The 144179-nt window shown below is 34.2% G+C and overlaps 7 protein-coding genes, 1 long non-coding RNA gene and 2 pseudogenes across 11 annotated transcripts; 5 read left to right on the top strand and 5 right to left on the bottom strand.

The window, feature by feature from the left end:
* Nucleotides 1-5358: 5358 nt before the first annotated feature.
* On the bottom strand, nt 5359-6191 carry LOC146723573 (uncharacterized). The gene is made up of 2 exons (XM_085481620.1): nt 6053-6191; nt 5359-5929 (listed from the first exon to the last, which is right to left on the bottom strand). Exons 1-2 carry the CDS (start codon nt 6103-6105, stop codon nt 5359-5361), a joined length of 624 nt encoding a protein of 207 aa, XP_085337746.1. The 5' UTR covers nt 6106-6191.
* Nucleotides 6192-11067: 4876 nt separating this feature from the next.
* LOC146723572 (uncharacterized) lies at nt 11068-12568 on the top strand. The gene is given in 2 exon segments (XM_085481619.1): nt 11068-11730; nt 11732-12568. Coding segments are annotated over 2 exon segments (1077 nt in total). The 5' UTR covers nt 11068-11131; the 3' UTR covers nt 12210-12568.
* Nucleotides 12569-39496: 26928 nt separating this feature from the next.
* Nucleotides 39497-40519, top strand: LOC146723571 (uncharacterized). The gene is made up of 3 exons (XR_014924499.1): nt 39497-39676; nt 39827-40059; nt 40166-40519. It is a non-coding gene; the product is annotated as an uncharacterized LOC146723571 (long non-coding RNA).
* Nucleotides 40520-42599: 2080 nt separating this feature from the next.
* On the top strand, nt 42600-45617 carry LOC114937233 (uncharacterized). The gene is made up of 5 exons (XM_029310653.2): nt 42600-43187; nt 43309-43417; nt 43643-43779; nt 43872-44369; nt 44471-45617. The coding sequence occupies exons 1-5, from the start codon at nt 43085-43087 to the stop codon at nt 44536-44538; spliced, it is 915 nt and encodes a 304-aa protein (XP_029166486.1). The 5' UTR covers nt 42600-43084; the 3' UTR covers nt 44539-45617.
* An 8457-nt stretch (nt 45618-54074) lies between these two features.
* On the top strand, nt 54075-68288 carry LOC114941339 (uncharacterized). 3 transcript variants are annotated; one of them, XM_085481623.1, is made up of 3 exons: nt 54084-54427; nt 63927-64268; nt 64585-64866. In XM_085481623.1, coding segments are annotated over exons 1-3 (486 nt in total). In that variant the 5' UTR covers nt 54084-54285; the 3' UTR covers nt 64587-64866. The 3 variants fall into 3 exon arrangements, with proteins under 3 accessions (XP_085337748.1, XP_085337749.1, XP_029172134.2); XM_029316301.2 differs by lacking the exon at nt 54084-54427 and adding an exon at nt 62710-63313; XM_085481622.1 differs by lacking the exons at nt 63927-64268; nt 64585-64866 and adding an exon at nt 66670-68288 and having other exon boundaries at nt 54075-54427.
* An 18097-nt stretch (nt 68289-86385) lies between these two features.
* On the bottom strand, nt 86386-89866 carry LOC114946582 (uncharacterized; annotated as a pseudogene). The gene is made up of 7 exons (XR_014924500.1): nt 89832-89866; nt 88289-88316; nt 87893-88028; nt 87587-87811; nt 87306-87466; nt 87097-87227; nt 86386-86715 (listed from the first exon to the last, which is right to left on the bottom strand). The product of XR_014924500.1 is annotated as an uncharacterized LOC114946582 (transcript).
* Nucleotides 89867-91314: 1448 nt separating this feature from the next.
* Nucleotides 91315-96964, top strand: LOC114946577 (1-acyl-sn-glycerol-3-phosphate acyltransferase gamma). Its single transcript, XM_029323134.2, has 7 exons — nt 91315-91714; nt 93385-93632; nt 93711-93883; nt 93967-94128; nt 94262-94600; nt 94913-95132; nt 95458-96964. The coding sequence occupies exons 2-7, from the start codon at nt 93452-93454 to the stop codon at nt 95544-95546; spliced, it is 1164 nt and encodes a 387-aa protein (XP_029178967.1). The 5' UTR covers nt 91315-91714; nt 93385-93451; the 3' UTR covers nt 95547-96964.
* Nucleotides 96965-107753: 10789 nt separating this feature from the next.
* LOC114946430 (glucose dehydrogenase [FAD, quinone]-like) lies at nt 107754-108474 on the bottom strand. The gene is made up of 2 exons (XM_085481621.1): nt 108021-108474; nt 107754-107906 (listed from the first exon to the last, which is right to left on the bottom strand). Exons 1-2 carry the CDS (start codon nt 108252-108254, stop codon nt 107754-107756), a joined length of 387 nt encoding a protein of 128 aa, XP_085337747.1. The 5' UTR covers nt 108255-108474.
* A 1182-nt stretch (nt 108475-109656) lies between these two features.
* Nucleotides 109657-124721, bottom strand: LOC146723570 (uncharacterized; annotated as a pseudogene).
* A 1176-nt stretch (nt 124722-125897) lies between these two features.
* Nucleotides 125898-133340, bottom strand: LOC114943490 (cytochrome P450 4V2-like). Its single transcript, XM_085481618.1, has 3 exons — nt 133191-133340; nt 127701-127938; nt 125898-126238 (listed from the first exon to the last, which is right to left on the bottom strand). Exons 1-3 carry the CDS (start codon nt 133338-133340, stop codon nt 125898-125900), a joined length of 729 nt encoding a protein of 242 aa, XP_085337744.1.
* Nucleotides 133341-144179: the final 10839 nt, after the last annotated feature.

The following is a 144179-nucleotide window of genomic DNA, read 5'->3' as shown; positions in this document are numbered from 1 at the left end:
ATGTACAATTTGTTCGAAATAAAGTGAAATTATTTCTAAAAATATTATCTCAAAATATACATCGAGAAATGTTAAATCTTTCAGCTGGGTGCGTACATTACGTTCTATTTCCTTACTGTTACCTCTGATCGTGAGTTTCACGATACTGTTATTGATGCTACCGTTGACAGGGAAGATTTAACTGTATTTTAAATAAAAATTGTATGGTAGGGTATAGATGTCTCAACAAACTGGATAATATTATTAAAGCACAGAAAGATAAAACTAAACATCCATGCAATTCGAATGTGGTTTATAAGATCAGTTGCAATAATTGTAATGCATCTTATGTAGGCCAAACAAAGAGGCAATTGCAGACGCGAATAAAAGAACATAAAAATAATATTAGGTTGGACTCAACGAAACATTCAGTAATTTCTGAACACATAATAAATGAACATCATACTTTTAATTGGGACAATGTTAAGATTATGGACAACGAAAATAATTATTATAAAAGACTCATTTCTGAGATGCTACATATCAAGGAACAAAAAAATGGACTAAATTTAAACAAAGATACTGAGTTACTTAGCGAGTCGTATTTTGATATTTTGGATATATTGGCGAACAATAAATAATAATAGGACAAATAGGACATTAACGAGTAAAACATAGATATTAGATCATATATAAACACGCACGCTCTCCGATCAAGTAGAGTTTAAAATGAGCTGTCTTTCTGTATTGTTGTTTGTTAAGTGTCATCCTTAATAACTGTTAATAAGTAGCAAAATTGTCAAGAAGAACGATGATAGGTAAGCATACTACCAATTGTAGGGGATATATATTATAATTTGGACATACGTTGATCGGTAATTTTTTATTAATCGCAGCGCCTACGGTACGGGTTAATTTCTCGCATATTAACGATGAAATCATCCAAGATCTGAACAAAATCAGAGATCATATCGAGGCGAACATTGTTGGACAGGACGGATTGAAACACGCGTTAATTGCTCAAAAACTCTCGATTCTGAATAACCATAATTAAATTTCGATATCATATGAATTGTAAGAATTTATTTTTCAATAATTATACTGAAGAAGACCGCGTGCGGTCGAAACGTTTATAGAATGATTGTAATTTGCGTTAGTTTTAATATAATATAATGACTGTAGTTTATAATTTATACATGTAATAAATGGTAGTTGACTGAACATCTCGAATATTCAGCTCGATAAGTTGGCCTTATATTTATCACTTTGTTAACTGTATTTTGTTAATTAAATATCGAGCACATTTGTTGACATTAATTAAAATAAAATTTAGGCGATTTAAATTAGCGTTCACACAATCAACTATATTTTCTACACCTTGAAAAATCGTTCTCTGCATGACTATCGCAATGTTGTAAGTTTTACGTCTTTTCGCCTTCGGTCCGTTTGCGTTCGCATCCTCCGCAGTTTCGGAAGAAAGATCTTCTTGCTCGTTTTCACGATATGTTATTAGTATGGCTCTAGCACCATATGCGGTAGTGAAATTTATAATTATCTTGTTAAAGATGATCGAGCTCAAATTAATTTTATCACCGTTTAAGTAGTTCGACATTGTTTCCATCTTATTTTAATATACAGAAACGTTCAAATAGACGACTAAGAAAAATCAAATTTGCGGTTGGAATGAAGTAGAGATACTATGAGAGTTCTAACTCAGGGGCAATGAGGGGGGTGCGGGGCGGGGGGGGGGAATCGGTGGCGAGGGGGGTGACGTCACGCGGGGGAGGGGGTCTTATCAGTAGATAAGCTTATCTTTTGTTTATAAACATATCAGATAACCTGATAAGGGGATCATGTTACCTGATATATTTATAAACAAGATAAGATATGGGGATCATGTTACTTGATATGTTCATAAACAAGATAAGATAAGGGGATCATGTTACTTGATATGTTCATAAACAAAGATAAGATAAGATAAGCGGCGTCTTTGAGCGGTATCAAAGTTTTCATAAATTTTCTCCGAAGATAAGATAAAAATTCTGCGAATGGCTGCCGCATTTCGAGCGCCGACAATCAGGGGGAAGGGGGGGGGGGTTGCGTTTCTTCTCCTTATACGTTATCTGTATATTTCTAAGAAATATAATCAAATTCTAAGAAGGGCCACCGCTTGGCATACGCCGACAATCAAGGGGGTTGCGTTTCTTCCCCCATACGTTATCTGTATATTTCTAAGAAATATAATCAAATTTTAAGAAGGGCCACCGCTTGGCATGCGCCGACAATCAGTTCTCTGAAAATCTAAGATAATCAAATTTTAAGAAGGCCCACCGCTTGGCATACGCCGACAATCAAGGGGGTTGATACATGATCTATACGTATATTTCTAAGAAATATCAGCGGGTAAAGTTTCAGGGCGAACAAGTTGCTGCCTGCAACCTCGCCGCTTGCGACCTCGCTGCCTGCAATCTCACCGCTTGCGACATGTTTTTGCATGGGATTGTATATCACCCTCGCGGTACCTCCCCAATAAGCGGCGGTTCTTTATTGTTTATCTTAGGAAGAAATACCAGCGCCGATAACCAGCGGCTGCAGGAATTTATAAACAAAACAAGCGCCGAAAATTTACGTCATCTAAATTTTTCTCGTTCGTACGTTGACGAACAAAGGGATGATCGGGATATATAATGAGGACCGATGCCGCTGCCGGACCATAGTACCACTGGCGAGCGCATGCTTTCCTCAAGGAAAAAAATAGCTGTGAGAAAAAAGTTTAGTGTGCAAAGAAGTTTTTTTTGTAATAAGTGTGAAAAAGTGATAGACATTGAAAAAATGGAGAGCGCACCGCAAAATCATGCAGAGTGTCATGAGAAGGGGTGTTATAAGACTGCCGAGAGATGGTATAGACATCTCGAGGTATGCTGTCACAATGAAAAAAAAGATAACCCGTTTTGTAATAAACATGAAGCGGTGACTTCAATTGTACAATATGTACGAAATCGCGAACTTGGTGTGCGAAAACCGCATACAAGACGTGTAGCACAGTTCCTGGAAACGCATGAAGACATTGTAAGAGTGGCTGGTGATTTATCTAAATGCACCAGAACGTCTAAGCGACACAAGCGAGTCGCATGTTATCAACGTCGATACAAAAATTGTGTCGATTATTTCACTGTGGACAACTATGAATTTGGCTACATGGACATGCCTTCACCATCGGTGTCATGCAAAACACAATCATCCGAAAATGATTCTGACCAAGAAATGGAGGAGTCAGATAGGAGAGAACCGTCATCATCATCATCATCATCATCGCCAGATTTTTTGTCGGCAGCCTATTTATCTTTTCTGTGATAAAATAGGTGTACAATATATGCGAAGAGTATAGCAGTGTTTATGAGATAAGTTTTATCACGCGTGAAAGAGAGGATTGTAGTAAATGTGTCAAGACATATTTTCACGAGGTGTAAACAAAACAATAATCAACTGCTGCAGCGGCTGCTCTTTTACGACCGATCATCTTTCTTTCTGAGATAAGTTCGATCGCATGTGAAGCACAAAGGGCTGAACGAGATATATATTGAGGACCGATGCCACTGCCGGGTCATAGTACGGTGACATTCGCGAGCATAGTAGTGAGCGAGTAAATAGTTTTTTTTGTGATAAAAAAAATGGAGAACGCAGCGCGTAAGAGCGACAATGAGATGAAGGCGGTGGTCATCCCTGATGACGAGATGGAGGTGGTCGTCGTCCCGGATGACGAGATGGAGATCATAACCATCTCCGACGACGACGACAGTGACAGTGATGGTGCGGTGTACGACCCTGTGTACGACAGGGAGGTGAACAACGTCCTGGACGACATTGAGGAGATGGACATTGATATCGCACCCATTGAAGAAGAAGACGGCGATGACGATGACGATGACGATGACGATGACGATGACGATGACGATGACGATGAAGATGAAGATGACAATGACGACGGGTACGATAGTGACAACGCTGTCCAGGAGTCGGTGAGGTCCCGGATGTATGGCATACGCGCCACTGCATCCCTCGACGAGACAGCGAGGGTATGCACTGTGGCGTCGTATGTCATGGCGTTCGCCCTACCATGGGGGTCGATTAGGATCTGTATGCCCTGTTTCATGAGAAACAGGGGCAGATTCCTAAGCATCACAACCGTCGAGGGACACACAACATCGCGGTACATAAATGTACCCGAACTGCGTTGCGAGGATTGCCGGGAAAGACTATACGTGTTCTACCTGGCCAACGCTTGTCCCACATGTCAAGGACGTGAGTATATATAATATGTCAAAAATATATATATAATATGTCAAAAAAAATATATAAAATATTAAATTATTATATTTCTATGCACAGATGTCGAGTCCGATGACAGCGATGGGTGATGCGACCCCCCCTCTCTCTCACTGTCCCGTCAGGGCTGTAAGTATATTAAAATACCAAAAAAAAATCTATAAAATATTAAATTATTGTTATTATATTTCTATGTGTAGATGCCACTACCTCGAGCCGCCACATCTCTCTCTCTCTCGCTGCTCACTCGCCGTCACCGTATATTTTTTATATTTTTATATTTTTATATTTTTATATTTTTTATTTTACATATATTATTTTTTATTTTTTATTTACACGCACAGTAGAGAGGGTTTGGAGTCAATAAATACCGCGGAAGTGACGAACCGTGGGGTCCTTATCTCTTCTGTAACACATGCACAAGTACACGCACGCACACACACGTACATACACATACACATGAGGTGTAAATCCGACCGGCAACCTCCACGTGGTACACCTTGGGTAACGCCAATGCCGGCGGTAATGTAAAAATTATGAATAAAATATATTTATTATACAAAAATATTTATTATTTAAAAAAAAATGTTTCCCTTCTTCTTTCCTTATAGAAAAAAATATGTAAAAAACTAATGTAAAAACTAATGTAAAAAAAATATGAATAAAAAAGTAATGAATAAAAAAAATGTTTTTCCTCCTCTCCTTCACATCCCTCGCCGCAACATCTCTCTCTCTCGCAAAATCCAGGCTTGGATCTCTCTCGTTCACCGTCGCATCTCTCGCCGCCGCATCTCTCGCCGCAGGCCCGAGCCGCCGACTCTCTCGCCGCCGCATCTCTCGCGTCTTAATTCGCCGTCTCTCTCTCGCCGCGAGCTGCCGAATCTCTCTCTCTCGCCGCCACATCCGATCTCTCTCTTGCGCGCTGTCTCTTTCTTTTCTAGTGGTTGCTCTCTCGCAAAGTATGTAACGGGTGGCGCGCAAATAAAGTACACCATGATATATACATATAAGTATTTATTCATCTTATATTTAATACATAATTATATAGTTTTATTACATATTAAAAACTAAAGCCACCAGCTCGCAATCGACAAGTTGGTGCATGTTGAAGGCATTGCTAGCGCGTATCGCATTCGGCAATTCTCTCGCATTCGTTACAGTGGATGCAATATTGGAGAATTGAGTATGTTTGATATCAACCGTTGCGACGAGCCTCGTCAATCGATCGAACATTATTTCGATACATGAATCGAGCTCGAACATACGACGTAACGTCGATTCGACCATCATCATGCGCACGTCCGCCGATTCGAGACTTATGAGCTTGGTGTCGTTTATCTTGTGAAAACGTACTGTTAGCGGCCCGACACTTATGAAGTTATACACATCGTTGTTGGAGGAGGAGTCATTGTTCAGGTAATTGTGAATAGCGTGGCGTTGCTCGTAGAGTCCTTTCCACGTTTCGAGAGATAGTATTAGCTGTTTTCCCCGATGATCTCCTATGGCGATCTCCACGTAACTCGGCGGATCCACTCTGATGCCGATTTCGAGGAATTTGAATTCCGTGGTCGTCAATGCGTATCGTCTTCCAAGTATACGAACCGCACGAGGCTCCAGCGAAACGCTGTAAAAAATTAGGAAAAAGAAATTAAAACTAAAGTAGGAAAAAAGAAATTATAACTCATAAAAAAAAATATAGAATATAGAAAAAATATAAAATATATAAAATAGAAAAAGTTATACTTACTCGTCACATTTCTTCTCGCACGTTTCATCATGTCTCGGCATGTAGTAATTCATGCTGCTGCTTTTTTGGTGCAGAATATTTTTCTCGAGGGTATTAAAAAGTGAACCGTCAGTTAGAACGGTCAACGAAAGACTGATTGTATAATAAGGTACTAATAATCGAGTAACGGTCATTTTTAAAATATTAGGAGAAGGGGATTCTTAGAAATATATCTGGAGGGAAAGAACAAAGAGAAATATTTAAAATATTAGGAGAAGGGGATTCTTAGAAATATATCTGGAGGGAAAGACAAATTATTAAAAGTAGTGGGGGTAAAAGAAATTCTTAGAAAAACGATTGCGTGAGAAATATTTAAAATATTAGGAGAAGGGGATTCTTAGAAATATATATATCTGGTGAGGGAGAGAAATAACAAAGAAAATAGTATGTAAATAATATGTTTATTCAAAAAACGGATGATCGTCGGATCCAAGCCTGGATTTTGCGGCCGACCACCAATTAAATAATTTAAATACATTTTGTAACGCGCAATTTTTTACATGTTTATTACACCGTAGAGTATATGTGGGATCTAATTTATTTAATGCAGGCACATCTTCATATATGGCATCCAAGGTCTCAATCATGAAACCGCTGCACACATCGTCCACTATTTCGGCAAGCCACTCTCGCTTTTCGAGTCCTTTTACATACACGAGAGAGGACTCTTCCTCCTCGTCTTGTTCATTTATGCCATTGATAGCTGCCGTAATCAAGCGCTGAGCCATGCCGTATGGAACATTTCCATCCTCCCATTGCAAGCTGTGATGATGTTGAGTTAGCCACGAGGCCTGACGCCTTTCCGACTTTATAAGCACGCTCCATGGCACAGGGCATGCGAAGAAATAGTGTGACAGGATATATCCTCTTCTCAGGATTGCCGCTTCCTTTACGATAAATCGTTTGTTTAGTATAAATCCTTGCAGATCGACAAACGTTGGTGCGGACATGATCTCTTCGATGCGAGTCAGTCGAGAGGTATTACTTCACTAACATCAGACATCTCACATCATCTTGATTATGTATCCTCCTCCCCCTCTTTCACACGCGTATTTGTGTAAACATTTTTTAGGTGATTTTGCGCACAACGTTGGTCAACGGGTTGTACTGGATCACGCGATCATGCATGATGAGGCAGTACGCAGTGGTATTATTAGGTATATTCTCCTTACACTCAAATTCCAATCTCACATCCACCGTTGCGCTCTTGACCGATTCGTTTTGTCGAGAACAATCGATAATCACAAACGGACCGTTTTGTAAAAACCGCGTGATGGTGAGGCTCGGCTCGAGATACTCGTATCCGTAATAATTTTTGCAGAAACGCGCATACGTGTCATACAGAATCGACCATCTGTTTCTATCGAAATCCAGATTCATATCGTCGTACGGATAACATTCCGAGTTCAGATAGAGTTTCACGTTGGTTAATTTACAGTCGTCGAATCGACTCGTATCCTCGGACATGACATTTTTACGCCCTGTCTGCAGAGCAAAAATTACATATCGCGGCTTCTCCAGTTGAGTCGCGGTCTTAATGGCCCACGAATGCTTGGTCGTACGCTGCAATAGCGGAAATTCGTATAGATCCCACGAGCGGAAACCCATGCTGAGGTAACGTCCGCTTTCCAGAGCGCGCAGCATCGACAGCTTCTTAATCTCGCTCAACAACACGTGTGGCATTCGCCATTGTATCTTGAATATGTTGATCGCAGGCTCCAGTGCAGAATTTCCATACAGACAATTATTGTCGTTGCGCGATCGTATTAGGATCAACTCATGACGCGCATTAATAACAACGCGTTTGTAATCCTCGCAAAATCCCAGCAACATGTGCAGCGGCACACAAAAATTAAAGTATCCATTCACAGTAGTCGGGCTATCCCAGCCTGCATTTCGCATAATCACGCTTCTATCGGATGACATTGTTACATAGTTTTTCAGCAGACTTGTTATTCCCACATTCCTGTTGCGATCAATCTCCACACCATCGAGCTCATAGCGAATTTCGTCAAACATGAATGCGACGCAATTATTTCCCAGCATCACATTGGATCCCTCAATTGGATGGTTTATCTTTAGTTCTCCCTCGATATATAAGAAACTCTCATACGGCAATGTATATAAATCCTGTTGTTGTATGGGTATTCTTATCTCGTCGCTGTATCCAAATGTTGTGTTGGCAAACGGGTTGTATGTGTGAGTCTCAATCTTGACGATGCGATCGTCAAAGACTGGCTCTTCCTCGATGTTAAGAATCTCAGTCATTGTTCAGATGGCGCGCACCGCAAATCCCAAAGATTGTAAAAACGCAACGTTTGACGAGGTGAGTCTCTTCTTCGTAGTTGATTTGATATTAGCGAATGATGTTGCTGCTGGTCTGATTGTGTTCTTCGTGTCTTTATTCAACACGAGCATCCCGTCGCACGAGGGTAGCCCGCCGTCGTACGTGCAATCTAATTGTTATCTCTTCACCTCGAAAATCGAGCAATCGTCCCTCCTGATCAGTAACGCGTAACACTAAATCAGTAATGCTCCGTACGAAGACCGGCAGGTAAATGATCTGCGCCGGCGTTTCCGATATCTTATATCCTGGTGGTACCCTCGGTGAAAATTCATGTATCGTGTGAACGAGTTTATCGTTGCAGTATGCACCCGCGGTCACGTTACACTCTATGCGGATAATGTTCACGTTGATAATATTAATCGCCATGTTCGATTTGTGCCATTTTCGCGGTTGCAGTATACGATTCGAGAATCCCAGCAGCGATCCAATGTTGTTGGGCATGCTAAAGTTTACTCTGTAGGCACACTTGATCTCGCTTCTCATCGTATTGTAATTAGCGCGGAGCACGATTGGGTAATCTTCATCGTCGACACCTTTATCGCTAACAGCATTATGTTTTCGGGAAAGTGCGCGTTTCAAAAATTCATGTATCGCTTGCAGCTCGTACGATCCCTCGGGAATCGTAATTTCCGCATCGTCTTTGCCGTAGTAAAATTTATTATTCGAGGAATTCACATTCGATATAGTGTGATAAGTTTCAAAATCCGTCAGACCGAGCTCGTAGTCCGCGTCGCTCAAATCTATGGGCGGAAAGTAGGTCGCCGCGAGAACGCTACTCTTCCCAGTCAATGTTAGTGTTAGCGACATGTTGACAAAACTGAGTTAAATAACGCAATGTCAGTCTTTAAATTCGCTGCAAGTTGAACTAAAATTCAATCTCTCGGAGAAACTGCAAGCACAACTGTCCGCAGATACTCTGATCATACGTTTGATAAGAGGTGTAATTGTATTCCAATTTCGGCACATTTAAATATCGCACCAATTCCTCGGGTGGTCGAAGATTGCCAAAACTGTCGAAATAGATTGCGCGATTTCCTCTTTTAGCATACGCCACCCAATGAGTGCCAGGACCGTCTGTACTGTCTAGATTAACGATACCACTCTCATTTTCTCGCGCGCCATTTATCGGTAAATTATTGCGCATAAATACACCTCTAAAGTATGGAATGTGCATACGTTTTGCAAGTTGTAGCAATTGCACATTTGTAGTTACACCTTTCGGCATTTTTAACGTTTTTTTGACGTTTTTTTTTTTTCTTCGCTCCTCGTCCATATTTGTAAGGGGCGAGATACAGTCCGCGGCCTTCCATGGCGCGATTGTGGCGTAGTATCTCTTGCAACTGACGTTGCGCGGCTTTTCTGTCATTTACCGCTTTTGCTACGCCAGCCGCTCCGCCAACCAGGGATCCGAGCGCGCCCAGCATTGGTAAAATCGGCAAAAATCCGCCTCGTTTCGCTGCCGAAAGTACCCTCTTCTTCGTCTTCCTCTTTTTCGTTTTCAAGCCCATGCCGAGCTTCGTCTTGGCCTTCATCGCTGTCCAGACAACTGCGGCCGCGGCTCTCTCACCGAGACTCGAGTCTTTCGCGACGATACGAGTTTTTGCTTTCTCGGCGAGTACCTTATCCGCCGCGTGTCTCTCGGCGAGTTCGCTGCTCCGAGAGTACGCTATATCGTGTTCACGGCACGCCGCGTCCAATGGGTTGACACCTTGATCACCTCTAGCCAATCGCTTTTCCAAACGAGTTCCCGGGCCGCAAAATTGATAGCCGGGAATATGAAGCTCGACCGGAAGTGCGTTTATCGCACGATTTAATACACCTGTGCCTATTTTCGTTGACATCCGTTGCAATCTCTAGACGATTACTGAGCAAAGCGCGAGTCCGCACAGCTATAAATAGGCGGACGTTGGAGGTCAAATCGGGAGTGAGAAAATGAAATTCGTGCGACAACCTCTGACGATACGAGTGATGAATTACGACGACAGAGTACGCTGCAGCGTGAACGAAGGTGTGCGCAAACACGGTACGATGCTACCGACAACTATACGCGCGATCGTTTGCGGCCCCTCAAACTGCGGTAAAACCAACGTGTTGATAAGCCTGCTGGAAAGTCCGCACGGTGTGCGTTTCGAGAACGTGTACGTGTACTCTAAATCGCTGCAACAGCCGAAATATCGCTATTTGGAAGATTTATTGACGCCGATTGACGAAATCGGCTACTTTACATTCTCCAATAACAGTGACGTCATTCCACCGAGCGAGGCTTATCCAAATTCAATTTTTGTCTTTGATGACGTGGCATGCGACAAGCAAGATACGATAAGAGAGTACTTCTCAATGGGGCGCCACTCGAACATCGACTGCTTCTATCTCTGTCAGACATACGCGAGAATACCGAAACATCTTATACGCGACAACGCGAACCTGCTAATCCTGTTTAAACAGGACGCCTACCAATTTGAAGCACGTGTACAACGATCACGTGAATACCGACATGTCAGTATGAGGATTTCAGTAATTTATGTCGTACATGTTGGCAACAAAAGTATGGATTTCTAGTGATAGACAAAGACAGCTCGCTTTCGAACGGGCGATACAGAAAAGGATTTAACGAGTTCGCGATACCGCAGAGCCATTAGTCGTCGCCAACAATCCTCCCAGTCGAGAGAAACTCTAGAGAGAGTGCTGCCGACATGGCTGATAATATTCGCGAGCGTGAAAAGGTTGCCAAGGAGATTGCGAAGACGGCCGAATCGATCCGCAAGAAACACCGCGCTCTGAAGACCGGAAAGATCGATGATGATATCGCCGTCAAGACTCACTTTAAACCTATTATCGAGCCGCTACAAAAGATTGTCGACAACGCGACGATTTCGGTGAAAAACGAGCCTAACACCGACGACGATGACAATGTGAAGATCGAGACACGGTATGAGGGGGAAACACCGAAAAAGAGTAAACATAAAACCATCAAGCGATATAAAGAGGAGGAGGAGGAGACATTGAAAAAAAGAAAATATGATATTTTGAAGCCATTGGACGCTTCATTGCCGACAACATCTACACCGAAAAACGCACAACCTGTGATACCCAAAACACTCGTAGACGAAAATGTTTTCGAAACCACGCGTAACCCGCCCGAAATATCCTTTCGACACTGGTTAAGATCGTTGGAAGGTCGACAAATGATGCGAAAGGATTGGGGGCCATTAGGACAAAAGTATATGGACGCTCTCCTCGGTGCTGATGAGAAGAAAGAAATTGATAATGTATACGGAGTCTACTTCGGCGAGAAATGAAATGCGGCTCGGCAGCAAGCGATTCGCGATTGACAAAGATGACAATATAATCATAGGCGACACGCGGTATATTGGAACGCCCGGATTGTACGAGTTGATCTTCAAGAAAAGACCTGATTACCAGGAGGATGATTTGCAAAAATACAAGCGCATATTATTGGCGACAAATGCGCATAAACGCAATTTTGATGTGCAAGGCCGTGTGAAGAGTAGCAAGGGGGACAAGTACAAATATATAATCGCACCGTTGACGCGGGTGGAATCGGACGACCCAAAATCTGGCATGGGAATGCCTCGCGCTATGACGCTAACCAACAATAAGATTGATTACGTGCACTGGGACGACCCCAACGAGCTAGTGGATCGCCTACGATTGCTCGATGCTTCGCACCAAGCTGGCAACAACGCGCATGACAACGAGATCTTGTCGATTATCGAGGAACTGCGGGAAGCGGGCATTATTATAAATTAAACAAGGTTCCCGACAATCTATTCAGTTCATCGTGTGACACTTTACAAAGCATTGAAAAAATGTCTATCAATAAATTTGGATTATTCGAGAGGAGAAATGATGCAACCCCTGGCACAAACGATCAATGGTATAGATTGATTAGAAAATGCGTGCGCAAAAACGCTCTGCATCGCGTCGCTGCAGATTATGACGCGAGATCGCGCAAGATTCGCCGTGTAGCGCAACCTGAGGCGGATACCGATGTCGTCAACAAATTGTACCTGGAAGAGTGCTTTAAAACATTGATGATCCAACAGAAAGAGTCAGATGAGAAGCTGGCTGCGTTAGAGAAGGATGTACGAGCGTTGGAAACTGCGATAAAAGAGCTTCTGCAGTGCGCCAAACACTACCTCAGACATCTAATGAGCGGTTGGCTCAGAAACGTCTATCAAACAGTTGTGAAACGTCTAGAAAGGATTCTCGAGTGGTTGCAAACAATTGTTGAACAGCTACGAAGGATTATTAGCGTGCTACCAAACAACAATGAGTGGCATCAGTGACCGACCTGGAAGCAGCAGTGAACGACCCGGAAGCAGCAGTGAACGACCTGGAAACGGTGGTGAACGCGACCGCTACGATCGAGGTTACGATCATGTCAAACAGGGTTGCGAACGAGGCTACGAACAAGTCCTTAAAGGTTACATAAAAGGCTATCAACAACTCAGTAAGGGTTGCGAACAGGTCAGGGACGGCTGCGAACGGGCCAAGGCGGGCTACGAACGTATCAGAAACGACTTGGGACGAGGCTGTGATCGAGTCAGGAACGATTTTCGAATGGGCCAAGGACGTGAGTAAACGAACGTGAAAGAACCCGAAACAACGTGATACGAACGTGAAAAAACACCGAAACAACGAGGCACGAAACCGAAACAACGAGGCACGAACCCGAAACAACGAGAATCTAACCCAAAAAAAACCCGAAAGAACGCAAAAGAACGAGGCGCGAACCCGAAAGAACGAGAATCTAACCCAAAAAAAACCCGAAAGAACGCAAAAGAACGAGGCGCGAACCCGAAACAACGAGAATTTAACCCGAAACAACGAGGCACGAACCCGAAAGAACGAGGCACGAACCCGAAAGAACCCGAAAGAACCCGAAAGAACGAGAATTAACCCGAAACAACGAGAATTTAACCCAAAAGAACGCAAAAGAACGAGGCGCGAACCCGAAAGAACGCAAAAGAACGAGAATGAATAGTGAAAATAACAACGAGCAACATAGTTTGGAGAGACGGCAGTTGGTAAACGAGTTGCACGCGTCAGCGAGAAAAAATTTCCCTCGAAGACATGTCATAGTGCGAGGATACGATGATTTGTGGCAAGCCGACATTGTCGAGATGCGTCCATACTCCCGTTTTCAACAGAGGTTACCACTACATACTCACCAGTCATCGATGTGTTGAGCAAGTATGCGTGGGCTGTACCACTCAAGAGTAAAGGAGGAAGCGAGACAGCTGACGCAATCGCCAAGATAATTCGGGATAGCAAGAGATGCCCGAAAAACATGCAAACCGATAACGGAAAGGAATTTTACAACGCCGATGTGCAACGACTTATGCGAAGACATGACATTAATCACTATTCTACATATTCGATATTGAAGGCGTCGGTCGTCGAACGATTCAATCGCACGCTAAAGAACGACATGTGGAAGATGTTTACGCTGAATGGTACTTACAAGTGGTTCGACATGCTGCCACGTCTCGTATCAGATTACAACGGACGCAAGCATCGAACGATTGGTATGCGACCCGCCGACGTTACCCCCCGCGATCGCCGAAAGACTCTTGGCTACCGTGTACAATCGTGTAAAAATCGCGGGCCCGGCAAAGTTCAAAGTAGGTGATCAGGTACGCGTCAGCAAGTACAAACAACTTTTCGAGAAGGGATACACGCCAAATTGGACAACCGAGGTGTTTAAGATTGTTAAAGTGCAGCATACTAATCCCGTAACATATCTACTCGAGGATTATCGCAAGACATCTATCGCTGGAGCGTTTTACGAGCATGAGCTGCATCGTGCAAATTATCCGGATGTGTACCTCGTGGAGAAAATATTGCGCAGGAGGGGTGACGAGGTTTATGTGAAATGGCTGGGATTCGACAGTTCGCACAACTCTTGGATACATAAAAACAATGTTATTTAATGCGCATCATATTTTATTCAACAATTTATAAAATACATATATAGTGTACAACATATATGAAAATATATGCATAACAAAAAAAATATATAATCCCTTATTAATACATCCTTACAATATATAAATATTATATATATGAAATACACATATAATAAATATAAAAAATATAATAATATAATATAAAAATAATAAATATAAAAATATAATAATAAATATAATAAATATATACAATTAAAAGTATCAACGGCTAATAAGAGCCAAATTATAATTAACAAACTAAACAAATATCTTAATATTTAAACTCAAAGAGGGGAATAAAGATGTAGTTATTCTTGATAATTATTTGTTTATTTAAATCTACGTTTCGGCTCCACACTTTGGGCCATCTTCAGGACTAAAAAACAAAATATATATATAATAAAACAAAAAGCATAAAAAAGTACTACGCACCGACAAGAAAAAGACCGTACATACAATTAATAAAATTTTAAAGAAAGCCTCTCCACTCGTGTACCAGTCATCCTCGCAAGCTATTCTCAGACCTCATGTTTGGCAGTTAAGACAGCTATCGATTCCTGTCGAGTGAGTTTTTTTACTGGATGGGGTGGTTATTCTCCATCACTATTTAATCAACAAGAATTCACTGTCACTGATGTTGTAAAGTGATTGGAAACCAAGTAAAATTTCTTTGGTTTTAACTCACCAGACAACGAAAGACTCTAAAAGACGTTCGGGAACACGCAATGGATACATTAGACTGTACAAAGAACTGAGAACTCGGTCACAATATTTCAAACATACAAAAGAACACCGAGGCAAGCACCTTGAAACAATCATATGTAGAAGTAAATAGAAAGAACATAACTATATATAGGCATGAATTATCAAAATAACAACAATAAAATGATCAAGATATAAAAATTAAAATGTCCATATATAATGTGATGTAACAATGTCCAAAAATAAAATTTTAAATAGACAACCATAAATAATGTAAAAGTCAACCAAATAAAACCAACCCAAATGTCAATAATATAGATTATGTGTAATGTAACTAAATTAATAATTTAAAAAACTAAATTAGCATTGCTGTAATTAGAAATTAAATTACTTACACTACAAATTAGAGATTAAAGATTAATAAATGATCAAAAATACTAAAAGAATTAAGAAAATTCAATTAACATTGGTAAGATTAAAGTTCAAATTAATTAAAAACGCAAGTTAGAAATTAAAAATTAATAAGTGATCAAATTGCTAAAATATCAAATGAAAATTAGACATTACATTTAAAAAATAAAAATAAATTAAGTTATATTCAGTGAAAAAATATTTTGTATGAAAATAAGAAAAAATAGTTTATTTTATATATAAATAGGAAATCTCAGTCCAATTAAGAAAGCTCTTTACTATTTAAAAAAACGGTGTGTAAGCTTCGCTTAGGCGCTCAGTGTCCTCCTGCAGGTTCAAACCATTTGCCTGTCTTTTTATACAATCATCTCCGACACCAGTCTCTTCCCCAGATAACGCTCCTTATCCAAAACCTCAACATTTTCCCAATCGAATTCGTGGTTTAGCAATCTATGATCTGTGATCACTGACTTTTGGGAAGTATTTCTGGTAATGTGTTTTTTTATGTTCACCAACACGCGTTTTCAAAAGTCTCCCCGTCTGACCCACGTAAGATGCATCGCAAATCGTTACATTTAATCTTATATACAACATTCTTACGCAAATCACTAGAAACTTTGTCTTTTGTACCTTAATGTAACGACTGAGCTTATTGATCCCTGTATAAGACATTTTTGTATTTAGATCCTGGGTTGCTTGTTTGAAATGAGATGAAATGTTCGATATATAAGGTATGTTAAAAAATGAGCTCGTTTCATTGTCCATTGTATTATTTTTGTCAACCGCAAATATTGTGTTGTTTTTATTTTTATTTTTATTTAGTCTAGTCTGAAACAATAAAGCCAGTCGCTCTCTAACTATGCGAAAAATGATTTCTAGCGGATAACCGTTGTTCAATAAGATGTTGGTGACTAATTCAAAATTTTTCTGTTGAAATCTTGGATGAGAAAGCATGCATACTCTGTCAACTAATCCTATTACGGTGCCTCTTTTTTGGCAAAAGGGATGCTGCGACTCAAAATTAAGATATCTCTCCCTGAAAAGGTATCTTTATGAAACCAATCAATTCTAAGGTTCCATTGTTATTTCCAGATCTTGTAAGGTGATATCGGCCAAGACAGGTGACAGAGGGGAGCCATGGGTGTGCCAAAAGTTTGCTGGTAGCAAACATTATCAAATGTAAAAAAACGTAGAATTAAGAATAAAACGGACTGCCAATAAAAATTCATCTTTAGGGATTGCACAATTTAATTTTATAAAATCCCACCTTTTCTCAATCCCAGCTAATGCCAATTCTGATGGAACATTAGTAAAAAGAGATATTACATCCAAGGAAATTAATTTATAATTCTCCTCAACACATAATCCATTCAATCTATCTACTAAATGAAAACTGTTGTCAACATAACTACGAGTATTAGTTTTGGGGAGTGACTTATAGATTATATCGTGTAAAAATCTTGCTAAATCATGAAGAGGAGTATCCACCAAGAGACGATAATACGGAAAGGGCAGTCCGGTTTATGTATTTTTGGCAACCCATAAGCTCTCGGTAGTATGCCGTCTGCAATTAAGAGATTTATACTGGGTCTCGGAGATGTACTTCTTGTTCTTCCACCTGACGAGAAGAGAATGCAGATCATGAATTACCTTTTGGTTGGATCTTTATTAACTTTTAAGTAGGTATTGGTATTGTTTAATATACTGTTCATTTTTGATAAATAAACTTCTTTATCAATTGCCATTGTAACATTTGCCTTTATCAGCCTTTGTGAAAATGATATAGGATTGTCTTTAATAAACTTATTAGTTATAAGAGCAGATCGAATCAAAAATTTTTCATTTTCTGTCAAATGAATAGTATTATTAGAAAACTTATTTATAATTGTAATGGATCTATTTCTCACTGCGGATCGAATATTAAGAGGTAGTTTGAAGATGTTATTTTTCGACATTTTTTATTAGATCTATAATCGCGTTATTTTTATTAATAATGGGTAGACTAAAATTCTCTCCCAGTTATAAAAGACATTGTACATCAAGTGGAATGTCAAAAGACGAGATGTTAACAAATTTTTTATTTCTTTAAGCGGATTTGTTGGAACATTAAATTTTGAAGGATCTAACTCGATTTCATATAACGAAGAAAGAGAGGAAGACTCAAAAGAAGTATGTGAATAATGGGTTCTTGTTATTACTTTGTTCAATTTATCTACATTCAACCCAAGACTTATCGATGGTTTAGGTTTATATTAATAAATGTAATAAATATAATAAATATAAATTTAACGTATAAGACGGGCAACAAGAGCCAAATCGCGGATGACAATGCGTTATCCTAACGAAACTAAATCATTTTTCGTTAGAATTAAATACCGGTGCACAAGGCACCAAATTTTTACTTGGACACGGCCAAGATTTTAAATATGAAATAATTTATTTTCCGTAGGGGGGTTAAAGGGGTATTGAAATTAAATCTCAAAATATGAGTTATTTCATATTTAAAATCTTGGCCGTGTCCAAGTAAAAATTTGGTGCCTTGTGCACCGGTATTTAATTCTAACGAAAAATTATTTAGTTTCGTTAGGATAACGCATTGTCATCCGCGATTTGGCTCTTGTTGCCCGTCTTATACGTTAAATTTATATTTATATTACAGAGCCTTGTTAAAACTCTTATATTTGATACACGCTGGCTTAAAAAATGCGTTTGTTTACCAACATTAATATATATAACAGAGAAAAGTATAGAATCGAAAGGATCTGAATAGCTCAGCTGGAAGAGCAGTCGCCCGGCAAGCGAAAGGTCTCGGGTTCGATTCCCGATTCAGCGATTTTCGGATCTATATTTTTCTCTTGCATTCATTTATTTATTTTCCGTAGGGGGGTTAAAGGGGTATTGAAATTAAATCTCAAAATATGAGATTATTTCATATTTAAAATCTTGTCCGTGTCCAAGTTAAAATTTGGTTCCTTGTGCACCGGTATTTAATTCTAACGAAAAAATGATTTAGTTTCATTAGGATAACGCATTGTCATCCGCGATTTGGCTCTTGTTGCCCGTCTTATACGTTAAATTTATATTTATATTACAGAGCCTTGTTAAAACTCTTAAATATAATAAATATAATAAATATAATAAATATAATTTACAGCGGTATATTCGGTAATGTCCCCACGGTAAGGTGTCGGTCGAATCAGGTACGACATACCGCTTGTCATCGTAGGGACTTCGAGCAATTTTCGTCTCGCTGATGGTATACACTTTATGCAATTTCGATCTTATACACGACTGCTGTCGCGTCATTTTAATCTCGTCATTAAGGCAAGCGCGTACAATCGTCGAATGTTATCATTCTCGCGACGACATTACTTTTCACACCTTTTGCCTTCTTCGTGTCCTTTTTACTACCCACCCTCACCGCGTACATTTTTGCTCTAAGCCCGACGAATTCGGTCATTATCGCGCTGTATTCTCGTCCTTCATCAGACCCGGCACCTTTTTATTCGCGAGCGGTATACCGTACGCATTATTTGTAGCGTAATCGCTTGTATCAATCTGGCGATATCGCGTTTCAAATTTTCATAGATGTTTTCGCATTTAATTTGATAAATTAGACTGTCTGTGTCAGTGTACATTACCCAGCATTTGTCACGATAAAGCAGTAACATCCCAGCAAACACCGATATATAATTGTTACATTGCTATAATAAAACGGAATATAACAGGTAATATAACGTGTACGTTACATGTAACATCCATGTTAGTTGTAATTTCCCACTCATAGATGTAACATTTTAATATAACATATTACATTGTAGTTATATTGTAATTATATACCAAATAGCACATTGATGTATTGATAAGTCAGTGCTATCTTGAGATATAATGACAATATAACTACAATGTAATATATGTAATATTAAAAATGTTACATCTATGAGTGGGAAATTACAACTAACATACGTTACATGTACATGCTTAAGTATATAACATTTATATACTGTGTTTGCTGGGATGTATTCATGGTGAAATTCATAAAGACATATTTTCGATATGTCGAGTATGCACATGCCGACATAGATTGATTTATAGATTTTAACTTCGAGGTTGCGTAATTCTACGGCAACCAATTTTTCCAAAAATATGCTTCTACTATGAAAATTTGGCTTCGCGATCATTGCCTCCGCGCCGGATTGTCCGTCCCACTTTGTTATTAGTTTTACGTCCACATGATTGCGCACATTTTCCATCATCTTGCCAAATACCGCATTATTCATTAATTTATATAAATTTTTTTCAAAATCGTTTTTCGTTCTAAACTATGTGTTGAGTTCGATGTATTTTCGAAGCCACGCTGACTGTGTGAATTGTAGTATGCGGTATATTTTTGTTATATGTAGCCCGTGGCGCGTGCACTGCTGCAGATTACGATAGTGTATGACGTAGCGCTTCTTATCGTAAAGCGTTGCGAGGAGTTTATACTCCCGGGCGGCTTATCGCGCGTCGGGTAAAACGGTAGGTCAATGTGCGCATCATGAAGATGCTGCGGATACTCTAAATCTACTTCGAGAATATAACCTGTAGGCGAATCTTGCGCGATAGATGTTACGTCGAAATTCGACACATCGTCGTCGACCTATTGAAAATCAGCATACGGCAATTGCTGTCACATTGCCCATCCGTACAAATTATTCACATCAAAATTCATGAGGTAGGATGAAGGTTTCGATGGGTCGTACGATTGCATGTACTTGTTATTAGCATGCGCGTATCTATTGGAACATTGACTAAGACCGCCGCATATACCCCGTTCGATAAACATTACTATGTCAATGTCGGTTAATAATTCGAATGTAATGTTACGTTCAGACTCAAGAAAGGAAGAATCAGAGGAAGGACGTAACTACTTTTTTTTGTCGAACGACGCCGAACGGTGCATCTGTCCGACCCGAACAAACGTGCGAAGGCCCAAATAGGTCAACAACCGAGCAGGTCATTATTACTCTATTTTAAAAAGTCGTCGGAGATCTTTTTTCAGCAAGAGAATTTAATCTCTTTTGCTCGGGATGGGACCTTGTGCGACTTCTGGTTTGGGAAGGAACGAGAGTGGGATTTTTTATTCAATTAATTATATAGAGCTAAATTCATAATTAGAGATTAGAAATAAATTGATACAAAGTTTCGCTCGTATATTGAAAAACAAAAAGTGATAAATGCAAGGCCAACTTATCGAGCTGAATATTCGAGTTGTTCAATCAAATAATATTTATTTCATGTATAAATTATTAGGTTACAATCATTGAATATTAAAACTAACGCAAAAATACAGTCATTCTAAAATAAATGTTTCAATCGCACGCGGTCTTCTTCAATATATTATTAAAATATAAAATTATAAAAAAATTTATATAATGTCGAAAATTAATTTTAGTTCTTCAGAGTCGAAAGTTTATAAGCAGTTAACGCGTGTTTTAATCCATCATGTGTAGGAAAAATGTCGAACCAATGTTCGCCTCGATATGATCTTTGATTTTGATTCAGATCTCGAAAAGTTTCGTCGTTAATAAGCGAGAAATTAAAACGTTCCGTAGGCGCTGCGATTAATAAAAAATTAACGATTAACGTATATCGAAATTACAATATATATCCCCAACAATTAGCAATATGCTTACCTAACATCGTCCTTCTTGACAATTTTAAACCACGTTTTAAAAAAGTTATTGAAGATGACACACGATAAACCAACAATATAAAAAGACAGCTTATTTTAAACTCTACTTGATCGGAGAGTGTGAGTGTTTATATATGATCTAATACCTATGTTTAAACCGTTAATGTCCCATTTGTCTTGTTATTATTTATTGTTCGCTAATTTATTCAAAATATCAAAATACGACTTGCTAAGTAACTCAGTATCTTTGTTTAAATTTAGCCCATTTTTTTGTTCTTTAATATGTAGCATCTCAGAAATGAGTCTTTTATAGTAATTATTTTCGTTGTCCAGAATCTTTACATTATCCCAATTAAATGTATGGTGTTCATTTCTTATGTGTTCCGAAATTACTGAATATTTTGTTGAGTCCAACCTGATATTATTTTTATGTTCTTTTAGTCTCGTCTGTAATTGCCTCTTCGTTTGGCCTACATAAGATGCATTACAATTATTGCAACTGATCTTATAAACCACATTCGAATTGCATGGATGTTTAGTTTTATCTTTCTGTGCTTTAATAATATTATCAAGTTTGTTGAGACATCTATATCCTACAATACACTCTGTATTTTTTACCGAGAAAACAATCATTTCTGAGATCCTATTTATATACGGAATGACAAAGAATTTTTTATTAACTGAATCCTTTTCTATAATTTCTGTTCTTTCTATGTTAGCTTGTCTCTCTATAATGCTTTTTTTAGATATGATGTGTTCTATCCGACGATTAATTTTGTTAAAGATCAGATCAAGAGGGTAACCATTGCTTATGAGTATATTAATGATTAACTCCAAATTTTTATTGAAAAATTGTGGGTGTGATAACAACAGACATCTGTCTACAAGGTTATATATTATTCTAATTTTGTGGCATAATGGGTGGTTTGAATAAAATGATAAAGTCCTTCCTGAGAAGGTTTCTTTTGATACCAGTCTATGTATATTGTGTTATTAATAATTTTAAGTAATAAATCTAAAAAATTCAAGGTACAATTAACCTCTTGTTCCACCGTGAATTTAAGTCTATCATGATAGTTATTAAAATTTAAAAAAAGGTAAATATTGTAGGCCAACTAAACGAGCAATTAAATAAGATCTAAAAATTTATTAATAATTAAATAATTAAATTCTCATTCCGTTAGAGAAACAATATACAGCGTAAACGTTTCGACTGCACTACAGTCTTTTTCAATACGTAAAAATCAAATATTAAAATACAAACAATAATAAGAATACTTTTAAGTCAGCTCTTTAATTTTTAAAACTACAATCTGCACTTCATTCCTCTCGACCAATAGAGCCAAACGCGATGTTATTGCGACAATTAAAAAAGATAGAAAATTTGGAAACTAAGGAATTTGAATCCTATGGTTGGGATCTCAAAAATTCCCCTTGTTCCTTCTCTTAACATCCCCTGTAAAAAAATAGCCAAAAAAAATATTGGTCCGAAAGTCGGCTGAAAAATTGTCGGCTTCCCGATTCAGCCGACTTTCGGACCAATATTTTTCTCGCCTATTTCTTTACAGGGGATGTTAAGAGAAGGAACAAGGGGAATTTTTGAGATCCCAACCATAGGATTCAAATTCCTTAGTTTGCAAATTTTCTATCTTTCTTAATTGTCGCAATAACATCGCGTTTGGCTCTATTGGTCGAGAGGAATGAAGTGCAGATTGTGGTATTAAAATACAAAGTTAAATATTAAAATACAAAGTTGGTTAAACATTAAAATACAAAGTTAAACGATTCTTCGCTGATGACCAATAGATGAGTAAGCCGATTGGTCTGAGATTCCAAGTTTTGCGATATTTAATCATGCTGTGAATATTTTACGCGAATTAAATTAATATCAGATAAAATTAAAAAATCTTTCAACTTACATTATTGTTTTAACAAGTTCTTCTTCTCGACATTTCAAGTGTGTTACGAAGTTTAAATAACAAATGTCGAGGTAGAGAGTGTGATGTATTTATTTATTACCAATGTTTTTTCTAAACTATGATTCAGCTAATTTTTTAAGTATGTCAAAATAGCTACTGTCTAGCAATTCGGTGTCTCTGTTTAAATTAATTCCATTTTTCTGTTCTTTAATGTAGATTATTTCAGATATTTATTAAAATTCAGAAAAATCAGATAGTTATTAAAATTATTAACTATCTGAGTCATATTAGTCATAGAAGTGGCCAGTATTATGTCATCTACATAACGGAAATAGAACAAACATTTTAAATTTAACGCTTTAAGAACTGTATCCTCAAGATCTTGCATAACCAGGTCAGCTATAATTGGTGATAACGGAGACCCCATAGGGGTCCCAATAATAGTTTTGAGTTGTACAGCATGTTGTCTGGTAAAAAGATTGATGAGAACGATAAGATGTTTTCTTTAGATGTGGTTTCTTTATTTACGAACGTATCTCTAGATCTTGCGATTAACGGTATTAATGGTAGATGAGATCACATTGAAATAAATACTAGAATACCGAAAAGCAAATTTTTATGTGGTATAAAATTCATATTGACTTCTACATATTTTACATTTAATGACATAATTTATAAACAGACTTTTGGGACCCGTTATCACCAATAAAATTTTTAAATAAAAATTTTATACATAAGAAATATTAAATTTACAGACATTAATCCTACGCAAAACGTACATGAAGGTGCGTGTGAGTGTGCGTGCGTGCGTGCATGTGATTCGCGGGTGATACATGAGTACGGAGGTCTTCAATCGGGATAACGAAGGAGAGAGTAAATGTAAAAAGGTATTAATATCCCGATTGAGTATTACAATAAGAGCTTAATAATAATAATAATAATTAATACTACACATGTAAGTAGGTGTGTGGTAGAGGTCATGGGAAATCGGAAGTTTCGGAAAAGAGAAGAGGGAGGAAATATTTAAGAAACTCTACGGGACATCCCAGAGGGGCTGAGAAATTCGGGATAACAAAAGGAATGAGGGTGCCAGGAGGACACAGTTCCGCTAGGCGTCTGAGGTATTCCTCATCGTAAAAACCGTCAGCGCCAAAACAGATTTGTCTTCGGGGAGGGGGAAATCGGGAGCGGGGAAGCTATTTACAATCCATTCGACAAGATCATTCTCAACGGAAAATGGTCTTGTTCCTTGGTTGTCTTTTTAGAAAGGAGAAGGTGCCGTGGAAACAAAGGGGAATCTCTGGGGGGATACTATGGTTCTCACATTCGCATGGTTGCGTGTAAGGGAATAGTGGTGAGGAAGGAGCTGGTAAGGATTCTACGGGATGGGTTGCTTCCTCTTCTGTATCATCTACGAGGTCGATTGTTTCGATCTCGAAAGATGCGGGGAAGCTTGGAAGAGAATCATGAAAGTTTATGAGGAGGGGAGACGGGGACCTGGGAGAGTCAAGGAGTTCGGAGAGGGGAGAAAGGATTCGCCGGGTATCGTCCCCAAGAGACCCTACGAACTCGGGTGAGATCAGCTGTGAGAGCCCCTGGCGCGACCCGTACCACTTCTCGCCTCAACCGGCGATTCCGTCAGTTCTGGACGTGCTTTACGGCAGCTCGCGACTTTCGGTTCTTAGGAATGTCTACTACGGATGTGAACAATTTAAAAATAACCGAATTTGGACTATCCGAGTATCCAAATAATTCTTAGGTTCCCGAGAGAAGAGAAAAGGAGAGGCAAAATAAAATAAAATAAAATAATAACAAATAAAAAAAAGGGAAAAGGAAGCTTGAGAGAGAAAGAAAACCATAGATCTCTCCGCTAGTGCGGGAAATCCACTATGATTCTCGAAGGAGGTGAGGAAAACCACGGATCTTTTCAGTAATTCAGGAAATCCACTGTGCTTTTCAAATGAGAGAAAGAAAACCACGGATCTCTCTGCTAGTGCAGGAAATCCACTATGATTTTCAAGGAAGCGGAGGAAAATCACGGATCTCTCTGCTGGTGCAGGAAATCCACTGTGCTTTTCAAATGAGAGGAAGAAAACCACGGATCTCTCTGCTAGTGCAGGAAATCCACTATGATTTTGGAGGAAGTAAGAGGGATAGAGGGAGATGCTGATTAAAATCAGAAAAGAAAAGGAAACACATTTATAAGTATCTCAATTTGAGGTCTAAGAATTATTTGGAAAGTAACGAGTAATTATTGAGAGGACTTACTATTTATTGAGAGCGATGTTGACTCGACTCGAACCCAAGCTCTGGAATCTCGGCTGGTGTTCTTCGCTAGTGTTGGCGATCAGGTGGCGAATTGCACTCACAAGTTCAAGTTAAGGTGCGCGTTTAGCGAGAACTCTAAGTACGAACTTCGCGTGGGACTCAAAGAAAAAGGTTCTCTGCACTTAAACTATCTGCCCTGCTCGAGCGGTGTCACTTGTATATAAAGCTCCTTGCTCCTTCTTCTCCATTGGTTTGTTAATATTTCCCAACAAATAGGAAAATTTTCGACGACGCCCTTTAGGTCTGGAGGCGTCTCATTGACTTTGAAAATTAATACAATTGGTTAAGGCTTTTATTTAGAGCCTTAGGTTTCGACCAATGGAGAATTTGTTCTTATCAAGGGAGGTTGATATGTTTGTTGCTTGTGACTTAAACAGATATCGCTGATCTGTCAGGCGAGGATTGTTTAGAGTTACCCTTTGAAAAACTTATTGGTTCTCAAGTGGTTCGTTGAAAAGAACAGTGGGTTATAGTTTTATATTTTCTTAGGCACAAAGATTGTTTTGCCTCGCCTATCACATCGTGGCTTATCTGCGGGTCTGCGATATCTTGAATATCGTCTTACATTCTCCGAAAGAATCGTGGAGCCGTAGGACGTAACAGTAATATTTGTGTGTTTTAATATGGCGTCCCATGTATATTCTGGGAGAGTATAGTAATACGCGGGGTCGAGTCCGTAACTTTTTATACAACTGTCGCGAAAATTTTCAAATATGTCTGCCAATAACAAAATATCAATTTTTAAATATAAATCGCTATATTCGCCTAGCGTTCAAAGGGAGAATCAGTTCCATACGTTCTCGACGTGTGCGTAATCACTTTTGGATACTGTGTCATCGGTCAGGAAGCTGTAAAATTATTCGCGCGGCGGTAAACACGTATCTTGCAATCTATCCACGCAGTCTATATATTCATACGGAAAAACGCCCTTCCATGTCAATAAATTGAACGTATCTACAGATTTTACCATGGGGACATTGGTTGTTAAAATATTTTTTACGCGGATTGCTAAAGTTTTTAGTTCTTCGGCGAACCACGCGACGCAATCGACACTACGGCAGGAATTATACGCGGATAACGAACACTGTACGTAGTATGCGATGCTGAATACTTGGTAATGTTGATAATTTTTGGCATCTTCAGTCTTTGCCAAAACACACTCCAGATCGGCGTACATGACGAACGGAAGCCGCTCCTTCCTCGTGTAGCTGTCGAAACTGAGCCACTTGTCCTTGTTGCTCAGTAGTCTGATAGCGCAGTTGTTTATTTTTCCGCAGTCTACCGTATGCGCCGCCAATTTATCCGCCGCTCCAAAATAGTGTAAACATCTGAAAATATTAAAAATTTTAATTAAAATTATTTTTTTATATAATTTACGTGTAATAAATATAAATATATAAAATTAAACAATCATATATAGTAGGCCAACTAAACGAGCAAATAAATAAGATGTAAAAATTTTTTTATTAATAGTTAAATCATTAAATTAACATTCCGTTACAGAATCGATATAAATTGTAAACGTTTTGACTGCACTACAGTCTTTATCAATACATAAAAATTAAATATTAAAATATAAAGTTAGATGTTAAAAATACAAAGTTAGTTAAATATTAAAATATAAAATTGAAACGATTCTTCGCTGTTGACCAATAGATATGCAAGGCGATTGGTCTGAGATGCCAAGTTATGCGACATTTGAGCATGCTACGGATATAATACGCGAATTAAATCAATGTCAGAAAATATTAAAAAATCTTTCAACTTACATTATCGTTTTAACAAGTCCTTTTCCCCGATATTTCAAGTGTGTGTTACGAAGTCTGAATACCAAATGTCAAAATAGAGAGCGTGATGTATTTATTTATTACCAATGTTTTTTCTAAATTATGATTCAGCAAATTTTTTAAGTATGTCAAAATAACTACTGTCTAACAATTCGGTGTCTGTATTTAAATTAATTCCATTTTTCTGTTCTTTAATGTGGATCATTTCAGATATTAGTCTTTTTTGGTAATTCTTTTCATGATCCATAATTTTAATATTGTCCCAGTCAAATGTATGTTGTTCGTTTAGAATGTGTTCCGTGATAACCGAATGTCTAGCAGAGTCTAATTTAATATTATTTTTATGTTCTTTAAGTCTCGTTCCTAGCTGTCTTTTTGTCTGTCCGACATATGTGGCGTCACAATCGTTGCAATTCAATTTGTAAATAACGTTAGAATTCGTGGGGCAATTATTTTTGTCCTTTTGAACTCTTATGAAGTCATTTAATTTTTTAATGCAACGATATCCTACCACTACGTCAGGTCTTCTTATTGCTGAAGCAACTTTCTCAGATATTGATTCTATATATGGTATGACAAAATATTTAATGTTAGTATTAGTATTATTAGTATCTGTTATATTGTTATTATTAGGCTTGTTAAATTTCTTAGTTGAGAGATTTTTTAATCTGCGTTTTATTTCTGTGAAAATTAGATCAAGAGGATAACCGTTGGATAGCAAAATGTTAATAGCTTTCTCTATATTTTTTTTGTGAAATTGCGGATGTGATAGTAATAAAGCTCTATCTACCAAGTTATAAATTGTTCCTATTTTATGACAAGTCGGATGATTTGAAAAAAATGAAAGTAATCTACCTGAGAATGTCTTTTTGTGATACCAATCTAAATAAATTTTGTTATCTATTACTTTGATCATTATGTCTAAAAAGCTTATACAACGATTATCCTCCTTTTCCAATGTAAATTGTAGTCTATCGTTATAATTGTTGAATTCGTTCAAAACATATGTAATATTGTCAGCGGAAGTGCATAAAATAATGTCGTCTACATAACGGAAATAGAAAGTCATTTCGCAATTTAAATTACTAATTACTAATGTTTCCAAGTCCTGCATGACTATATCGGCAATGATCGGAGAAAGTGGGGAACCCATAGGAGTCCCATAAATTTGTTTGTAAGTTATGTTATTAAAAGTGAAAAATGTAGAAGTTAATATAAATTTTATCATACCTATGAATTCATTTTTGGGAATCTTTGTGTGTGACTCTATAAAATGCCATCTATTGTTGATGCCGTTTAATGCAAGATCTACGGAAACATTAGTAAATAATGAAACAACGTCCAATGAAGCTATTATGTCGGTATCTTGTATTGTTTTCCCTGATAGAATGTTGCATATATCAAAACTGTTATTTACAAAACTGTCCGCTCTAGGAAGGCTATCTTTTAAAATTTTATGAAAGAAAGAAGCAATATTATATAGAGAAGTATTTATTGAGGAAACTATTAATCTAAAAGGAATATTTTCCTTGTGGATCTTGGGGAGCCCATAAGCTTTAGGAAGAAGAGAGTCGCTTGAAAATAAATAATAATATTCTTTTTTGTTGATGAAGTCTTTTTTCAACCATTTTTTTAAACAAATATTGAGGTCTTTTTTTATTTTTGTTGTTGGATTGTTTTTAACTATGGTATACGTAGAATCGTCTTCTAGGAGACTCTCAACTTTTTTTATATAAAATTCTTTTTCTAGTGCGACTGTAATGCTGCCTTTATCTGCTCTGGTAAATAAAATATTAGGATTTTGATTGCAGAATTTAATTGTGTCTTTATGCATGTGAAATAATTTTTCTTGTATGTCCGTTTTTTTGTCGTTATTGTTTAAAAATAATGAAAATTGTGGAATGGCAGCATTACGAATCGAAGTGAGATTTCTGATCCCGTTAGAATTGCTTTCTATATCTTTGATGAATTCGTGTATAACTACTTTTTTATTTAAGTTAACTGGGAGACTAAATTCACCTCCCAATTGTAATAGATTGGTTACATTGGGGGGAATTTTTTTATCAGTTAAATTAATAAACCATTTCTGGTTAGTTTGTTGTAAAGGGTTATGTGTAACATAACGAAAACTGTTGGCAGAAACAGTGTTATCAACAATATTTGTCGAAGATGTTGTTTTTAATTCGATAGGATCAATATTTTTAATGTACTCTGTTTCATGCGATTTACGTAGCCATAGGAATTTTTTCTTATGTATGAGATATAATTTTTGGTTGAACAAAGAAAAGGAGTTACAATGGTGATTTAAAATCTCCTGCCAGATATAAGATGGTAAAAGGTTTTGGAGAATTTGGAATTGTCTTGACCGTTTTTTATTAAGTGAGTTTAAAGTTCTATATAAATCAAATATCTCTATGTTAAGAATTTCAGTCTTGGCTATGTTGGCTAACTCTCTCTCTCTCTCTCTCTCTCTCTCTCTCTCTCTCTCTCTCTCTCTCTCTCTCTCTCTCAAAAAAAAAGATAAACAAGATGCCAAGTCCATGCGCCATGTGAAAAAGAAATAAAAAAATTTTAGTTAAAAAAACTGGGCGCGCTGCTAAGTTTCAAAATTACAATGCACCTTAAAGTAACATTAATTAATTTAAACACAAAACATATTTTAACTGTAATGAGTTTAAAAGTAACAATTTAATTTTAATATTGTTAGAATATTATTTAGCAGCGCTCCCAGTTTTTTTAACTAAAATTTTTTTATTTCTTTTTCACATGGCGCATGGACTTGGCATCTTGTTTATCTTTTTTTTTAAAAGATAAGTTTTTTTATGGTACGATTCTACATTTGCAAATTTAAATTTTTACTGATTCATTATACGACTCTATATATGTCTGCAACTTTAATTTTCCACTGGTACAAGTTTCTACTTTCACTTGGCGCAATTTTTTTTTTATTTCATTACTTTTGTTACGATTGTACATGGGTTTATAATCGATAATTTTTCATACAATTCTATTGTACATGGGTTTGCAATGTAGGATTCTACATAAGTTTGCAATGGATAATTTTTAATACAATTCTACATGGGTTTGCAATAGTTAATTTTTCATAGGATTCTACATGAGTTTGCAATGGTTAATTTTTCATAGGATTCTACATAGGTTTGCAATGGGTACGATTCTACATGGGTTTGCAATGGTTAATTTTGCCTAGGATTCTACATGGGTTTGCAATGATTAATTTTTCATAGGATTCTACATGGGTTTGCAATAGGATAGGATTCTACATGGGTTTGCAATGGATAATTTTTGTTAATGGCGTGCCCTTAACTGGTCGCCTTTTTTTACCTTTTTTTAAAGGTGAGTTTTTAGAGATTATTAAATTAGACTCTGCTAGACATTCGGTTATCACGGAACACATTCTAAACGAACAACATACATTTGACTGGGACAATATTAAAATTATGGATCATGAAAAGAATTACCAAAAAAGACTAATATCTGAAATGATCCACATTAAAGAACAGAAAAATGGAATTAATTTAAATACAGACACCGAATTGTTAGACAGTAGTTATTTTGACATACTTAAAAAATTTGCTGAATCATAATTTAGAAAAAACATTGGTAATAAATAAATACATCACGCTCTCTATTTTGACATTTGGTATTCAGACTTCGCAACACACACTTGAAATATCGGGGAAAAGGACTTGTTAAAACGATAATGTAAGTTGAAAGATTTTTTAATATTTTCTGACATTGATTTAATTCGCGTATTATATCCGTAGCATGCTCAAATGTCGCATAACTTGGCATCTCAGACCAATCGCCTTGCATATCTATTGGTCAACAGCGAAGAATCGTTTCAATTTTATATTTTAATATTTAACTAACTTTGTATTTTTAACATCTAACTTTATATTTTAATATTTAATTTTTATGTATTGATAAAGACTGTAGTGCAGTCGAAACGTTTACAATTTATATCGATTCTGTAACGGAATGTTAATTTAATGATTTAACTATTAATAAAAAAATTTTTACATCTTATTTATTTGCTCGTTTAGTTGGCCTACTATATATGATTGTTTAATTTTGTTTAATTTATACGAGCCTTTCATTAATTAATTATAAATATATATATATATATATATATATATATATATATATATATATATACTATATACTTACCGATCGCAGATATATTTTCTACATTTCTGTTTGCTCAGTTGCGAGCTCACGAGGCGAAACAGATTCTTTATGCACGCGAAATGCCCGACACTGTTTTCGTCCTCCACGTACAGCAAATTGACGTGTCTTTCTCTTTTCTGCTCCGAAAGACGTAGCGGAACGATGTTCTCGTTCTCAATGATGTACACGTATTTCCGCACGTGCACATATTACTTTCAGCACTCTTACATGTTTTGACACATGTACATATCAATTTCTGTGACATCATTTTTATATGTGACATTATTCTTATATGTTAATTATTGCTTAATATAGTTGAATATGGTACGAACGCGGTTCGAGTAAGGTTCGAACGTGGAACATATCAATTTCTGTGACATCATTTTTATATGTGACATCATTCTTATATGTTAATTATTGCTTAATATAGTTGAATATGGTACGAACGCGGTTCGATTAAGGTTCGAACGTGGTTTGGACGTGGTTGAACGTTGTTTGATTGACGTTCGGACGTGGTTCAGACGTGGTCGATCGACGTTCGGACGTGGTTCGAACATGGTTGATTGACGTTTGATAGACGTTCGGACATGATTCGGATGTGGTGCGATCGATGTTCGAATGTGGTTTCGATTGTAAATATAATTCTTTTTTATCATAAGACTTTTTGTCTTCTTATCTCAAGTACGGAGTCAGCATTCATGCATCCCCTACTCTTTTTAATGAGAGTCTTTTTAATCCTGCGGTGTCTGCGATTCATCTGTCATAAAAATTCTGACAGTCACAGAATACATTTAAAAAAATGGAGTGTAAAGAAATTATTATTAGTGATGATGAGGTGATGGATGTGGACAATAAGGTAATCCATGTGGACAATGAAGTCATGATCCTTGATGAGGAAGAAGTGCATGATGACGGATCGAGCATCGAAGAAGGGTCAGACAATGAGTCCTTGGAAGCTGGGTCAGATACAGAGATTGTCCCGTTCCAAGATTCCGATTATGATAATGAGTGCAGCGACATCACTCGAGATCACCGTGCGCAACATCTCGACACAGCGGAGATCCTCACCATGGACGATGAAGTTTGAATATGTTCGATACATGTTTATTATTGTCCATGACCTGGTAAAATGTTGTGTTTCATGAGATTTTGAGATCTGTACGCGAAATTGATGTCGTTCGTACTCACAGAACGGGACGATACGAACAATTGCTGGAGCGGTGGTGCAGCGATTGCAACAACCCACTGGATATTATGTTCATCAGAAATATATGTCCAGCGTGCAATTCATGTAAGTATTAAAATATTTATTAATTAATAAAATAAAATATATATAATTATTTAAATTTCTTTCTATGATGCAGGAGTTACTCGCTGCCTCGCAATTGCCGCCGTCGCCATCGCCACCGCTGCGCCCGTCAACGCTGCGCAATGGTACAGCTCACTGGATACCATGTTCACCTAGAATATTTGTCCAACGTGCAATTGATGTAAGTACTTTTTAAATTATTGATTAATTAAAAAAATATATAATAAATTTTTCTATAATGTAGGAGTTGCCGCACCACCTGATCAAGCTTTCAAGGACTCATTGTCTGGCTTTTCTTCCGCATCAAGGATCACGACTTTATCATCCACATGGATCACCTCATCGTCCAAATCCATCATAAATTTAAAAAATGTACATATTATATATATATATATATATATATTTTGTTATAATGTATATTATATTGTATATTATAGTTTATATTTTAATTTTTATATCTTATATATTTCTGTATATTGTATATATTATATTTTATATTTTATATTACGAGGGTTACTATTTATATTTCGAGAATAAAAACAAAAACAAATAGTTAAGCTGCAAATATATTTTTATTGTTTTTTAAAGTACTCGCCACGATGATCGATACACTTTTGCATACGCTTAAACCAATTTTCAAAGCATTTATTCCATTCCGAATGAGGTATCTCCAAAACATGATTTTTGAACGCTTCAATAGCTTCTTCGAGCAATGAAAAACGTTGACCACGCAGTTTATTCTTTACGGATGGGAATAAAAAGAAATCATTGGGTGCCAAATCAGGGCTGTACGGCGGATGACCCATCAATTCGATGTTTTGAGTGCTCAAATAGTCTCTTGTTTAAACCGATGTGTGAGAGCTCGCATTGTCATGATGAAGAACAATCCGACGTCTCTTGTTTGTTTTCCTTATTTCACCGAAGATTTCTGGCAAACAGATGGTTGTGTACTACTCAGAATTTACTGTTCTACGATCCTCTATAGGCACTGTTGCAATATGACCAGTTTTTCCGAAGAAACAAGCCACCATTTTCTTTGAAGTGCTTCGTGCGCGAACAACTTTTGTTGGATTTGGTTCATCTTGGAACACCCATACAGTCGACTGCTACTTACTTTCGGGCTCATACGAATATATCCATAATTCGTCACCTGTCATGATTTTATAAACGTCTTTTGAAGCACCGCGATTGTATTTCTTAAGCATTTCTTTGCACCAATCGACACGAGCCTTTTTTTGAGCGATTGTCAAATTTTGTGGGATCCAACGCGAACATAACTGTCGCACAACTAAGTGTTCATGTAAAATCGCATATACCATATGTAGGATGTTGGATTTATAACGATTTATTGAAGGACAGCAAATAGTACAGATCGCTCGCGAAGTGTTCTGTTCTCATACACGCATTTATCACGCATTCATCACGCATACACATACATGTCCATTATTTGGCTTATTTTCAAGTTTGGAATCTTGTTTTAAAAATTGTCTTCGCGTTCTTTTCTTGTCGCTCTCTTCTATCACTCATCCATCACGTGCACACACTCGCTCACGCATACTACATGTGTACTTTATTCATTCCCACATATATGCTGGTGAAACTAATGCTTAGGGATGCCTCAATCTCACAATAGGTTACATGACGATCTTGCTTAATCATTTCGTGCACAGCATCGTTGTTTTCTGGCACTACAGCCGATTTTGGACGACCTTCACAAAACTCGTCGGACAGCGAACTACGACCACGATTGAATTCACTATACCAGCGATACACAGTGGTTCTTGATGGAGCTCCATCACCAAAAGTCAAATTAAGTTGATTGATGCACTCTTGTTGTGATAATCCACGTCGAAAGTCGTAAAAAATCATCGCACAAAAATGTTCACGATTCAGTTCCATCTTTTGCCAAGACGAAACTTTCAACTAAATATAAAATAAACAAATAGCGTCCGAATGACAAAATGTTCTGAGTACGTATATCGTCAAAAATGTCAAACTTTACGATGGAACCGTCAGATGGATTCACATGATATCAGTGTTGCCAGTTCCCGAAATATAAATAGTAACCCTCGTATATATATTTCATATTTTAATTTTTATATTTTATATATATTTTTAATTTATACGCACACATACACACAAATGTAAATTTATACATATTTAATAAATTAAAAAATATTATCAAATAAGTAATTATTTTAGATTAAAATGTCCTTACCTCTTGTTCCCTTTTAAATTATAAGTATATGGACTAAAAAATTAAAATATAAATTAAAATCAAAGTGATAAATATAAGGCCAACTTATCGAGCTGAATATTCGAGATGTTCAGTCAACTACCATTTATTACATGTATAAATTATAAAACTACAGTCATTATATTAAAACTAACGCAAATTACAATCATTCTATAAACGTTTCGACCGCACGCGGTCTTCTTCAGTATAATTATTGAAATATAAATTCTTACAATTCACATAATATCGAAATTTAATTATAGTTATTCAGAATCAAGAGTTTTTGAGCAATTAACGCGTGTTTCAATCCGTCCTGTCCAACAATGTTCGCCTCGATATGATCCCTGATTTTGTTCAGATCTCGGATAGTTTCATCATTATTATGCGAGAAATTAACCCGTTCCGTAGGCGCTGCGATTAATAAAAAATTACCGATCAACGTATGTCCAAATTATAATATGTATCCCCTACAATTGGTAGTATGCTTACCTATCATCGTTCTTCTTGACAATTTTGCTACTTATTAACAGTTATTAAGGATGACACATAACAAACCAACAATACAGAAAGACAGCTCATTTTAAACTCTACTTGATCGGAGAGCGTGCGTGTTTATATATGATCTAATATCTATGTTTTACTCGTTAATGTCCTATTTGTCCTATTATTATTTCTTGTTCGCTAATATATCCAAAATATCAAAATACGACTCGCTAAGTAACTCAGTATCTTTGTTTAAATTTAGTCCATTTTTTTGTTCCTTGATATGTAGCATCTCAGAAATGAGTCTTTTATAATAATTATTTTCGTTGTCCATGATCTTAACATTGTCCCAATTAAAAGTATGATGTTCATTTATTATGTGTTCAGAAATTACTGAATGTTTCGTTGAGTCCAATCTAATATTATTTTTATGTTCTTTCATTCGCGTCTGCAATTGCCTCTTTGTTTGGCCTACATAAGATGCATTACAATTATTGCAACTGATCTTATAAACCACATTCGAATTGCATGGATGTTTAGTTTTATCTTTCTGCGCTTTAATAATATTATCCAGTTTGTTGAGACATCTATACCCTACCATACAATTTTTATTTTTTACCGAGGAAACAATCATTTCTGAGATCCCATCTATATACGGAATGACAAAGAATTTTTTATTGACCGAGTCATTTCCTATACTTTTTGTTCTTTCTATGTTGGCCTGTCTCTCTATAATGCTCCCCTTAGATATGATGTGTTCTATCCGATGATTAATTTTGTTAAAAACGAATTTCAAAAAACGAATATTATAAATTACGTTGTAGTGATTCTCTCCTTCCAAAAGCGTATGGATTACCTAAAATCCATAAGGAAAACTATCCAGTTAGAATCATAGTTTCATCGGTTGATACAGCTCTATACTCGCTGGCTTCGTTTTTACAAAACACCTTACGAACTAGCCTACCCAAAGCGAAAAGTCAGATTAATAATAGTTTTGATTTGTACAGCATATTGTCTGGTAAAAAGATTGATGAGAATGATAGGATGTTTTCCTTGGATGTGGTGTCTTTGTTTACGAACGTTCCTCTGGATCTTGCGATTGACGGTATTAACGATAGATGGGATTACATTGGAATAAATACTAAAATACCGAAAAACGAATTTTTGGGGGTTATAAAATTCATATTGACTTCTACATATTTTACATTTGATGACATAATTTATAAACAGACGTTTGGGACCCCTATGGGGTCACCGTTATCACCAATTATTGCAGACCTGGTTATGCAAGATCTTGAGGATACAGTTCTCAAAGCGTTGAATTTGGAATGTTTGTTTTATTTTCGTTATGTGGATGACATAATAGTGGCCACCTCTATGACTAATATGACTCAGATTGTGAATAATTTTAACAACTATCATGAAAGACTTAAATTCACGGTCGAACAAGAGGTTAACCATAGCTTGAATTTCTTAGATTTATCACTTAAAATTATTAATAACAAAATATATATAGACTGGTATCAAAAAGAAACCTTCTCAGGAAGGACGTTATCATTTTATTCAAACCACCCATTATGTCACAAAATTGGAATAATATATAACCTTGTAGACAGATGTCTATTGCTATCACATCCACTATTTTTTAATAAAAATTTGGAGTTAATTATTAATATACTCAGAAGCAATGGTTACCCTCTTGATCTGATTTTTAACAAAATTAATCATCGGATAGAACACATCATATCTAAGGGGAGCATTATAGAGAGACAGGCCAACATAGAAAGAACAAAAAGTATAGGAAATGACTCGGTCAATAAAAAATTCTTTGTCATTCCGTATATAGATGGGATCTCAGAAATGATTGTTTCCTCGGTAAAAAATAAAAATTGTATGGTAGGGTATAGATGTCTCAACAAACTGGATAATATTATTAAAGCGCAGAAAGATAAAACTAAACATCCATGCAATTCGAATGTGGTTTATAAGATCAGTTGCAATAATTGTAATGCATCTTATGTAGGCCAAACAAAGAGGCAATTGCAGACGCGAATGAAAGAACATAAAAATAATATTAGATTGGACTCAACGAAACATTCAGTAATTTCTGAACACATAATAAATGAACATCATACTTTTAATTGGGACAATGTTAAGATCATGGACAACGAAAATAATTATTATAAAAGACTCATTTCTGAGATGCTACATATCAAGGAACAAAAAAATGGACTAAATTTAAACAAAGATACTGAGTTACTTAGCGAGTCGTATTTTGATATTTTGGATATATTAGCGAACAAGAAATAATAATAGGACAAATAGGACATTAACGAGTAAAACATAGATATTAGATCATATATAAACACGCACGCTCTCCGATCAAGTAGAGTTTAAAATGAGCTGTCTTTCTGTATTGTTGGTTTGTTATGTGTCATCCTTAATAACTGTTAATAAGTAGCAAAATTGTCAAGAAGAACGATGATAGGTAAGCATACTACCAATTGTAGGGAATACATATTATAATTTGGACATACGTTGATCGGTAATTTTTTATTAATCGCAGCGCCTACGGAACGGGTTAATTTCTCGCATATTAACGATGAAACTATCCGAGATCTGAACAAAATCAGGGATCATATCGAGGCGAACATTGTTGGACAGGACGGATTGAAACACGCGTTAATTGCTCAAAAACTCTTGATTCTGAATAACTATAATTAAATTTCGATATTATGTGAATTGTAAGAATTTATATTTCAATAATTATACTGAAGAAGACCGCGTGCGGTCGAAACGTTTATAGAATGATTGTAATTTGCGTTAGTTTTAATATAATGACTGTAGTTTTATAATTTATACATGTAATAAATGGTAGTTGACTGAACATCTCGAATATTCAGCTCGATAAGTTGGCCTTATATTTATCACTTTGTTTTCAATATACGAGCGACAATTGTATTAATTTATTTATAAATTAAAATATAAAATAAAAATGCGCTCTCGCGTCATCTTCTTTATGCTCTCCTTCGCCTATCTCTTTCTCTCTCTTTCTCTTTCGCGAACACCTAGCCGCTATTTCTCTCACGTCGTCTCTCTTTGCGCTCTTCTTCGAATATTGCGCTATCTCTCTCTGTCGCGAACACTTAGCCGTGCTATCTCTCTCGCTGTGCTCTCTCGTTGATGCTCTCTTCACTTTCCCCTCTTCGCGGACCCTAAACACGCGGATTCCCTTCCCCGCGGACTCCTCGCGGACACTAAACTCGCGGATCCCCCTCTCCGCGTGATGTCATTTCCCGCGCCGCAGGCCCCCCTTGTCCCGCAGCCCTCAGAGAACTTGGGTTAGAACTCTCCCTATATATCTACTGGTTTCCAACAAACAACGTAAAGATTCGAATTTTAAAGTTATATTGGACGACGTTCCGCCTCTAAATCGAAATTTAGAGTCCAGCACGCGTAGTTCATGAATTGGCCGACAATCATTACCGCGAACAGCGCCCATGAAATGAAACCATATTTTGACTTACCCCCACCACTGGAGTTTGGTTTCCTGGTCTCTAACACTGACAACAGTACCACAGTAGAACCAATATGTGCACCCCACCCTTTTTTCTGGTTTGCGTCGATCCGCCATGTTTTTGGGTGTAACCAATCAGGCGCAAGATCAGTGTAATGCTCAGAGACGGAATACTGTGTCACATATGTAATGTCTAATGTACAATAAATGTACGTTTACAAAAATTATATCTTTTTTATATTATTATTTTATTTAAGGTATGAATATAAAATTTTTAACAATAAATAATCGTGCTAGATACAATAAAAACTGGGACGCTTTAATAGTTGATACGCTACTGAGTCACCCAAAAACATGGCGGACAATCAGAAACAAACACCTCAGAACATATAGATATGGAAGGGGAATTGCCTTTGTTCTCAACAGAAAAAAGTGTCCCCAAGAAGTGAGAAAGAAAATCATCGTTGCCTCTCTCTCACTGCTTACTGCTCAAAAGTGCGCATGCGCGGCGACTGTGCGGTTTGCGCAGCTGATCGAGCAAATAATAAGGCTAATAAGTTATATATTAGCCATATGTAGAAATGTATTAATGTTGTAGATAAATTTTACAATTTATTGAAAAACGTGCTCATTCGCGAACATTGTCAAAATTTAAGATGGGTTTTTATTGTATTTTATGTGGTAAAAATGATAAATCAGTTTCCTATTTACGGTGAGTAAAAATATATTTAATTTATTGTCAAATTTCATCATGTCAGTAATCTCAGCAATGGATATAATTATTGAACTATTTAAACTAATTACTATTAAAACTATTTTTTTCTGTATTTTAATTACTTAAATGTATTTTATTTGTCAACAGATTTCCATCAAATAAGCACATCAGAAAGCAGTGGTTGAAATTCTGTAAAAAGAATGAGAAAAATTTGCATGCCTCACACAGATTGTGTACAGATCACTTTAAATCCGAGGATCTGAGGAAGCATTTAAAATATATTGGTGTACAAGAAAAAGCTGTTCCTTGTATATATATGGCGAAAGCGCAATTTGTTACTGTTGAAAATGCCACTAACGATGACAATATCTGTTCTACCTGTAAGCAATAAATAAATTCTAAAAGATAAGGAGCACCGCTACTGGTTCCCCCGAAAGAGAACCGCTCGTTACTTTGATGTTGTTTACTCCGAATCTCGAAAATCAGGTGATGCGTGACAAAAGGAGACGTGCCGTATTCTAATTCGCTACTTCAGGACACTGACCCTGCGCAAAACGAAATCCTAGTGCGTGTCCTGCCGCGATTGGTAATTACCATATATGGACCGCGGTCGAGAAGATAACGAGGAGCGTAACGGAGAAGAACGCGAACTCGTGCTCCGACTTCGGAAGAGTAAGAACGCGTGTAGTCTCTGAAATCTAATAAAATACGTCGTTTCACATTATACCAAAGTTGATTGCTTTCCTAATCCCGCGGTTCCCGGTGCGTTGGAATTTACCACGTTGGTGAACGAGATTCGAACAATCGTTAAAATAAAACGAAATAATTATCAATTACTTATATACCAAAATAGAAGAAATCAGTGATCCCAAGAATGACAACATTAACGGGAGTTATTTGTCTTCGAATAATTGTCTACCTCCCTTGAGACAGAAAGATGTTAGTTGCAGCATCAAAAAGAAACGCTTAGATTTAGATTCAATAGAATTGGTTTCTAATTATGATGCTGAAATAGGCAACTGTGAAACTCCTCCGAATAATTGCCTAACTGAATTGCCTACTGAATTGGTTTCTAATGATGGTACTGGAATAGGCAACTGTAAAACTCCTCCGAATAATTGCTTAACTGAAGTCTCTGCTTTTACACCAACCATTTCTAATTCTGCTCCACCGATAATACCAAATCCACGTTATGTTGGTGATATCCAGTTATCTCATTTCGCAACACCAAAACGAGCTACGAGAGCCATCAATGTAGTACGACGTACCGTAACGCAACAATAGAAAATTAAAACGTTGCAGAAAAAATTCAATAGATGCAAGCAACGTATATCTTCATTAAAAGATCTGATCTTAGATTTGAAGAAAAAAAACTACATTTCTGAAGCTGCTGCTAACAACTTAATGGTATTTAAATACAGGGTTTGTCCGGAAAGTAATGCGTCGCATTTTTTTGTGACGCGACTATACATCGCAGAGCGATGGGACCGGTTGGGGAGGAAGGGGGGTACCCTTAGCTTTCCAACGGTAGGTCGCTCAATTGTTTCCATGCGCTTGGAGGGTTAGGACGGCTTATTCTGTGAACCTCTGCTTAGTGGTCGCGTCGAACTTGTGATGGAGAGAACGATAGAGCAACGCTATGCGATAAAGTTTTGCGTGAAGCTGGACAAGACGCCGCTGGAAACTTTTGAAATGCTCAAGAAAGTTTTCGGGGACGATTGCCTTTCCAAATCGCAGTCAAACAGATGGCACAAGATGTTTAGAGAAGGTCGGAAGGAGGTCGCCGACGAGGCCCGCGCAGGACGCCCGTCAACATCGCGAACGGACGACAATGTGACTCGTGTGCGCCAATTATTGAATTTAGACCGTCGAATGAATGTTCGCTTAATGTCGGAATTATTGAACTTGCCGAAAACGATTGTTCACGAGATTGTATCGGAAGACTTGGCCATGCGGAAGATTTGCGCAAAACTTGTGCCCAGAGTGTTGACCGATGCGCAAAAGCAACACCGAGTGGAAGTTTGTGAAGAACTCAAGCAACTCTGTGCAGATAATCCCAATTTCCGGCGGACTTTTTTTTATTTCCTCGGCTGAAAAGGGAGCTCAAAGGACAACAGCTCGAGTCGGTTGACAACGTACAAGCTACTTCGACGGCCTCCCTGAACAGCATCCCAGTCAAGGAGTTCCAGAAATCTTATGACGCATGGAAATCGCGTTGGCAAAAATGTATTGACGCAGAAGGGTCATACTTCGAACAATTTTAAGTTGTTTTACCTATGCGATCAATAAATTCTTTTTTAAAAAAATGCGACGCATTACTTTCCGGACAAACCCTGTAGCATTTCTCGATCGATGATGGCATCGAATAATAGATCGATGGCATCGGGGGTACCCGGTATCCGACCACCTGCAACGCGCCGCATTCGCGCCGCCGCCCGCGGCTTCCGCGACCGCGATATCGTTCGTCCGTCCGCGCGATAGTCGTAAGTCCGTATCTGTAAAAAGTGTAAATACCGGTGTGTCTGTCCTCTAGGTTTAAGTTGTACATATCACTGTAAAATAAACAAAGTATCACGTCAACTCGTCTACGCAAGCTTGGCTTCCCCCCTCCCCTTCCCCCGCTCCCGAATCCTGGTTCCGGCGAGCCGTCCGAGGCTGACCGATACGGAACCGTTACAGATTATTAGTTAGATATGAGGTGAAAGCTGCTGAAACGGGAAATTGCATGATCAATAATACTCAGATTTTATTTGTATCGTCAAAGAAGGAAGAAACACGTACGTTGGTGTTGTTAATGCAATTATCAATAAAAGATTGAAATATTTATATTCAAGGGGTGACGATCATATAAAGAATAATATAAAAAGTTTTGATTTTTCTAAATGTATAGTTCTCCCATATATTAATGGATTGAGTGAGGATGTTCGTCGTGATTTAAACAACTATGGTATAGATGTTCTTTATACAGTAGTAAATAAACTTAATAAATTAATCAAGAAAGGGAAGGACCAACTCTTGCCAAATAAAAGAACGAATGTCGTGTATAAAATCACATGCAATGATTGTTCTTCATGTTATATAGGGTAAACCAAACGTCACTTAGAAACACGTATTAGGGAACACCATAACGATGTTAAAAAGCATGAAAGCAATCATTCATAGCGTCTTCCATTGGAAAAAAACTCGCTGGCACTCAGTGCCCCCTAGTTTTTAATTTTTTATGGAGATTACACAAAACGCCACCAGTTCTAAATAGTTTTACACTTTCAATGAAATAAAGACATTAGAACTCAGTTTTAACAAAAACGGCGCAGTGTTGAGAGGAAAAGACTTTGAGGTTAATTAGCACAGCTGCCAGCTGCATTTATCTGGATCTCTTTTTATTTTTTTTATATATATTTTACAATGACGAGTGAAAAAAACGATTTAAAAGCTATTTACTTAAAAATAAACTCATTAGAATCAATATGTTGTGAAGTGGACAAAAATACATACTATCGATTGAAACGTAAGTAAATTATTTTTTCTACGATTAATGAGAATGTTTGTTGATTAAGCACAATTCGTAGATTTAAAACTTATTAATTACTATTACCTAAATAAATTCAGCAAGAATATATATTTTATAGATATCAATAACTATGCGGTGGATTTTGTTCTTCAATTAGTAGAAAGAGAAATATTAAAATTAGAAGAAAGTATAGTTTCATTAGCTCTTTCTTTTGATGATACAACATTGTAAGTACTTGAAGCTCTATTAGTTATAATCAACAAAATATATAAAATTTATTATATTATATATATTAATATACTATATATATATATATATATATATATATATATATATATATTTATATATATATATATTTATATATATATATATATTGTATATGTATATATATATATATTTTATATATATATATATATATATGTATATTAAACTGCTTAATCCTTTTATTACAGTATTCCAGTGGTTTTAAACAATGATTGTGGTTTAACTTCATCAAATACAGAAATAAATCTTCAGGATGAGAATATTTTTACTGCAAGTCAAAATGATGTTTGTACAAAAAAATTAGAAGATTGCAATGATGATAGTGGTATATACTACACATATATGTTTACTATTATACATCTAAAATTAGTAAGTTGAATGATAATGCGTTACATTCTCACAAATTTCTTTTTACAGATAAATTATGGACCATCCCTGAAACGAAATTTCTGTTGGATAAATACAATTCATACCTTTCATTAGTGGGTCCAATGAAAAGGTACAAAACTAAAAAAGTCATGTGGAACCGAATTGCCCAAGATTTAAAGGAAATTTTGAACATTGAACGGACTGGTGTGCAATGTGAAAATAGATATAAAACGGTTATAAAAAGAAAGAAAAAATCAATAGATAATAACAGCAAATCAGGTTCTAGCAGAATGGAGGTTGAGTATGAAGAAGAACTGAAGAAAATTTCAGCAGCAGACGATAGTATCGAACCAGAAATTTTAAGAGGTGTAACAAACATCAAAAATAATGTAGCATTGAAATCGTGCAATCTAAAAATATCAAACACAGAAGTTAAAAAGAAGACTAAGAAATCTTTGCAAGATATTTTATATGACATTAATGAGAGAAAAGAAGCAGCAAAACAACGTCGTCACAAAGAAAAGTTAAAATTATTAAAAGAATTATGTAAGTTTAGAATACTTATTAAAAATTGCCAATAATAATAATAATCCTATTAAGACAATATTTCTAATAATCCTATTAATATTTCTAATAATCCTATTTAGACAAGAAAGGATGCAAGGATCAAGAAAACACGTCTGAAGAAAGTGATAACCAGGAAAATGAAAATTAATCATTATACGTTTATATTCAATTTAATTTTAATTTAATTCCAGTTAATTAATTTTAATTTATTTTAATTCAATACCAGTTAATTAATTTCAGTTTATTTCAATTCAATATCAGTTAATTAATTTCAGTTTATTTCAATTTAATTATAGATTGATGTATAATTTGATGTTGAAGACAGATTGATGTGTAATTTGATGTTGAAGACTGATGTATAATTTGATGTTGAAAACTGATATATAATTTTATGTTGAAGATATGTATAATTTTATATTGAAGACAGATTGATGTATAATTTGATGTTGAAGATTGATGTATAATTTTATGTTGAAGACTGATGTATAATTTTATGTTGAAGACTGATGTATAATTTTATGTTCATTCTTACGTTTATTTTATTTCTTAAATACACAATAACTACAAATTAAAAAGTAATTATGATGAAAGCTGTTGACAAATGTCATCTTTTTTTATTTGTCCTAATCTTGTATAATGCATATCTTGCGCTGTCATATGTTCATATTCAGGGTATTCATAAGGATTTTCATCATGGTATTCTTCATTAGGAAAAATGTCATCGTAGTCGATGCATAAATTGTGCAGAACGCAACATGACATTATGAACTTTGTTATTTTATCTACATCTTGAAACTCTAATTTTATCAAGTTTCGAAATCTGTTTTTTAATAAACCAAATGTGTTTTCTATTAAAACTCTAGTACCTGAAAATACTTTATTATAATGAGTTTTATCTACGGATAGGTTTCCATAGTCCCTATATGGAGTCAAAAGCCATGGCTTTACAGCATATGCATTATCTCCTAATATATGGTAAGTATTGCCACAAATATCGAGTAATTCTTGGCTGATAAATGAAAGTTTATAGACTCTTGAATCATGTATTTTCCCAGGAGGACCTGTGAAGACATCAATAAACTTCTTTTTGTAATTGCAAATTCCTTGCAGAGTTATTGAAGGGAGATCATGCCTATTTACATAGGTCGATTTGATTTTATGAGCAGGCGTTCTAATATGAATTGATGTACCATCAATACAACCAAGTGTATTTGGGAACCCAGATATCTTAAAGTAAATGAATAAAAAAATAAAAGTTAAATTACATAAATTAAACAAGAGATTACAGTTACACATATGAATGGTTTGTACATCTTACTTCATAAAAATTCTTTGCAGCAGATTTTTTTTCATCATCTGTTTTAGGAAATTGAATCACTTCTACTGCAATGTTTAATAAATAATCCATTACTCGATTCATTATTCTGAAGAAAGTTGACTCTCCAATATTGAATCTTTCGGCGACATCTCTCATTACACATTTATTAGCAGCATACCTATAACATAGCTTACATATTTTATAGTAAAAAAAAATCCTATTTGTTATTAAAAATGTACTAACCATACAAATGATAAAATGTGAATTTCTGCAGAAATTCGCCTACTCCCATGATCTTCTCTGCAGTATGTTTCATATATTTCACTATTTTGGAAATTTTCAATTAATATAGAACAAGTATTTCTTTGTAATCGAAAATCACGTCGAAACTAAAAAATAAAATTATAAAAAGTTGTATGTATATATATATGTATAATGTAATAATATATGTGGATTGTGTGTGTGTGTGTGTGTACACATACACAATATTATCACATTATACATTTTTATCAAAAAACCTTAAAAAATCAAATATTATAACCTGCTCATCAGTCTTTAGATGAATAGTATCCAAATAATTTATAATCTTTGGTTTTATATTTTTCGAATTTGTAATTAGTAATACTATTTCATCTTCACTTGATGAAGACGAAGATTCTAAAAACTCGTTTGCTAACAATAAGTTCATTTTTTGTCACAACAGTAAAGACTAGATGGAGTAATTCAAATAGTGTGACACTGAAGTGGCCCCGGCCTCTAACCTCGGGGCCACTTTTATTGCACTCAGTGCGCACTGAGAGCATTTTGCACTCTCAATGAAATGTGCTCCACTCAGAACGTGCAAACTAAAACTACCAATGAAATACGCTTCAAGCACTCAGTGTTGCCAGTGCTAGCGAGTTTTTTCCAATGGAAGACGCTATCAGTTGTCAGTAAACATAGGGTTAGTCTTAATCATGATTTTTGTTGGACATCGGTTTCGATATTACATAGTGAGTGTAATGTTAAAAAGAGAGAATTATAGAAATGATTTATATTAAAAAACATAAAGACTCTATAAATTTACAAAAAGATACTGACAATTTGAATGTTATTTATGACACTATTATCAACGTTCTATAAGATCCTTGAATATGTTTCTGTATTTATTTTGACTTATATTATTTTAACTCCTAAGAACATTTTTACCGTTTGATTGTTTATCAGTTTAAGTTAAACCGGGGTTGTACACAGTGTAAAATGAAGACCGAATTAATATTCAAGCGATCTTTTCACTGATTGGCATAATCTTATATATTATGTTTAACATCAAATAATAGGTATTATCATTATAATTTTTAATTTTTAATTGATTATGACGTTACATTTTTAATTAAAATTTGTGTGTAATGTAATTCAACATGTATATGACTGGATTTTAAGATCATTTGGAAAATAGTAATATTTAGTTCTAACATATTTAATTTATTATATTGTTTTCGCATATTTATTATTTTGATCAATTTTGATTATTTATATAACTTAATTTTCATATTATGTTATATAAGTTAATTTATATCCGTATATATATATATATATATATATTATATTTTTAATGTTAAAATTGTTTTGAATTTGTCATTATTTCGTTTAATTCGTATTATCTTATTGTTTATTGTAGTCTGAAGAAGACCCGATATATGGATCGAAACGTAGCGAATTAATAAAGTGCAACATCCTTAGCCAGTTGGGTCGTTTTAATATATTTTTTAACCTTGACTTTTTTTACTTTAATTGATATGAAATTATTTGGAAAATGCGTCTATATAATGTTTTCAACATCTGAGAAATAATAGTTTAATTTTGATTTTAGCGCGAAAGCAGCCAAGAAATATTTTATAAGGATAAAAGATTCACACAAATTAGTTTTATATAAGATGGTTTCATAGAAGTTATGAAATCAATTAAAATATACTTCTCGTACAAAAACCAATATTACGATATATTAATTAAATGTTAGTATTGACGAAAAAGAGCAAGTACAACCAAATCAGCTTTAAAAAGTTTTTAATATATATATATATGTTACAGTAAGACGTCTTTTCTCGTCGCGCGCTTCTATTCGCGTGGATTGGCCGATCTTTTTTATTTACTAACTCAATAATTATTGCGAAAATCGCAAAACGGTAGAGGACTTTCCTATTCGGTTTAACTTACTCTACCTGCACACGATGGTTGAGGCAACTCTTACCGGATACCCTGTATATACATATACATATGTATATATACATATATGTATATAATTATACATATATATAAATATATAAGATATATAAAAATTATTTATTAAATATACTATTTATTTATTATATAACTTCTTTTCGTTAAATTCGTTTTTAATTGAATAATATAATTAAAAGATAAAAATATCGATAAAATAAAAAGTAAAAAGATTATATATATGTAAATGTCGCATGAATAAGGGTGCCGTCACATGCGGCGTAAAATATGTACGCCAGCGTACGCGTAACTTACGCCAAACTCGATCAACCAATTACCTCGTTTCAGTTATCATACGCAAATTCATCTAGTGATTTAACGTAATACCGATACGCTGAATTCAATTTTTTGCGTAAGCTGCCGAAAAGTCGCATAGTTACAACAATTGTATTTATGCGATTTGCGTATAATTTCATAATTTTGCGATGTGTGCTGAAAAAATGAATAACCAAATTCGGGTAAGAACAAATTTTAGAAATAAAAATTATCTGTTCAATTTAGATATAATTCACCGTTTGCACAATATAACGAAATAATTTTGGCGTTATCTCTGGTAAAAATTATTTTCAGAATGTCTCATAACAATTTTTTAAATTTCTTTTTTTGAACGATGTGTTAATTTATATAGAAAATCTTCAAAATTTTCTGAGAAAATTTTAAAAACTTTATGAATTGATGCATCTTTCAAAAATGTTCAAAAAAAGGATGCTAAAAATTGTTCTGAGAATTTCTGAAAATTAATAGTATTAACTAATTCATTATATATTAGCACTTTTGAGTATTTGATTGCTGAACTATATGAATGAAACCTGTTAAAATAATACTTTTATTTCTTTATTTATATATTTTCTTATTTATTTATTATTTACATACTTTTTATTTATACACGCTGCACCTTATCCATTTACTTCATCATTACATACTTAACCTAAGCTATGATTACGCACATTTTACGATAAATACCAGGTACCTAATTCACATGGCGCGTATTTAGTAATACGCCTAAATAATAATAACTAATAGAAAATCGATTTTAGTATTTCTGCTGTGTTCTACAACAGAAACTCTAATCTTTATTAGTTAGAATATGTGATATAATAAAAGGCCAACTTAACGAGCTTATATGCTAATTAATTGAAAAATTTATTTATTAATTTACGTCATACTATACAAAAGTTAAGATAAACGTTTCGACTGTACGACAGTCTTTCTCAATATCCTAATAATATGTTAAAAAATTAATTTAGTCATTTCGACATCATAAATAAATACAACAATTATAAGATTATATGACGAACGCAGTACAAAATTCATGTTTGTTGGCATGAGTTAGAGCGTCAGATGCTGTTATATTATGTAACGACACTGTGAACAAATTAATATATCCGCTCAAATATTACATTTAGATTTTTAATAAATAGTATTAACTTACTTTTTTGTCAACGAACATAACACTTTTTTTAAAAAATTATTTCTTTTTACTTAACATAATCACAATGTGTACTTTTTTAAAAAACAAATCGATATCTGTATCTTACAATGTCGGCGCGCTGTATATATACCCAATTTTTAAGATGACGTAGACAATTTTTTTAGAATATCATAATAAGAACCGTCAAGACGCTCGGTGTCCTTTTTTAGGTTGATACTGTTGTTTTCTTCTTTAATATATATCATTTCTGATATCAACCTTTTATAATAATTCTTTTCATAATCTAGGATTTTTGTGTCGTTCCAATTGAAATTGTGTGTAAATTTTACAATATGATCAGAAACCACCGAGTGCCTTGCTGAATCTAATCTAATATTATTTTTATGTTCATTTACTCTTGTACCTAATTGTCTTTTCGTCTGTCCTACATTTATTAGTTAGATTTATTACGCTTTACGCGAAATTTAACGAAATACGCTCCATGTGAAAGAGCATTTTTTAAATGGCGTAAGTTCTGGCATATTACTAGAATACACAAAGTACGCAGCAGTACGCGCGTACGCTTCTTACGCCGTATGTGACGGCACCCTCATCGGGATGCACCCTAAGTGTTAAATTAACTATCTCACTCCCAACTTCCGACTTCACTCTGGGCTATGTTCCAAATGTCACTTCCGGATGACTTTCTTTCCTCCTCTATTACTCTAGGTATGGGAAGAAAGAATCATGTAGGTAACACACTTTTGCATAGGCGCATAAGCGTAAACATGAGAATCTTGATTGGTCTATAAACGTATGCATAAAAAATACAACCAATCGAATTTCTTATACATATGCTTATGCGCTTATGCAAGAGTATGTGCTCCCCGCTTTAGTTCTCTATTTATTTAGGGCAATCTGTATGAACCGATTATACTCTGGGTTAGGGTGTCGTCACATGAGGCGTAACTTGCGTATGCCTAACTTGCGTCTCATTTCAGTATCAGCTTCTGTCTAGTTATTATATGCTTTGTACGCTATTATCGTTACGTCGAATTCAATTTCTGGCGGAAGAAACGCTGCTGCGTATTTGTAAAAAAAAACACAACTCCATTTGTGCGTTCTTCTGCCAAAGACTAAAGACAAAGAAGAAGTTAATTTTAATCCATCCATACCTATACATTATTAAGACGAACAAGAATAATCAAATAAGAGTAAGTTAACAAAAATCTAATTTATTATATAAGCTTTAATAGCGTTCGATTAAAAACAGTCTACTGCTCACATATAATACAAAATTTCAAGTTTAAATTGTATATTAATAGGTCTTCGTACTTTTTGCATTTGAAATCTGTTTTCTCTTTCTCTAATATTTAACATATATTGATTTCTTGTTTTACATGCATGAATTTTTGAGAATTTTGAGCAATATGAACATCATAATGCATTATTTTCTACATTGCATGTTTGAATCTTTTCAGCACAAATGCGGGTATTCGTTTATCTTGTCACTTTGCCAGCAATTTTAAATATGCGCGTTTTACGGAACCCAAAGCATCGGTTCCCCATGAAGCGTATTATTCGGGACGCGTAGGTTACGAAAACCAATCACAAGTCCTATTTAGCATTTCTGTTAAAGCATACAACGGAAACTCTAATTTACGATTGGTTGTATTAGTTACACGTTCCGCGCAATACGTCCTATGTGAATGCCGTCCTTCAGAATAGCGTAACCACGGCGTATCTTTTATTAAATCACTAGATTACACTAGAATACGCAGGTTACGCTTAACGCAAGTTACGCCTCATGTGACGGCACCCTAACAAATAATGAGAGCTATTTATGGTAATGGTATTTTCGATTTTATTTTTATTTACATTAATATAACGCACACGTTTTGATACACAAAATGCACAATCATTTGCATATTTATAAACTTTCGTCCAAAATATTTTTTTGTTAATTTGTGGCTTTAATTATCTTGATAAAAATTACAATTTATTATATATTTATTTATCGATATTTTTATCTTATAAATCAATATAATATCTAATTTATAATAAATATAATAAATCTCGCGTTTATTTCTTTAAGTCTTTAGGGAGGTATAGAGGTTTATGAAATTAAATCTCAAGTATGAGATATTTCATATCTAAAAATTTTGGTAGTACACCAAGAATAATATATGTGACTTGTGCACATTTCGTTTATTTTCCAACGAAAAATTAATTTTCGTTGGAGATGTACGCAAGAAACATCCGCGTATGGCTTTTAAGGCCTTATTATTCGTATTTTAATATTAAATATAATAAATATTTTATCTAATAAATAAATATATAATAGATCATTTTTATCAAGATAAGCTACAAATTAACAAGAAAAGATTTTGGGCGAAAGTTTATAAATATGCGAATGATTGTACATTTTGTATATCAAAACGTGCATTTTATTAATGTAAATGAAAATAAAATCAAAAATACCATTACCATAAATTAACAAAAAAAGATTTTAGGCGAAAGTTTATAAATATGCAAATGATTGTGCATTTTGTATATCAAAACGTGCGTTTTATTAATTTAAATGAAAATAAAATCAAAAATACCATTACCGGATAGCTCTCATTATTTGTTATTCATGCGACATTTACATATATGTATAATCTTGTTGCTTTTTATTTTATCGATATTTTTATTTTTTAATTATATTATTCAATTAAAAACGAATTTAACGAAAAGTTATATAATAAATAATTTTTATATATCTTATATATTTATATATATGTATAGTTATATATATATATATTTTTTTAAACCTTTTAAAGCTGATTATATTGTACTTGCTCTTTTTCGTCAATATTAATATTTAATCAATATATTGTAATGTTGGTTCTTGTACGAGAAGTATATTTTAATTGATTTTATAATCTATGAAACCATCTTACATAAAACTAATTTGTGTGAATCTTTTAAGCGGGGAGCACACACTCTTGGATAAGCGCATAAGCATATGCATAAGAAATTCGATTGGTTGAATTTTTTAGGCATACGTTCATAGACCAATCAAGATTCTTATGTTTATGTTTATGCGCCTATGCAAAAGTGTGTGCTCCCTGCTTTATCCTTATAAAATTTTTTTTTGTTTTTGTGACACAATCAAAATTAAACTATTATTTCCCAGATGTTGAAAACATTATATAGACGCATTTCCCAAATAATTTCATATTAATTAAAGTAAAAAAAAAAAGATTTTTTAAAAGTTATGTCTGCTAACTATTTGCTCTTAATTAATTTTCTCTAATTATAAATAAACTATGAGTTTCTAAATTATGCAAACATATTCCTAAAGCCCTAATATTTCCCAAACGATAGCAGTAATAAGAAATAAAAAATAAAAATAAATAATAAAAAATATAAAAGTTATCCAATCGATGCCTAAGCGTACTTTAAACTTGATTTCCAAGTGAAATAATTATTTCCCAAACGTTAAAACTATTACAGACATGTTTCAAATAATTTTACGTTAATTAAGAAAAAAAAGATGTTTTTTCGAATTATTGTCTGCTAACTATACGCTCAATCTATTTTAATTAATGATAAATAAACTATTATTTCCTACACTACGAAATCTATTCCTAAATGTGCCCAAACGATTTCCAAGTGATTGGTATAACTGATAATAGGGAAATATTAAATTTGTCTGCTAAATAGATGGAGGTCTACAAAAAGTATGTACAAAGGCAGAGAGAAGAATGAGAGAGGCCACGCCAGAGAGAAGAATGAGAGAGGCCACGCCGCCGTTTTTCGTCAAACGCTTTTTCTAGGCTGCTCACTAGCGTCACATACATCCATTTTACGAGCGTCTGGAACTACATGGCCACATCCACTTTCGATGTCGGTAAAATAGCCAAATTTAGTTCATGTCCGTGCTACATCCACAATTGATAGACCAGAATACGACGAAGATCAGAGTTCAAGACCATATGTTTTCTTTTTTTTTTTTTTTAATAAATCAGAATTGTAAATGAATAAAAAATAAGAAATAATAAATCAATTGTATTTATAAAATATTTTCAATAATTTTATATTCATTTACAAAAATAACATCCCTGAAAATTAAATTGATTGCACAAAAAATATAAAAAATAAGAAAATAAATATTGAAAATAAAATAAATATATTTGTATAAAAATAACAAAAAATTAACATAATATTATAAAATAAAAATAATAAAAAATATAAAACTTATGGAAAATAATTTATCATAAAAAAAATTTCTATAATAATATATATTTAAATGAAATTAAATGAATAATTAAATATACTTTATACTTTAAATTATACAAAAATTGTTATATAATATAATATATGTATATTAATATTTTTTATTTAATACATATACCACGTGTACAAAAATGTATATATATATATATATATATATATATATATATATATATAAGGTGTCCCGAATTTTGCGAATTAAAGTACCATAGAAAGAAAGTTTCTCGAAAAAGTAAATTATGAAAATTGCATGGCAAATGCTCGTGTACAGATATACACATGCGCATACGCATACACACACTTCGATATTGAGATATCCATAAGAATCTGTAAGAATTTTCGGAAAGAACATCTGAATGTGTGGTAGGGTAGAGGAGGGAAGAGATCATATTGCAAGCAATTGCGAGTCGACGTATCACTCGCTATCTTGATAATCTCGTGAGAGAAGTATACGCGCTGTTTTGTGTTAGTCGTGCTTCGCGATTGTCCGTAAAGGATTTTACACGCAAAATTATCTGTAAAGGATTTTTTGTGTTTGTGTGCGAAGTGCGTTGTTCTGATAAGTGCAAAATTGTTCACGTTTCAATAATATTATAAAAAATAACAATAGTTATAAAAAATAAAGAAAAATGTCTAATCAGTGCCGTTTAGATACTTTTTACGATAAGTGCATGTATAAAAACTGTACGAGTTCAAGATCTCTAGGAAAACGTTTATATAGATTCCCATTGCAGACTGATAACAGATATCATTTATGGATAAGCAACAGCGGTAAATTTTTTATATCATCTTTAATTACATATTCTGCTATATTTTGTACTTGCATTTTTTATTTCTATTCAATTTTGTTTTACTTATATTTAGTTTGTTTTAATAATACAATCATAAGTATCAGAAAATTATAGAACATAAAGTTTATTTTTATATTCTACAAAAAATGTTATATTCTTTTTTTATATATTTTAATATTTAACTCTAGAATAAATATTTAATTTTTTTATTATTTCGTGATAAATTCCTTTTCTTTCCTTTAAACTGAATAAATAAATAATTGATACTGCTCTTTATATTGCCTACTTTAAAGCTCTTTTGCACTGCTTTTTTACTAAATTTAGACTAAGACAACGATAATAAATAAAAATAAACTAAAATAAATGAAAGTAACTTAAATTGAAATAGATCTCAATAATTAAACATTTAATTATTTCGTGATATAATTATGTGCATTTATTTATTGTACTATTATCTGCAACTCGTGATATCTAATTATTTAAAGGTTTTATATGAAATATTCTACAATATATTTTGTATTAATTGATAAATAAATATGGTATTATTTTATATAATTTATATTAAATATGTTTGAGTAAGATTCATTTTGTTTTTGAGATGATATTTTGTATTTATTCACGAATTTCTGCAATTTATTCACACTAATTGCGTGTGCGTATACGACTTTTATTTTTGATGTTTAATATAAAACAAATATTATTGTACATAATATAGTTATTTAACATCAAACATAAACATTATACAGAATCGATTACTAAATCTATTAACACAGTATCTACATTAATCTATATATATAAGCACCGTCTGTCTGTATGTATGTACGCGAACTACTTCCGCATTTGTGGACCGATATTCGTGAAACTGGTACCAAAATGTTGCAAATTTTTTGGGGGTGGCTGCTGTGGGGTTTTTTTTCAATTTTTTAATTTTTTTTTTTTTCTACAGAGGAGGGTATGTTTAATCTTTTTTGCAATATTTCTGAACACATGGTATCAAAATGTTGCAAATTTTTTTGGAGATAACGACGATGCGGTTTTTTTAAGTGTTACACCCCCACCCACGCACCCACCCACGCATCCACCCACGCGCATGCGCATTTATGGACCAATTTTCACGAAATTAGTACCAAAATGTTGCAAATTTTTTTGAGAAAACTACTGGTTTATTTTTTTAAGTTTACCCCTCCACCCACGCACCCACCCACGCAATCGTATATTTATGAACCGATTTTTTTTAAATTGGTACCTCTTCCGGCTCTTGCCCATCGAGCTTTCTGTTTTACTGCAAAAAATGATTATATTACATAATATTTATTTATAATATTATATTATTATATATAATATTGAGGAGGGAGAGGGAGAGAGAGAGAGAGAGAGAGAGAGAGAGAGAAAGAGAGAGAGGGATTAATTTAATCTATATATATAAGCACCGTCCGTCTGTCTGTCTGTCTGTCTGTGCCCGAACTATTGTACTTCCGCATTTGTGGACCGATTGTCTCGAAATTGGTACCAAAATGTTGCAAATTTTTCGGGGGTGGCTGCTGTGGGTTTTTTTTTTTAATTTTTTTATTTTTATTTTTTTTCTTCAGAGGAGGGTATGTTTTTGCGAAAAAAATTTTTTTTTGCAATATTTCTGAACACATGGTATCAAAATGTTGCAAAATTTTTGGAGATAGCGACGATGCGGTTTTTTTTAAGTGTAACACCTCCACCCACGCATCCACCCACGCATCCACCCACACGCATGCGCATTTATGGACCAATTTTCACGAAATTAGTACCAAAATGTTGCAAATTTTTCTGAGGAAACTGGTGTTTTATTTTTTTAAGTTTACGCCTCCACCCACGCAATCATCCACGCGCGTGCGCATTTATGGACCAATATTTTTACGAAATTGGTACAAAAATGTTGCAAATTTTTTGGAGATAGCGACAATGCGGTTTTTTCAAGTGTTACACCTCCACCCACGCACCCACCCACGCGCATGCGCATTTATGACCAATTTTCACGAAATTAGTACCAAAATGTTGCAAATTTTTCTGACAAAGCTGATGTTTTATTTTTTTAAGTTTACGCCTCCACCCACGCACCCACCCACGCAATCGTATATTTATAAACCGATTTTTTTAAAATTGGTACCAAAATGTTGCAAATTTTTTGAAGATGGCGACGATGTGGTTTTTTCAATTGTTACACCTCCACCCACGCATTCATCCACGCGCGTGCGCATTTATGGACCAATATTTTTACGAAATTGGTACAAAAATGTTGCAAATTTTTTTGAGAAAGCTGCTGTGTGGTTTTTTAAAGTTTTATCCCACCCACGCATTCACACATTTATTCACAGACTTTTTCGAAATTTGTACTCAAATTTTGTTGAGGATGGCTACTATAATTTTAACAAATTTTTATCATCCTATTCATCCACCCACGCACCCATGCACCCATGTGCATACGCATTTATTGACTTGGTCACACCAATAAGTAATTTTAAATAAATTTGTGTACATGTTTGTGATTGCAAAAATTTGCAACATTTTGGTACTAATTTCGTGAAAATTGCATACAAATTAAAGGTTTATTTACACGAATTGCACACATAATCACAAATACGTACACAAATTTTTTAAAAATTACTTCTTGGTGTGACCAAGTCAATAAATGCGTATGCAAATGGGTGCATGGGTGCGTGGGTGGATGAATAGGATGATAAAAATTTGTTAAAATCATAGTAGCCATCTCCAACAAAATTTAACTACAAATTTCAAAAAAGTATGTGAATAAATGTGTGAATGCGTGGATGCATGCGTGGGTGGGATAAAACTTAAAAAAACCACACAGCAGCTTTCTCAGAAAAATTTGCAACATTTTGGTACCAATTTCGTGAAAATTGGTCCATAAATGTGCATGCGTGTGGGTGGAGGTGTAACACTTGAAAAAACCACATCGTCGCCAAAAATTTGCAACATTTTGGTACTAATTTTTTAAAAAATCCGTTCATAAATATGCGATTGTGTGGGTGGATGCGTAGGTGAAAGCGTAAACTTAAAAAACCCCACACACATACACAGAGAGAGAGAGAGAGAGAGAGAGAGAGAGAGAGAGAGAAAGAGAGCGTGTGTCTTAAAGAAAGAGGGAGGGAGAGAGATAAGGAGAGAGAGAGCATGTGTCTTAAAGAGAGAGAGAGGGAGCGCGTGTGTTTTAGAGTGAGAGAGAGAGAAAGCGTGTCTTAAAAAAAGAAAATAAAATATCTGGGAGAAAGAAATAGATAACATAGTAGTCATCCACAAAAAAATTTAAACATTTATTTTGGTATAAATTTCGTGAAAGTCGAACAACAAATGTGGAAGTAGTTCGCGGTAATACAAAAAAAGAATTAATTTTTTGTGTTAAAACGGATTTAATATAGACTATATGGGGACCGCGCAAAGCGCGGTCCGAATAGACAGGCTGGCTTTGAGGACCGCGCGAAGCGCGGTCCGAAAAGCTAGTTATACATATGTTACAGAATATTCTTTTTGTAATTTGCCTACAAAATTTGAGATAAGTTTTGGACAAAATTTTCGAATTAATTTCAAATATATAAATTGAATTTTTATGCTCTTGTTTATAATGTTTATGAAAAGTATTAATTTAATTTATTAATATTATTTTATACAATTAATGTTATTATTTTTACAATTATTATTTTACAATATTATTTTATCAAATTAATTTTTTTATTTTTTAATATTTCTATCAAAAGATTTTTAAATAAAATTAAGAACAAAAAAAGTGAAACAATATTGTGTTAAGGCTGTCTTTTTATTGCTCGCGATCTATCGCGCTTGAATTTAATCAGTACTGCGCGTGCGTGACTGACAAATTTATCGGCAACAGTGCGGACATGCTAGCATGCGTAAGTACATGTGCTTCAGTTGTTCAGTTGACGTGAGTCCGTGCCGTCCGTGGTCCGTGTCAGTCCTCAGTCAGTGAGCCTGGTCGGTCTGACAAAATTTGTCTGTTGGGTCATACAGGGTTTGTCCGGAAAGTAATGCGTCGCATTTTTTTGTGACGCGACTATACATCGCAGAGCGATGGGACCGGTTGGGGAGGAAGGGGGGTACCCTTAGCTTTCCAACGGTAGGTCGCTCAATTGTTTCCATGCGCTTGGAGGGTTAGGACGGCTTATTCTGTGAACCTCTGCTTAGTGGTCGCGTCGAACTTGTGATGGAGAGAACGATAGAGCAACGCTATGCGATAAAGTTTTGCGTGAAGCTGGACAAGACGCCGCTGGAAACTTTTGAAATGCTCAAGAAAGTTTTCGGGGACGATTGCCTTTCCAAATCGCAGTCAAACAGATGGCACAAGATGTTTAGAGAAGGTCGGAAGGAGGTCGCCGACACAGATTAATAGACAGATCGCCAAAGGCCTGCCTAAAGAAGAGACCGCCATCTTCATGCGATAGACTTTGCCCCTTACCGACACACTTTGCCCCTGGTTCGAGTCCGTGCTAAATTTCGTAGACTTGAACCAAAAGACTTTGCCCCTGGTTCGAGTCCGTGCTAAATTTCGTAGACTCGACCAAAAGACTTTGCCCCTGGTGCAAGTCCAGGCTAAATTCGTTTGACATTACCAACAGACTTTGCCCCTGGTGCGAATCCAGGCTAATTGATCATGAGACCAATTTGAGAGATTTGGCCCCCGTTGTGTGTGTGTGTGTGTGTGAGAGAGAGAGAGAGAGAGAGAGAGAGAGAGAGAGAAAGAGAATATTTTACATATGCATATATATATATATATATATAAAATTTATTAAATATAAAAAATATATTTTTTACACATAAAATGTTTTTTTATTGAAATAATCACGATTTTAAATGTGATATAACACAGTGTTCAAAAATTTTTAATTAAATTTTATTAAAGAAAATTACTTGAAATTTTTTACATTAAGAATTTAAAGGCTCCTTATTCTCTTGTAGAAATTTATCACTATGCCAATTAATCACTTATTTCGAGTATTTAAAATACTATAATATACAGTAATTTAAGTATTCGAAATAAAAGTGATTAATTACTCGAAATAAAATTGATAAATTGGCGTTACTAGTAATAAATTTCTATAAGGGTTGAAATAAAGTATAAGAGATAAATAGGCTATATGTGAGCCGTATGAGAAATGTGAGATGTAAGACGCATATTGAAATTTAATTTTTCGATATAACTTTCAAAAATGTACACGAGGTACAAAAAATTAGCTTGGACATTTGTAAGACTTAAAATTGGGATTAATTCTCAATTCTATTAATTAAATTTCGATATAACACACCTTACATCCGCGCACGGCTCACATATAGCCTATTTATCTCTTATACTTTATTTCAACCCTTATAGAAATTTATTACTAGTAAATTTATTACTAGCCCATTTATTAGTGCAATTTTTAAGTTCCTTATTTTTCAAAGTTGACCTTTTTACGTTATCAAATATTTTTGGTACGTTTTCAAGAATTTTATATTTTTACTTACCGCAGTTTCTTATCCAAATGTAAAATCTTTTATCGCAGTCTATAAAAAATTGAAACAATTTACAATTTTATGATATAATATTATTATTATTACAATTTCTATATATATGCACATCTATGTCAAATATCGTGATTTATTTCACATTATTATTATCTATTTTAATAAAAAAAAAAAAAAAAACACTTGCAACAATCAAAAATAAACCGCCTGCCGCGAACGGAAAATGCCAAGAAAGCACGCAATTTCCGCGAATCTCGTAATTTTTTTGAAGAATCAACAATTTCAACGAAATTGTAAATTCTTCAAATCACTGCACAAGTATAATTCACAATAATAATTTTCAGTAACTACGATAAAAAATCGTATACTGAAAACCGCAAACGAAAGTGCAATGGGAGTAAGAGTAAAGTCTGTGATAAAATTAATTGTCAATAGAAAATTAATAATTTTCAAATAGAAAAATTTTGAAATTACCGAGGATTTACAAATAATAAAGTAAAAATATTAAATAATTTATGTTTTCGAATTTTGCTCGCGGAGAGGATCTTTAAAACAAGATTTTTAGAAGAGAGGACCTTTAAAATATAAACAGGCTAAAACGTTGGAAAAATTAAAGCGCGCGTTTAAACAGATAAACGCAATGAAATAGATACGCAATTGTTTTTACTTATCGCTGTAAGCTCACAAGCTTCTGACGTGCTATACACTTTTATATAATATATACAGGGTGTCCGGTAACTAACGGACCAATGATTAAGGGCGGATTCTCTGGCCAATTTGGAGACGATTTTTCCTTAGCAAAAATGTAGAGAAGTCAATAATTTTCGAGTTATAAGCGATTGAAAAAAATAGGTTTTTTGAAAACTAAACGTTTTGGGGTTAAAAGTCTAACATAATTACATTCTTCAGTTAATTTCAGGTAGAGTTTACTATAATAAAATTTTAATTTAAGGCTTAGTTATAAAGATATATAATGACAAAGATTGGAAAGTTGTAAAAAATGATGACCTTTTTTGACATTTTCGCTGAGGAAAAATCGTTCCCAAATTGACCAAAGAATCCATTTGTAATCATTGGTCTGTTAGTTACCGGACACCCTGTATATTGGACACGAGTTTCGTTTGTTTCAGATTCTCGAGAGTTGAAGTAGGAACATACGAATATCATATATCGTTTGTGACTTGCCGAATGAAAGCAAGACAGAGAGCGAACGAGATGATGAGCTTAATAGCTCATAATGTTATAAATAAATAAATAAAAAATTATAACTTGACCTACTAGTTATTGAATCTTTTTTTAATAAAATGTTTCATTATTATTATCATCTAAGTCTAAGTCGTTTAATTACTTTTTAGTTTTTTAATAATTAATTTAATTTATTCTAGTCATTTTTATGTGAGAAAAATAATATCACGTATACGTTTTATAATGAATTAATATATTTCGGGAACCGAATTATATATTCTTAATAATATTAAAGTGTTTAAAAATTATATTTGACTTTTAATTTTAATTATTTTTTAGCAAAGAGTTCCGAAATCTCTTACACACATAATGGGGATTTTTTTCATCCATATAATTCGCAATTTAGTATATATGTTAATTATTAATTTTAATAAAATAAAAATTAAAATTAAAGGTCAAATATAATTTTTAAACACAAATATATTAAATTAATTATAAAACGTATACCCATGATAGTATTTTTCTCGTACAAAAATAATTAGAGTAAATTAAATTAATCATAAAAGATTAAAAATTAATTAAAGAATTTAAACTTATATTTTATATAATAATAATAAAACATTTTATTACGTCAAACCGTCGTGAAATAATTAAATAAAATTTGCTAGTTACGTCGAAGTCAAGTTTTCTAAGCTTATAAAACATTTTATTAAAAAACAGATTCAATAAATATAAGTACATGTTATATATATACTTATATTTATTGAATCTGTTTTTTTTATAAAATGTTTTATTATTATCATATAAAATATAAATTATTTAATTATTTTTTTATTTTTTTATGAGTAATTTAATTTATTCTAGTTATTTTTGTACGAGAAAAATACTATCACGGGTATACGTTTTATAACGAATTAAATATATTTATGTTCAAAAATTATATTTGACCTTTAATTTTAATTTTGTATTTTATTAAAATTAATAATTAACATATATACTTAATTGCGAATTATATGGATGAACAAAATCCCTATTATGTGTGTAAGAGATTTCAGAACTCTTTGCTAAAATAATTAAAATTAAAAGTCAAATATAATTTTTGAACACTTTTATATTATTAAAAATATATAATTCGACTCTCGAAATATATTAATTCATTATAAAACGTATACGTATTAGTATTTTTCACATATTAAAATGATTAGAATAAATTAAATTAATTATTAAGAAACTAAAAATTAATTAATCGACTTAGACTTAGATGATAATAATAATGAAACATTTATTAAAAAATAATTATAATAGGTCAGGTTAATATTTTATTTATTTATTTATTTATTTATTTATTTATTTATTTATTTATTTATTTATTTATTTATAACATCATAAAATTCTGTCCTTTCCGAAATACGCGAACGCTACGAAAAGATAAATCTCGTACATGCCGCCGGACGAGTTCATGAGCATGAGACGCTCTTATCTTGGGAACGTATTAATAGTTACTGCATTGACCACTACTACGATATGGCGCTGAAATCAGTGAGAAATACTGGTCTCTCCTTCATCCAGACCTTTGGCGATCTGTCTATTAATCTGTGTCGCCGACGAGGCCCGCGCAGGACGCCCGTCAACATCGCGAACGGACGACAATGTGACTCGTGTGCGCCAATTATTGAATTCAGACCGTCGAATGAATGTTCGCTTAATGTCGGAATTATTGAACTTGCCGAAAACGATTGTTCACGAGATTGTATCGGAAGACTTGGCCATGCGGAAGATTTGCGCAAAACTTGTGCCCATACGGCTCACACCGCCTTTGTTATTACGGCCTACCTGACCCGGATCGGTGTGGCAACGGTGCCGCAGCCGCCCTACAGTCCCGACTTGGCCCCGGCGGACTTTTTTTTATTTCCTCGGCTGAAAAGGGAGCTCAAAGGACAACAGCTCGAGTCGGTTGACAAAGTACAAGCTACTTCGACGGCCTCCCTGAACAGCATCCCAGTCAAGGAGTTCCAGAAATCTTATGACGCATGGAAATCGCGTTGGCAAAAATGTATTGACGCAGAAGGGTCATACTTCGAACAATTTTAAGTTGTTTTACCTATGCGATCAATAAATTCCTTTTTAAAAAAATGCGACGCATTACTTTCCGGACAAACCCTGTATTGCGATGGTAAGTACGCAACACATATCTAAAAATATTTTTTAATTTTTATGATATAAAAGTTTCACGTCGTGTGGTATAATCTAATGTTAGAATAGTAATTATAGAATTAATATTATAATTTTGAGTAATATTTATAAAAGAAAGCGACAATGAGATGAAAATAAGAGCGAATGAGATAAAACAATATTTTACGAAATCTATTACGTTTCATTCTTTTCGGTTAATAGCCTTCAGATTTGCTTGCTCAAGGAATTACTCGTGATCTTTTATCGAGATACAAGATAATAACATTTTGTAACACTAATTTTTGTAAAACTCTACTAATAGTAATGTTTTAATAAATATATTTAATTTTATATAATAATTGCTCGTCAAAGGCCTTATTTAAGATACTGTTAAGATAATAACGTTAAAATTAGAACTCTTTCGAACGAGCGAGCAAGCTTCGATGAAATTTCTATATTCGGAATCTTTTTTCAGCGAGTAGTGTCTCGATATCGAAACATATCTCCTTCTCTCTCACTTTCTATTTATCTTTTTTTTCATTTTCCGACAACCGGCATCCCTGTTTTAAGTATTTATATACATATACAGTATATTTTTTACAATTTTTTTTCAGGAAACTGGAGAGAGAATATTGGAATTCTCTCCGTTGACAAAACAAGTAACACCGATGATGACATCGTTGATGCCGATATCAACGATGTCGGCAGAAACTGTGTCAACAGTGGCATCGGTGACATCGGCATCAACGATGTCATCAACTATGATGTCGGCGGAGGCATCGACATCGACATCGGCATTGGCACCGGCATCGGCATTGACACCGGCGCTAGCACTGGCACCAGTATCAGCACCAGCACTGACATCGGCACCGGCGTCGACATTAATGGAAATACCGGCACCAGAGAAGGCACCGGTACCAGCGTCAACGGAGGCGTCAACGCTAATAGCATTAAGTGTAAGTTAGACATTTTATATAAATACAATTTATATTAAATATAAAATTAATCATATATACAGAATTGTATTTTACATACAATATTATTAGAAAAAATGCAAAATAATCCTTTTAAAACATTTTTTATTAAGTCATTTTATTATCTTTCCGGTTTTAATATAATTTATTATTAATTAATATAATTGTTATATTTATTTTTGTTATATATATATATAATGTAAAAAAATTAATCTTTTTAAAATAATTATTACAATTATTACAATTTATTACGTTTTTTATTATTATTTACTATATTATATTTACTTTTTTGTTTCAGAGAGAAGATTTAAAAGGTCTTATTGATGCAGCTGTACAATCTGCCATGAGAGGAGGACGAGGAGGAAAAGGACGCGGGATACGAGGAAGCAGAGGAAGAAGAAGGGGAAGAGGAAGAGGACGAGGACATGGATATCAAAGAACAGGGATTAATATTAATAATTATTATACTGCTCCTAAAACATAAAACTATATATATATATATATACTATACATATAACTCGCTATTTTATCACATATATGTAACTTTATATAAAACACTAATAAAATGTAATAAAATTTACCTTGGTCCATTCTTTAGCTGATTTACCCGGCCACATCCAGTTGTATTTAATATTTCCGTTAATTTTTCCCACAGTTCATCCTAGTTAGAAGTTATTAATCGCAATATCCATTAAATATTATTTTAAGCCATATTACTAAACAAATAAAGTATAAAAAATGTTTAAAACTCATTTAAAACTTATTTTCAAAGATATTTTAAAAATGTGAAAATATTTGGTTCCCCTTTTATTCATTAAAAGAACGTTTATTCTAACGTCAATGTAATATAAATATTTATTTAACGTTTATTAAATATTTATTTTTTGTTAATATTTTTTGTTAATATTTTATTAATAAAATATTAAATATTTAATAAACCTTAAATAAATATTTATATTACAGTAATGTTAAAATATATGTTTTTTTTTTTTAATTTTAAAAGAAGGGACTTAATCAATTTTTTCACATTTTTAAAATATCTGAAAATGAGTTTTAAACATTTTGTTTGCTATATTTGTTTGTTACTTAGGAATATTAGTAAAAATATAATAAGGATAAGATATAATAATGAAAGTAAGCAAAAAATGGTAAGTATTATAAATAGTAATAATTATTTTCAACTATCCGTTAGTCATAATATTTTCCCTTTATTTTCTTTTGCTTAAAATAATTTTTCTTACACAAAACATAAAATACATAAAAAATAGTAAAAAGACATTAATAAATAGGATGGTATTAAAATGGATAAAAAATAGCATTTCGATTTTTTTATCCATTCTAATACCATCCTATTTATCAATGTCTTTTTACTATTTTTTATGTATTTTATGTTTTGTGTAAGAAAAATTATTTTAAGCAAAAGAAAATAAAGGGAAAATATTATGACTAACGGATGGTTGAAAATAATTATTACTATTTATAATACTTACCATTTTTTGCTTATTTTCATTATTATATCTTATCCTTATTATATTTTTACTAATATTCCTAAGTAACAAACAAATATAGCAAACAAAATGTTTAAAACTCATTTTCAGATATTTTAAAAATGTGAAAAAATTGATTAAGTCCCTTCTTTTAAAATTAAAAAAAAAAACATTTATTTTAACATTACTGTAATATAAATATTTATTTAAGGTTTATTAAATATTTAATATTTTATTAATAAAATATTAACAAAAAATATTAACAAAAAATAAATATTTAATAAACGTTAAATAAATATTTATATTACATTGACGTTAAAATAAACGTTCTTTTAATGAATAAAAGAGGAACCAAATATTTTCACATTTTTAAAATATCTTTGAAAATAAGTTTTAAATGAGTTTTAAACATTTTTTATACTTTATTTGTTTACTACAATACTTGGGTTATATTACTTTTTTTCTAATACTTATTTTGATACTTATATTGATATATAAATAGTATGTAAAATGTATATATATTTAAAATTAATAATAATGAATGTATAAAATGTATAAAAAGAAAAATCTAAAAATATTTCTTTGTCTAAATATTTCATTAATTTTATGTAGACAAACATATAAGAAGATATATGCATATCTATACTCATATACATATATGCCGAATAAATTTCGCGTAGTAAATAATATTTTTTACATATACATATAAAATAATACATGTGCATATAAAATTACATGTACATATAAAATAATTTAATATTAAAATATTAATTATTTCTTTTTTTATTGTAAAAAATTAAATTTTAATTCTACAAATTTTTAATACAATTACATGTGTAACATATCGAGTAAATAAATTAGTTTTTAAATTTTCTTTTCTTTTGTTTTTATTACAGGAAATACGAAAATAGAAAAATGGTCTGCCAGTTCTATTCGACGTGCGGGATTGTGTGAAGATCATTTTCTTGAAGACTCCTTCACAAATAAAACGACAAGAGGATTAAAACGCAGTGCAGTACCGATTCCTTTCGAGGCTCTAAATAACGTAAGTAATGAACACAATGTATTGATTTCTTTAGATTCTCATAATATTAATAAAAATAATGAAAATAAGAAAAGAAAAAGTATGCAAATGGAAGAAGTGCTTTATTTACAAGAAGAACAAAGTATAAAGAATATTGTATCAACATCTACTACATCATCTACGTCTACTGTTGTTAATGAAAATGTAATAGACGAGCATCCAGAATCACAAACTTTTGAACAACGAACAAATTCATTGCGATGCTATCAGCCACGACATTTAGATTTTAATTCTTCCATAGAAAATGAAGATATAATGGAATGGATGCACATTGAGCCATCTATGCATCAAAGAGTTCTTACGCCTCCTCCGTCTAATAATAATAATAATAATAATAATAACAATACAAATATAATAGAATCGGCGCATCTTGAGCCATCAATACATGAAAGAGTTCTGTTTCCTCCGTGCAATAATACAAGAAGTACTAAAAATAGTACAGAAACAAATACAAAAAATGAAATAATACATAAGTTATGTGCACAAGTTAAATATCTAAAATCTGAAAATATACGATTGCGAAGACAAGTAAGATATCTGAAATATCGTTTACGTCATATTCCACAAAAACGTAAAACGTCAAAAAAAGATAAACAAAAGAAAATAATATTAAACAAATTGGTAGACGAACAAGATCTAAATCCTGTTGCGAAGGCGATGATGCAACTGCATAAACGCAATGCAGCATATACAGAAGAAGAGAAAAATCTGTCAAGACAACTATATTATTATTCACCTGCTGCTTTCTGCCGCTTAAGAAAAGCAGGTTGCAATTTTCCAGGGCAACGAACTATTAGAAGATGGCTGGAAGAATATGACGTACGGCCAGGATTTTGTGATTTTATTTTTCAAAAATTAAAGGAAAAGATTTCTTATTTACCAGTAGAGGAAAGAGTGTGTGCCTTAAAATGGGACGAAATGGCCATAAAACCTTATGAAGAATATTCGCAAAAATTAGATGAAATAGAAGGTCTTGTCGATCTTGGTCCTCTAGGAAGAAAATCAGAAAGATCTAAATGCGTATTTGTCTTTTGCCTAGACAGTTTAAATGTACAACGGGTGCTGATGTGCAACTTTTAACATGTGATCAAGGCACATGTAATCAAAGTGCGTATAGTGAACTCGGTATTGATGCACAGATGCCATGTTTTATACATAATGGAAAAAAATATAACGCATCTTTTGATTTTCCTCATCTGGTAAAAAGATTGGCAAGTTTTCTTAGAACGCACAAAAACATTTATTGTGATGGAAAAATAATCGCATCGTATTCAGATTTTGAAATGACTTGGTATATTGACAATGCCACAAAAGGAGGCTCAAATTTATTATCCCATATAACAGAAGCACATATTCGTCCAAATAATTTCGAAGCGATGAATGTTAAAAGAGCTTTTCAATTATTTAGTCACACATTTGCAGCTGCAATAAGAACAGCTGGTAATGCAAAAGAATTAAATACGAGTACGTGGGAAGCTACAGCTGACTTTGCAACACGCTTAAATAATATTATTGATGCTTGTAACAGTTACAGCCTTAATATTACATTTGGCGGAAAACGACCATTATCCTTCAGAAATTCAGATATTGAAAATCTGTTAACAGATTCTATCGAATGGTGCTCAAGATGGTCAAAATCGGCGGAAAATCTAGTTCAAATTCTTTGTTTCAAAGGTTTTCCATTAACTATACGAGCTATTCTTGCAACTTATAAAAAACTTGCAAATCAATACGAAGGATTTGAACTTGCGACAGGATTGTGTAATCAGGATTCTGTCGAACATTTGTTTTCTAAATTGAGACAACGCGGAGGTTTTAATCCAAATCCAACCGCAAGAATGATCCGATTATCTATCAGACATATACTTTCCACAGGATATATTCAGACTAGCGACAAGGGCAATGTTCAATGTACAGAAGGTGTAACTCTTATTAATCGACCAAGTCGACTTGTTAAGACAATAGAAAATGTCATGAATACGAGCAATGCGACTGTAGAATATATTGAACATGAAAGTGAATTGCTTGACGAAGATGTTAGAATTCTTCTCGAAGAATATAATATCGAACAAATTGATAATATAAATCCGATTGATAGCAATTACAATGAAAATGCCATTGCATTTTTTGCCGGATTTGTGGCACGGCGAAGTATTGCTAAAAGTAACTGTGACGATTGCCGCAACGCAATGATGAAAACACCAATGGATGAACCTGCAGCAAATGAAAAATATATAGAATTTCGTGAATATCCAAATACAGATGAAGATGCTCCAACAGTAACAAAATTAGTACGACCAACAACTCTATACACAAATATTACTAAAACGCAATTAATGGCGTTTAATTGTACATGGCAAAGCCATTGGTCATCCACACAGATGCTTGAAAAAATAGTGACGGAATGTGTACATGCAACGAATCAAATTCATCCAGATTGGTTAGATAAAAATAACGAATGTTATAATCATCGGATGCAAGCATTAAAATACATGATTACTGTAAAAATATATTCCCGTACGAGATATAACAATCGTACTGCCAAAGTAGCTAGTGCATCATACAAAAAAGTTAAGATGAGATTTATAAATAAATAAAAGTATATATAAGAAAAGTAAAAAATAAAGGATACTAAATGTAAGATCATCTTGAGCACTATTATATTAATTACAAATAAGAAAAAAATGATATGAAGAAAGAAAAACCACAAAGGTCTAAAATAATATCATTATTAATATAAATTTAACGTATAAGACGGGCAACAAGAGCCAAATCGCGGATGACAATGCGTTATCCTAACGAAACTAAATAATTTTTCGTTAGAAATAAATACCGGTGCACAAGGCACCAAATTTTTACTTGGACACGGCCAAGATTTTAAATATGAAATAATCTCATATTTTGAGATTTAATTTCAATACCCCTTTTTAACCCCCCTACGGAAAATAAATAAATGAATGCAAGAGAAAAATATAGATCCGAAAATCGCTGAATCGGGAATCGAACCCGAGACCTTTCGCTTGCCGGGCGACTGCTCTTCCAGCTGAGCTATTCAGATCCTTTCGATTCTATACTTTTCTCTGTTATATATATTAATGTTGGTAAACAAACGCATTTTTTAAGCCAGCGTGAATCAAATATAAGAGTTTTAACAACAAATATAAGAGTGTTAAAACTCTTATATTTGATTCACGCTGGCTTAAAAAATGCGTTTGTTTACCAACATTAATATATATAACAGAGAAAAGTATAGAATCGAAAGGATCTGAATAGCTCAGCTGGAAGAGCAGTCGCCCGGCAAGCGAAAGGTCTCGGGTTCGATTCCCGATTCAGCGATTTTCGGATCTATATTTTTCTCTTGCATTCATTTATTTATTTTCCGTAGAGGGGTTAAAAAGGGGTATGGAAATTAAATCTCAAAATATGAGATTATTTCATATTTAAAATCTTGGCCGTGTCCAAGTAAAAATTTGGTGCCTTGTGCACCGGTATTTATTTCTAACGAAAAATTATTTAGTTTCGTTAGGATAACGCATTGTCATCCGCGATTTGGCTCTTGTTGCCCGTCTTATACGTTAAATTTATATTTATATTACAGAGCCTTGTTAAAACTCTTATATTTCATTATTAATAATTCATAAAAAAAAAAAATATTTAAGAATTTTATATAAAATTTATTTAATAAATTTTATAAATATTTTATACATTTATTTATTAAATATTTTATATTTATATTTATTTTATATTATTTTATTATTAATTAATAGTAGTTAATATTAATAAATACATCTTATATTATTTTATATATATATAATAATATATTAATATTTATTAATTTTAATATTTAAAAAAATCAATGCAAGGAATAGAAAAAACATAAAATAACGTGGAACGTAGTAAAAATTATCTAGAAAAAGAATTATTTTTTAATATGAGTATTTTCTATAAAATAATATAATTTCTTTATTTTGTAATTTTGAAAAAAATTTCTTCATTTTTTTATTGTTATATATATCTTGCATAATTTTGTCATTGAAAAGAAATATTTATACTGTGTATCATGAAATTACATTCATTAAAATATGTTTGCAAATCATGTTACATTTAGTAATGAGTATTATTTTCCTGTAATGAGAAAAATAAGCATGAATTTTTCAATTTCTTAGAAGAATGCAATCACAGTTGAAACAAATTACATAAATCGTTAACTAGCAGGTTTAATCACGGACTAAATAAAATATTTTTATGCAATCATGCTAAGAAATTGTAAAATCATGTATTTTCTGATTACTAATGACATATAACACGAGATATATATAATAATAAAATTTTAAGAAAGTACAGTAACACGGTACAATAAATGAAATCTATCGTACATGTATTTGTTGGCATACGGTATTCTAATATAATCATAGAAGATACATATGAATACCGTTAATAATATAGTATACAGTAAGTGATTTTGACAAATCACTTACAATAATAAGACGCCTTAACAGAAATAGATAACAAAAGACATCAAAATATATAACTGATTCTTTTAGTTATAGAAAATCTATATTATATTCCCACAATCCATTTCTTGTAGAAATTTCGGATAATTTTGCCTCTTTCGCAGCCTCCGATGAGCTATGTATTCGGCTTCGGATGAGATGGAAAAGTCTTTTTTTTTCTGGACTCCCAAGTATTGCGGCACCTGCAAGTTTTTAAAGTGTGATAAGAGCAGTCGCCCGGAAAGTGAAAGACGCGGGTTCGCTTCCCGCTTCAGCGACTTTTCGGACCTATATTTTTCTCGCTTATTTCTCCATATGTAAGTTTCGAAATTAATTTATATGTGGAACTTTGGGATCTCAAATTGAGATACAGTTCCGTTTAATTAATTTTTCGTTTCGTTTCCTTGGCTCTATTGCCCAGCTTAGAAGACAGCATACTTATATTAAAATTTTTTTATTTCTTTTTCACATGGCGCATGGACTTGGCATCTTGTTTATCTTTTTTTTTAAAGTTTTTTAAAAGATAAGTTTTTTTATGGTACGATTCTACATTTGCAAATTTAAATTTTTACTGATTCATTATACGACTCTATATATGTCTGCAACTTTAATTTTCCACTGGTACAAGTTTCTACTTTCACTTGGCGCAATTTTTTTTTTATTTCATTACTTTTGTTACGATTGTACATGGGTTTATAATCGATAATTTTTCATACAATTCTATTGTACATGGGTTTGCAATGTAGGATTCTACATAAGTTTGCAATGGATAATTTTTAATACAATTCTACATGGGTTTGCAATGATTAATTTTTCATAGGATTCTACATGAGTTTGCAATGGTTAATTTTTCATAGGATTCTACATAGGTTTGCAATGGGTACGATTCTACATGGGTTTGCAATGGTTAATTTTGCCTAGGATTCTACATGGGTTTGCAATGATTAATTTTTCATAGGATTCTACATGGGTTTGCAATAGGATAGGATTCTACATGGGTTTGCAATGGATAATTTTTTAATGGCGTGCCCTTAACTGGTCGCCTTTTTTTACCTTTTTTTAAAGGTGAGTTTTTAGAGATTATATCATTCATTTTTGTATATTTTTATGACCGGAAAGAACAATTATTAAACATGTTTATCTAAACTTCTTTGCTTAAAATGATGTGTACAATCATATCTTAGAATCCTGATCATTCCTCCTAAAGCACCCTATTTATATAAATTTACCCATATGTGTGTGTGTGTGTATATGTGTGTGTGTGTGTGTGTATATGTGTGTGTGTGTGTGTACTAATGTCGAGCATTTTTTATACATTTTCTGTTAAATTTAGATAAAAGTTGCAGGATTTCGAAAAAGAAAAAGTTGACACAGACTTTTTCCTAAACGGCGATTTTCAAGGTTATTTAAAGGTCACTTATATTTTCAAAATAGAATTACCTTAATTTTTCTCATATAAATCGATTTAACTCGCAATATTTACTATAAAAAGTTGTAAAGTGTTAGCGCGCGATAATTATTGGCACTAACCTTTTTTACCTCGTCGCTGACTGGATTCGCGGTCCTCAGATCTATGCCAGATGGATGGATCTCGTTCAATTTATTATAATTAGTCAGGATGTGTGTGAGGATATATATATGTATATTATGTTCCAATAAATGTATTTATTTGCGATCCGATGTGTGTATATATATATTGTAGATTCGATACAGACGCCGGAGCTGCTGGTAACGCCGCCAGAATAATTACTTTCTCTGATTATCAGACTGTGTCAAAAACTGTCAAACTGTGTAACTGTGTAACTGTATAACTGTCTCTCGCGCTCAAATATCCTCATTTTTATACTCGCTTGTCTAAAATATTCCCACCCCAAAGCACCGGACCAATCGGAGTAATTTTACATAAAATCGTTCGGTGCTCGCGAAAACAATAATTCTTACGAACGAGAGAGATTAGGTTGACGGTCGCACAAATAAATAAAAATATAACGCATAATAAAACTAAACCGTCTAAGGACAAGTAAACGAAAATATAAATAAATAGATTAACATCTCTCTCGCTTTCCTTTCCCTTATACATACGGCAACAAAGTTAAAAATATATAAAAATGCTTACAGCTCGGCCATTCCTGACTCTTGACCGTCCCGGTCAACGTTATTATAAAATTACAAAACACAATATAAATAATCATACAAAATCATGCACGTATGTACGGGCGCATTTAATCCGGTGCTCGTATTCTTGTATAGGGCCGCTGCGTTAGCTGGAACCCGTCAACATCGGTGATGATGTAACGATCGCGATCTAGAATTTTTTCCACGATATACGGGCCTTTATATTTTGATATTAGTTTTCTATTTATTCCGGCCGCCGTTTCTAAATTACGTATTTCAACGTAATCGCCGACGCTATATTTCTCGGCCGCTTTTCTGCGCAAATTATAATGTTCGGCGCCCCTTCGCTGCGCTTCGCATATCTTTTCGCATGCACTTTCGTGAGATTCGAATTCAAATATTATTACATACAGCCCCAGAAAACGCTGCATGTTCCTCGCGCTACGCGGCACCGGATAGTCAACGACGGACGCAACATTCTCGTCGCTCGGCCGAATACCGTGTCCACTTACGCAGTAACCCAAGTATTTTACCCCCGTCCGGGCGAAGTGACACTCATCGAGTCGAAATCCTAATCGATTCTCACCTGCTACCTCGAACACTCTCGATAAGATTTCGATGTGCTCGTCTAGATCTTTCGTAGCGATCAGTAAATCATCTAAATAAATTAGAATCTTATTTTCGCGGATCAATGCCTCGAACACCATATGCACGAATCGCTGAAAAACCCGTGGAGCGTTCGTCAACCCGAATGGCATGCGCAGATACTCGAACCGCCCGAGAGGCGTAACGAATGACGTGCATTTCACGGACGATTCATGCATCCTGACATGATGGAATCCGTCCCTCATGTCCAAGATGGAAAAATACACCTTTCCCTGTAGACGATCGATGTTATCGTCTATCAGTTCCGTCGGAAAATTGTCGCGTATCGTGATTTTATTCAATTCTCGATAATCCACGCACAAACGGCACCCTCCGTCCTTTTTCCGCACCAAGACTATAGGACTCGCATACGGAGAACTACTCGGTTGTATAATAGATCTTTTTAATAAATCGTCCAAAATTTCGCGTAGAAGTTCCTTATCCGCGAAGGACAATCGTCGCGGCCGCGAACTTATTGGTTGTTCGTTTTTTAGAGCAATTATCATTTTATAATCGGGCGCATTTCCCTCAATTCGCATCTTGTCAATATAATGCGCCTTGTACGCCCCTCAAATCCGCGCGGCCACCTCGCCGCCGACCGCCGGATTTATTTTCAATTCGTCGCACGGATCAATGGAATCGCCGCCGCAATCGATGTGCATTAAAGAATTTACAGCGCTCTTCTCTTCGGTCCCCGCGATCTCAAACGTATCGCCAATCGTAACGTGAAGTCGCGGACAGTTTAAAAAATCCCTCCCCAGCAAGACATCGAAAGCCATTGTCTTTCGAGGAACCACATAGAACTTCATTTCGACCCGTACTCCGCCGACCTCCAACTGACCGAAGAAAGCACCACCGATCTCCAGCCGCGACCCATTAACCCCGCAAAACGGCTGTTCGTTTGCCGTGTTGCATCTCGCCTCGCACGGAACTACGTCGTCGCGCACCAGACTAATAGGCGAACCGGAGTCTATCATTGCGTCCACCACATATGTACATTTCTCTTTCGCATCACCGGGCAAAATCTTTACACGGATCATGTACGGCTTAGGAAGATCGACCGGATGCAACATATTTGTCGTGGTGGTCCGCGCCACGTCCTCCGATGCCCCCGACGTTGAGGCTTGATTACGTTTCGGACACTCCCGCGCGAAATGACCCTCCGATCCGCACACGAAACACGTTTTCCTAGTCGGTAACGTCTGCCTACAATACGCCGTAATGTGCCCCGTCTCGCGACAACGATGACACCTTCGCACTCCCTCAGCCGTCGTCGCCTCTGTCCTTTTGCTGTTGGCAGTCCTCTGTCCATCCCTCCTGGTTTTGTCGTTCGTCCTCTCCCCATCGATTCGAATCTTCTCGAATGCCCTCAGCAAATCGGCTCCCCTCTCCAGATTCAGCATCCGTGCCTGGTTCCGCAGCCTCTGGTCCGACACTCCCTCGATCACATAGTCCAGGATTTCGTCCTGAGCTATCGGCACTCGATTCGCCAGGATCATTTTGTCATGATAGTAGTCGCAAAATGATTCGCCTGACTTCCAAGTCCGGGACTCAAACTCCCTTCTCATGGTAAGCCTGCCCGGACGCAGATCAAACATCTGATCCATCTCCTTGAGCAGATCTTCGACGCTCAACACCAAGTATTCTGCCCTCGAGTAGAACCACGACAGCGCGCGTCCTTTCAACCGCGAACTAATTAAAATGCGAGTAGCATTTTCGTTCAGATTGTAGGTGGTCTTTAATAATTGCAGTTGTTGCTTCCACCTCCAAAAAGTATTGTCCCCGTCAAACTCGGGAAGCAGCTCTCGAATTTCTCGCACGCCGCTCGTCGCCGATACCGCGCTGCCCTCCGATGCCGCGCTTCTCGCCGTAGGAGAGCCTCTCACAATCTCCAGCTCTCGCTGCAGCAACTGTTGCTCTCTCCGCCAGCACTCTCTCTCTCGGCGGAGTATCTCCAGCTCTCGTCTCATCAGGCTATGGTCCTCCAGGCCCTGCTCCGCGAAGCTCCTGTCTCTCGGTGCACGAGCCTCTTCGCTCGCCACCGATGCTCGAGACCTCACGCTCGCCGCAGGCGCCCTAGTCTCCATCCTCGTCGCCGACGCTCGAACCTCCACGCTCGCCGTCGGTGCCCGAGTCTCCTCGTCCTCCGCCGGTGTCTCGTCGTCCCCATCCGACCGACGCGAACAACCCGGATCCCCGTCCTCACCCTGAGCGTCTCCGCCAACTCTCCCCACACATTCGGATCGTATTCGTTCAACCGTTTTATCAGTTCGACCTTTAACCCGCCCGTGGTCAGTCCGCGTTGACAAAGAGCGGTCTTCAATTCGGTCACCGTCATCTCACTCCCGATTTCCATCGTGACTGTCTTTCCGGAATCGAATAGTTAATTGCCCGTCGACACGCTCGCGAAAACCTAACACTCGCGTCACGCTTCCCGAAACGCGCCTCGTCAAGATTTCCGGATTCTCGCAATGTCAGGGCGAGCTCCGAATCCCACTTCTGACGCTGTTAGCGCGCGATAATTATTGGCACTAACCTTTTTTACCTCGTCGCTGACTGGATTCGCGGTCCTCAGATCTATGCCAGATGGATGGATCTCGTTCAATTTATTATAATTAGTCAGGATGTGTGTGAGGATATATATATGTATATTATGTTCCAATAAATGTATTTATTTGCGATCCGATGTGTATATATATATATTGTAGATTCGATACAGACGCCGGAGCTGCTGGTAACGCCGCCAGAATAATTACTTTCTCTGATTATCAGACTGTGTCAAAAACTGTCAAACTGTGTAACTGTGTAACTGTATAACTGTCTCTCGCGCTCAAATATCCTCATTTTTATACTCGCTTGTCTAAAATATTCCCACCCCAAAGCACCGGACCAATCGGAGTAATTTTACATAAAATCGTTCGGTGCTCGCGAAAACAATAATTCTTACGAACGAGAGAGATTAGGTTGACGGTCGCACAAATAAATAAAAATATAACGCATAATAAAACTAAACCGTCTAAGGACAAGTAAACGAAAATATAAATAAATAGATTAACATCTCTCTCGCTTTCCTTTCCCTTATACATACGGCAACAAAGTTAAAAATATATAAAAATGCTTACAAAAGGTATAATTTTTACATAATCTTACATAAACTTCGAAATATTACAAATATTTTATTTTATGAAATATTTCAGTTTATGTAAAATTATGTTAACTATCTTTTAAATTATTCACTTTTAGCCATCTTACCCTTACAACCTTTTATAGTGAATATTGCAACAAATTGGTTTATATATATAATATATATATAACATCAGTTATTATTAATTGATGTTTACATTTATTTTCAGACTTACTAGAGCTCAAATGCTCCACATTTTTTGCAAAAACTGTTTATTCTACAGATTTCAAATATGCTTTTAAATGATGATTGAATATTTCCTTTTTTTAATTATTTTTATTATTATTTTTCAATCTCAATCAACTTTTATAACTTTATGCCAGCACGATACAAATACATGTGTCTTTATTTTTTTTATTATTTTCATTATTATTTTTCAATCTCAATCAACTTCTATAACCTTATGCCAGCAGGATACAAATACATGTATGTCTTTATTATTGTATCAACTCTTGTCTTTTCCATGTAACCATGTCTTCATAGTTTGAATTATCCCTTCATCTTCTCAATCTTTCGCAGAGATTTAATTAATTAAATACACTTCACACGAAATAAAGTTTGCTGGAAGATATACAGCAAACGATAACTGTAAAAACATGATTACGTGGAAAGAACAAGAGTTGGTACAGTAAAGGCAAGTAAGTAAGTACATGTAATGTATCGTATTGGCATAACGCTATATCCGTGGAGCAGATAATGTGGCTGTAGAGGTAGTCTGCAGTGCAGCTAATGTGGACATAGATGTTGATTGAGATAATTGTCTAATATAAAATAGAATTTCAAAATTTAGTTTAAAAAGCTGTTGCATATATAAATAAAGTTTATTTTTTCTAAATTTGGAATATGTTTAATTAATTAATTTTTTAAGTCTATGTTTAATAAATTTTTTAAGTCTGTATTCAATAATTTTATTTATTTGATAAATACATGTATGTCTTTATTTTGATATGTTTAATATAATTAGAAATTCATTATTAATTAGATATGTAAACTATAAATTCATATATAATATTTGAAAATATATGTGAATATTTAAATTTTTATCTTCTCCTTCCTCTCCTTCAATCTCTTTAATATCAATATGTGTATGTGTGTACACGCGCGCACATTTGTACGTATTTATTTAATTATTGGACAGTTGAGAGTACTTAATTGATAAAAAATTATGACAATAATAATCCTTGTTTTTTTTTCTTATTATTTACTCAGATTTTTTTGTCTATCTTATAAGATAAACACTTTAGAGATTGAATATTTCAAGTAAACTAATTGTAAGTAAATTTCACATTAATGCATATAGATGTTTAATCATGAATACTAAATAAGTACACAAGACGAACAGTGAGTGAGTGAGTGAGAATGAGAGAGTGTGTGTGTGTGTGCGTGTGTGTGTGAGAAAGAGAGAGAGAGAGAGAGAGAGAGTTAGCCAACATAACCCCGCACGCTGCCGATCATGAATGTACTAAATAAGTACACAAGACGAACAGTGAGTGAGTGAGTGAGAATGAGAGAGTGTGTGTGTGTGTGCGTGTGTGTGTGAGAAAGAGAGAGAGAGAGAGAGAGAGAGAGAGAGAGAGAGAGAGAGAGAGAGAGAGAGAGAGAGAGAGAGAGAGAGAGAGAGAGAGAGAGAGAGTTAGCCAACATAACCCCGCACGCTGCCGATATGGCGGAGCGCCACTATCGCCATCTGTTGTAAAACGTGCGAGATGGACAAAATTACCACTACATGCATCTTGCATGTGTTGTGTACGTGTGATATATGTGTGCGCATGTGTTGTATACGTGTGAATACGTGTAGCACGATACTACTATGTATGCGTGGTCGATGATGATAATGATGATGATAATGATGATAATGATGATAATGATGACGGGGACGTTTCTTAATAGAAATTTTTCATATTTCGACTTTGCATTTATATATCTCTGCTTACAAATCACGTAGAGCAGAAATAAAGACACTTTTATTATATAATTCGAACTCAATCTATCGATTAAGTCTAGTATAAACTCGATTGCTTCAGCCATTATTGAGGATTCAAAATATTATAAAGACTCAAATGTCCGACTCGCGTTAAGATACACGGTGTCTCCGCTACGCCCTTAACTGGTCGCGAGACACTACCGTGTCTCTTGATAATAAAATTTTAAGAAAGTACAGTAACACGGTACAATAAATGAAATCTATCGTATATGTATTTGTTGGCATACGGTATTCTAATATAATCATAGAAGATACATATGAATACCGTTAATAATATAGTATACAGTAAGTGATTTTGACAAATCACTTACAATAATAAGACGCCTTAACAGAAATAGATAACAAAAGACATCAAAATATATAACTGATTCTTTTAGTTATAGAAAATCTATATTATATGTAGATTTCCCGTGATAAGACCTGTTAGTTTGAGCGATTTATGTAATTATTTCAACTGTGATTGCAATCTTTACGTCATGCATATCTAAATGCCAACTAAAATACATATACACATATGTACCTAAATCTTTAATTACAATATATTATTAATTTTTTTAAACATGCATTCCACGTTAACATAATAAATATGATTAAATACAAATTATTTAACAATATCTTTTTTCACAAAATATATGTTTTATAATAATGAATACTTTTAATTACAGCTTTTTTTTTAGAGCGGAGGGTTTTTTAGTGGGTGAGAGTCCCACATACCCCCGTCGGACGGCCGATGGGAAATGCATAATGCATTTTTCCCTTCCTACAAAAAAAAAAAAACTGATATATACAGGATTCCGAAATTCGCGAGTCAAAATAGTATAGCAAAAAAGTTCTTTAAAATAAATTAAAAAGTTTAAGCTATTTCTTATTCTAAACAATAAAATTTTTGAGGTAAAAAAATTTTAAATTGGCCAATTATAGATTACGATTTAATGGACACTTGAAGTGCGTAAAGTGCATGGTCACTACCCAAACAGCACACATATCCTAAAAACGTTCAGAGAACATCCTGAGGATGTTCGAATGTCCTCTGGATATCCTCTGAATATCTTTCGGATGTTGTGCTATTAGGATATAACATAATCGACTCACGGATAGGCGTCCGTTTAATCGTATTCTGTAATTGGCCAATTTTAAATCTTTTTACCTCAAAAAATACTGTTTGGAATGAAAAATGGTAAAAATTTTTTTAATTTACTTTTTCGAGAAACTTTCTTTTTATGGTACTTTAATTCGCAAAATTCGGGACACCTTATATATATATATATATATATATATATATATATATATATATATATATATACATTTTTGTACACGTGGTATATATGTATTAAATAAAAAATATTAATATACATATATTATATTATATAACAATTTTTGTATAATTTAAAGTTCAAAGTATATTTAATTATTCATTTAAATTTATTTAAATATATATTATTAGAAATTTTTTTTATGATAAATTATTTTCCATAAGTTTTATTTTTTTTATTATTTTTATTTTATAATATTATGTTAATTTTTTGTTATTTTTATACAAATATATTTATTTTATTTTCAATATTTATTTTCTTATTTTTTATATTTTTTGTGCAATCAATTTAATTTTCAGGGATGTTATTTTTGTAAATGAATATAAAATTATTGAAAATATTTTATAAATACAATTGATTTATTATTTCTTATTTTTTATTTATTTATAATTCTGATTTATTAAAAAAAAAAAAAAAAGAAAACATATGGTCTTGAACTCTGATCTTCGTCGTCTTCTGGTCTATCAATTGTGGATGTAGCACGGACATGAACTAAATTTGGCTCTTTTACCGACATCGAAAGTGGATGTGGCCATGTAGTTCCAGACGCTCGTAAAATGGATGTACGTGACGCTAGTGAGCAGCCTAGAAAAAGCGTTTGACGAAGAACGGCGGCGTGGCCTCTCTCATTCTTCTCTCTGGTCACGTCCTAATGACCTTCCTACTTTCTTAATTCCTAAGTTAGAAAGAACAGGGCGCTCTCTATTTTTTATGAGGCAACCTGCATACACCGGCTATACCTCAGGGACGCCGAGAGCACGGACTATACTATGAAACTAGGGACCGAGTATTGGGACGTTGGGGATGGGGAATTCTAATTACTAGTGGGAAAAGGATTTCTACTAGCAATTCTTTCTAAACTGACCAATGAATTGATTAATTGATCGACTGTAATTTTCCCATTTAAATACAATAGTTGTTAATTAATAAATTAAGTAGCAAGAATATCATATAATTCTCGAATTTAGAGTCTTAAGAATCCCTTATTGGGTCCTTATTAAACAAGTATTTAGATTACACGAATTATCGGTTTCCAAGAAGTCTCGCGTTTATCGTGTTTGATGGATCTGGAATGTTATCTAAACAGACGAGAAATTGGTCTAAATCGATGTTTCCCTCTAAAACGTTTGTTAGTAAAACGATAATTATGTTTATTATTGTATGAATTTTTTCGTTAATTAATTTCTCATTTTCTTCAATAGTACATTCTGATGACATTGGAGAAATACTTTAAATATTTAAATATCTAGATAATTAGCATATTGATCGATTTGAAGTAAATTGTCTAGACACTGATCCTTTAATAATTGTATTAAGTCCTTACGATGCAGTTGTTCCCGAGATGTATTCTTTTCTATTTGTGATACTAAATCACACAATTCTGCAATTAGTAATTGTTCGGAAGAATCAGTTTCTGAACTAAATATATTAGGTGGTTCGTCTGGCAAGAATTCTATTCCAAAGTCAGGGGGAATTTCTTTGTCTGGGATTGGTGATAACTCGAGGAAGTTAGTTCTGAGATTAAAATAATTAAGTGTTTCTTCTATTGAGGGGTCAATTGAACTTGGTAGTTCAGGAGTCAAGAATTCCAAAGAATTTGGAGGTTGATCGATCGAGGGTTCGATCTCGGTATGAGAGAGTGTTCCTTTGTCCGCTACGAGATTATTGTCAAGATTTAGTTGAATAGATGAAGTCTTTAATCTTTTTATAGTTTCCGGAAAAATGGCAACTATTTCACACGATTTGATGCGAGGTTTATCTTTCAATGACTGTCGTCTGAGCCAGAGCAAGGTAGACACGGCACAGTTAGCACGATTTTTCTTACCTGCTCTATGATTACGTTTCCTCCGATATTTGATCTTCTATTCCCGCGTCTTTAAAATATCATTAAATAATAATGGAATATTTATTTTAATTAGGAGATGTTACCAAGAGGATACTACTAGGAGAGAGGGGGGTGTACTGAACGAAATTACATCAATGTAAATCATGTATTTCGCATGCTCTTTATCTCGAAACTAAAAAGAGTCAGAGAATAGAGGACCTTTGATAGGAAATAATCAGGGCGTTGATGGGAGAATTGCCTTCGGTGCGCTATTCAGCGCTCGGGGCAGGAAATAATCAGGGGATTGATGGGAGAATTGCCTTTGGTGCGCTATTCAGCGCTCGGGGCAGGAAATATGAGGATGCGGATAAAGAGAATTATTCGAGTAATAACAGAAGATGTATTTTCTTATTGATAGGAAAATTAGAAGATGATTGGATAATGATTGAAAGAAATCTGCGCAACCTTCGAAACATGTTCGAATTTTTATGTAATACTGGAGTGTTGGATGATTTGCGTGATTAACAGATTCCTACCTTTAAGACGACGAACTCTTCGTAGACCTGTGATGTGCTTGGCCAAGTTCGCTCCCTTGCAAGAACCTCGGTCGTGGGATGCTTATGGCGAAATCAAACACTAGGTTGTACGATGTACTGAAATTCTTTAATCGTCTTTTAACCCGGTTACAAATTGTGCGCAATTAAGAGTTAAGAAGTCAGCTAGGTCGACGGCTAATTTGTGACTTCAACAACGTACCAAGTTACAAATTGAAGCGGAGTTACAGCGACTAAGTGTCGTTGACAAAGTTATATATTCCGAAATTCGCGTTATAAATTGACCTTTTTAGAATGATACGAAATTGTTGTTGCACTCTTTGGCTAGCGACAATTTAGAATGTAACTTTTATGTTGAAATGCCGTTCTCGGGCCAGATTTTCTAGGGTTTATATATCCCTCGAAAACGAAAAATCCTGGTATTGTGTGCAAATTTTTGGGTGGGAGGATTCCCATCAAAACGCTTTTCCAGGAAGATATAATAAATTTTCTTATAAAAGAAGGAGGTTGTTTGGCGGTTCTGAGAAGGCAACGAGTTTGACCAAATATATGGTCATGAGGATCTATCATGATCATATGATCATAAGGATAATAAGCGACGAGAAAATCTAAGTTAGAATAAGTCGTAAAAGTCTATGATTTGTTGGTTCTCGAGTTTTACGACGTGCAGATGTTAGCATCCCGAATGGCGCGGGGTTGCTTATTGTATCAAGATCGGGGGCGGGACGGGCGACAAAGAAAGTTCAAACGGTAGCCGCACGTTGGGGTTTCTATTGTTCACTTGGTAGCTTTTATACGTTTCTGAAATCGTTCTCTATATAATTCTCTGCTATATTTTAGTTATTAAAACTATAATTTAATATAATAAAATAAAATTATGATTGCTAAATTATATAGTTATGATTTTACAACGTGGTATATTCTTAATTACGGTGAATTGTTGTTATATTTGTGGAATCCTTATTTATGTGAATATATTGAAAAAAAAAGAAGAATAATATCTCTGATACTAACAATAAGTTGTAAAATCTGAATAGTCTCAATTATTGATGATAGTGATAAAGATAGTAAGGTTCCATAAATATAATTACAAGTGAGGCGCATCGTTTACGTTATCTTATAAATTAAAGAAAAAGATTTTATGGAATATTCTATGACAAATAGTCGGTCATAAAGAATTTATCAATTTTTATAATTCATTCTCCATAGTGTGATTAAGATATTTATTCCGACGATTCATCATTTTAACTATTCCATAAATAATATTATTCAATTTCGAACACGTTGATTATAGGGTTCACACATTGATTAATAGGTTTGCACACATTGATTATATTTCGCATTTATCGTTCATATCGTTAGATGGCGACGGCTAGTAATTTATAGGTATGCGCTTGTTGCGTTGGATTAGTCGCGTTTGCTAGTCCCTAGACTAGTTATAACTAGAAGATTCCTTAAGGTGCCTACTGATGGACGCGGCAAGTTGCCGCGCGCGGCAGTTCAGAAAGAACTAGATCTAGGGGCTTCTGAAACTGATGCCGCTTGCCGCGTCTGCCGCGCGAATTCGGCGTCATCGCGTTTGTCGCGAAACAATATAACCTCAATTCCTCAGTATCTCAGTTATCAGTTTAAATAATCAATATATCATGTCTGCAAAAATGAAAATTTATGAGTGGTCAATGCAGTGCAGTCAGGAACAGAATGTAGAAGCAGACCGACGTGACAAGTTGCTCGGATCATTAGCTATGTTATTAGCTGCAAAAAACAGACGGATCAACAAAAAGAAGCGTTTCTGGGTTGCTCCAATTTTTAAAAAACGCTGTGAGCATGGTTTTTACCATGCCTTGCTGCCAACACTTAAATTGGAAGATCTGCGGTTCCATAATTATTTTCGGATGTCAACCACGAACCACGCAATACGAAGAGTTGTTAGCCATTGTAGGCCCGCATCTAGAGAAACAATACGTCGTGCGAGAGCCGATAAGTGCAGCAGAACGATTGACGTTGACATTACGGTAAACATCTTTTGTTTTTATTTTAGTTATATGAATGTAAATGTTGCATTACATCAATTTGCATTACGTTTCAGATTTCTGGCAGCTGGTGATTCCATGTCTTCAATGACATATCAATATTTAGTAGGCTTGACGACTGTAAGCAATATTATTGCTACAACATGCAAGATTATTTGGGAACATTTGTGTACTTTGGTTCTTCCACCTCAGTTATTCGAAGATGACTGGCGGAGCATCGCAGAAGATTTTGAAGATATATGGGACTTTCCACATTGCATTGGAGCAATCGATGGAAAGCATGTAACCATTCAAGTAAGTAATACTTGTATTATAATTCTTTTCAGGCATTATTCAAATATTAAAAACTATCGGGAAATGAAATAAATAGAAAAAACAATACGAGCAGACTCCAATTTTCTTGCAGTATGTGAAAAATATATAATAATCTTTGTGTAATTTCAGTGTCCGGATAATGCTGGCTCCAATTTCTACAACTATAAAAACAGTCATAGCATTGTGCTATTAGCTATTTGTGATGCCAATTATATTTTCCGGTTCGTCGATATTGGTGCGTATGGCAGGCGAAGTGATGGAGGCATTTTTCGTGAAAGCCGATTCGGTCAACAACTTAATGCAGGTCAAATGAATATCCCAAAATCGGACAGTTTTTACAAAGGAGGCCCGTCTTTGCCTTACTGCATTGTCGGGGATGAAGCCTTTCCATTGAAATCATATTTGCTAAGGCCATACTCTGGCAAAAATAACTTGTCCGCCGAACAGCACATCTTCAATTATAGACTCAGTAGAGCCAGACGAGTGATAGAGAATTGTTTCGGAATACTTGCTAGCCAATGGCGAGTTTATCGAAAACCGATCATGTGGAAACTGCTATGAAGATCGTACAAGGTACAATCTGCATTCATAACTGGCTCCGCAAGAGTGATATCGAGAAGAACAATTATATTCCACCAGGTATGTTGGATAAAGAAACGGCTGTGGGTGATCACATACGAGGTTCGTGGAGGACGATTATGGAAGATGGTTGTGCATTTGTGGACATCTCCAAATGTAGTACAAATACAAGTACTCGGGGTGCCATGCTCATTAGAGATGAATTTTGTAAATATTTTAATAATGAAGGCTCAGTAGCATGGCAAAATGATAAATGATACATTAGCATATTATTTCGTTTTATTTATAATATTATACTAGACATCACAGATATAATCATTATTTGTATACTACACATGCAAAGGAAATAAATCACACCTTTTAATCATGCAAACTAATTCTTTAAAACTTCTTTTTCCTAATTTCCCAGATACTCATAACTTTAATGTTTCTTGTTATCCCGGTCCAGTTGAGTAATAACTTAACTATTTGAATAAATACGCTTCGGCTTTATTGCACTAACAAAATCAGTCTCGTTTTATTACTATACGTATACATATATTATTCATATTATTATATTTTACGTTATATTATTGTTGTTGCCGAATTGTCGTTACGCAATAATTCAGCACGTAAGAGCTCGTGAATTTTCAACATTATTGCGCGTCTGCGGACTGATGACAACTCTCGTAGCTGGCAGGCAATCATCGAAGTAAAATTGTCAACTTCGTCAAGAACAGGAGGAGTTGGCAAAGGTGGTCGTGGAGTCTGCAAGGCCTCTGCTATCTGCTTCATCAAGTCTTCTTCGCGCTCAGTACTTTTTCGTTTTCTTTTCATTCCTGAAAATGAAAGAATGACTTTTACATAATAATACATTTTGTATTATTGGACAAAATTGATGTAGCTAGCTGTAATAGTACTAACAAGTGAGATATTCAATTTGTACAATTTTCCTACAATATATATATATGTGTGTCGTGTCGGTTGATAATTAATGTGGAATTTTGAATATAATGCGGGGTCTACGATGCAGTCGTTACAATGTTACGACGCTGTGACGGATCAATCAAAGAAGAGAATATATGATTTTTTTTCTCTGATTGGTCCGTTGCAGCGTCGTATTGTCATAACGACTACATTGTAGACTCTGCAAAAGTTTTATTTTATTATTGCATATTCTTCTTATTATTCTCTTTCTGTTTTTAAATTTATTTACTTGCCCGTACAGCTTATGAACGAAATACTTTTTGATGCATCAATCGCACCGTTGACTTCTACGACGTCCACACTTTGGATTTCCGTGTCATCATTGCTAGTGTCTTCCTCACGACTCATCATATTTGAAACTGTCCTGAAATACAATAAAATGAAATAATATCAATATTAACTGTTTTTAGTATTGCAGTGAATGCTTTTGTGAAATACTAACTCTTTTTCCAAAGAAGTGTCACGTAAGAAAGACAACAATTCGTAATGTTCGAGATGGTTTACTTCCTGATCCACTTGGCAACTTTTCAAGAGAGATTATTTTCATGTAACGATCCCTTAAGTTCTTCCATTTTTTTTTTACCTCATCGACAGAACATTCGCCTGTAATAATAAAATCGTACTGTTATATCACTTTAATTCTATTGAGTTTTCTTTAACTACTCTCTTTCTCTCTCTCTCTCTCTCTCTCTCTCACATACACACACAAATATATATACGTACCATTCGTCGCATTAGCCACTTGCTTCCAAAGTTGTTGTACAGTTTGCCTGTCACGTTTTGTTATACTCAGTTTTTGATTCCATAACAGTTCTCGTGCCGACACTTCTGTAATGATAAGTTCTTCCAGGTTTTCCACTGGGCACGGCTCTTGTGTCGGAAGAGGCGATTCTATTACAATCTGCTCTGCTCCATTAATCGCACTTCGGCGCACAATGCTTCCATCTTCTACAAGATATTTAATTTAAATTTTTACATTCGCTCAAATAGTATTATATCGGTCACTTTCACCTTTTATATTTTACTTACCACATTTGGGATATAAATACAAGCTATTCACATCAAAAACAATCTCTGAATAATTTGCAAAACATTCATGGGACCATGTTTCTTCATCCTCAAGGTCCCCAAGAATTATTTCGCATAATCCGCATGTGTATACTTTCTGCCATAAAAAAAAAATCAATTATATCACCCGATGTGTCATTCTAAAGTTCGGTTCCAAGTCATAAATGTTTATAAGAATTGAAATAGATTCGTACGCACATGTTACGGTACGTTTTTCTCTTCCGAAACGACCAAAACTTACACTTAACCTCCAATCTTGAATTATGCACAATCATATATATTACCTTCGCGATTGTTTTCTTAATATTTTTTTATATTAAACTTATATTATATTTGGATATAATAACATACACTAACCTTTGGAATCTCCACATTTAATTTACTCCTGCCATCGTTTCAATTTTATTTTGAAATGTGCACAAATAACCACTCCCGCGTTGCCGCAAGTGAAGTTGGATTATTCCAACTTCACTTGCGGCAACGCAGGAGTGATTCAGAAGCCCCTAGATCTAGTTCTTTCTGAACTGCCGCGCGCGGCAACTTGCCGCGTCCATCAGTAGGCACCTTTATGCTGGTATTACTAACGATAAATGATAAAAACGTCTAATTCTAAGTTAGATTATTCGCAAAATAGTTGATTATATAGTTTCTCGCAAGAAATGATGTTAGCTGTCACGTCCGAGTGACCTTTTTTCCTCCTCTATTACTCTAGGTCTAGGAAGAAAGGGTTAGCTCTCTATTTATTTAGGGCAATCTGCATGCACCGACTATACCCTGAGTACGCCGAGAGCTGGAACTGACTTTTCGGATCTGGGAAATTTTAGGAATAGGGAATGTTTCATAGGAATATATATTGTCTAGGAAAATTAGTATTAGTTCAAAATCGTATTTTCTATTTAGGATATAAGATATGAAATTAAAATATATTATTAATAAAATAAAATATTTTATTATCAAAGATTTGAACATTTAGAATAATCGGTAAATAATCGCGAGTTGAGATTACTAAAGATTTAGATACGTCGGATAGTCGTCGATTTCAGAGGGAGGTTCTAGCGGTCCTGAGCTTACTAATTCTGGTAAGGAGACTGCAGGAAAATTATATTCCTCGAAAGGTGGAAAATCTTGATAGGAATTCTTAGACGATTCTATTAATTCGTTGATTATATTATCAATCTCCTCAAGAGGGATTGGTGATAAGAGTTCTATTTTATGTTGAAAATTGTCAATTGATCCGGAACTTTGAGGTAGGTCAGGAGAGATTACCTCTTGAGACTCAGGTAATTGTTTATCTCTGGGTAATCTCTCTTGAGAATTTGATAAAGTAGTCGCGATTGATCTATATCTCTTAATTATTAAAGGGCGTGAACGCTTCTTCTTACGTACAAGGTTGCGTTTCCGGTTGTCCATTTACAAGGGTATGTTCATCCTTATAGTATTAATTAATTAGTTGTTAGGAAATTATAAAATTAGGTCGAGGGTTAAAAAGATTAGTTCTCATTTGATTCCGCACGGAGATGTGAGTCTGCTCTGTTGTTTCTGGTGACTATGCCTGGGCTGTCGTCCTCCTGGGTACCTCGGTCTCAGGATGGAGTTGGAAGAACAGACGAGCACTGATTTTATATTAATTTTAGTTCTTTATTCCTTTATTTCTAAACAATTTCTAAGTCTGTGACTTATAATCGTACAATTTAGAGTTTACGAATTTAAACATCAGATGAGTTAACTAGAATGATAACTAACATAAGAAATCGCAGAAAAATCTAAGTACTAATTGACACGAAAATTAGATTAACCGCAATCGGCTAAATGTAGAATTTGGAAAATAGTAATACGAAATGCTCTATCTTAAGAGTTGACACGAAGTGCTCGCAGGAAGCAAAATCTGCGGTTTATATACCCTTCGGAGGACCAGGCGTGCTTAGATTTTGACATGTTTATGGTTCCGTAGGAATTCGGTTTGCGTCATCGAAGAGGGGGCGAAGGGTGGTCTATCAGCTAAGGTGGTTCGTTGGCGCAGTATAATTATGATTCTTAATAGACGAATGGGAATTTTTACAATAGTTTCCGAATTGCTTATTTATAAAACGTTAATATTTATCATTATAATTTGTACTAAAGGGTTAAATTGCGTGCCCTAGAAGCCATTACAAAATGTAGAGATTGTAATTCCTTAGGTATTCATTATGATAATAATTGAAATATTTTATTGTTAAAAAGCGTGCAACGTTATTCTGTAAAGGATTCAAGGGCTAGTTTTTGATAGTTTAAGTTGTAGCTCAATAATGATAAAGATAATATTTTGGTTTCTGAATCTTTGGTTCGGCGTAGGGCATTGGCTTCTTTCCTAAAGTTCAGGAATGCGGCAGGGGGGTCATACAGAGTCAAATTACAAGCTATCGTGTCGCCAAGTCGATCTCTACGAACACTTATGTCTAGTGGTACATTCATTGCTCCTTGTTTGGTCTTTTTACGCATATTGATCAATCAATTATGGCATCCTTCAATTATGATATTGATAGTTAATTATGACATACTTCATTAATAATATTTGATATTTATAGTTAATAAAAAGGTCTATAATTATTTATGGATCCATAATTCATTAATGCAATATTGAAAGGTTTACATATTCAAATGTGTACTCGGGTAATTCTTAGTCGCACTTACAGAATCGTGTTTCGTTTCAGGTATGAATTCTGAAAGAATTAGTGTTTCTCTTTTAGTTATCATATAAATTTGACGTGATTAGGATTCTGTAAATCTGACTAAAGAAGGTTGTTTCGGAATTAATAATATATCGCGTTGTATTGTAATTTACTTTAGGAGAGAGTGGGTTAACATTTTTAGTCCTTATCTCTTGTGCTTGATTATATTAATATTTATCGTACTTATTATTTATAGTTTGGCGTTATTGTAATAAGTGTATCGATAAGTGCTCCTGTAAAGGAATATCTGGTTAGTTCCGCTAGTTACATGCTGTCTCTGGGGTCCCTAGATGGTGCCTGATTGGTCGCGTGGTTAGGACTAGATAGAGATGTTTGGTTCCTAGGTAGAGGACCCCAGATCTGGCGATTTTAGCTATTAATACTAAAAATAGTTAAATTAGAGCAATTAATAGGATATAATAATTGTTAATAGTCTTATTCTATGAGAATATGAATAGCGCGCAATAGTTATATTAAAAAATAAAAAATTTTAAAATAGACGGGACGTCACATAGCACGAAAAACTTAGGGTTTCGACCAATGGCGGGACGTCACATAGGCGTACGTAAGTTACGCCTCATGTGACGGCACCCTAATTGTACCCTAAAACTGAACGAACGGATATGCATACATACATATATGCATATACATATATTTACTACACGTATAAGTGGTACTGCTCAAAATATGACAGAGATAAGATGTACGTCATGTACGTTAGACGTTAATTAATCGTCCCATTCACTTATCGCGCTGCCGGATTCTCCCGTAAAAAGTCATTGACATATTTTAATTCATTATAACATTCTGACCAGGGCGCGTATTAACGGCCAGCTATTCGTTTTTTTTCTTTTATACGCTCATTTGCGTTTGCACGCGTAGCACGCAGGCCGGAGGTGTGATTCTGATGAGGCATAAAACAGTAACAACACTAAGAGACGCACATACGAAACACATTGTTGACGTGTTGTCAGTGAACTTTGGAATTTCGCACTTTGATCTTTTGTAGATCCGACGGCTTGGCACGCACAATTTTTTTCACGTTTTTTCTTCGACACCAGAAACGTTAAACTAGGTAAGCTAATAATTAATATATCCTCGCGGTTAGTTTCTAGTCGATTTTCTTGTGAAAAAATTTTTGTACATTATTGCCAGAATTACGGCACACGGAGTATGATAGAAGTTTAAAGTATAAGTTATATATTGTGTTTGTTCTACTTATGTTTTTGTTGAAATACACTTTGTAGATTAAAATAAGGGAGAACTAATTTTTTAACCTATATAGCACGCTGTTTTTTGTAAATTGAGATAATAAAACATATAAACTAATATTTGTTTACCGTCTGCTATTTATTATTTTTTCTGTGTTAACAAAGTATATATATTTAATTTTTTATCATTTTTATATTAATCAGGTATTATAGTAGTATATTGCCTCAAACTCTGATGCTATTAATTTCTTTTCTTTTTGATATCAATTCTTTATACAGTTATATAGAGTTTTGTTGGTTTCAGATATTGTTATGGTATCTGGATTGTTTGGAAGATCGACTTCTAAATAGAATTATATAATATAGTGTAATGATGGGGTTAATGAGTTTCAGGAATTAATACTTGTTGAGCTTTCATTAAATATGACGCATCTGTTACATAATGATGTTTCTTTTGTAATGTGATTCTAGTATAATAAATTGTAGTAATTTGATTCCTAAAAATTTAAGCTTGTACAAGATTAATTCTTATTTTTTTAAATTTAAGCAGTTCTGAAAAAAGAAATAAGTTTTAAAAAAGTATTATTTACTAATATTTATAACTAATGATAAGAATATTTAATATTAAGAATATTATATTGGATCTTATTAATATAACACATATACAAAATGGCCAGTGAAGAAGGTGTATCTTGTATATGTGTAATATTTATAAGGTTTATTAATGTCTTAAGGATTTAATAAATATTAATGAATCTAATTTAGTCTATTTATTTAATTAGAACTTTCATAAAAATGAGGTTAATTAAAATTAAAATTGATTAAAAATTAATATTTATCTTTGCATCCGAATCATTGACACGAATGACATAACTTGACATTTTGTTTATTCTCAAGAGTGTATCAAAGCAGAAAATATATTTTACTAATTATCTCAATAAAACAAGCTGGTAAATGCTATTGCGTACAAAATGTTTCTATATTTAATTTCTATCTTTTTGAAAAAATTTTATTTGTATCAGTATTTGATTATGTTATATAGTATAAATTTATATAAATTTATTTTTATATAATTTATATTTATATATATATAAATTAATATTTATTTACTATACATATAATTTATCACCAATAAATACTAAATAAAGTTGCATGATAAGCCAATTATTACTACAACAATTTAATTGCCAATTTGTATGACAACATCCAGACATCAGAAAATTGTACATAATGCTACAATAATTTCTTTCATCCTCAGGCAAGTTCTTGTTTGCTTGTGTAAAATACATACATACATACATATATATATATATATATATATATATATATATATACACACATACACACATACACCCAACTGGCACATATAATTAAAGTTTCTTCTTTTCACCATAATAATTGCTATAATAATTGTTATAATGAAATATTAACAAAAAATTAAAAAGCATTATAGATTTCTTTTGTAAATGTGTATGTGCAAATGCAATTTATTTTATCTTATAAATTAAAAGATTGGTTCGTACTTTTGTTGCAGGTAAAAATAGGTGAACATTTATGTTTTCTATAAAAAGTATATAATTTAATACTATTCAATTATCGCCATGGGAGTGTTCACCTCCATGAAGCAATCGTCAGTGATACACCTTATGTTTGCTATTACATTTTTTACATCTGGCTTGATAATAAATTTCTTCCAATGTATTTTATATTTTGGACTAAGGCCTTTTTCCAAGTATCTGTATCGCAAGATTAATTATTATCTCTGTTATTCCTTCTATTGTCGTAAGTTTATTTCATCTCAAATTACTTTTATTCTTTATTTCCAAAATATTAATGTTTTGAATTTCAATTTTACTATAGAATTAGTATTTATGGCGGAATGGTGGGCAGGATCGGACTTGATATTGTATATAGATAAGAAGGATTTTGATAAATATTTCGGCAATGAGCATGGTTACCTTTTAATGAATCATAGTTACGAGACTGATTGGTTGATAGGTTGGCTATTGTGCGATCGCGTGAGGTTGCTAGGCGTAAGTATTCTCTTTTGAGGACTCAAAAGGACTCTTCGTTTATTCATTTATGTAAAAAAATATATTTTTTAATTTTTATTTAGAATTGCAAAGCTTATGCTAAGAAATCGATACAATATATTCCGACACTAGGATGGGCATGGAAATTCGCTGAGAGCATCTTCCTTGAGAGGAGTTGGGAAAAAGACAAAGAGAATATTAAGAATCAAATTAAGGAGTTAGTTGAATATCCTGATACCATGTGGGTATGTATTTTGCTTTTTTCTTTCATCTGTTGCAGGTATATTGACATATATAGTTTAAATGTCGTTTAATATTAAATAATTTAATAAAATAATAAAATATTTGTTTATCTAAAAATAATTGAATTGATTGTAGCTTCTTCTTTACCCCGAGGGTACGCGCTTCACATCAAAAAAATTGGAAGCTAGTCAAAAATTCGCCATTGAAAAAGGTCTACCAGTATTGAAGTATCATTTAACGCCACGCACAAAAGGCTTTACTGCCAGCATTCCGCACATGAGGGGCAAAGCAACAGCCATTTATGATATTCAAATAGCATTCAAACCGTCTGATTCGATAAAACCAACCATGAAGAATCTACTTCTAGGAAAACGGTTGGTGGGACATATGTATGCCAAAAGAATACCTATTGAAGATGTACCCGAGGGAGATGAGGCTGCTGCTGAATGGCTGCACAAGCTTTATCAGCAAAAGGTAGCATATCACTGATAATGCAATCAAAAGTTTTTTTTTGGTTTTTTAACATATTCTCTACACTATTGTAGAGAATACCCAAGTAGCAAACTGACGTCATTAAACATCAAAATGACACACTTGCTACCTGGATATGTGCGAACAAAGAGAATGAATATAACATTTTACATAGATATAATACTTTACAAGTTTATATCGAGTAAAATAATATGCAAAAATCGATTTTTATATTTTAAATAAGTTTACATTAACTTAATGCAATAGGTTTGAATTAATATAACATAATAATGTTAGATAAACTCTGTTTGATAGGATCTTATGACAGAGAGTTTTTATAAGACTGGCGATTTTTTTGCCATAAGCGGAGTGCCTAGGACAGATTCGTTCACGCTAAAAAGAAGATATTATTCTCTCATTAACACTATCTTCTGGGCAATAGTTGTCCTTGTACCAATGCTATATTATCTTCTAAGGCTTCTTCTATCTGGATCAATCATCTACTTCCTTATTGGAATTGCAATTATTTTTTTATGTAAGTAGTAGCTTTTATATTCACTTATATGTCATTATCTTTGATCATTATTGTTAGATTATTGCTTGCTTGTTAATCTGAAAAGATAATTATATTTAAAAAATTAAATTTAATTTATACATTTTTTTAATATAATAAACATGATTATCAAATTAAAATTTTTGAACATAACTGGACTGCGATTATTCGATTTGCTTGCTGCTTAAGAAACTTTAAGCTTATGCATTTTTTTCTTTATTTTTTATATGCTATATTCTTTTAAATTATAAAACACTTTAATATTTTAAATGTAATGTTGTTTTCATGAAAACAAATCAAATTACAGTTTACCTACTAATGTACAAAACGCTCGGAATGTCGGAAATAAGTAAAGGCTCGTCATATGGTGCGGCGGATGCAAAAAAGGATAAATAATTTTAAAGCAATCGTTAATGAGAAAATGAATCTTGAAAATAAGTGTCAAAGTAGGAAACAGGAAAGAAAATTTTCATGATCTGAAGAAAAAAAGAAAAAACTATAAGAAAAGGCCGATATGTATATTTGAGTTATACTTTTATTTAGTGACAAATTCTATGTATGGATTCAATATGTAACATACACACAGATATACACATATATTAAGTACATATAGATATGTGCGTGCACATGCATGCCATGTGTGAGGAATGCATATATGCTGATGTACATGCACTTTTGTGTGCGTGCGCGCGCGCGCGTGTGTGTGTATGTGTGTGTGTGTCTATGTGTCTGCTTATGATATTGTGTGTGTACATACATACATATATACATAATATCTTACTATAAGTAAATATACTCTTTTATCTTTTAAACTAAGAAAGATAGACCACAAAACATGTATGTAAATGTGTGTGCATATACATACATATGTGTATATATATATATATATATGCACGCATTGAAAAATTGTGCGTACCTCTTTGTTTAATATAAATAGTTTTTATAAGCAATTACTATATTACAATAGAATAGAATTTAGCTTAAACTTTAATTGCATGTACATATATATGGCTATAGTTTATTTTCCTTAGTTTACATTTTAAAAGATATGAAGAAAGTTCATTTATGGGTGAGACATTGTGTGTTGTGTGTGTATGTGTGTGTTGTGTATGCACGCACATAAGCAAATAGTTTTTTACTTTACAACTTGCTTTACTTTACGACTCTGTATCCCTCATTTCTGGATTGATGGAATGTTATTATTTGTATATTTGACAGTATTAAATTATTTACACGAGTTATTTTATTTATATAATAACAATTAAGAAATGTTTTTTATATTTATTTTATTTTAACGAACATAATTTTAAATTGAAACTTTTTATAAAATTATCTAAAGTTTAATGTTATTTTAGCCATAAAAATTTAAAAATTTATTTTTATAAGATAAAATAAAAATTGCAAAAATTTTATTTGTTTGCTAATAACTTCGTAAATAATTTATTACTGTCATATGTAGACTATATTAATAAATAAAAGCTTATTCAAATAAAAAAATTATTTGCTCGAGAAAAGAATATAATAGAGATGACAGCCACAAGGGTCAGTGTTATAAAATAAAGCAAAACATTCACGAAGCGAGGTAATATTGTGTATATATGTATATGTATGTGTGTATATGTGTGGCGCGCATGCGTCCGAGCGTGTATGCTTGGTATTGTTATATAATGTTTATACCTTTTTCTGCATTGGTATTTTTTCAAATATAGCGATCGTTAAATAAATGATTCAATGTTCTCATGTGCATACGCAATTATGAAAAATTGTCATATATTTGCTTCCAATTTTGAATTATATAACATGTATTTATCAGATATGTATTTTAGTATTTTACATCTTGTATAACTCAAAAACTGTTTTAACAATTGTTATTTGTTAACTATCTGGATTATTTGATGTGTACATGAATTTATCAATTGATTTAATATTAATTTTTTTTGCCGATTTATGCTTATGTAATAATCGTAACATAATAAGCAATGTTTTTTTTTATTATATAGAATGAAACATTTATAAAATAATATTTGAACAATTTTATATAATTTAATTTTTTTTAAACGAAAATATTGTTTAGTACAAAGTTGCTTCTTTTAAAGAAGTAAATATGGTAATAATAAAAGAAAAAAAAATAACATTAAGAATATATAATTCGGCCTCCTACATAAATGCAATATATATATATATATATATATATCGACTTATTGGCTATACCGCGATGTTCTTTGCGTCCACGAAAATTAATTTTTTCGTTGGTTTAGAAATAGTATCCTTGGTTTGGATCTCTAATTCCTGCAATACCCCTTTAATTTAAACCCCCTATAAAGCTACAAGGCGAGAAAAATATTGGTCCGAAAATCAGCTGAATCGGGAATTCCCAATATTTTATTCCCAAGGATACTATTCCTAAACGAACAAAAAAATTAATTTTCGTGGACGCAAAGAACATCGCGGTATGGCCAATAAGCCGATATAGATGTATATATTAAAAAAAAATTAAGATTTTTTTTTTCTGAGATTTTAAGATTAAGATCATATCTTCAGAATGAAGAGAAATGATTCAGAATATTAAAGATATTAATAGACAACAGAGGTCTAATCTCCGAGGAAACGAAAGCATATCAAGTCATAAGATTTGTTATATGGTTGTCGCCTTTTTTTAAAATAAAATTATATATTTTTTTCTATATTCTATAACTTTCTACATATCATTTTTTAAAAAAAGGCGACAACCATATAACAAATCTTATGACTTGATATATATATATATATATATATATATATATATATATATATTGTAAAAGTCTGCGTTACTATTTTTAAATGACTCGAGAGTTAAACGTTAGTCTCTTTCCTTTGGATCCTCGTCTGGAAACTTCTCGAATGTTCTCTGTACGTCAAGTAACCGATGTTTAAGACTAAATTTTAAAGGCGAATTGGATGCCACAAGAGCCCGTACGCACTGCAAAAGGTTCTCGCTAGGATTGGAGCGTTGTTAGGTGAAATTCAACGGACACTGATTTTAGTAATAAAGATTTAATAACGATCGGAATGCTTCTACAATGACACTTCTCGAAAGTACTCTCATGCGCACGATTTACTAACACGTCTGCTCGTTCGCACTTCTCAAAGGAGAGTCGTTCTCCTCGACTTCGAATCTAACGACCTCCGGCCCGCGGTCGCGCTCGCATGCGCGCGCATATCTTTTGGCCACCCTATATGCTACGGTGGCAGCACCGCACGGGTGTCGGAAACGACGCTAACGCCGGACATTGCGTATCGCGGTAATTATTTACGCGCCGCTTACAATATATATATATATATATATATATATATTGATAATACAATTATTCTTTTTTCTTTGGTAGTTCTACAGGTTTAATTAACTTATATTGATTAGAAATAACTGATCCTTGCCGGCCATCAATAGCTATAAGTATTTAATCATTTTAAATGAAAAGAACAATAAGAGCACATTAATATGCTCGTAATGAATTTTTCAAATCTAGGAGTTTCAGTGGTCAGAACGTGCCACCAATCCGAACACGAACTTTATCTGTATTTCACCGATGCTTCTTTTTCTTTGAGTACATTTACACGGCACCTTTAATCGAGTTTAATAACATCCGTAGTTGTAATACTGGCCAATCACAGCCGTTCCATTCTTCAGGGGTATGGCTGTAATTGGCCAGTTTACAACTATGGATGTTATTAAACCCGATTAAGGGTGCTGTGTAAATGTACTCTTTTAAATAGCAAGAAATAGAAGTAAAGGGTGACTGTTCAAGCTGCCAGTTTACTATACATGTATATATATATATAGTAAAAAAACATATATATATGTATATATGCACGCGGTTAGTAAAAAAACATATATATATATATATATATATATATATATATACATATGTTTTTTTTATTAGAGAAATACAAATACAGCCTGAGGTTTGTCCATACGGCTACTGTTTATGCTACATAGTATACACTTGTTCATGAAAATTAGACTTAACCTACGACATCTTTAAGCGGGGAGCACACACTCTTGCATAAGCGCATAAGTATATTGTCACGTCCTAGTGACCTTCCTACTCTCTCTATTCCTAGGCTAGAAAGAATGGGGCGCTCTCTATTTTTTATGAGGCAACCTGCTTACACCGGCTATACCTCAGGGACGCCGAGAGCACGGACTATACTGTGGAACTAGGGACGAGTGTTGGGACGTTGGGGATGGGGAATTCTAGTTACTAGTGAAAAAAGGATTTCTACTAGCAATTCTTTCTAAACTATCTAATGAATTTATCAATTAATCGATTGTAATTTCCCCATTTAAATAGTTGTTAATTAATAAATTCAATAGCGAAAATATAATATAACTCTCAAATTTAAGGTCTTGAGAATCCCTCATGGGGTCTTATTATTAAACAATTATTTGAATTACGTGAGTTATCGGTTTCTGTGAAATCTCGCGTTTATCGTGTGCAATGGATCAGGAATGTTATCTAAACAGACGAGAAATTGGTCTTTTATTGTTTGTACTTCGTCCGTAGGATAAAATTGTTCCTGGAAATTATTTTTTTCTACTTGCGATACTAATTCGTGTAATTCCGTGATTAGTACCTGGTCTGAAGAATCGATTTCTGAACTAAATTTATTAGATGGTTCGTTTGGCAAGGATTCTATTCCGGAGTCAGGGGGGATTCCTTTGTCTGAGAGAGGTGATAACTCTGGAAAGTTAGTTCTGAGATCAAAATAATTTAGTGCTTCTATTAAAGAATCAATTGAACCTGGTAATTCAGGAGTCGTGAATTCAAGGGAATTAAGAGGTTGGTTGATCGAAGGTTTGGTCTCAATGTGAGAGGGAGTTCCTTTGTTCACTACGAGCTTATTGTCAAAATTTAGTTGAATAGATAGTCTTCAATCTTTTTATGATCTCTGGAGAAAAGGTAACTTTTTCACACGATTTAACACGAGGTTTATTATCAGGTGACCGTCGCCTGAGCCAACGTAGGGTAGATGCGGCACGGTCAGCACGAGCCTTCTTACCTGCTCTATAATTACGTTTCTTTCGATATTTGATCTTTTGTTTTAATGTTTTCATTTATAATACGTTATGGAATAGTAGGAAAATGGTTATCAATTTAATATAAGGATACTAATGAAGAAGATATACTGAGGGAGTTAATTGAACCAAATCTAATTTATCAGAGAATTTATCAAAATAATATTTGTTAAATTATTGACTCCTGGTATCGTTCTATTAGGAAGGAGAGGGTTGAGGAAAAAAAGCTATATCGTGGCGGCAAGGCGCGCGACATAGACAATGGAGTAAAGGAAAAAGCTATATCGTGGCGGCAAGGCGCGCGACATAGACAATAGCGCTCTTAGAGGTGAAAGAAATGTCTACAATACAGTGCAGCGAGGTGCACGACATAGACAATAGCGCTCTTAGAGGTAAAGGAAATGTCTACAATACAGTGCAGCGAGGTGCACGACATAGACAATAGCGCACTTAGAGGTGAAGGAAATGTCTACAATACAGTGCAGCGAGATGCACGACATAGCCAATAGTACTATTAGGGGTGAAGGAAATGTCTACAATACAGTGCAGCGAGGTGCACGACATAGACAATAGTACTATTAGGGGTGAAGGAAATGTCTACAATACAGTGCTGCGAGGTGCACGATAGACAATAGTACTATTAGGGGTGAAGGAAAGTTGGTGGGAGAAAGGTCCTTAGTGCGTTATTCAGAACTCGGGGCGATAGAAATATGAGAATGAGAATGAAAGGAGTTATTAGAATAATAACAGGAGATCGGTCTTTAAGTTAGAATTTAATATCTAATATTGATGTATAGGACGATTGGAAGAAGATTGGATAATGATTGAAGGAAATCTGCGCGACCTTCGAAACTCGTTCGAATTTTTATGTATGCCGGAGTGTTGGATGATTTGTGTGATTAACAGACTCCTACCTTTAAAACGATGAACTCTTCGTAGACCTGTGATGTGCCTGGCCAGCTTCGCTCCCTCGCAAGGACCTCGGTCGTGGGGTGCTTATGGCGAAATCAAACGCTCGGTCGTACGATGCTCTGAAGTTCTTTATTCGTCTTTAAGCCGGTTACAAATTGTGCGCGATTAAAAATTAAGAAGTCAGCGAGTTCGACGGCTAACCCGTGACTTGAACAATATACCAAGTTACAAATTTACGCGGGGTTACTACGATTAGGCGTCGTTGACAAAGTTATATTATATATTCCGAGATTCGCGTTATAAATCGTTATGATGATTTTAGGATGGTACGAAATTGTTGCTGCACTTCTTAGCTAGCGACAATTTAAAATGTACACTGTAACTTTCTATGATGAAATGCCGTCGTGTGGCCAGATTTTCTAGGGTTTATATACCCTTTGAAAACGAAAAGTCTTGGTGTCGCGTGCAAAATTTTGGGTGGGAGAATTCCCACGAAAACGCTTTTCTAGGAAGATGTCATAATAAATTCTCTTATAAAGGAAGGGGTGGTTTGGGGGGTCCTGAGAAGGCAACGATCTGAGAACATATATTACTGGAAGGGGAATAAAGGATCGAGCCTGTGTCCAAGTTGGGTGCAAGAGAGAACCACATTTTAAAGAAAGAGAAGGGTAGATTGTTACCTTCGTCCGCAATGCGCAAGCGTGAATTAGCGAAACGGCGCACAGCGTTAGCGCGTTTTGTTTGTAAGAGAGGTTAAGATTAGGAAATGACGGTGTCACCTAAAAAGTTATATTTAAAGTTTTATTTCAACATTATATTTAAGAAAAAATGCTAGGCCCATATTGTGTCTTATGCGGTAAACGTGATAAATCAACCATATAAAACAACCATATTATTTTTAAAACTAAAAATATTAAAAATGTGTTGGTCATGAAATCATTTCAAACTGTTTGTCATTTAGTTTTTAATGATAATAAAATGATGAAACATATTATGGAACAAGATATTTTCAATAATCATAAGACTGAATTAATACAAAGTATTATTAAAATTTAGATAAATTTGCATTTGTTTCACGAAGGAAAAAGTGCGACTGATATTAAGCAAAAAGATTTTATTAGACAAAAATATTCAAAATTAATACACTTTAAACACCAATAATATATACATATATATATCTATAATATATACATATATATATATATATATATATATATCGAATGTTATTTTGTTATTCTGTTTATAAAAAATAAAGTTTATAATTATTTATCACTGTATGTACACTGTCCGACATTACTTATCAGTTATTCAATCATTGTCAATTGTATCTCAATTAAAAATTACATTTACAGTTTTAAACGGCGCGGTGAGCGTGGAGCGTGACGTGTGGCGTCATCCGCGCTTGCGCATTGTGAGCATAGGTTAAAAGCTATCTTTCTCTCTTGCACCCAACTTGGACACAGATTTTTACATGGAGAATAGCAATTCCCCTTCCAGTAATATATGTTCTAAGGCAACGATTGAGCTCTTCTTATGATCAAATATGGTCAAGAGAATCTATCATGACCATATATGGTCAAGAGGATCTATCATGACCATATAAGGTGATAGGCGACGAGAAAATCTAAGAGAGAATAAGTCGTAAAAGTCTATGATTTGTTGATTCTCGAGGTTTATGACGCAGGTGTTAGTATCCCGAAAGGCGCGGGGTTGCTTATCGTATCAAGATCGGGGGCAGTCCGGATGACAAAGAAAGTTCAAACGGTAGCCGCACGTTGGGGTTCTATTGTTCGCTTGCTCGCTTCTATATGTTTCTGAAATCGTTCTCTATATAATTCTCTGCTATATTCTAGTTATTGCAACTTAATATAATAAAATAAAGTTATGATTGCTAAATTATATAGTAATGATTTCATAACGTGGTATATTCTTATATAGTTACGGTGAAATGTTGTTATATTCATGGAATCCTTATTTATGTGAATATATTGAAAAAGGAGAATAACATCTCTGATACTAAGTTGCAAGAATCCGAGTAGTTTCAATCATTGATAATAGTGGTTGTTTGAGATGCAAAGTAAATTTTTAGTAAATTCTAGAATCATTGATCAGCGTCAATAATAAAAGTCACGTTCTTTTTTGTATGTTTGTCAAGGTAAAAAGATGTCATAAATTAAAACCTGTCATCACAAAACATTCTTTGCATATAAACAATTAGCGGTATCGCAACCGTTTTCGCCGGATACTTATCGCGCTAAAAGCATGCGCAAAATTGTTACGCGGCCTCAATCACCAATTAGAAATAGCGAGCGGCCGCGCGCGCATGGCAAAACGCGAGTCCTTTGCGCATCTTAGCGAAGCGGCCAATTATGAGCTGTGTCCTCGAGTCACCTCGAACACAATTTAAATTGCTCACAATAATTGGCGCTTCCCGAGAGGATGGGTTTTCTTCGGGAAACCATAAAAGAGAGCTCGCACCCGAAATTCGAGCCTTATCGCTTTTCGCAGTGACCGCATAACGCAAACCGCATATTAGTTAATCCGCAAAAATCTCGTTGACGACCGCCGCTTATTCCGCACTTTGATCTCGATTACGTTTTCTCTGAAATAATTAACTGTTGTAATAAGTCTTGTTCAAGTGTATTTTGTAATTAAGTGTGTGTTGAAATTAAACCTTTTGATACAAAAAAGTGACTTATCCTGTTGTGTCGCGCGATCCTCTCACGCAGCGCGTTCGCGAACAGTGGTAAAGATAGTAAGGTTCCATAAATATAATTACAATTGAGGTGCATCGTTATCTTATAAATTACAGAAAAGATTTTATGGAATATTTTATGACAAATAGTCGGTCATTAGAATTTATCAATTTTTATAATTCATTCACCATTGTGTGATTAAGATATTTATTCAGACGATTCATCATTTTATCTATTCCATAAATAAGATTATACAATTTTAAACATGTTGATTATAGGATTCACACATTGATTAATAGATTTGCACACATTGATTATATTTCGCATTTATCGTTTATACCGTTAGGGTTGTAAGAGATGGCGACGTCTAGTAATTTATAGATATACGCTTGTTGTGTTGGATTGGTCGCGTTGCTAGTCCCTAGACTAGTTACAACTAGAAGATTCCTTATGCCGGTATTTCTAACGATAATTGATAAAAACGTCTAATTCTAAGTTAGATCATTCTTAAAATAGTTAATTATGTAGGTTCTCGCAAGAAATGATATTAGGGCGAAAAAATTTGGGTTTTGACCAATGGCAGGACGTCACAATATGCATAAGAAATTTGATTGGTTGAATTTTTTATGCATACGTTTATAGACCAATTAAGATTCTTATGCTTACGCTTATGCGCCTATGCAAAAGTGTGTGCTCCCTGCTTTTAAAAGAAAGTTTTTACAACCGCCAAATTCAAATGACTAGGAATACATTTCTCTCATGACTATAAACTTTAAATAATAACTAATTAGCTGTTTTGAGATCGTGATAAATTATACCCTGTTTTTTAAATAACCATTCTGATATATCTTGCACTTAAACTAAGATTATAATCTAAAATTTTAGAATTGATCTATAAAATAAAATAAAATTAAAACAAAACTAAAATTGAAACATGGAAAGAAATGAAATAAAATAACCATTACAATACATTATATTACAATAAGCTACTATGAACTAACCTGAAATAAATTAAAAATAAAAATTAATTGAAATGAAATAAAATACAATAAAATCAAATATCATAATAAAACAGAAAACATAAAATTAATAAAATTAATAAAAAAAAAGAGATAATATTAAACGGTAGCAATCTCTAAGCCTCTGAATAGCATGTAACGTAATAATCCTTTTTGTAGCAATTTTCTCTGAGGTTCATAGGATGGGCAAGTCCAAAATACATGATCGTAGATTTCGATTGCCCCACAAGAGGCACAAAATGGAAAGTCAACAATTTTAAATCGGAAAAGGTTGTTGCGTAAGGAGGAATGGCCACTTCTTAAACGAATTATTGAGGAGATAGTTCTGCGTCTAATCTCATATATAGTTCAATATCTATGTAAAATGTGTCTGTGTGTGTATAAAAAATTTTTTTAAATAATATAAACCTCTACCCTGAGATTCGGATAGACTCCATTTGTTCATTTCCTTAAGGGTCGACAGGTCGTCCGGCCAGACTCCGAATTGATGTTGGAGACCTCGCGCGGTGACAACGTGAAACTCCGATTTCAGTGTTGCCAACTCCGAGAAACCAATTCTCGGGTTTTATGTAGTGATGCATGTCTGTACACGTACATACACCATTGCATTGCTCACGCGGACGCACCGTAGAGAGACAAGGACCGATAATCACGTGTTCTTCTTGTTCCTCTACCGTGCCGGTATACGCGAGATGCGGCCTGAAAATGCTTTCTGGCTTTCCGTAGTAGAAGGCAGTAACGTAGCAAGGCTAATAAGTACCTACTTTTTGTAAATTTTATATATGCGTATATATATATATATATATATATATATATATATATGGTATATATATATTTCTATGTATGTATGCGTAGAAAATGTTTATAAAGAAATATATATATATATATTTTATTTATAAATTTATAAATATTATTTCTTTATAAACATTTTCTCCGCATACATACGCATACATACATACATACATGCATTCATAAAGAAATATACTAACCTTTTCATCCAGCCTTTCTTGAAGGAAACTTTATGTTGACAAAGAGGCAGACGTTTTGCGTTATATTATTCTATGTATGAGAGAGACGAAGATAATATGACTGTCTGTCCTTGTCTAATTGCACGATTGCTCCCTCTATCGTGACATCGCGCAACTAATTTTCTGCTCTGTATTATTTCTAAATGTCATTTCGCACATACACATATGAATGAAATATTCCACAATCGAGATCTTTTTTATTAGACTTCTAAACTTATTTCTGCAAGGTCACTAATATTCCTTTATGCAATCTTTTGGAGGAAGCGATCTTATATTGTACGTATAAATTGTGAAACTTTTATACAAGCAAATATTGTTATGACGTGACGCGAGAAGCCAAAAAAACTCGTATTTAAAAATGTTTTGTCTTTTTATCACAAATTTAGACCGCTCCCTTTTTTATTATTGTATTAACTTTAATCGTGGAAAAGCATTTGTTATTCTATTAACGCAATAAAAACTTCTCGATTGTGGCAAAGTATAATCGGTTCGGTCGGTAAAAGTAGACCTCCGACATCCCCTTAAAGAAATGGCCCTTTAAATTTTCACGGCCGTGTTTATTTCCTTTGGCTAGGCGCGGCGCGGTCCGGAGCGCGGTGCGGTTCTGTGTTGTTGTTATCGTGCGAGCGGCTGTCTCTCTCTCTCTCGCGCGCGCGGCTGTGTGAGAGAGTCGCCGCTTTCTTTCTCTTCCGTGAAAACGAGGTTTGATCCCAGGTATTCGCGACGCGGGGATTCCGTGATTATTTTCGGTGGAGACAATCGGCTGCGGGAGCTCCCGACAGAGGCGGATAACGCCCAACCTCTGGTCTATCTGGCCGATCGTACAGGTGGACAAGGCAAGGAGCGGATTTGGCGAGAAAACGCTCGAAGTAGCTTGGGAAGTGGGAACTCACCCACACGAGACAGGGTACCCCCGATCTCTTCGTTCTCAGCTTATCGTAGCGTTCTTCCGGAGCGGTATTCGTCCTAAGACGGTACGGTGCGAAATGCCTCGTTCTGGTTCTCCGCGAGCTTTTTATTCGGCCCGCTCGGGATTTTCCGTATTTCGTCGTGATCCTTCGGTTAATTTTTAGTTAATGCGGAGTGTGGGGGAAAATAATAATTCGAACATATTCCCCACGCGGTTTGTCTGGTGTCTCTATTTCGTATATCTCGGTATGTGTCTTCAGGCTTGACAGCGCAGACTGTATTGTTATAAAATTATATAAAAGCAAGATTTATATTTTTGACTTAAAATAAAGTTTATTTTTAAAAATACTTTCAAATTTGAAGATAATTCAACAAAATATTAACATTAAAAAGGATGATTGTTTGATATTGATTAAAATGTCCATTTTCTTAATGTATTAGTTTTTTTATTGCTTATTTATTATTTTTACATAAAATTGTCATTTTTTGGAAAAATGAAATGAGCTTTTGCGCCAAGTCCTGTGGTTAGAGCGTTTTGTAAAATTGAAGTTTATTCAATAAAATTGGTAAAACGTTTTGACCCTGACCGGGTCCTCTTCAGTTACATATATTAACTATCTGTTACATATATTAGTTTTTAATTATATCAGTTACATATATTAACATATATAATAATCTGACATGAATATTTTATGGTACGCCAAGATATTTTAAATTATATTTTTTTTACCAATTTTTTTGTAACTAATCTCTATTTTTTTTGTTACATATTTAGAAGTTATTGCAAGTAATAGTTTTAATGTAATTTAAATGCAATATGTAAAAAAAATTAATAAAAATAATTTTAAAAAATTTTAATAGAATTTTTTTTTCATACTTTTACATTTGTCACGTTAACGATTGAGTATATTATTATTTCATCTGTAATTTTAATTAATAATAAAATAATTTTTTGCATGACAACTGGTATAATTACTATGACATCACGATAATGACTTCTCTAAGTAACCCCAATCTTCTCTGACCATATCTGCTAGTTTTTCGGCAATCATATAAATAGGTATGTTTGTATGCGCTGCTATAATCTCAGGCATAATAGATGCGTCTATTATTCTGAGTCCTTGAATACCGATCATCTGTACAGAACGTTGCTACATAAGTATATAAATACCCATAAATTTGCATATAATTTGTAGATTACAATATTTACCGTATCTTTTGTAAATGCTACACTGTATTCTTCTACATACCTTTAATCTAGAATCGACAACGGCGTTCGGATCCTCCTTCGGACCCATCTTGCAAGTACCGGAGTAATGATACATGGTACAAGAAATTATTCTGATCGCACATTCCCAATAAGCATCACTGTCATAGATGTAGTTTTCACATCCGGGCAAAGTGTCATTGCACAACTGCAAATCGAATGCCTGCATCGCCCTTGTTTGACTAACCTTCATCGCGGCTTTGATGCCAGCGATCATCGTTTTAACGTCTCCTGGATCGTCGAAATAATTCGCCTCGATCTCAGGCTTAACATTGACATCGTTACCCAGCAATCTTATTCGCCCGCGACTCTTGGGTTTCAACAGGATCGGCAGGATGCTCCAGCCATAATTATTGATATATTTATTCCATATCTAACGCATTTCATCGTTCAAACCTATCACAATCGGAAAAATAAGATCCCCCTTTAAAGGGTTAGTACACTCCAGAGCGGGCTTTTCTTGGTTAATTTTTGGGAATTAATTTCTAAAAAAATATGCAAGCTATAGGGGTAATTTTTTTATTGATTTCTACATATCTTAAAAAACGTGTCAAATTTTTTGTAAGTGAAAAAATTGAACATTCGCTAAGTTATGCTGATTCGCGCGTAACCATGATTTTTTCGTGCATCCCAACGGTGTACACGATTTAGCGAAAACCAGTCATCTGTAACAAAAATAAAAAATATGTTTATTATGTATAATATATTGGCTTTCGGCTAACGGAGCCTTTTTTTTTTTAATTTTAGCGACAAAAAAAAATTCCTGAATTTTCAGTTTCATTTTTTAGCAAAAAAAAACAAGTTATTATTATTAATAACTATGGAAGAAAACAAAATATTGAAAAAAACGTCCGTTAGCCGAAAGACACTAGTGTTTAGTATATGTGTACCAAATTTCAAGTCGATCCGTCAAAAAGATTCCGAGATATCGTGTACACCGTTTTGAAAAACATAGTTTTGAGAAAAACGCGTTTAAAGTTTTGGTACTAGTTTTTTCAGTGATAAAAATTTAAGCTTCTTACCCTTAATCTGCCATTCCTGCCTCATAAAAGGAATCTTCTTCTTCGTGGAATGCTTCTTCAGCAGCCGATCTCATTTCTCTTCTTTGTACTCTTCCCTCTTTTGAGGCCTCGAATGATCGCGCGTCGGCAATTAAAATTCTGTTTTCATCCAAGTCCGTGCACATTGCAACGGCATTAGGCCCAACTATTAAATTCATAACGTGCAGCATTTTTAAAACACTTTCGTAACCGTCATTGAAAATGCTCGCTGCCATATAGGATCCAATTTCTACCGTTTTTCGGCCGCTGAAAGTACGCTTTGGAGCAAACGACCATATGAGACCGTTCAAACTCTCATTGGCGTTCTGCGTGAATCCTCCTATGCATTGTTCTAATAAATTATCGCTGCTCAATTCTTCATAAATTGGAGTAATGGCTTCCAACACTATTTCGCTGATCAGTGGTTTATGCGAATAAGTGGCTAGTTCTTCGTCATAGCTCGAAAAGTCAATGAAAAAAAATTCTAGCGGGTATGAGACCTTTTGCCTTTTATTCTAGAGGGTTCAAAGGCTTTTTTAAGCCAATGAAAAAAAATTTGATTTTTTGAAAATTCTGGAATGTACTAACCCTTTAAGCCATCACCAATGAACAGAAACTCTATATCCGGAAAACCGCTGAGTTTTTTTGGACTCTTAGTATTTATGAAGCCCAGAGCCTCGCACCCGCCCGGAATCGTAAACAGACCCGTTTGCCTGGTTAGGAAATCCGCTATATATGGGTTAGCGGGATTGAGCATCTCTTGTACTTTTAGACTAACTGGTTCGTTCACCATCCACGTTAGTCCGCCAAAGAAGACGTGATCCATCAGATTCTCCCCGACCCCCGGAACATCTCGGACAACGTCTATATCGAGTTCGGCGAGGTGCTTGGCTGGCCCAATATCGGACAGCATCAGCAATTGGGGCGATTCAATCGCGCCCGCGCACAGTATTACCTCTTTACTCGCGAACACGGAGATAAGCCGGCCGAATTTCGTAAAATCCACCCCGATCGTTCGATTCGTGCGACGATCGATCAACAATTTCCTCACCATGCTTTCGCGCGTCACGTGAATATTGTTACGAGTGTTTATGGGATACAGGTAGGCTCTGTTACTGCTCATGCAAGTGCTGTTTTTAATCGTGGTCTGTAAATACGAGAATCCTATTATGTCTCTTCCGGCGTTGTAGTCTATTATTGGGTATCTCTCTTGGCCGGCTCTCAGGAATGCGTCCGCTTATGGGGTATGAAATAACGGGTAGGAGATGTGCACGGGTTCCTCAGTTCCATGATAAGTAGTATCCGACCGCAGTTCTGAGATATCGATCGTCTCCAGTTTCTTGAAGTACTTCAGGACATCTTTGTAGGCCCAACCTTCGTTCCCCATCTCAGCCCAGTGATTGTAATTCTCGGCCCCGCCCCGGGTTACAATCATGTAATTTAGCACACTACTACCACCCATCACTCTTCCCCTGGGCCAGTTGCACCTATTGTTGTCCATCCCAAGGCAATACTTGTCGGAGGGCTTGGTCTGATACTTCCAATTGATGTCGTTGCTTAGCTGTAGGAAGTAAACAGTCAGCGGGATATCCATGATAAAATTCTCGTTGGGTCCAGCTTCGATTAGCAGCATCTTTGCCTGAGGAACTTCATTTAATCTCGTGGCTACCGTGGCACCGGCTGTGCCAGCATCGATTACCACGAAATCGTAAACATCCCCGTACCTCGGGGTCTTGTCCGGAATCTCTTGATTCAGATTGAATTAACTCTTCGCCAAAAAGTTCAGGATTCCAACACCCGTTCTGAGCAGATTTTGCAAATTCGGTACATTATTCGCGTCCTCGCCATACAGATTGTTATACTGTTTCGGAAAAATTTTCCTGGCCGACTGTGTCGGAACGATTAAGGCAACGATACTGAAAACACAAAATCCGAGCAATTGGCTTGAGTGAGGCACAGTAATACAAGCTTGTATCTGGATGTTCAGATATATATACTTTTATTGAGATCCATATGTTGTGTATAGGTGTCACTATACGCAAATGTACAACACATATATCGGGTGTTCAAAATAAACTCAAAAAGTACTTCAAAGAAAAGTACTTTATTATAGTGTTTTGGAAAGGTCTCGAGATAAGCTACAAGAATATGCAATAAAAAATAGGGGTTTCGTTTAAGAAATTGAAGATGATTTTTATGTGACCTTCAAATGATTATCCAAGATCGAATCAATTATATCATCTTATGTCCCCCTTGAAGCCATAAAATTTTTGTTTGAAACATTTTTCTCTGAAATGCTTTATTTCCGAGATATAAGTTTGTTACGCTTTATTTTGGACACCTGATATAATATATATGATAATATATCCTTAATGTGATGCAGCGATGCAAGTATGTAGTGTGACAAGGAAAAAAAGAGGTCGCTACGAGTCAATTATTCTAAGAATGATCGCAAAAAGTAAATAAAATAGCATTGACTTGCTCTCTAGATTTAATGTTTATCTTTTTGTTTTATGTAGTAAAATACTTTTTTACGACTTTAAACATTGTATTGTTATACATTCCATATTTCAAAGAAAAAAAGCACAATTCTTCAAGTTCATAATATAACAGTTTTTTAGTTAGAAACTAAGAACACGAGAATGTAATAAGTGTAACAAAACAGTGTTATTGAACAAAAAAAAACATATATACATATATGGAAATAACAATAATTTATTGTATGACAGATATAGCACAAAACATGTATTACATAGAAAAATATTATTAGATACTCAATCGACAATGTAAAAATTTAATAGAAGAATAAAACACATTGTGTAATATTTAATTGTATTACGATAATAAAAGACAATTTTCTAACCATTTAACGTTCCTGATCTCTTTTTACATCAATTCTTTAATCAATTCTAACAATTAAAATTATGGACATTAATTTTATATAAAACTGTAATCGTGATAGATGCGATGTATCAGTATTATTTAAATTTTGAGTTTATACAAATAGTTTTTTCTTTGGTCACTTTTTTATTGATAATTATCGATAAAATATATATTTATCGATAATTAATTACTGCAAACTTTATTATTATTATATTTATAAGAGACACACTATCTGAATTGTTACAGGTATTACATTGCGCATAATGGCGGTGATTAAATTTGAAGCAGCCAATCAAATACTTGCCCGTAATGACTTTTGCATTATGGGCAAGCATTGATTGGTCAAAAATCTGCCACTATTTTTGATCTCTCTGCGCATCTCGGGAATGCAATACCTGTCTTTTTATATCATGGTATATATCAATAGTATATATAAATGGGTATATATCAATGAGTATATATCAATAGTCTGCCAGTTGTTCAAAATAATATATATCAAATTAAAGTACATAAAATCAATGGCGTGCGCAAAGGGTATTGTGTTGTTAGTTTATAAAAATAATACGTGTAATTTAGTTTTCGAAATTTCTTATATTTAAAAATTGTGCGTATGTGATTGAAGTTTAAAGTGTTCTTACAGTGAAAAATAAAAATTTGTTAATAACAATTTGGATGATAAAAATGCTTCTAATTATATCAAAAATATAAAATTTACGCAAAAAACCATTATTGATCTACAAATATGATAAAATAATTAAAAAACATCAAAATTATCATATAAATATAAATTGAGAGTGTCAAACAGACAATAAGAGCCAAATCGCGGATGACAGTGCGTTATCCCAACGAAACTAAATTTTTTTTCCCGTTAGAATGAAAAACCTGTGCACAAGGCACTAAATTTTACTTGGACACGGCCAAGATTTAAAATTGGAATAATCTCTACAAGAGATTTAATTCCATACATCCCCTGTTCCCCCCTTTAAGGAAATAAATGCGAGAGAAAAATATAGATCCGAAAGTCGCTGAATCGGGAAGCGACTTTCGGATCTATATTTTTCTCTCGCATTTATTTCCTTAAAGGGGGGAACAGGAGATGTATGGAATTAAATCTCTTGTAGAGATTAATCCAATTTTAAATCTTGGCCGTGTCCAAGTAAAATTTAGTGCCTTGTGCACAGGTTTTTCATCCTAACGGGAAAAAAAATTTAGTTTCGTTGGGATAACGCACTGTCATCCGCGATTTGGCTCTTATTGTCTGTTTGACACTCTCAATTTATATTTATATTTATATTACAGAACTTTGTTAAATTTTTAATTTGAAATTATCATACATATGAGTATATACACGTGTCAATACTTAACATACTGATACGTACAAAATTGTCTAAAAAATTTCCTAAATATTTTTGTTATCATAATATTTATTAAGGTGGTAATTAATATAATTAGTTTTCTTATATCAAATATAACGGATAAGCAAAGCGCTAACATGTTACAAAGAAAAACGCGTGAGTGAGAGAGAGAGAGCGCATGCTCGCTGAAGAAAACGAAGTAAAAAGCTTGAGCGAGTGTTACCAACAAAACCATATTAATCAAACAAAAATCTAACACTCCCCTTCAACGCGAGCATGTTTATAAAATTACTTTAGGGCAAGGCCCATGCCTTGTACGCATCTAATATGATTATGTTTAACTGAACTTTTCGTCAAAATATCAGCATACAAATCCTCGGTTGGAATGTATTTAACATCTATTTCGCCGTTTTGATATTTTTTGCGTATAAAATGGTATTTTATATCTATGTGTTTTGTACGGGAATAATGCACGGGATTTTTCATCAATGCTTGGGCTCCTAAGTTATTGCAGTGTATGATTATTTTATCTACTTTTAAACTAGCTACGTCTAGTTCTTGTATCATGCTGCGCAGATAAATAGCTTTCTTTGTCGCTTTCGTTAAGGACATATACTCCGCCTCTGTGCTAGAAGAGAGCCGTTGTTTTCTGTTTCTTTGACTCCCAAGTTATTGCAGCATTAGCCATCACAAAGAAATAGCCTGATTGAGATCTTCTATCAATTGAATCTGAAGCTCAGTCTGAGTCTGCGTAACTGAAGATAGGTTTCCAGTCTTCTGAAAATGTAAACTTTGATTTGTTGTCCCTTTCAAGTATCTAAGCACATGCTTTGCAGCAAGCCAATGTCGTTTTTGGGGATTTTGATTGAATTGGCTTAAATAACTTATCGCGTAAGCTAAGTCTGGACGCGTCGCTACTACTAAATACATTAGGCTTCCGATTAAGGATTGGTATTCATGTTTACTTATTTCCACGTCCTCCGTTATATTTATCTCCTTTGATAAATCGAGTCTTGGTATTAAGGGAGTTGCTTTAGATTTTGATTCTAACATACTGAAACGTAGTAATAAATCCTACGCATACTTTTGTTGCTTTATAAAAACTGACTTGGTGGATTTTGAATGAATTCGATGCCCAAACAATAACGTAACAGGCCTAATTCCTTTGTTTGAAATTTTTGATTCAAATATTGTACTAATTTGTGATAGAGTTTAACATCGTTTGTAGCAACCACCAAGTCATCTACATAAACTAAAACAGACAAAATATTTTGATTAAACCTTTTTACATAAAAACATTTGTCACTGTTTAATGGATTTATTCCGTGATTTTTAAGTTTCGAGTCTAATTTCTTGTGCCATTGTCGTCCTGACTGTTTTAATCCATAAATCGGTTTTTTTAGCAGGCAAACTAAATCTTTATTGGATTTTACAAAAGCTTCGGGTTGCCTCATGTACACGGTTTCCTCTAACTCTCCATTAATATACGCCATTTCTATATCTAATTGATATAAAGTAAGGTCAAATTCTACTGATAGAGCAATTAACATTCTCAGCGAGCTTAATCTTGCGACTAGGGAAAATGTGTCCACAAAATCAAGTCCGGGTCTTTGGGCACAACCTTTAGCCACTAAATGAGCCTTTCTTCGTTCGATGGATCCATCTTGATGATATTTAGTTCTCAATACTCAGCGGCAATCAATAGCTTTGGAATTTTTAGGAAGTTCATCGAGTGTCCAAGTATTATTACGTACTAAGACTTCATATTCTTCAGACATAGCCCTTTTCCACTCTTGTTTTTGGGGTTCAGATAACGCTTCTTTCACAGTAATGTCTCCTATTGCACTATATGCCATCTGTACATTATGTTGCGTAATATCAGTTTTGGGGATATCTAGCTGCTCGGCACAAGGCTTATATATTTTTTGTGGTCTTCCCCTTTTTCCTGTTTTCAGTAGTTTTGGTCTATCAGAACCACGTTTTGGAGTTGTAAAATTCTTTAAGTTTGTGTCTTCTCTTTCTGTGTCCATTCTTTATTTTTTAGATCTTCTTGATTGTCTTTCATGTTTTACTTGCATCGTCTTCAATAGATTCGTCTTTGCTTGTACTCTGTTTATCTTGATGCATCTCTTCGACATAATCTTCTTTTATCATTGGAATTTGATCTGTTGTGGAAATATATTTATCTATTACTTTTATGTCTTTGCTTTTGATGACCTTCTTCTTTTCAGGGTCCCATAGTCGATATGCTTTAGCGTCATTTGTGTGCCTAAGAAAAATGTGTTCTTTGGATTTAGGTTAAAGTTTTCCTCTTGTCGGAGCCTTGTTTAAAACGTAAGCTTTACATCCAAAAGTTTTGAAGTGCGAGACATTCGGTTTTCTTCCGAACTAGCTTTCAGAAGGAGTCATGTTACCTAATATTTTTGTTGAACATCGGTTCCTAATATACACAGTCGTTGAAACGGCTTCTGCCCAAAATTTATTAGGTAAATTGGCTTGAGACAACAAACATCTCGTCATTTCCACAATAGTCCTATTTTTCCTCTCGAAGACTCCGTTTTGTTGTGGGGTATGAGGTACTATATATTCGCGTTTGATCCCTGCCTTTTCGAGTTTTCGATCAAAACAATCTCCTTTATATTCGAGGCCGTGGTCTGAACGTAGAATTTTTATTTTACAATCTTTCTGGTTTTCGACTAGCGATTTATACTTCATAAAATTTTTGACTTCGTCTTTCGATTTTAGAAAATATACTTCTGTTTATCTGGATTTACGATTGATGAAGGTAGTAAAATATCTAGCGCCATCTATATTTTTTGTTCTCAAATTATACAACTTTTTATGCTTACACGTTTTTGCGTTGATCACTCGTGTTCACAGTTTTGTTGAAATATTATTATAAAATAGTACTTTACACAGCGTGAGTATTACGAGGGTTACTATTTATATTTCGGGAATAGGAACAAAAACAAATAGTTAAGCTGCGAATATATTTTTATTGTTTTTCAAAGTACTCGCCACGATGATCGATACACTTTTGCATACGCTTAAACCAATTTTCAAAGCATTTATTCCATTTCAAATGAGGTATCTCCAAAACATGATTTTTGAACGCTTCAATAGCTTCTTCGGGCGATGAAAATCGTTGACCACGCAGTTTATTCTTCACGGATGGGAGCAAAAAGAAATCATTAGGTGCCAAATCAGAGCTGTACGGCGGATGATCTATCAATTCGATGTTTTAAGTGCTCAAATAGTCTCTTGTTTGAGCCAATGTGTGAGAGCTTGCATTGTCATGATGAAGAACAATCTGGCGTCTCTTGTTTGTTTTCCTTATTTCACCGAAGACTTCTGGCAAACAGATATAGTTGTGTACCACTCAGAATTTACAGTTTTACAATCCTCTAGAGACACTGTTGCAATATGACCAGTTTTTCCGAAGAAACAGGCCACCATTTTTTTTTAAGTGCTTCGTGCGCGAACAACTTTTGATGGATTTGGTTCATCTTGAAACACCTATACAGTCGACTGCTGCTTACTTTCGGGCTCATACGAATATATCCATGATTCGTCACCTGTCACGATTTTATAAACGTCTTTTGAAGCACCGCGATTGTATTTCTTAAGCATTTCTATGCACCAATCGACACGAGCTTTTTTTTGAGCGATTGTCAAATTATGTGGGATCTAACGTGAACATAACTTTCGCACAGCTAAGTGTTCATGTAAAATCGCATATATGCTGGTGGAACTAATGTTTAGGGATGCCTAAATCTCATACAATAGGTTACATGACAATCTTGCTTAATCATTTCGTGCACAGCAATGATGTTTTCTTGCACTACAGCCAATTTTGGACGACCTTCACGAAACTCGTCGGACAGCAAACTACGATTGAATTCACTATACCAGCAATACACAGTGGTTTTTGATGAAGCTTCATTGCCAAAAAGTCAAATTAAGTTGATTGATGCACTCTTGTTGTGATAATCCACTTCGAAAGTCGTAAAAAATCGCACGAAAATGTTCACGATTCAGTTCCATCTTTTGCCGAGACGAAACTTTCAACTAAATATAAAATAAACAAATAGCGTCCATATGACAAAATGTTCTGAGTACATATATCGTCAAAAATGTCAAACTTTACGATGGAACCGTTAGATGGACTTACATGACATCAGTGTTGCCAGTTTCCGAAATATAAATAGTAACCCTCGTATGATCGGGTCTTTTTTATATTTAACAATTAGGTTATTAAGCGCAAGGGAAGGAGGTTATTGGAATGCTTCGCTTGTGCTTTTGATATTTCTTAATAATTCCACTTACTTGGCCTTTGCTTACTTGGCGTTAGTCTCGTGTGTCGATTTCGCAAGCTTAGCGTTTTCGCAAGTATGCGTCTTACTTAATTTTATAAATAATTATAGTATATAAATATACTAGTTATAGCTTTTAGGGCTATAACATCCCTTCCCCGTTAGAATAGAAAACGGAGGCACGTAATTTACTTAACTTAAAATATTACATATAAGTGGTATTTATTTACAATATTTCTTTACCGTATTACTTAATTCTAATACCGCGTGCTTTGACTACGTTTTAATATCGATCTGAATCTTGGTAGTGTGTTGGGTTTACACACAGGTAATTGTTCTGTCTTTGTGTTTTTTCGAATAATATAAATTATGATGGCTATTGCTACGGTTATGATTATTCCGTTTGTTGCTAGTGTTATATATGTTAAAGTTTCCCTGTCTATCGTAATAAATTCGTTCGTTACATTATTATATTGTTGTAGTCCGGAATCAGTAGTGCCACTATTTTTATGTCATACGTAGGCTTTGCTGTTAGTGGGAAACAGGATAATAATCATTTTTTCCTTATCGTAGTACGCGCTTAGAGATATATATTTTTCTATTTCCAACCAGTTCTCAGTGTAAATTGAGAATGGAAAATATAAACTTCGCAGTATTTGTTATATCCTTTACGTGTGCGATTATTTCTACAGGTATTAATTTTGACTGTATGGTTCCGTGGTGTATGTATGTCAGGTAATCCAACACGTTAAATATAAATGTCATTGATATATATGTATATTACATGTATATTATACAATTTATTAATTAGACATTGATGGATTGAATGACATTAGTTAGACTTACATTTTTATAACATTAATTGAAATTTTTACTGTTTACCACTTTTTCAAACACATGAGAAACATTTTTTGCAACGTAATCGATATTTTTGGATATTTCTTACACTTTTTTTATTATATATATATATATATATTATTATTATATATATATATATATATATATATTATATATATATATATATATATTATATATATATATATATATATAAAGAGAGAGAGAGTATATATTATGTGAACTACGAATTATGAGTATATAATTTATATATAAACATTTCTTGAAAAAAAAGTATAAGAAATATCAAAAAATATCGATTACGTTGCAAAAAATGTTTCTCATGTGTTTGAAAAAAGTGGTAAACAGTAAAAATTTCAATTAATGTTATAAAAATGTAAGTCTAACTAATGTCATTCAATCCATTAATGTCTAATTAATAAATTGTATAATATACATGTAATATACATATATATTAATGACATTTATATTTAACATGTTGGATTACCTGATATACATACACCACGGAACCATACAGTCAAAATTAATACCTGTAGAAATAATCGCACACGTAAAAGATATAACAAATACTGCGAAGTTTATATTTTCCATTCTCAATTTACACTGAGAACTGGTTGGAAATAGAAAAATATATATCTCTAAGTGCGTACTACGATAAGGAAAAAATGATTATTATCTATATATATTGTTGCGTCCTCGGGACGCCTCTCGCTCAGTCACTCACACACAGTCACTCTCACTCGCGCGCGAAATAAAGACACTCGCGTAATAGAGAAATGAACTTTAATATGAGGATCCAATACACGAAACCAATGAAATATAACAAATAGTGCATTCGTAATGCAAAGAAGCTCCGGTCTCGGAAAACGTCCGCACGATGCGACCGCTAGACCAAATCTGTCATGTCTCCCGAAAACAGAAGAAGACCCTTAGTTGTTTAACAACAACTCCCTTGACGACGATCTCCCGGAGGCGTAAAGAGTTGATCCCGCGAAAAGTATCACTCGATACAAAGATGTAGATCCAGGGGCGTAACACGGGGGCGCAACACTGCCCCCCTTCTTCAAAATTGTCGTCCCGACAATTCTCACGGAGATTGAAGACCTAGGACTCTGACGCTGCTATCAGGGCACCAACGATACTCCGCTCTCCCTTAGCTGCTGCTACAGGTTACCGAACGAAACGCCTGGTCCCTCTCTTTTTGCGTCTACATTGTCCGGACGAATCCTGCTCTCCCTTAGCTGCTGCTACAGGTTACCGAGCTTCGCCCTCCTCCTTTCCGTACTCGAACTGTTTTTTTTTTTTTTAAATTAGCCAGATTTTTTCTATAACAGTCGAGTTGATAGAAGATATCCCTGCTGTCTTCGCGGTTTCACTATACTCGCCGTCTTCCGGAAGGACAACGAAATGGTCCATGAATCTTCAGACAAAAGGGGGGAATATCTTCCGTGGACCCAACGTTCCTCGTGAACACCCTAAGTCTCTGTCCCGGCATTTGCCCTCAGTCTCGTGGGAAAACCACGGATCAAAAACCACGAGAGGGACAGTCTTCAACGTGACGAACCAAATGACCAATCTTCTGAAGATGAGACGGTCTTCTCAATTGAAAGGAGCCAATTGCCCTCGATGAGTAATGGTCGCAGGAACTTCCTCAGAGAATTCTCTCGTAACAAAAACTCAGGCAAGCCTCTTCTTAAAAATTTCCAACTAGAAAAGAAAACATTTCTTACGCAGAATAAATTCAACAATTAAAAAAAATGCACTTACAAATATTCACACAAACACAACTCTCCAATCCCTAGCAACCTTTATTTGAGTTTTGTACTATTTCTAATTAACAATCAATATTTCTATCTAAAAATGGAGCTAATCTATCTGCATGCACTACTTTCTTCCGATGTCTGGGTGTCTTCTGAATGCAGTACACCACATCGTTGAATTTCTTTACAATAGAGAAAAGTCCTTCCCAATTACTCTGTAACTTGGGAGCTCTACCTTTAATTCTTCGAGGGTTATAAAACCAGACTCTCTCTCCCTCTTAAAAAAAAATTTGTCTAACTCCCTTATCGTACCAACTCTTCACCCTAGAAGATCTAATATTCATCTTGTCTCCAATTTCGGAATGGATTTCATTTAACTTTCTTTTGAGAGCATTAGCGAAATTTTCTATCAAAGACGGCTCTTTTTCTTCTAATCTAGGAACATTTCCTTGCAATAGATCCACTGGAAGTCTTAGATCTCGAGCGAAATATAATTCCGCAGGAGTCATCCCAGTGGTTTCGTGCTTTGAAGATCTGTAAGCTAGAAGAAACATGGGAATCCACCGATCCCAATCTTTTTGATTTTGTGAAATATACTTCGCTAGATAATTGATTATTGTTTGATGTTGTCGTTCGACCTGACCATCAGACTGAGGATGCAACGCAGTAGTCCGCGTTTTCCTAATTCCGAGAAGCTTCATTATTTCAGCGAACAGTTTCGATTCAAAATTCTTTTCTTAATCGGTATGTACTTCTAAAGGTACTCCATGTCTTGAAATAAACTCATAAATGAAGATTTCTGCCACTGTCTTTGCTCTAATATTCTTCAGGGGAAAAGCTTCTACCCATTTGGTGAAGCAATCTACGATGACAATTAAATATCTGTTTCCAGAAAAAGTTATTGGAAGTGGACCTAGGATATCCATTAATTCTTTTAAAAGGACTTCCGACATTATAGATCTGCATAGGAGATTTTCCTTTTCCTGTGGGGCCTTTCTTAGAAATACAGACCTTGCAAGATCTGCACCAATTTTCAATGTCTTGCTTGTAAGTCGCCCAATAAAAGCGTTTTCGTACCTTTTCTAAGGTTTTGTTTACACCAAAATGACCTCCGAACGGAGAATCATGTACTTTCTCAAGGACTTGTTTAACTCGCTTTCGAGGAACAATCAATTGAAGAAAACTAGACTTCAAATTTGGAGCTTCCCACTTCTTGTAAAGGACTCCATTCTGAAGAATTAATGCATTCCAATAAGTCCAATAAATTTGAGCAGAAATGTCACGAGTCACGAATTCAGAACGAGATGGTCGTGTTTCTTTCATTTTTCCTTGAATAAAAATGGCAATGTCAGGATCTTCTTCTTGATCTTTACGCCATTCTCCCAGATCTTCTGTTTGGAATATAAGTCGTGCAACCATTTTCTCGTTTTCAGACGTACTCTTTATCTCGACCTTGGCACAATATCCACATCCATAAGTCTCACATAGTCGTCTGGACAATCCATTGGCATTCTTGTGAGATTCTCCTTTTCGGTGTTGTACTTCGAAGTCGTATTCTTGGAGTTTTTCCAACCAACGAGCTAATTGCCCTTCCAAATCTTTAAAAGACATAAGCCATTTTAAGGAAACATGATCAGTACGAATCAAAAATCTTCGACCCAAAAGATAATGTCGAAAAAATTTAATAGCACTGATAATTGCTAATAATTCTCGACGAGTTACACAATAATTCCGCTCAGTTTTGTTAAGAACTCGACTAAAATACGCGATAACCATTTCCTTCTCATCTTGTATCTGTGACAACACTGCACCAATTCCGAAGTTTGAAGCGTCAGTATCCAAAATAAATTGACTTTCTTCTTTAGGAAAAGATAACACTGGGGGGGGGAAGATAACATTAATTTCAAGTTTTGAAAAGCACTATCACATTCGTCGTTCCAAAAAAATTTAATTTGATTTCCTGTTAAGGCGAAAAGAGGTTTAGCTATTGAAGAAAACCCTCTAACAAACTTCCTATAATACGAGCAAAATCCTAAGAAACTACGCAATTGTTTTTTAGTATGTGGTACTGGCCAATCTTTAATAGCAGTTATTTTTTCTGGGTCGGTGGTAATGCCCTGTTCGGAAATTACATGTCCAAGATATTTTACGTTTCTTTGGAAAAGCAAACATTTCTTTGGATTAATTTTAAGATTTGCTCTCCGTAGTCGCAAGAATACTTCTTTAAGGTTTTGAAACATTTCAACAAAATCTTTTCCAAAAATGATGATATCGTCTAAATAAACTAGACACTTTTTCGAAATCAATCCGTTTAAAACCTTTTCCATAAGTCTCTGAAACGTCGCGGGAGCGTTACACAAACCGAAGGGCATGATTGTAAATTGCCAAAGTCTCTTACCGATAGAAAAAGCTGTCTTTTCTTTGTCTGAAGGACGAATCTTTATCTGCCAGTAACCACTTTTTAAATCAAGCGTAGAAAACCAAGTGTTACCTGATAACTGATCCAAAATGTCGTCAATTCGAGGGAAGGGATAGGAATCTTTTACCGTGATGGTGTTAAGTTTCCGGTAATCAACACAGAATCTCAGTGTTCCGTCTTTCTTTTTGACCATAACAGCCGGCGAAACCCAAGGACTTTGAGATTCTTCTATGATTCCTTCTATTTTCATCTCTTCCATTATTTTATCAACCTCATCCCTCATCTGAAAAGGAATCCTACGGGGTACCTGTTTTATGGGGAGAGAGTCTTTTACATTTATGACATGTTCAATAATATTGCAATTCCCAGCAACAATATTACAGGAGAATAGATCTTGAAATTTATTTAGAAAATTTATAAAGGTTTCTTTCTGTTTTTTCTGCAAATGAATCGAGCTCTTTTCGAAAAGTTCTTTTAAAATAGACGGGATTCCTTTTGGAAAATTCTCTATTCTTGAACATTGAAAATCTTTATTGTCAAAAATGGATTTATTAAAAACTTTATCAAAAACGTTTTCCAAATTAATCATTTTAAGGAAATCCATTCCCAAAATACATTGATCATTAATTTCAGCAACTAATAACGGAATTTCAACCGAATAATTTCCGATTTCAATTTTTGTTTACACTAAAAATTCAATTAAAAATTTTTCTCCCGTCGGATATTTTAAATTAATATCATTGACTCGAATCTTTTCAAGATCTTCTCCCACTAATCTGCTATTTAATGTGGAAACATCAGAGCCTGTATCTATTTTAAAAAGACACTCCTTTTTATTTAATCTACCAAAATACGAATAAGAATCTTTCTTAGAAATCCTTCTAACACTACAATCAATGAGATCAACAAAATCGGACGTCGGGGCGTTTTCTGTAAGAGTTGAATTTTCCCCGAAAAATTCAACTACCTCTAGTTTTCCTTCACCTCAGGACATTGAAAACGCAAATGTCCGATCTTCCCGCAAGACCAACATTCTTTCCCTTTGGCCGAAAAGTTGTTCGCTTGCGCTTTCCCTTTCGAGTCAAACCGTTCGCTTTTCTTTTTTTCGGAATCGGTTCGCGCGTCGCTCCTTTCTCCCTTTTGATAATTTTGACTTATTTTGCCGTAATTTCCTTTATTACTAAAATTGTCTCTTTTTCTATCAAAACTATCCCCCTGAATTATTTTTATGGCCTTAGTTCTTTCTATAGCCAAATTTAAGGATGTAATTCCCTCCAGTTAAAGGGTTCTTTTGACAAATTCGTCTATTAATGCCGAGACAAATTGCGCGCATGCTATTTTATCGCGGACCGCATATGGACATTCGGGGTAAGCCAGACGCGATAGTCTCTCAAGTTCGGCTCCAAAGGAAGCGAAATCCTCTCCATATTTTTGTTTCCGTGTCGTAAAAAGATAGTAATAATTTTGCGTCAAGTTTCCGTCTTCAAAAAGCAACTCTATATAATTTTGATTTTAATTCCGCGAATGTTAATTCTTCAAAATTCTCAACATTTTCTAAAACGAACCGAGCTTTTCCCCTTAAATTTGCAGCGAGAGTAATCATTTTTGCTTTCTCATCCCAATTATTCGCGACGGCTATCAAAAGAAATTGGGAGAGGAACTCCCGCAGCGGAACCCTTCCATCGAATGTATCGGGCTTCAGTTTTAAGCCCGTTTTCGCACGAAAGTCACCGGTCGTCTCGCCCGCGTTTATCACGGCACTCGCGGCTATCGCGGCACTCGCGGTACTCGCGCAAGCTAAATTCAGTCGCGTATCCCCGGAAGCTCTTATATTAGAAGGACTTAGCTGGTTAGTTTGCTGCGAGGAGATCCTCAATTCGAGCTGGTGCAGCTGTTCGTCCTTCTCTCGGAGAAGAGCCTCAAAGCGAGCTTGCTGATGTTCTCGTTCGGCCCGCATTTCTCGTAGTTCTCGCAGTGCGGTCTGCAACGCATCCGTCTCGTCTATCTCCTTTATCGTTGTTCGGGAACGCGTCGCTTTCGGCGAATGTTGAGTCGTCATTTTGGCGTTCACTCAAGAAGATGCGATTCTTTCGGTTTTATCTCGGACGAGCCCCCAAAATGTTGCGTCCTCGGGACGCCTCTCGCTCAGTCACTCACACACAGTCACTCTCACTCGCGCGCGAAATAAAGACACTCGCGTAATAGGGAAATGAACTTTAATATGAGGATCCAATACACGAAACCAATGAAATATAACAAATAGTGCATTCGTAATGCAAAGAAGCTCCGGTCTCGGAAAACGTCCGCACGATGCGACCGCTAGACCAAATCTGTCATGTCTCCCGAAAACAGAAGAAGACCCTTAGTTGTTTAACAACAACTCCCTTGACGACGATCTCCCGGAGGCGTAAAGAGTTGATCCCACGAAAAGTATCACCCGATACAAAAATGTAGATCCAGGGGCGTAACACGGGGGCGCAACAATATATATATATATATATATATATATATGTACATATATACACAATATATATATATATATATATATATATATATATATATATATATATGTATATATATATACGAGGGTGGTCTGAAAAATTTCCGACCTAACAAAGATACAAGACACTTTTTCTTTAAATTTATTTTTATTTTTCTACATAGTCTCTTTGTAAGTCTACACACTTCTCCCAGCAATGCTTTCATCTCTTTAATCCGACCAAATAGTACTCGGCAAAATAATTGTTTACGAAGGTAATGGCCTCCTCATTTGACGAAAATCTTTGTCCTCTGAGCGCAACTTTTAGCTTAGGGTACAAAAAACGTCGCCTGGGGTTAGATCTGATGAGTAAGGAGAGTGGTCAAGCAGTTCAAACCGTAATTCGTGGATTTTCGCCAAAAAATATTTAATGACAGCTCGATATTCGATTTTTTCCATTTTTATAAAAACACTCACATCGACTCACTCAAACGATTGTCAAACAACAACTGCGCGTCCAAAATGGCTAAAATTTTGGTGAGTATTTTTCAAAAGATGCGCAAACACATTCCCTAACTTTTATTGATGAGTGCTGTCGTCTTCATGTTAAGGTCAGAAACTTTTCAGACCATCCTCGTACATATATTTTATGCACAATGACAATAATAATAAAAACATTCGAATTTCATAATGAAAACAGATAATTAATAAAGATTACGCGTGATAAAGAGAAATGGAAATTTACTGGTAAATTATTTATTTTTTTGGCATGAAATAGATGAATATGTCTTCGCATGGTCGTAAAATGATAGTGGCTCCGTACTGAATCTCATCCGTCTTCTTTACACTTTTTACTCTCCACTTTCTCAGAACAGCTGTCAATATCGTTTTCATTTCGAGTAAAGCGAATCTTTGGCCAATACAATTTCTTGGACCGGCGCTGAATGGAACGTAAGCATATGGATGCCTGTGTTTCGAGTTCTCCGGAAGAAAACGATCTGGATCGAACTTTTTTGGATCCGACCAAAATTGTGGATTTATATGTGTTAGTGTGATTTGTAACACAATTACACTATCTTTCGGGAGCGTATAATTACCTAAAATAAACAGATCGTTAGAGACGTCATATTGATTGTAATTTGCCATATTTTATATGAATAAAATTTTTTGTGCAACCGGCGCGCGGAAAGTCGCCCTTTACGCACATGATGGGATTTTAGAAAGGGCTCCCTTTCCACGCACTGGTCACACAAAATATCGTAGCCAACATGTGCGGGTCGTAAATCGGCCGATCGTGTGGATTGTCACACTCGGCTTTGCCTCGTATTTGACAAAAATTGAAATGATTTGTCTACATAGTTATCAAGAAATTTTCAAAATAAAACAGTATATTGTAATTGTTTTGCGTAAAGCTATCGAGCACGCTTCGAAGAACGGCAATGTCGTGTGTTAGTCGTGTGTATTTCTATTTGTTTTAAACGTCGATTATACTGCTTTTCTGTTTGTAGTTTTCCCTTTCACCTTTTCATTTTTGAGAACACCAAAACTAAAATAAATTTATAGTGGTCGGCGTGGTCGCATTCTGACGTTTTAATGTTATCTGTCACTATCAATGCTACCAGTAGTTGAAAATGAAATGCATTGTTGCTACATTTTAATATGAATAATAATGTGAATAATAAATAGTTTTGAGTTTTAATTGTACAAAATACGATTTAAAACCTTAAAAAATAGCTAATTAAATGTATTCCATATTCATTTGATAAAACTCGTTTATTTTATATGCCGAAAATTTGATTATGTGAAGTTGGCAGCTGTTACAAGCGCCCGTATATAAACATGACGTTTGCACTTTTTGTGATTAAAAGAGAGATAAATACACATTATACATTGGAAAGAAAAAGATAAAAGACTGAAAGTGCAAATAAGTGCAAGCAACACAGACATAGGCTTTCCCTCTTGTCACCTGCCCCACAATGACAGTAACCACTTCCCTTAATATTGTAAGCTTTAAAATGCTTCTTCAATTTTTTTGTCTACGATTATTTTTCGTCGAGTATCGATATTGTATAAAAAAACAAAGGTTTTCACAATTATGTAACTCAGTTAAAAGAAAAAAATCTTAGGAAAATTTTAAAGCGTTTTGTAGTGAAAATATTGTAGTTTAGGAATTTTAATAGAATTTTTCGAGAGAAAAAAATTTGTTACCGAGGATTAGTGTTTAAAAAATATGTAATATTAAGGAACAAAACAATGTGTCCTTTTTTTAAGCATGGAACGGAAAAATAAACATTTTTTTCAAAATCACCGTTTCCGGGTTAAAGTTAAAAATTTCAAAATGTTTTAATCTATGATGATTTTTCGTCGAGTTTTAGTGGTTTGAAAATAGTACAATTAAGATAGGAATAATGGTTCCTATTTTTTTTAAGTAGTGTATATTAATAGAAGTATTTTTCGTCGAGTTTTAGTGGTTTGAAAATAGTACAATTAAGATAGGAATAATGGTTCCTATTTTTTTTAAGTAGTGTATATTAATAGAAGTAAAAAGTCTTCTCATACCCAGTTTTACATCTTCCACTAATTTCCTTAAGATCATGGGTACACTTGGATATAATCTGAGAGTTTCCTTTATGACCATATCGAGGTACTTTAATTGCGACAGCTCCTTTACGCTGGCCGGTGTCTCGGAATCATTGAAAACTTCCTCAAGCTCTTCATGAACCTTTTCTTGCTGATCGAGATTATTGCCCAAGAGAAAAAGCGCCCAGCTTATCGCAATCACAGTTGTGTCGTGACCCTATCAGGAGACGCGGTAGTGTCTCCGGCCATGTTCAAACCCTAAAAGACCTTAAAAGACACTAAAAGTCTCCTTATCCTGCACCATCAAAGTCCATTCTTTGGGGGTGTAGAACTACTAAAATATAAAAAATTTTGAATTGCACGTAATATAACCTGAAAGGCGGCATCGCCACGAGTAATTTGAGCCAAGAAAAAATAAAATCGGTCAAGCCATGTTCAAACCCTAAAAGACCTTAAAAGACACTACAAGTCTCCTTATCCTGCACCATCAAAGTCCATTTTTGGGGGTGTAGAACTACTAAAATATAAAAAATTTTGAATTGCATGTAATATAACCTGAAAGGCGGCATCGCCACGAGTAATTTGAGCCAAGAAAAAATAAAATCGGTCAAGCCGTTCTGGAGATACAAGCGGTCAAAAAGTGACGTTTTTCATGAAAAATGAAGTAACGTCGTCTTCTTCTTCTTCTTCTTCTTCTTCTTCTTCTTCTTCTTCTTCTTCTTCTTCTTCTTCTTCTTCTTCTTCTCTGTCCGCGTATAAATCTCTTCTCACCTTTCACTTACACCTCCCTCAACTTCCACCCACCCCTTTCCCTCCCACATCCCGCCCCCACCCCCACCCCCACCCCACCCCCACTCCCACCCCCACCCCCACCCCTCTTTCGCCTTTTTCACCCTCTTTCATTCCCTCTCACCCTCTTCGTCCTCTTTCACCCTCTTTCGCCCTCTTTCATCCTCTTTCGTCCTCTTTCACCATCTTTCGCCTCTTTCACCCTCTTTCGTCCTCTCTCACCCTCTTTCATTCCCTCTCACCCTCTTTCACCCTCTTTCATTCCCTCTCACCCCCTTTCGTCCTCTTTCACTCTCTTTCGTCCTCTTCACCCTCTTTCGTCCTCTTTCACCCTCTCTCGTCCTCTTTCACCCTCTTTCGTCCTACCTCACCCTCTTTCGTCCTCTTTCACCCTCTTTCGTCCTCTTTCACCCTCTTTCGCCCTCTTTCACCCTCTTTCATTCTCTCTCACCCTCTTTCATTCCCTCTCACCCTCTTTCACCCTGTTTCGTCTTCTTTCACCCTCTTTCATTCCCTCTCACCCTCTTTCGTCCTCTTTCACTCTCTTTTATTCTTTCTTACCCTGTTTCGCCCTCTCTCACCCTCTTTCACTCTCTTTCATTCTCTCTCATCCTCTTTCACCCTCTTTCGCCCTCTTTCGTCCTCTTTTGCCCTCTTTCACCCAATTTCGTCCTCTTTCACCCTCTTTCGCCTATCTCGTCTTCTCTTACCCTCATTTGTCCTCTCTCACCCTATCTCCAAAAAATCATAAAAATGAAAAGGTCAAGCCATGTTCAAAAGAAGGTTTTCAAAAATTTAAACCTAGTCTGTACAATGAAAAATAATTACTCGTAATTCCAGAGTTCCAATTTGGTAATATCGAATAATGTATTTGTTTCAAGTAATGGCAGTAGAGATAAATACATATCTACGTATATGCAGTTTTTGCTGTTAAATGTACTTGAACAAAAAAAATAATTAAATGATTTAAATATAGCACATTTTAAATCAAGAAACTTATACTATAATCGAACTCTGTTTAGAAAGAATATTTGTTTCAATCACAATCACAATACCATTTTCTATTATTTCTCTTATTATTATCAATAATGTTATTCACCAAATAATTATAGTATGAATAATGTTTTGCGATTTATTTAACAATTCATAATATGTAAGGGTTATAAAGTTTTATCTATAGGGTTTTTATTTAAATAAAATGAAGAATGTATATATATGTATATTTATTTATGTATATAATGTATATCATATATATTATTATATACTATTTATTATTCACGTCCTCGTCCGCTTTCTCGTCCGCCCCTCCTCGGCCTGTTGCCCCAATAATAATGGGGCGACGACAGTTTAAGGAGGAAGCGCATAAAGCGCTCCTCCTGGACGCGAACTCCGGCGCGTCTTCCTCTGTAAACTGTAATTAAAAAAGAAATTATTTTAGTAATTAGATAATATGGTATATCTAGGTATGGTATAAAATAATAAATGTATATGTTATAATAAAATGTTATAATAATATAAGGTTAATATTTATNTAAAATATATTAATATTATATTAATTAGAATATATTTAATAACTATTATAAATTTCTAAAGAAATTAAACAGAGTCATAAAAACGCAAAAAGACAGGGATAAGCTCCAAAATAATTCGGGGGTCATATATAAGATATCGTGTAATAATTGTGATGCTACATATGTAGGACAGACGAAAAGACAATTAGGTACAAGAATAAATGAACATAAAAATAATATTAGATTAGATTCTGCAAGGCACTCGGTGGTTTCTCATCATATTATAAAATTTACACACAATTTCAATTGGAACGACACAAAAATTCTAGATTATGAAAAGAATTATTATAAAAGGTTGATATCAGAATAAGAAAAAATTCTGTTGGTTATTGCAAAAAAAAGAAACGGATTACTATAATAATATTAAACCCATAGTTTTTTCTTGTTCAGAGAAAAATAGTGTAAACTCTCAAAATAATAAATATATTAATAACCACATTAACGCAACAAATTTTATAAACAGAACTATTAATCCATTAGAACAAACCAATGATAAATGGTTTATTAATTTGACTGATGTAGATATTCCAACTGATGTCACAAATTTATTGCAATTAGGTAGTGATTTTAGCCTTCCAATTAATACTGATAAAAAAACAGCTGTCCATGAATTTATTAAAGACATAGAAAGCAATTCGAATAACATAACTAATCTCACGACAATAAGAAACATAGCTATTCCACAGTTCTTTGTTTTTTTAAACAACAATACTAGTAAAGACGTAATAAATGACAAACTTACTTTGATGTATAAAAAAACCATGACATTTTGTAACAAAATCCCAGCATCATTTTCACAAGAGCAGACAAGGGAAACACGACCGTGGCGATGACCAAAGAATTTTATATAGACAAAGTTGAAGAATTATTAAATGACAAAGATAATTATATGACAATCAAAAACAATCCAATAATAAAAATAGAAAAAGACCTTAATAAAAATTTAAAATAATGGTTAACAAATGAATGGATCACAAAAAAAGACTATTATTGTTTAAGTTTTAGTGATTCAGTGCTTCCTACAGCATATGGCTTGCCCAAAATTCACAAGGAAAATGTTCCATTCAGAGTAATAGTATCGTCGGTCAATACAGCACTACATCATTTAGCTGCATATTTACACAACATTTTAGTGACAAGTTAACCCAAAGGGAAAAGTCATGTTAATAATAGTTTTGAATTGTGCAACGCATTGTCTGATCTTAAATTAAATAATAATGAAACAATCGTATCTTTGGATGTGATATCGTTGTTCACAAATGTTCCTTTGGACCTTGCAATAGACAGCATAAATAATAGATGGCATTACATTGAAAACCACACATCAATAGACAAAAATGAGTTTGTTAATGTAATTAAATTCATTTTGACTTCAACGTACTTCACATTCAACAAAACGATCTATAAACAAATACATGGAACTCCTATGGGATTGCCTTTATCTCCAATTATTGCGGATATTGTCATGCAAGATGTAGAAACTAGGATTCTTGAAACTATAAATGTTAATATAAAGTTTTACTATCGCTACATCGATGATATCTTGGTTTGCTTGCCGGAAGATCAAGTCACATATCTAGTAGAAAAATTTAATGATTGTCACGATAGATTAAAATTCACAATAGAAAGAGAGGATAACCGTAGCATAAGTTTTTTAGATATCTCACTCAAAATTATAAATAACATAATATATATAGATTGGTTTCAGAAAAAAACATTTTCGGGTAGAACACTCTCATATCATTCAAATCATCCTATATGCCACAAAAAAAGTGTAATATATAATTTAGTAGACCGGTCAATATTATTATCACATCCCCGTTTTTATAGTAAAAATTTAACATTAATCATAGAGATTTTATTGAGCAATAGTTATCCTCTTGATCTCATTTTCTCAGAAATCAATAATAGACTGAAGTTCCTTATTGTTAATAGATTAAACAAAGAAATGACTCAAGATATAAATAACGAAATCATAAATAACGACAGAAATAAAAAATTCATAGCGATACCATATATTGAAAGAATCTCGGAACTAGTAGCATCAGAATTAAAGAAATCAAATATGACAGTAGGATACAGATGTCTAAAGAAATTAAACAGAGTCATAAAAACGCAAAAAGACAGGGATAGCTCCAAAATAATTCGGGGGTCATATATAAGATATCGTGTAATAATTGTGATGCTACATATGTAGGACAGACGAAAAGACAATTAGGTACAAGAGTAAATGAACATAAAAATAATATTAGATTAGATTCAGCAAGGCACTCGGTGGTTTCTGATCATATTGTAAAATTTACACACAATTTCAATTGGAACGACACAAAAATCCTAGATTATGAAAAGAATTATTATAAAAGGTTGATATCAGAAATGATATATATTAAAGAAGAAAACAACAGTATCAACCTAAAAAAGGACACCGAGCGTCTTGACGGTTCTTATTGTGATATTCTAAAAAAATTGTCTACGTCATCTTAAAAATTGGGTATATATACAGCGCGCCGACATTGTAAGATACAGATATCGATTTGTTTTTTAAAAAAGTACACATTGTGATTATGTTAAGTAAAAAGAAATAATTTTTTTAAAAAAAGTGTTATGTTCGTTGACAAAAAAGTAAGTTAATACTATTTATTAAAAATCTAAATGTAATATTTGAGCGGATATATTAATTTGTTCACAGTGGCGTTACATAATATAACAGCATCTGACGCTTCAACTCATGCCAACAAAAATGAATTTTGTACTGCGATCGTCATATAATCTCATAATTGTATTTATAATAAGGTCGAAATGACTAAATCAATTTTTTAACATATTATTAGGATATTGAGAAAGACTGTCGTACAGTCGAAACGTTTATCTTAACTTTTATATAGTATGACGTAAATTAATAAATAAAAATTTTTCAATTAATAGCATATAAGCTCGTTAAGTTGGCCTTTTATTATATCACATATACTAATTTAAATTATATAAATGATAAATATTTAATTTCTAGATTTTTGATTAAAAATATATATAAATAGCATTTGTAAAAACATATATATATAATAACGATATTTTATTCACAAAGTTCTTTACCATAGTCCGTTCGCTTTACAATTTCCAATGCTATGCCAAAAGGAAATACACCAAATTGAGGAAAGTTTTGGAGCTTTTGTTGAAGGACATACTGACGATATACTAGTATAATTATGGGAATTATTAAATTAACAAACAGGATGCATTGCATCAAAGAGATTAAGTCCATTCTCGTAACCTGTGAATATATAGTTAATTGTGTTTCAGAAAAAGCACTTGTTATAATTTCATATAGTAAATAGTCGGTTTAAAAAATTAAAACCGTAGGGAAACATTGATTTCATTAATAAATATTTGCACGTACTTTTAATGAATTTAATAAATTTAATGTAAATTTTATTAAATTACATTTTAACGTCGTGGAGATGATTTTCTATTTTGATAAATAAGTAAAATGCAATATCAAGAGTTTTAGCTACATAAAAAAATGTAAAATTTTTTGATACTTACTTATTACGTTGGAGCATTTAATGTTTAAACAAAACACTTTCCAAAATATTGGACACTTTTATTGGATATCTTTACTTCACTAATAATTATATATCACAGTTTATTATGATTTATATATATGTAAGTGTAATGTAACTAAATGTATTAAGAATATTCTAAAAGAAAGAAAGAAGAAGAAAATAAATTCTTCTTTTACAAAAATTTTGCAAAATAATTTTTTGAAAATTATATATGGCCTTTTTACTTCTCGATTTAAGATTCGATGAAATAATACTGTGATCTTGATTTTTATTATGAAAGTCGTTTTTTACTTAACAATAACTTTTTTATTTGAGTTTATCTCGCAAACAATTTTTTCTAAATGTTTGGAAAAAGTTGTGTCAAGTTTTTATAACGATAACGTACAGACATATACATAATACAAGCGATTGCATATACATAATATAAGTGATAATGTTTAAAAAATGCAAAATAAGAAATAACATGCGCATTATAAGCTTTATCTTACAATTAGACAAGAGATATTTATTTCCTAACAAATCTATATTTTAAACATTTTTCTACGACTTTTTTTGATTATACATTTTGTTTCAAAAAAAAGAAAAGTAAATTATGAATGATTAATTAATAATTAATTTATTATTGTTATTATTATTAATTATTTTTATATAAGAAAGTTAAATGTGTTATGAATGTTTATATGTTATATGTGGTAAAAATTAATAATTATTATTTAATTCTCTCACAAATTTGAAATTATTTTGAATAATTAAAGTATTTATATGTTCATATTTTTTATGATTTCTATGACACTATTTGTAAAATATTTTATATTCGATAAATGAAATATGAGTATATCAACTAATTTGGTTTACATTAAATATTTATAGAATTAATAATTTATTTAATAATTATTAATTTTAAAGTTATAACTTTTTTATTTTGTTTGCAATAAGTGCGGACAATTGAAAATCAATGTTTTTGTTTTTTATAAAGATATGTTAAAAGTTATTTATATAAATATTAACTCAATTATTTTATATTGAATTATATTAGAATTATTAGCCTGCGCTTGTATTGTCCAGTATAAATAATAATTTTATTAGATATAACATACTTGTTTACAGAAATCTGCTTTTAAATTTCATAATTAATAGATCAATATTTGACATTAATACGTACGTGAAAAAATAATGTTATCCGTAAATTTTAATTATTATTAAATATTATGCATTTTAAACATAAATAAAAAATTGAGTCGAGAAAAACTGATTACAAATGTCACTTCTTTATGTTTTATTATCTTTTCTTTATATTATTTTAATTGTAATATAGATACTATAAAATGTATATAATTATGTTAAGTATCTCTTTTAGTAATTGTGATTGTTTTGAATGTAATTTTAGTTTTAAACAATTTTCAAACTATTAATTTTTTACACAACACGAATCAAGACAGCCAATCAGCATCGCGAAAAAATGACAATAATGTCAATAATATGTTTTTTTAGAATAAAATGAAAAAAAAGATGAGAACCTCGAAACATTACCATATATATACAGTGCGCAAAATTTCCATAGTTCCACGTATATATATATATATATATATATATATATATATATATATATATATAATATTTCTTTGTAATATCCGATAATATATACAAATGAAATGAATTCTCATTATAAACGTAATATTAAATTAATAAAAAGACGATTAAACAATTTTATAGGCCGAAACGTTGTGAAAATTTAATAAAATTAATTATTTGCCAGAGTTGGTCGATTGAATTATTACCATTTTTTAATTATCATCTGGTGACTTCATAGTTTTATATCATTTATTATCACTCCTGGACCTAATTATGGAGTTGGCCCGAATGTTGGTTTTTTTTCGAATAATTTCCACACGTTATGGCAACTATTATACTTTCTTGAAATCTTGAATTAATACTAAGAAGAGGATTGTTACTTGTAACCAGCAGCTAATATTTTTGTTACGATGCAGGACATATGACATTCTACCACCACACATCGATTATTTAAGTAACGGAATAAGTTTGTATAGCGGAAACATTTGTCGAAGGTTTGAGCGTAATATTAAGCATTATAAATTTAGATTATTGAGACTCAAGATAAAAGACATTAATGTTAACTTGAAATATTTACATAAGAAAATAGCATATATTGAGCGCAGACTTTTTGATTTATTACCTCGAGAGTTACTCACAAATTTTATAGAACTTAACAGAAATAGAATTTTGGTTTTTAATATATGACTAAAAACAAATTAATTAACAAATTTAATGCATTGCTACGTTAACATAATGTACTCGTGAATTCTTTCATTAATATTGATAAATCTAAGTAGATTGTTAATCTTAGTAAGAAAGAAATACCGGATAATGTACTTGACTTATTAAGCCTCGGCGATAATTTTGGTTTACCAATACAACAATGTTTTAAGAAAGACCGAATTAATACCGCACTTGAGATTGTTAAAAATCTAGAAGTGAATATTAACAAGATCCCTTCTAACTTACGTGAAACAACTAGGATTTCGGTAGCTAATTCTATCCAGAATTTTTTAAGTACACAGAGGCATACTAATTATATAGTCAGATAAGAAATATATGTCGGCTTTCAATATTAATATTAATAATAATATATGAATTTTAAATCGGCCAATAAAGCCCAAGAGCGAAAAATTAATTCTTCGGAACTGTATCTCTTGGTTTAAGATTACTAATTGTAAGTTCCATATATAAATTAATCTCAAACTTACATATGAAGAAAAATAAGCAAGAAAAATAATTCTTCTGAACTGTATCTTTTGGTTTGAGATTACTAACTTCCATATATAAATTAATCTCGAACTTACATATGGAGAAAAATAGGCGAGAAAAATATAGGTCCGAAAAGTCGCTAAAGCGGGAATCGAACCCGCGTCTTTCACTTTCCGGGCGACTGCTCTTACCAACTAAGCTATTCAGACCCTTTCGATCCTATATTTTTCATTTCCATATGTAAGTTCGAGATTAATTTATATATGGAACTTAGTAATCTCAAACCAAGAGATACAGTTCAGAAGAATTAATTTTTCGCGCTTGGGCTCTATTGGCCGATTAAAAATTCATATCTAATTATATAGATAAATATGTTCTTAGATGTTTCGCTAAGTCAAAAAATTTTTTAAAGGATACCGACAATATTATTGTTACAAAGGCTGACAAAGAGCAAACGACGGTGATCCTTAATAAAATTGACTACATAGAAAACATGGAAGCTTTATTAAATGACGAATCAACTTATAGAAGAATTAATAAAAATCCTGTTTAAATCCCTGGTTCCCACCCCCTCCTCCTGTTACCCACATTGACTCCCCACCCCCCCCATAGCCTTCTCCCTCATCACTCAAAAATGTTTTACCCCACCCCGTCTAATATCGACCATTTGATTCGACGAGCTATCCTTGCCATACGTATACCCTAACTGTTTTTACCCCACCCCGTCCAATATCGACCATTTGATTCGACGAGCTATCCTTGCCATACGTATACCCGTACCCCCATACCGTACCCTACGCAACTTTAGCTTAAATACCTCATCTAATCCTTAGACTAGTAAGATCTCGTTTAGCTCAACATACTAGGACCCAGCTCGGAAACACGAAGGCCCCAGGTTCAAATCCAGAGGAAATCAGAAAAAATAAAAAAATAAAAAATTCTCATCCCCACCTTTCGGGGCCAGTCGCCATTTTTTTTTCCCCAACACCCTCTCCCCTACACCCACACTCGGAAAAACCAGACGCCGGTGGTGGGGGAAAGATAAGATAAGACACGGCGCCAGACGGGTCGGTGGTGGGGGTTTGTTATGACGGGCCATAGTGCCCACTATACTACTTACACAGGTTGTTACACATACATATACACATATGTATGCGTGTGTGTATTTATACAAGGTGTCCCATTTTTACTACCCCTAATATCTCTTTGTTTCAATGCATTTTATAATAAAACAACAAAAGTTGTACGGTTTCAAAGGAACTATAAAATAGTACCATTAGTGTTGAAACCTTGCACAGTCATAAAGATTACGTGAAAGTCACTATCACATGATAAGTTATAAAGTTTCAACATTGCAATATCGCTTCTGAGAATTTTGCGCACATGCAAACTGCATCTGGAGTAAAATATTTTGTACAGTTATCAGCAAACGAATAGATCGCCTGTGGAATTATTTTTTAAAACAACCAGCACACGAATAGATCGCCTCTGGAATTACAGTTTTAAAACAACCAGCACACGAATAGATCGCCTCTGGAATTACAGTTTTAAAACAACCAGCACACGAATAGATCGCCTCTGGAATTACAGTTTTAAAACAACCAGCACACGAATAGATCGCCTCTGGAATTACAGTTTTAAAACAACCAGCACACGAATAGATCGCCTCTGGAATTACAGTTTTAAAACAACCAGCACACGAATAGATCGCCTCTGGAATTACAGTTTTAAAACAACCAGCACACGAATAGATCGCCTCTGGAATTACAGTTTTAAAACAACCAGCACACGAATAGATCGCCTCTGGAATTATTTTTTAAACCAGCACACGAATAGACCGCCTCTGGCACTAACTACTATAAAAACTATAATAATAATTATCAATTATACATGAAAAAATAAACAAAGGATTGCATTATCTTTCAGATAAAAAAAATTGAGAATTGCATTTTAATAAAAAAAAATTAAAATAAAAATTAAAAATAAAAATAAAAATTGCATTTTAAACGTCTATTTGAATGTTCTTATAAAATTACACCTACATACATACATACATACAAATATATATATATATATATATATATATATATATATATGTATATATATATTTATATACAGGGTAAGCCATTTTAATCTTTGCACTAAAATTGCTCAAAATTCAAAAGTTTAAGACAAAAATGTTTCAGATAAAAGTTGTATGGTTTCAAGGGGGACATGAGATGGTGTAATTGATTTGACCTTGAATAGCCATTTGAAGGTTACGTGACGGTCAACTTCAATTTCTTAAATGGAACACTATATTTTTTCTTGCATACTTTTATAGCTGACTTTAAGATCTTTCCAAAACACTACAATAAAATATTTTTTCATTAAGTATTTTTCGAGTTATAAGGCTGCAAATTTGCAGTATTTTGACATAAAATACAAAATATCTTGGGAAACATTCATTTTTCGATTATCATACCTTAATACTTTTATGCACAGAATAATGAGACGAATCAATTGGTGTAAAGAAAACACATAGTTGTCTTAAAGAAAAATTATTTAACTGCTTATTGCAATTTTCATATTTTTTTAAAGGTAAATATGTGTTTTCTTTACACCAACTATATATATCAATATATATGTATCTATATATTAGGAGACGCGGTAGTGTCTCCGGCCATGTTCAAACCCTAAAAGACCTTAAAAGACACTACAAGTCTCCTTATCCTGCACCATCAAAGTCCTTTTTTTGGAAGTATAGAACTACTAAAATATAAAAAATTTTGAATTGCACGTAATATAACCTGAAAGGCGGCATCGCCACGAGTAATTTGAGCCAAGAAGGAATAAAATCGGTCAAGCCGTTCTGGAGATACAAGCGGTCAAAAAGTGACGTTTTTCATGAAAAATGAAGTAACGTCGTCTTCTTCTTCTTCTCTGTCCGCGTCCGCTGACGTCATCAGGATTATATATATATATAAATCTCTTCTCACACCTTTCACTCACACCTCCCTCAACTTCCACCCACCCCTTTCCCTCCCACATACCGCCCCTCCCCCACCCCCACCCCCACTCCCACCCCTCTTTTGCCCTAACTCACCTTCTTTCGCCTCTTTCACCCTCTTTCGTCCTCTCTCATCCTCTGTTGTCCTCTTTCACCCTCTTTCACCCTCTTTCGTCCTCTTTTACCCTCTTTCGTCCTCTTTCACCATCTTTCGCCTCTTTCACCCTCTTTCGTCCTCTTTCACCCTCTTTCGTCCTCTTTCACCATCTTTCGCCTTTTTCACCCTCTTTCGTCCTCTCTCACCCTCTTTCATTCTCTCTCACCCTCTTTCACCCTCTTTCATTCCCTCTCACCCCCTTTCGTCCTCTTTCACCCTCTTTCGTCCTCTTTCATCCTCTTTCGTCCTCTCACCCTCTTTCGTCCTCTTTCACTCTCCTTTGTCCTCTCCCATTCTCTTTCATTCTCTCTCACCCTCTTTCGACCTCTCTCACCCTCTTTCGTCCTCTTTCACTCTCCTTTGTCCTCTCTCACTCTCTTTCATTCTCTCTCATCCTCTTTTGTCCTCTCACCCTCTTTCGTCCTCTTTCACACTCTTTCGTCCTCTCTCACCCTCTTTCGTCCTCTTTCACCCTCTTTCGTTCTCTCTCACTCTCTTTCGACCTCTTTCGTCCTCTCTCACCCTCTCTCACCTCTTTCACCCTCATACGTCTTTTCTCACCCTCTTTCGTTCTCTTTCATCCTCTTTCGACTATCTCGTCTTCTCTTACCCTCATTCGTCCTCTCTCACTTTATCTCCAAAAAATCATAAAAATGAAAAGGTCAAGCCATGTTCAAAAGAAGGTCCTCAAAAATTTAAACCTAGTCTGTACAATGAAAAATAATTACTCGTAATTTTAGAGTTCCAATTTGTTAATATCGAATAATGTATTTGTTTCAAGTAATGGCAGTAGAGTCAAATACATACCTACGTATATGCAGTTTTTGCTGTTAAATGTACTTGAACAAAAAAAATAATTAAATGATTTAAATATAGCACATTTTAAATCAAGAAACTTATATAATCGAACTCTGTTTAGGAAAAGGTAAAACATTTCATTTGCCTCTGCCTTTACAAGAAACATTGGATAAGATATGTCCTCCGGAAGATCCTATAAATTTGAATCACGAGTTGCACATTCTCGTTCGAGGTATACCCAAGAAATCTAAAGTGGTTTGGGAAAATTTGGTAGATATTAATAAAATGTATAAGGCTTTACAATGGTTGAAAGAAAATAATCCTCATTACTCGAAAATTCGTCTTCCAGCGTCATCTGATGATCTATTAAAGGATAAGTTGCAGGAAACAGAATATAGGATTGTCGATGAGGAAAGCGACAATGACGAAATAAATGAGGTGGTTGAGGAATTACCAGCATTGAATTTGTACAATGTACAGCAAAACAAAAATAATAATATAAGAGTTTTAACAAAAATAATAATGATCAAACCGTTTTAAAACGTACGGCTTTTCTCACACAAATCACTGAACATTCGGATATTAACGATCAGTATACAATATACCCAATACACGCGAAAAGAATTGATAACGAATCTGCATTGAAGCTTTATCAAATGGTGAAAATTGAAGATTTTCCAATGGATAATCGTTATAAATATCTGGATGTCATGTGTTTCCCTGATTTATATCCTGATGGTGTCAATGGACAACGAGAAGATAGAAACTTTGCATTGCCGGAATATTTATTTATTAGAACACGATTGATGTCGAAACATAGTAGATTCAGGTTGAATCTGCAGTATCTGTTCTTCCTTCTCAATGATGCTAACTACCGACAGTTGAAAAGTGGTATCTATTATACGATGATGGTTACTAACCCACGAGAGAGATACACTGCTGGTAGATACTTGAACGAATTGTAAGGTTACCAATTAGAATCGAATTTAATGAGTATTTTCGCAAAATTGAGAAATACGGATCAATTTTGGCGACAACCGTCCAATAATGTAAAATGCATGACTTTGCATTACGGTCCAGCGACGTGGTCTTTGACTTTGAGTTTTAGTGAATGGAAATGGTCCGATTTGGGTGAATATTTACGAGATATGAATCCCGATAAAGAGAAGTTAGGCATCAGCGAACTAATCGCATACGATCCTGTAAGTACTTCTAGATTCATGTGCATAAAATTCAAAGCCATGATTGATTTTATTTGTTCGTCCGATAATCCAATAGGAAAGGTTATTCATTACTTCTGGCGACTGGAATATCAACGTAGAAGTATCCAGCACATGCATTGTATGATTTGGATAAAAGATGCTCCAGTATTAGGAAAATCGCCGGATGAAGAAGTTGCTACGTTTATTCAAAAATACGTAACGTGTGAAATTCCAGATGAAAATGTTTCGCCAACGTTGTACGATACGGTAATAAGTGATCAGAATCATAAACATAACTCGTATTGCATGCGTACAAAAAAAACGGAAACTAATATATACAGAAAGTGTCGGTTCGATTTTCCTCGGCCAGTTACTGAGAATTTCGTTTTAAGAGACGTTATCACTTTGATAGTCGGTAGAAAAAATTTACGCAGTAAGAGCAGATTGTACGATCTTCCTCGCAAGGAGTCGGAAAGGTTTATAAATGATTATAATCCGGCTATCAAATTAGCCTGGGAGGGAAATATGGACATACAATTTATTAGAGAAAAATCAGAGTTTTTAAACTCATATTTAACAAAATACACGACAAAGTCGGAAAAATGCAATACAGACTTTGAAGTGATAGATTCGAATAAGTCCTTGGCATCGAAACTGTGGAATTTTGCAATGCATTCATTAAATAACAGAGAATGCGGTGCTTTAGAAGCTGCGGATACACTATTAGGGAATCCCTTGTACGGTACGGATAATGATACCATGGTCAAATGGATCGATGTTAATGAGGTGAGAAATAGAAAAGTTAAAACATTTAATGAAATTTAAGCTCTCGATGAAAATTCTACGAATATTTACTGTTCGTCACTCATCGATGATTACTATCCAAATAGACCTCAGGAATTAGAATCATTGAATTTGTACGATTTTGCCAGATTCTGGGAAATTACGAAACAGATGTCAAATAATGACGAAGTCAAGTGTTACAAACTGGCATCGGGTTTATTTTTAAAAAAACGAAAAAAGGGTTATTTAATTAACCATTATCGATTTAATATAAAAACTGAGCCCGAAAAATACTTTTACTCGCTGCTTCTTCTGTTCAAACCATGGAGAGATTTGAGTGAACTCAAAGGTACATTCGAGACTTACACGGATGCCTTTAAGAATTCAGAGTCTGTTTTAACGAAGGCAATGAAATATCACGAAAGGCTCGAAGAAATACAGAAAGCTTTTGAGAACGTTGCTGAATTAATCGAGAAGCGCGAAAATGATCTGAAAACAGCAGACAGAGACAAATCCGATGACGATGAACTGGATTGTAATCCGATAGAAGCTGACGACGTGATGAAAGATCTGGAAGATTTTGGTAAGATTGACGACCCGATTGATTTATCGCAAATGATGTCGCAATTGAACAAAGACCAGAAAAGAGTCTTTGATGGAGTATGCCAAGTTTTACAAGATAAAAATCAGATTCTGCGACTGTACGTAAGTGGCGAGGGTGGTGCAGGGAAAAGTTTTCTAATTGAAACGATTAAACATTGGATCAGAATAAATTTGGAAAAAACGACTGCCATATCTGCTCCCACGGGTATCGCAGCATTCAATATCGATGGCTTGACAATCCATAGAATGTTTCAACTACCGGTTAGTCATGAATCTACACCAAAATATACGCAATTGTCAGACATGGTCTTGAAAACTTTGAGAGACAAATTAAAGAATGTCGAATTATTTATAATCGAAGGAATTACATGTAACAATGCAATGATGGATTTAGGAACGACTGTATTCAGTGATGGTCAAGCCTATGTAGGTTTGTCACGAGTAAGTAAATTGGAAGGCCTACATTTGATAAATTTCAATCCAGCATCAGTTAAAGCAAACGAGAGCCATTGTAGAATATAATCGACTGAGATCTATATTCAAATCTGAACTGCCACAAATCAATCCGTCCGAGAAAAAGGTTGTGAAAATGTACGATCGTCGATGGGATATCCCTAATATCATTGATGATATGCAGAATTATGATTGTGAGGAACCAGAAAGTATAGTTACGTGGAAAATATATGGCCTTTGCAATAATGATGCTGTTTCGTGTTACGCTAATGTAATATTACAATGTGCGTTTCATTGCGTACGCATTAGGCAACAAATACTGAAAAATAAAGCATCGAATGCATTGATTGATGCTATCTGCGCGTATGGTGAACGTAAATATTGCAACATTCAAGCGGTTAGAAGATCTGTCGGAAAACGCTTCGAAGAACGAACACAACAAGATGTTTCGGAATTTTTTACGGCTCTAATGTCGACGTATTCCGACATCAATAATGTATTAAAACTCGAATTAAAGCACGTAACATGTTGCTCGAATGTCAAATGTAATTACAATGTAACTAAGCTGGAAAGCAGTAGTTTGTTAATATTACCTATACATTCGACATTAAAAAGGAAAAAAGGTGTCACTCTACAAAGTTTGATTAATGTAGAATTTTCTAAATGGGAAACGATAAACGGCAATTGTAACGAATGTAAGGGCACCGTGTTGAAAAAGGAAACCGTAATCGAATCAACTTTATCCGTCGTAGTAATACAGCTCAATTTATATACTTTTGTAAACGGT

Source organism: Nylanderia fulva, unplaced genomic scaffold (genome assembly GCF_048542155.1).
Source record: "Nylanderia fulva isolate GAGA-0341 unplaced genomic scaffold, ASM4854215v1 Scaffold186, whole genome shotgun sequence".
Classification (NCBI taxonomy): Eukaryota; Metazoa; Arthropoda; class Insecta; order Hymenoptera; family Formicidae; genus Nylanderia; species Nylanderia fulva.
Note: the sequence above shows the minus strand (reverse complement) of the source record. Positions and strands in the feature narration are given on the sequence as shown.

Bases quoted from the DNA above. Each gene is read 5' to 3' on its own strand.
- LOC146723573 (XM_085481620.1), bottom strand. From the start codon at position 6,105: ATGAATTACTACATGCCGAGACATGATGAAACGTGCGAGAAGAAATGT. The intron at 5,930-6,052 runs GTAAGTATAACT...AATTTTTTACAG, and splicing joins TGCGAGAAGAAATGTGACGA to CGTTTCGCTGGAGCCTCGTG.
- LOC114937233 (XM_029310653.2), top strand. From the start codon at position 43,085: ATGACGAGTGAAAAAAACGATTTAAAAGCTATTTACTTAAAAATAAAC. The intron at 43,188-43,308 runs GTAAGTAAATTA...TATATTTTATAG, and splicing joins TACATACTATCGATTGAAAC to ATATCAATAACTATGCGGTG. The intron at 44,370-44,470 runs GTAAGTTTAGAA...AATCCTATTTAG, and splicing joins AAAATTATTAAAAGAATTAT to ACAAGAAAGGATGCAAGGAT.
- LOC114941339 (XM_085481622.1), top strand. From the start codon at position 54,286: ATGTCTAATCAGTGCCGTTTAGATACTTTTTACGATAAGTGCATGTAT. The intron at 54,428-66,669 runs GTAAATTTTTTA...TTTTTATTACAG, and splicing joins TTTATGGATAAGCAACAGCG to GAAATACGAAAATAGAAAAA.
- LOC114946577 (XM_029323134.2), top strand. From the start codon at position 93,452: ATGGGAGTGTTCACCTCCATGAAGCAATCGTCAGTGATACACCTTATG. The intron at 94,601-94,912 runs GTAGCATATCAC...TCTGTTTGATAG, and splicing joins ACAAGCTTTATCAGCAAAAG to GATCTTATGACAGAGAGTTT. The intron at 95,133-95,457 runs GTAAGTAGTAGC...ATCAAATTACAG, and splicing joins AATTGCAATTATTTTTTTAT to TTTACCTACTAATGTACAAA.
- LOC114946430 (XM_085481621.1), bottom strand. From the start codon at position 108,254: ATGATCGCTGGCATCAAAGCCGCGATGAAGGTTAGTCAAACAAGGGCG. The intron at 107,907-108,020 runs GTATGTAGAAGA...CGTTCTGTACAG, and splicing joins TTGTCGATTCTAGATTAAAG to ATGATCGGTATTCAAGGACT.
- LOC114943490 (XM_085481618.1), bottom strand. From the start codon at position 133,340: ATGGACTTAATCTCTTTGATGCAATGCATCCTGTTTGTTAATTTAATA. The intron at 127,939-133,190 runs GTAAAGCGAACG...GTCTCCTGATAG, and splicing joins TTGGCATAGCATTGGAAATT to GGTCACGACACAACTGTGAT. The intron at 126,239-127,700 runs GTATGAGAAGAC...TGTTTATTTTAG, and splicing joins AGTGGAAGATGTAAAACTGG to GTAATTATACGCTCCCGAAA.